Source organism: Taudactylus pleione, unplaced genomic scaffold (genome assembly GCF_031769625.1).
Source record: "Taudactylus pleione unplaced genomic scaffold, aTauple2 ptg001476l, whole genome shotgun sequence".
NCBI classification, from domain to species: domain Eukaryota; kingdom Metazoa; phylum Chordata; class Amphibia; order Anura; family Myobatrachidae; genus Taudactylus; species Taudactylus pleione.
In genome coordinates this window covers 235,096-379,274 of record NW_028285874.1, presented here as the reverse complement: position 1 = coordinate 379,274, position 144,179 = coordinate 235,096, and the positions used below count along the sequence as shown (strand labels likewise).

Genomic DNA, 144,179 nt, shown 5'->3' with positions numbered 1-144,179 from the left:
GGCACAAACCCACCAATTGGTGATCAGAGCTACACAATAGCCCTGCCATCCCCCCACTCTCATACAATGTAACATTCGTGTTCCACAGCAACAAGGGAACAAATCCACCATTTGGTGATCAGAGCTACACAATAGCCCTGCCATCCCCCCCACTCTCATACCATGAAACATTCGTGTTCCACTGCAACAAGGGAACAAATCCACCAATTGGTGATCAGAGCTACACAATAGCCCTGCAATCCCCCACACTCTCATACCATGAAACATTCGTGTTCCACTGCAACAAGGGAACAAATCCACCAATTGGTGATCAGAGCTACACAATAGCCCTGCCATCCCCCCCACTCTCATACCATGAAACATTCGTGTTCCACTGCAACAAGGGAAAAAATCCACCAATTGGTGATCAGAGCTACACAATAGCCCTGCCATCCCCCCAACTCTCATACCATGAAACATTTGTGTTCCACTGCAACAAGGGAACAAATCCACCAATTGGTGATCAGAGCTGCACAATAGCCCTGCCATCCCCCCACTCTCATACCATGTAACTTTCGTGTTCCACTGCAACAAGGGAACAAATCCACCAATTGGAGATCAGAGCTACACAAAAGCCTTGCCATCCCCCCACTCTCATACCATGAAACATTCGTGTTCCACTGCAACAAGGGAACAAATCCACCAATTGGTGATCAGAGCTGCACAATAGCCCTGCCTTCCCCCCCACTCTCATACCATGAAACATTCGTGTTGCACTGCAACAAGGGAACAAATCCAACAATTGGTGATCAGAGCTACACAATAGCCGTGCAATCCCCCCCACTCTCATACCGTGAAACATTTGTGTTCCACTGCAACAAGGCAACAAATCCACCAATTGGTGATCAGAGCTACACAATAGCCCTGACATCCCCCCACTCTAATACAATGAAACATTTGTGTTCCACTGCAACAATGGAACAAATCACCAATTGGTGTTCACAGCTTCACAATAGCCCTGCCATCCCCCCACTCTCATACCATGAAACATTTGTGTTCCACTGCAACAAGGGAACAAATCCAACAATTGGTGATCAGAGCTACACAATAGCCCTGCCATCCCCCCCACTCTCATACCATGAAACATTCGTGTTCCACTGCAACAAGGGAACAAATCCACCAATTGGTGATAAGAGCTACACAATAGCCCTGCCATCCCCCCCACTCTCTTACCATGAAACATTTGTGTTCCACTGCAACAAGGGAACAAATCAACCAATTGGTGATCAGAGCTACACAATAGCCCTGCCATCCCCCCCACTCTCATACCATGAAACATTCGTGTTCCACTGCAACAAGTGAACAAATCCACCAATTGGTGATCAGAGCTACACAATAGCCCTGCCATCCCCCCACTCTCATACCATGAAACATTCGTGTTCCACTGCAACAAGGGAACAAATCCACCAATTGGTGATCAGAGCTCCACAATAGCCCTGCCATCCCCCCCCACTCTCGTACCATGAAACATTCATGTTCCACTGCAACAAGGGAACAAATCCACCAATTGGTGATCAGAGCTGCACAATAGCCCTTCCATCACCCCCACTCTCATACCATGAAACATTCGTGTTCCACTGCAGCAAGGGAACAAATCCACCAATTGGTGATCAGAGCTACACAATACCCCTGCCATCCCCCACTCTCATACCATGAAACACTCGTGTTCCACTGCAACAAGGGAACAAATCCACCAATTGGTGATCAGAGCTACACAATAGCCCTGCCATCCCCCCACTCTCATACCATGAAACATTTGTGTTCAACTGCAACAAGGGCACAAACCCAACAATTGGTGATCAGAGCTACACAATAGCTCTGCCATCCCCCCACTCTCATACCATGAAATATTTGTGTTCCACTGCAACAAGGGAACAAATCCACCAATTGGTGATCAGAGCTACACAATAGCCCTGCCATCCCCCCACTCTCATACCATGTAACATTCGTGTTCCACTGCAACAAGGGAACAAATCCACCATTTGGTGATCAGAGCTACACAATAGCCCTGCCATCCCCCCCACTCTCATACCATGAAACATTCGTGTTCCACTGCAACAAGGGAACAAATCCACCAATTGGTGATCAGAGCTACACAATAGTTCTGCCTTCCCCCCCACTCTCATACCATGAAACATTTGTGTTCCACTGCAACAAGGGAACAAATCCACCAATTGGTGATCAGAGCTACACATTAGCCCTTCCATCCCCCCCACTCTCATACCATGAAACATTCGTGTTCCACTGCAACAAGGGAAAAAATCCACCAATTGTTGATCAGAGCTACACAATAGCCCTGCCATCCCCTCCACTCTCATACCATGAAACATTTGTGTTCCAGTGCAACAAGGGAAAAAATCCACCAATTGGTGATCAGAGCTGCACAATAGCCCTGCCATCCCCCCACTCTCATACCATGTAACTTTCGTGTTCCACTGCAACAAGGGAACAAATCCACCAATTGGAGATCAGAGCTACACAAAAGCCCTGCCATCCCCCCCACTCTCATACCATGAAACATTCGTGTTCCACTGCAACAAGGGAACAAATCCACCAATTGGTGATCAGAGCTACACAATAGCCCTCCCGTCCCCCCCACTCTCATACCATGAAACATTTGTGTTCCACTGCAACAAGGGAACAAATCCAACAACTGGTGATCAGAGCTACACAATAGCCCTGCCATCCCCCCCACTCTCATACCATGAAACATTTGTGTTCCACAGCAACAAGGGAACAAATCCACCAAATGGTGATCAGAGCTACACAATAGCCCTGACATCCCCCCCACTCTCATACCATGAAACATTTGTGTTCCAATGCAACAAGGGAACAAATCCACTAATTGGTGTTCACAGCTACACAATAGCCCTGCCATCCCCCCCACTCTCATACCATGAAACATTTGTGTTCCACTGCAACAAGGGAACAAATCCACCAATTGGTGATCAGAGCTACACAATAGCCCTGCCATCCCCCCCCACTCTCATACCATGAAACATTCGTGTTCCACTGCAACAAGGGAACAAAACCACCAATTGGTGATCAGAGCTACACAATAGCCCTGCCATCCCCCCCACTCTCATACCATGAAACATTTGTGTTCCACTGCAACAAGGGAACAAATCCACCAATTGGTGATAAGAGCTACACAATAGCCCTGCCATCCCCCCCACTCTCTTACCATGAAACATTTGTGTTCCACTGCAACAAGGGAACAAATCAACCAATTGGTGATCAGAGCTACACAATAGCCCTGCCATCCCCCCCACTCTCATACCATGAAACATTCGTGTTCCACTGCAACAAGTGAACAAATCCACCAATTGGTGATCAGAGCTACACAATAGCCCTGCCATCCCCCCACTCTCATACCATGAAACATTCGTGTTCCACTGCAACAAGGGAACAAATCCACCAATTGGTGATCAGAGCTCCACAATAGCCCTGCCATCCCCCCCCACTCTCGTACCATGAAACATTCATGTTCCACTGCAACAAGGGAACAAATCCACCAATTGGTGATCAGAGCTGCACAATAGCCCTTCCATCACCCCCACTCTCATACCATGAAACATTCGTGTTCCACTGCAGCAAGGGAACAAATCCACCAATTGGTGATCAGAGCTACACAATACCCCTGCCATCCCCCACTCTCATACCATGAAACACTCGTGTTCCACTGCAACAAGGGAACAAATCCACCAATTGGTGATCAGAGCTACACAATAGCCCTGCCATCCCCCCACTCTCATACCATGAAACATTTGTGTTCAACTGCAACAAGGGCACAAACCCAACAATTGGTGATCAGAGCTACACAATAGCTCTGCCATCCCCCCACTCTCATACCATGAAATATTTGTGTTCCACTGCAACAAGGGAACAAATCCACCAATTGGTGATCAGAGCTACACAATAGCCCTGCCATCCCCCCACTCTCATACCATGTAACATTCGTGTTCCACTGCAACAAGGGAACAAATCCACCATTTGGTGATCAGAGCTACACAATAGCCCTGCCATCCCCCCCACTCTCATACCATGAAACATTCGTGTTCCACTGCAACAAGGGAACAAATCCACCAATTGGTGATCAGAGCTACACAATAGTTCTGCCTTCCCCCCACTCTCATACCATGAAACATTTGTGTTCCACTGCAACAAGGGAACAAATCCACCAATTGGTGATCAGAGCTACACATTAGCCCTTCCATCCCCCCCACTCTCATACCATGAAACATTCGTGTTCCACTGCAACAAGGGAAAAAATCCACCAATTGTTGATCAGAGCTACACAATAGCCCTGCCATCCCCTCCACTCTCATACCATGAAACATTTGTGTTCCAGTGCAACAAGGGAAAAAATCCACCAATTGGTGATCAGAGCTGCACAATAGCCCTGCCATCCCCCCACTCTCATACCATGTAACTTTCGTGTTCCACTGCAACAAGGGAACAAATCCACCAATTGGAGATCAGAGCTACACAAAAGCCCTGCCATCCCCCCCACTCTCATACCATGAAACATTCGTGTTCCACTGCAACAAGGGAACAAATCCACCAATTGGTGATCAGAGCTACACAATAGCCCTCCCGTCCCCCCCACTCTCATACCATGAAACATTTGTGTTCCACTGCAACAAGGGAACAAATCCAACAACTGGTGATCAGAGCTACACAATAGCCCTGCCATCCCCCCCACTCTCATACCATGAAACATTTGTGTTCCACAGCAACAAGGGAACAAATCCACCAAATGGTGATCAGAGCTACACAATAGCCCTGACATCCCCCCCACTCTCATACCATGAAACATTTGTGTTCCAATGCAACAAGGGAACAAATCCACTAATTGGTGTTCACAGCTACACAATAGCCCTGCCATCCCCCCCACTCTCATACCATGAAACATTTGTGTTCCACTGCAACAAGGGAACAAATCCACCAATTGGTGATCAGAGCTACACAATAGCCCTGCCATCCCCCCCCACTCTCATACCATGAAACATTCGTGTTCCACTGCAACAAGGGAACAAAACCACCAATTGGTGATCAGAGCTACACAATAGCCCTGCCATCCCCCCCACTCTCATACCATGAAACATTTGTGTTCCACTGCAACAAGGGAACAAACCCACCAATTGGTGATCAGAGCTGCACAATAGCTCTGCCATCCCCCCACTTTCATACCATGAAACATTTGTGTTCCACTGCAACAAGGGAACAAATGCACCAATTGGGGATCAGAGCTACACAATAGCCCTGCCATCCCCCCACTCTCATACCACGAAACATTCGTGTTCCACTGCAACAAGGGAACAAATCCACCAATTGGTGATCAGAGCTACACAATAGCCCTGCCATCACCCCCACTCTCATACCATGAAACATTCGTGTTCCACTGCAACAAGGGAACAAATCCACCAATTGGTGATCAGAGCTACACAATAGACCTGCCATCCCCCCCACTCTCATACCATGAAACATTCGTGTTCCACTGCAACAAGAGAACAAATCCACCAATAGGTGATCAGAGCTACACAATAGCCCTGCCATCCCCCCCACTCTCATACCATGAAACATTTGTGTTCCACTGCAACAAGGGAACAAATCCACCATTTGGTGATCAGAGCTACACAATAGCCCTGCCATCCCCCCCACTCTCATACCATGAAACATTTGTGTTCCACTGCAACAAGGGAACAAATCCACCAATTGGTGATCAGAGCTGCACAATAGCCCTGCCATCCCCCCACTCTCAAACCATGTAACATTCGTGTTCTACTGCAACTAGGGAACAAATCCACCAATTGGTGATCAGAGCTACACAATAGCCCTGCCATCCCCCCCCACTCTCATACCATGAAACATTTGTGTTCCACTGCAACAAGGGAAAAAATCCACCAATTGGTGATCAGAGCTACACATTAGCCCTGCCATCCCCCCCAATCTCATACCATGAAACATTTGTGTTCCACTGCAACAAGGGAACAAATCCACCAATTGGTGATCAGAGCAACACAATAGCCCTGCCATCCCCCCACTCTCATACCATGAAACATTCGTGTTCCACTGCAACAAGGGAACAAATCCACCAATTGGTGATAAGAACTACACAATAGCCCTGCCATCCCCCCCACTCTCATACCATGAAACATTCGTGTTGCACTGCAACAAGGGAAAAAATCCACCAATTGGTGATCAGAGCTACACAATAGCCCTGCCATCCCCCCCACTCTCATACCATGAAACATTCGTGTTCCACTACAACAAGGGAACAAATCCACCAATTGGTGATCAGAGCTACACAATAGCCCTGCCATCCCCCCCACTCTCATACCATGAAACATTCGTGTTGCACTGCAACAAGTGAACAAATCTAACAATTGGTGATCAGAGCTACACAATAGCCCTGCCATCCCCCCACTCTCATACCTTGAAACATTTGTGTTCCACTGCAACAAGGGAACAAATCCAACAATTGGTGATCAGAGCTACACAATAGCCCTGCCATCCCCACCCACTCTCATACCATGAAACATTTGTGTTCCACTGCAACAAGGGAACAAATCCACCAATTGGTGATAAGAGCTACACAATAGCCCTGCCATCCCCCCCACTCTCATACCATGAAACATTTGTGTTCCACTGCAACAAGGGAACAAATCAACCAATTGGTGATCAGAGCTACACAATAGCCATGCCATCCCCCCACTCTCATACCCTGTAACATTCGTGTTCCACTGCAACAAGTGAACAAATCCACCAATTGGTGATCAGAGCTACACAATAGCCCTGCCATCCCCCCCACTCTCATACCATGAAACATTCATGTTCCACTGCAACAAGGGAACAAATCCACCAATTGGTGATCAGAGCTACACAATAGCCCTGCCATCCCCCCCACTCTCATACCATGAAACATTTGTGTTCCACTGCAACAAGGGAACAAATCCACCAATTGGTGATCAGAGCTACACAATAGCCCTGCCATCCCCCCACTCTCATACCATGTAACATTCGTGTTCCACTGCAACAAGGGAACAAATCTGCAACAATGGAACAAATCCACCAATTGGTGATCAGAGCTACACAATAGCCCTGCCATCCCCCCACTCTCATACCAGGAAACATTTGTGTTCAACTGCAACAAGGGCACAAACCCACCAATTGGTGATCAGAGCTACACAATAGCTCTGCCATCCCCCCACTCTCATACCATGAAATATTTGTGTTCCACTGCAACAAGGGAAAAAATCCACCAATTGGTGATCAGAGCTACACAATAGCCCTGCCATCCCCCCACTCTCATACAATGTAACATTCGTGTTCCACAGCTACAAGGGAACAAATCCACCATTTGGTGATCAGAGCTACACAATAGCCCTGCCATCCCCCCCACTCTCATACCATGAAACATTCGTGTTCCACTGCAACAAGGGAACAAATCCACCAATTGGTGATCAGAGCTACACAATAGCCCTGCAATCCCCCCCACTCTCATACCATGAAACATTCGTGTTCCACTGCAACAAGGGAACAAATCCACCAATTGGTGATCAGAGCTACACAATAGCCCTGCCATCCCCCCCACTCTCATACCATGAAACATTCGTGTTCCACTGCAACAAGGGAAAAAATCCACCAATTGGTGATCAGAGCTACACAATAGCCCTGCCATCCCCCCAACTCTCATACCATGAAACATTTGTGTTCCACTGCAACAAGGGAACAAATCCACCAATTGGTGATCAGAGCTGCACAATAGCCCTGCCATCCCCCCACTCTCAAACCATGTAACTTTCGTGTTCCACTGCAACAAGGGAACAAATCCACCAATTGGAGATCAGAGCTACACAAAAGCCTTGCCATCCCCCCACTCTCATACCATGAAACATTCGTGTTCCACTGCAACAAGGGAACAAATCCACCAATTGGTGATCAGAGCTACACAATAGCCCTCCCATCCCCCCCACTCTCATACCATGAAACATTTGTGTTCCACTGCAACAAGGGAACAAATCCACCAACTGGTGGTCAGAGCTACACAATAGCCCTGCCATCCCCCCCACTCTCATTATATGAAACATTTGTGTTCCACTGCAACAAGGGAACAAATCCACCAATTGGTGATCAGAGCTACACAATAGCCCTGACATCCCCCCCACTCTCATACCATGAAACATTTGTGTTCCACTGCAACAAGGGAACAAATCCACCAATTGGTGTTCACAGCTACACAATAGCCCTGCCACCCCCCCCACTCTCATACCATGAAACATTTGTGTTCCACTGCAACAAGGGAACAAATCCACCAATTGGTGATCAGAGCTACACAATAGCCTTGCCATCCCCCCCACTCTCATACCATGAAACATTCGTGTTCCACTGCAACAAGGGAACAAATCCACCAATTGGTGTTCAGAGCTACACAATAGCCCTGCCATCACCCCCACTCTCATACCATGAAACATTCGTGTTCCACTGCAACAAGGGAACAAATCCACCAATTGGTGATCAGAGCTACACAATAGCCCTGCCATCCCCCCCACTCTCATACCATGAAACATTTGTGTTCCACTGCAACAAGGGAACAAATCCACCATTTGGTGATCAGAGCTACACAATAGCCCAGCCATCCCCCCACTCTCATACCATGAAACATTCGTGTTCCACTGCAACAAGGGAACAAATCCACCAACTGGTGATCAGAGCTACACAATAGCCCTGCCATCCCCCCACACTCTCATACCATGAAACATTCGTGTTCCACTGCAACAAGGGAACAAATCCACCAATTGGTGATCAGAGCTACACAATAGCCCTGCCATCCCCCCCACTCTCATACCATGAAACATTCGTGTTCCACTGCAGCAAGGGAATAAATCCACCAATTGGTGATCAGAGCTACACAATAGCCCTGCCATCCCCCCCACTCTCATACCATGAAACATTCGTGTTCCACTGCAACAAGTGAACAAATTCACCAATTGGTGATCAGAGCTACACAATAGCCCTGCCATCCCCCCCACTCTCATACCATGAAACATTTGTGTTCCACTGCAACAAGGGAACAAATCAACCAATTGGTGATCAGAGCTACACAATAGCCCTGCCATCCCCCCCACTCTCATACCATGAAACATTCGTGTTCCACTGCAACAAGGGTACAAATCCACCAATTGGTGATCAGAGCTACACAATAGCCCTGCCATCCTCCCACTCTCATACAATGTAACATTCGTGTTCCACTGCAACAAGGGAACAAATCCACCAATTGGTGATCAGAGCTACACAATAGCCCTGCCATCCCCCCCACTCTCATACCATGAAACATTCGTGTTCCACTGCAACAAGGGAACAAATCCACCAATTGGTGATCAGAGCTACACAATAGCCCTGCCATCCCCCCCAATCTCATACCATGAAACATTTGTGTTCCACTGCAACAAGGGAACAAATCCACCAATTGGTGATCAGAGCTACACAATAGCCCTCCCATCCCCCCACTCTCATACCATGTAACATTCGTGTTCCACTGCAACAAGGGAAAAAATCCACCAATTGGTGATCAGAGCTACACAATAGCCCTGCCATCCCCCCATTCTCATACCATGAAGCATTTGTGTTCCACTGCGACAATGGAACAAATCCACCAATTGGTGATCAGAGCTGCACAATAGCCCTGCCATCCCCCCACTCTCATACCATGTAACAATCGTGTTCCACTGCAACAAGGGAAAAAATCCACCAATTGGTGATCAGAGCTACACAATAGCCCTGCCATCCCCCCCACTCTCATACCATGAAACATTTGTGTTCCACTGCAACAAGGGAACAAATCCACCAATTGGTGATCAGAGCTACACAATAGCCCTGCCATCCCCCCACTCTCATACAATGTAACATTCGTGTTCCACAGCTACAAGGGAACAAATCCACCATTTGGTGATCAGAGCTACACAATAGCCCTGCCATCCCCCCCACTCTCATACCATGAAACATTCGTGTTCCACTGCAACAAGGGAACAAATCCACCAATTGGTGATCAGAGCTACACAATAGCCCTGCAATCCCCCCCACTCTCATACCATGAAACATTCGTGTTCCACTGCAACAAGGGAACAAATCCACCAATTGGTGATCAGAGCTACACAATAGCCCTGCCATCCCCCCCACTCTCATACCATGAAACATTCGTGTTCCACTGCAACAAGGGAAAAAATCCACCAATTGGTGATCAGAGCTACACAATAGCCCTGCCATCCCCCCAACTCTCATACCATGAAACATTTGTGTTCCACTGCAACAAGGGAACAAATCCACCAATTGGTGATCAGAGCTGCACAATAGCCCTGCCATCCCCCCAATCTCATACCATGTAACTTTCGTGTTCCACTGCAACAAGGGAACAAATCCACCAATTGGAGATCAGAGCTACACAAAAGCCTTGCCATCCCCCCACTCTCATACCATGAAACATTCGTGTTCCACTGCAACAAGGGAACAAATCCACCAATTGGTGATCAGAGCTACACAATAGCCCTCCCATCCCCCCCACTCTCATACCATGAAACATTTGTGTTCCACTGCAACAAGGGAACAAATCCACCAACTGGTGGTCAGAGCTACACAATAGCCCTGCCATCCCCCCCACTCTCATTATATGAAACATTTGTGTTCCACTGCAACAAGGGAACAAATCCACCAATTGGTGATCAGAGCTACACAATAGCCCTGACATCCCCCCCACTCTCATACCATGAAACATTTGTGTTCCACTGCAACAAGGGAACAAATCCACCAATTGGTGTTCACAGCTACACAATAGCCCTGCCACCCCCCCCACTCTCATACCATGAAACATTTGTGTTCCACTGCAACAAGGGAACAAATCCACCAATTGGTGATCAGAGCTACACAATAGCCTTGCCATCCCCCCCCACTCTCATACCATGAAACATTCGTGTTCCACTGCAACAAGGGAACAAATCCACCAATTGGTGTTCAGAGCTACACAATAGCCCTGCCATCACCCCCACTCTCATACCATGAAACATTCGTTGTTCCACTGCAACAAGGGAACAAATCCACCAATTGGTGATCAGAGCTACACAATAGCCCTGCCATCCCCCCCACTCTCAATACCATGAAACATTCGTGTTCCACTGCAACAAGGGAACAAATCCACCAATTGGTGATCAGAGCTACACAATAGCCCTGCCATCCCCCCCAATCTCATACCATGAAACATTTGTGTTCCACTGCAACAAGGAACAAATCCACCAATTGGTGATCAGAGCTACACAATAGCCCTCCCATCCCCCCACTCTCATACCATGTAACATTCGTGTTCCACTGCAACAAGGGAAAAAATCCACCAATTGGTGATCAGAGCTACACAATAGCCCTGCCATCCCCCCATTCTCATACCATGAAGCATTTGTGTTCCACTGCGACAATGGAACAAATCCACCAATTGGTGATCAGAGCTGCACAATAGCCCTGCCATCCCCCCACTCTCATACCATGTAACAATCGTGTTCCACTGCAACAAGGGAAAAAAATCCACCAATTGGTGATCAGAGCTACACAATAGCCCTGCCATCCCCCCACTCTCATACCATGAAACATTTGTGTTCCACTGCAACAAGGGAACAAATCCACCAATTTGGTGATCAGAGCTACACAATAGCCCTGACATCCCCCCCGCTCTCATACCATGAAATATTTGTGTTCCACTGCAACAAGGGAACAAATACACCAAATGGTGTTCACAGCTACACAATAGCCCTGCCATCCCCCCCACTCTCATACCATGAAACATTTGTGTTCCACTGCAACAAGGGGAACAAATCCACCAATTGGTGATCAGAGCTACACAATAGCCCTGCCATCCCCCCCACTCTCATACCATGAAACATTCGTGTTCCACTGCAACAAGGGAACAAATCCACCAATTGGTGATCAGAGCTACACAATAGCCCTGCCATCCCCCCCACTCTCATACCATGAAACATTTGTGTTCCACTGCAACAAGGGAACAAACCCCACCATTGTGATCAGAGCTGCACAATAGCTTTGCCACCCCCCCACTTTCATACCATGAAACATTTGTGTTCCACTGCAACAAGGGAACAAATCCACCAATTGGTGATCAGAGCTACACAAATAGCCATGCCATCCCCCCACTCTCATACCATGAAACATTCATGTTCCACTGCAACAAGGGAACAAATCCACCAATTGGTGATCAGAGCTACACAATAGCCCTGCCATCCCCCCAACTCTCATACCATGAAACATTTGTGTTCCACTGCAACAAGGGAACATATCCACCAATTGGTGATCAGAGCTGCACAATAGCCCTGCCATCCCCCCCACTCTCATAACATGAAACATTCGTGTTCCACTGCAACAAGGGAACAAATCCACCAATTGGTGTTCAGAGCTACTCAATAGCCCTGCCATCACCCCCACTCTCATACCATGAAACATTCGTGTTCCACTGCAACAAGGGAACAAATCCACCAATTGGTGATCAGAGCTGCACAATAGCCCTGCCATCCCCCCCACTCTCATAACATGAAACATTCGTGTTCCACTGCAACAAGGGAACAAATCCACCAATTGGTGTTCAGAGCTACTCAATAGCCCTGCCATCACCCCCACTCTCATACCATGAAACATTCGTGTTCCACTGCAACAAGGGAACAAATCAACCATTGGTGATCAGAGCTACACAGTAGACCTGCCATCCCCCCCACTCTCATACCATGAAACTTCATGTTCCACTGCAACAAGGAACAAATCCACCAATTGGTGATCAGAGCTACACAATAGCCCTGCCATCCCCCCCACTCTCATACCATGAAACATTTGTGTTCCACTGCAACAAGGGAACAAATCCACCATTTGGTGATCAGAGCTGCACAATAGCCCTGCTATCCCCCCACTCTCATTCCATGAAACATTCGTGTTCCACTGCAAAAATGGAACAAATCTACCAATTGGTGATCAGAGCTACACAATAGCCCTGCCACCCCCCCCACTCCTCATACCATGAAACATTCGTGTTCCACTGCAACAAGGGAACAAATCCACCAATTGGTGATCAGAGCTGCACAATAGCCCTGCCATCCCCCCCACTCTCATACCATGAAACATTCGTGTTCCACTGCAACAAGTGAACAAATTCACCAATTGGTGATCAGAGCTACACAATAGCCCTGCCATCCCCCCACTCTCCTACCATGAAACATTTGTGTTCCACTGCAACAAAGGAACAAATCCACCAATTGGTGATCAGAGCTACACAATAGCCCTGCCATCCCCCCCACTCTCATACCATGAAACATTCGTGTTCCACTGCAAAAAGGGAACAAATCCACCAATTGGTGATCAGAGCTACACAATAGCCCTGCCATCACCCCCACTCTCATACCATGAAACATTTGTGTTCCACTGCAACAAGGGAACAAATCCACCAATTGGTGATCAGAGCTACACAATAGCCCTGCCATCCCCCCCACTCTCATACCATGAAACATTTGTGTTCCACTGCAACAAGGGAACAAATCCACAATTGTGATCAGAGCTACACAATAGCCCTGCCATCCCCCCACTCTCATACCATGTAACATTCGTGTTCCACTGCAACAAGGGAACAAATCCACCAATTGGTGATCAGAGCTACACAATAGCCCTGCCATCCCCCCACTCTCATACCATGAACATTCATGGTCCACAGCAACAAGGAACAAATCCACAATTGGTTATCAGAGCTACACAATAGCCCCTGCCATCCCCCCCACTCTCATACCATGAAACATTTGTGTTCCACTGCAACAAGGGAACAAATCCACCAATTGGTGATCAGAGCTACACAATAGCCCTGCCATCCCCCCCACTCTCATACCATGAAAACATTCATGTTCCACTGCAACAAGGGAACAAATCCACCAATTGGTGAACAGAGCTACCACAATAGCCCTGCCATCACCCCCACTCTCATACCATGAAACATTTTGTGTTCCACTGCAACAAGGGAACAAATCCACCAATTGGTGTTCACAGCTACACAATAGCCCTGCCATCCCCCCCACTCTCATACCATGAAACATTTGTGTTCCACTGCAACAAGGGAACAAAATCCACCAATTGGTGATCAGAGCTACACCGGATTTTTGGGATTGGCTTGTTAGGAGAGAATCAGGGGTATGAGAGGAGGAAATCACTGCAGCAGGTTTGTGTGATAGAATGATGAAATCCAGCACCGCGTGAGACTATATATGACATATTCATAAAATAATTGAAATAAATATATTCAATATTTGCCGTGGTACACCCTGTATGGCTAGTCAGTACACACAACATAGGAGACTATGAAATGCTATACGTGGAGGGACATTTCGGAAAGATCACCAGAGTCACATGTACTGTAGGTATTATAAATGTTTTCTCATAAACACCTAAGTTTTAATAGTATTATTATATTATTATGATCAAAGCAAAAACTAAACAGAACAAAACATTTAAAAGGTTAAAGCTACCTAACAACAGTAACTAATAATTAATAAATAGGCCCCTAAGTCTAAAAAACCATGAACTTTCACAAGCGTAGACATTATGCACAAGAGGACAACTGGTCCATGTAATATGTTCCGCTCTATGGCACAGACCCATGGCCCAGGTCTCTGGTTAGTGCCATAGGGGGGCAACAGCCTGATGCTGAAGCTGTTGCCACAGGAAAAGACAATGGGTAACACAATAATAACACCCCACCCCAGAAATCAATGGTGTAAGATAGCAGAATGTGACCTGTCATCTGGCAGACGTCCTCTGTGTGAGACATGGGCCTCTTGTCTCCCTGTGTCAGAGATTCCTCCATGTCCTGGTAGATGAGTCGCTCCTGTGACTCAACCAGGAAATCTGGAGGCTTTTTAGCTTTATACCATTAGGGAACTGAAACTCCTCCACTGCGATAGCCCCATCCACTGACTGAGCCTCATCACTTCTCCTATCAGGCCGGCTGCATCCTGGGCAGGGAGACGTCCTCAGACTTATCATACATTATCAGTGACGATGAGGGGGCCTATTTATCACGCTGTGCACTATCATTCCTTATCACCACATATTGCAGCAATGCCATTTATCAAACACCTGATGGCGGGACAGCGGCATTGATAGGAGGATGTGCTGGGGCAGAGCCTGGCAGTAACGTGGTCACTATCTGGGATCACAAATAATAGTGCATCAACCATATAATGTAATAAACTGCTTAAAATCCGTTAAGTGAATTAACGCAATGGGCCTGATTGAGAGGGGCACGCAAGGCCGAAATGCACGCATGTTGGCCGATGTTGGAAGTGCTGCGCAGGCGTCCTGAGGGAGATGCAGAAGGAATTTGGATGCCGGAGGCTGCTAGCCAGACGCAGACGTGTCGCTGACAGCAACAAAAGACGCAGCATCGCTGGCACAGGGCGCCATGTACAGACAGAGAAATCGCTCCTGCCATAGGGCTGGCACAAGCTTCGATGGTGCGTCTAAACGTGTACCGAGATGGATTAGCGCAGCTGCAAGTGGGCATCTCAGTATGAACAGAATCAGTTGCGGCATTTGCATAAAGACGCCACCGCCGCGGCTGTGGCAACAGATGCATCTGCGCCCCCCTCCTCTAAACCAGGCCCTAGGTATACAAATGTCACATATAGTCATAAGAAATACAATAAAATAATAATCTATGGCCCTGAAGGATTAATGCTAATAAGCTCTGCTTACATTTACCAGAGTACGGATTCACTTCTGTTACTGGCACGTCTGACATAAGACTGATTGCTCGCAGGCTGCCAGTAATGGTTGGTAAGTACACCCGTTCCCTCATTACTGTAAGTGTATGTAAGCGACCATTCATTGTTTGCACTGTGGGGCCTCATTCAGAGATATACGCTATGCCGATGTTTTTGCAGTTGAGCGATCATCAGCCGCCTGCACATGCTTCAAGGTACATAACCGTAGTCGCTCGCAAACGAGTCTTTATTCACAGCGTGACTGACAGGGAGTGTTTGGGGGAGGTAACGGAAGGAGTGGAGTGTCACAACCATTTCGGGGGGGGGCGGTGTCACATCCTGCGTCTGCGATCCCATACGCAAAAGATATGCTCCGGGTTCTCAGATTTTGCGACCATTCTGCGTGAACCCTAGACTTACACAGGGCTGCTAATATCGAATGACCCGCGAGAGAAAGTGCATTTGCAGGTGCTGAGACTTGCAGAGGACACCGGGGGGGGGGGGGTTGCGCCTCAATACATATCCTGTGAGTAAACACATTTGCTCCTGATGAAGGTGTGATCTCCATCCGCACGGAAACGCGTCGAGCCTTGGTTGCTGGTTTTCCTACACATTTGGATTCAGTTGAGGAAAAAAAGTGTTTGGAATTAGGCCCTGATTCAGAGCCGCTCGTAAGCAGCCGCTTGCTCGCTCCGGGTCGTGATGCGCATGCGCCAACCAGTCAGTGCGGTCGGAAATCGTGTGCTTGCAAAATAGCGAGTGCCTGCTAATTTGAGTGACTGGATGAGGCGTTTGTGGGTGGTAACAGCGGAAGGTGTTTGAAAACGGGGAGTGGAGATCCGAACGCAGGCGTGCCAAACGGTCAAAACGGGCGTTTTAAGGGTGTGCATAATTAACAAAGCAGCGTCATCGACCACGTCACTTTTTTGTCTTTTAGCCTGAACTGCTCGCATGATTGCGGTAGGAAAATGCTACCACAAGAATAGCGAGCAGTTCAGACACCTTTTGATGTACTCGATTAATCTAATAAATAGCGGAGATGACGTATGATGCGAGCGGCCATGGGGCGTCTTTACAAAATAGCAAGCGCATCAATTTAAATAGCCAGCCCCTTTTTCTGAACGAGCGAGCGCAAATAGCGTCCGGCTCTGAATGAGATCCTCAATACCAACAGATCCGGACCGGCTGCCTTTCTGTATAGAGATACCGCTGGATTACTTCCAATATATGAAGATGTACTTACTGCGAGGAGACCTTGCTAAACGTAACCAGGAATGGTAACGTCTCCATCTATTTAATATTGCTGGACATTATACCGGGGCTTAATTTTCCTATGCACTTTTACCTTACAGGGATTTCCATCAAAGGGTGAGAAACTACAGTCAGCTGCTACGCTGAATACCAGTAACAATTTGTCTTATTTGCATGTGTATATCACCACTCCCCTTACAGGAGGTGATAAGATATTAATAATTAAGATATTAATGTGTCTATTAAATGTGGGCAGCACAGACGGTGTAATGGTTAGCGTCACTGTCTCACAGCAATGAGGTCATGGGTTGAATTCCCACCATGGCCCTAACTGTGTGGAATTTGTATATTCTCCCTGTGCTTGCGTGGGTTTCCTCCGGGTACTCCGGTTTCCTCCCACACTCCAAAAATATACTGGTAGGTTAATTGGTCCACCCCCCCAAAAAAAAAATTAACCCGTGCATGTATGTGAGCATGTGGTAGGGAATATAGATTGTAAGCTCCACTGGGGCAGGGACTGATGTGAATGGACAAATATTCTCTGTAAAGCGCTGCGGAATATGTGTGCGCTATATAAATAACTGGTAATAATAATGTTTCTTAAACAAGCCATGTGTATCCACATTTAGTGTTGTTTTTTATACAGGGTACATTTCTCAAACCCCACTTCAGAGACCATATATGCCCCTTATTAGCGCTGTTATCTATCTTTTATACATTGCTTTACCTATTGAGGAGATTAACACCCTCCTTTTAACAGCTGCTTACTGATAAGTGCCACTCCATTTCTCTTTTTGTGGCCTCAATACATATCCCGGTGCCTACAACATTTGCTAATTTTTGCGCTGCGAATGCGTACGGGATCGCAGCTGTGAAGGCAATAGCACATACATCTCTGTATCCGGCCCATAGTATTTACTTTGTATACAACAGCTGTATGAATGACACATAGATCACTCCCATCTATTGGGGGAGCTACTGAGTCTGATATTTCATTCACCTGTGGAAGCGGAGTTGAAACTCCAGCAAATGATCATATATGTTGGTTTGAGAGTATATGTTCCCGTGGAATTATTACACTCTCTATGATGTTCTGGTTACGATTTATATAATATAATTCCCTATAATGCTGAAGCGGATCTTACTAGATAGGGCACCACTATGAAAAGATTACAGTAAAAAAAAAAACAGCGCAATTGATGAAAGTGTCAAATGGAAATAGGGACCACCCATCCGGGATTCCTCCCGATGGTCCGGAAATCTCGCAGAGCCGGCCCTAGGCATAGGCATTATAAGCTAATGCCTAGTGCATCTGGAATGCCTAGGGGGTGTTCCACAGCTCCAACCCCCGTGCGCTGCTACCGTAATCAGCGGTCAGGCAGACGGGTGACTGTGGTGATAGTGATTGACAGCCAGGACAGGATGAGCTTCTGCACAGAAGCTCATTCTGGCTACAGGAGGAGATAAGGGTAGACCTGCTTATGCCCACCCGTGGCCGCTCCTCCCATGGGCCTTTGCGGAGCAGAGCCAAGAGAGACAACTCACGCCTCCACCTCCATTATGCCGCCGCCCATTGGCCCAGGGGGCATCTCTGCATCAAAATAGAAGGCAGCAGGCAGGCATGAGGCACCAGTCCGCTGGCACAGCAGCCAGCACAGCCCAGGAGGACAGATGGGTCTATTTATTATGTTAATTATCGGGGTCCAGCGCAAAGTATTGCAGTTCTGATATATTTTTGATCATGCAATAAAGCATCATGTCTTTTAAAATCCTTAATTAGTGCTGCTCCCTTTTCTCCTGAGTGTAAATCTGAAAAGTGTAAAGAAAATGGAGCGCACAATAGTGATAGTACCTAGCAGCTTTTATTCCTCTTGCACCAGATTAAAAATCATGTACAAGAAAACATCTTGATAAAAGTGCACGATTTGCCCGCTATGTACAGTATTAATTAGACACCAGCGCTATCCTGCTTCCACAGTGTCCGTACTTCCAGGTCTCCCGATCTCCCAATAGTTCTGGCGTCGGGGAACTGCGTATGTGTCACCAGCTTAGCCACGCCAAACCAGTCTCATCATCTTGGACTTCGTCAGGGGTGGACAGGGATGGCAGGCACTGACTGTGCACTGAGCAGAGAGGGGTGCTGCTGACTGCTGCTGAGAGGGGCTGGGCATATATATATATATATATTTGTGTTTTTTTTCCTTGTTGCTGATCATATATATATATATATATATATATATATATACAGTGGTGACGATGACAGTGATGTGGCTGTGATCCCTGACAGGCCTGCTGCTCACTAGCGTGTCCACCTGTGATTTCCTGACAAAGTCCAGCTCAGAGGCGAAACGCGTTGAGTACAGAGTGACCTTTGGCTTACTGACGTGACCAGCTACCAGATAAGCCTATTGAAATTTTATTGAATGTAATTGGGCATTTTTTGTGTGCTTTTGTACTTGTAATAAATTGTGCGTACTACTACACCATGAGAGTGTTATCTATCTTTCCATATACTGATTGGGTCCTGGGACAACGCTTATACTGAACTGTCTGAGGTACCAGAAGGGATATCCTTAAAAGACCACCTATCACATGCTCATACACTAGGGCAACACGGTACGCTGATTATATATGTGTTTTGCATGTCACAATTATTGTAACGATTTACACTACTGTGCACTTGTTTCCACTTTTTTATTTTTATATATATATCTGCTAGGGGGCACCAGCCACAATCTTGCCTAGGGTACCAAAATGGCTAGGGCTGGCTCTGTAGGATGGGTGGAGTCCGGAATTCCCTTGGCAGTTAGGATGCAGTAGCGGTGCATATCACCTGTGACGTCTCTGCTGCTCCAGCCCTCCCTGTGGCCCACCTACTCTTTTTTTTGTCTGTCCTGAGGTGGGGCCTGACTGACTGGAGTCAGCCAGTTGCATCAAGTGTACAGGAACGTTATTTATTCATTCCCACCACTAAAGGAGTAAAAAACATCCAGTAATTAAAATATCATTACAATATCATTCTACAATGCAAAGCTATTACTGTATAAAGCATCTAAAGTTTAAAGTGTCTGAATCACGCTGTAGCAGACTTTAGTTGTTATCTCCTGTCTGTCTGCCCCTCCCCTTTAGTTGTAAGCTCTCACGAGCAGGGCCCTCTTCCCTCATGTGCTATTCATTCCCTCACTTATACCATCCTCTCCTCTCACTGCCAACCACAGCACCTAACCTTTGGAATCGGCCACTCAGATGCTTATTTGGGTACTATGAAGGCTTCAGTAGCAATGTTTATATGCCTTCTCCATGTCCTGCAATGTTCTGTACTGTAAGTCACTATTTTCCTGTTTTGTTCATACTGTTTCTGTTTATGGAATGTGTAAGGTGCTGCGAAACCCCTTGTGGAGCCATCTACATAAATGATAATAATAATAGTATCAACCTTGGAAATAGTTATTACACAATGTATCCATATGGCAATGTGTTATTTACGCTCTCAGGATTTGTCCTGCTGGAGAAAGTAGTTGTATGCCAGCAGCAGAAAGAACAAGTATCAATATGATAATACATTTGTACCACACAGAGAGTATTTGCAGTAATATCAGAATGGGTCCGGCAGGAGACGGTACAGTAGCTGCCCGCCAGCAGCCCAGGTCACAATACCCTCCCCAATAGATGCCAGAGATGTTGAGTCACAGACCTGAACAATCGTGCAGCCGCACGCCAAAGCAACACTGCTCGCCCACCCGCAGCAGGGGGAGAGCCATAACTAGGGGTGTGCGAGCGGGTCTGAATTAGGCCCACTGTGTTCTCCCAGCTGACCCATATACACAAGTCCTGACCTTACTCAGAAATTGCTACCAGCCACGCACGCTATCAGTGCTATGGCTGCTTGTGGCCACGCAGTGGATAATTTATGCACGCCCCTCCAATGGTGTTGCAATGCACTGATACGCCTGCGTTCCCCCATCCACCCCCCTGTCACCATCCACAAACGGCACTTCCTGTCAATCACTCTGCCATGGGTCTGCGTAGCCTCTGCAATCGCAGTTCCGAACGCAATTGCTAGCTCACAACAATCATCCGATTGCTGAATCAGGCCCTGTGTGTGTGTCGGCGTATTTGTCTGTATCTGCAGCTTCATTCGTACCTGGCACCATCATTTCTGATTGCCGGAGATGTTACACACAGATACACCCGGTAATGTCTATAGTACCCATCCCCTGTGTCAACCCTCCTCTCTCTGCCATTTCTTTGTTTGTTTTGCTAGAAGCATTGGGTGCATCAGATAAGTAATCTGTGCCCTTCCTCATTCATGGCTGTCTTAGTTTGTGTTTTGCAGTATCTGATAATGTATAATAATAACTCAGATACAGTATCGGACGGGTTTGCACTTCAGCATTTACTTTACACACTTCCACCTAATAACCCCGTACGTGGAATGTGTCCCACTTCTCCTTTCCCTACAGTCTCTGTCCTGTATCCGCTTTACCAGGTAGATTAACTCTTTCAGGGACCCGTTACAAGCTCCCAGCGAGGGCAGATTCTTCTACTTACCTGGGATGTCACTCTGACAGACGTTCCAAGGAGGATCCTCTCTTTAGCGAGCCTTGTCCTCTCACCACTTTCACTACCTGCTAATACCCAGCCTTGTTGTGTTTCCCTATTATAAAGTGCTGTTGAGTTTGCTGCTGTTATATCAATAAAACACTATGGGCGGGATGCGTTAACAGGGACAATGTGGTAAAATCCCCGAAAATGCAGTTTTCAGGGGTTTTACCGCATTCCCCATATGTACAAAGCAGCTTCGTCCTGGTGGGTAACCTACGGGCTTCTTATCGGGACCCTTCCCCTTGGGAGGGATCTGATCGGATCCCTCCCATCACCCTCTGTGGCCCGCGGCCTTCCTACGCATGAGCAGAAGGACGCCAGACGGACGTCTGGGTGTTAAACCTGGAAGTATCTCTGTCCGAAGCCATCATCGCAAACGTCAGTTCTTATGGAGAGAGCTGTCCTTGGCAAGAGTCTAGGTACATGCCGCAATAGAGAACTGCGGTATGTACCCGAAGACAGACAGGATGTATTGCATTGCGGATGCGATGATTAGTACATTCTGTCCCATATTGGACCCGGAATTCACCAGGCTGAGAAGTTCCCCCTCCCTCCCGCTACATTTACCCAAGTTCCTACTCTGCGCATGTCTGACTAGGAACATAGGGGCTGATTCAGCGATGTATGCCAATCCAATGTTTAGCATACATCTCCGATAATTTGGGGCCTGCGCATGTGCAGAACAGCTGCTGCGATTTCGCTGGTAGATGCCCCCTGCTGCAGCATGGTTAACATGGGCGGGGGCGTATCTGGCCAGCGTTCCTGGAAATGGGGGCACATTACCCCCATTTTCTGGGAGAGATGAGGCCAGTGTATGCGTCGGTGGACTCAGCTTTCTTGGCCTTGTGGGCTAACAGCAACCTACCGGACTGAGTAAGTCTCAGCCTATGCAGCCTGGCCAAAGGAGCAACCATCCCGACCGATGGTCGCGATGGTTGCAATGGTGAACCGAGTGCAGCGTCTGCAGACTGATGACATAATGAGGCGCTGAAACGTCGCTGCTACATTATGCCGCTGTTATGATTTATTCAAAATGCATGGAGTGCGGCACCACTGCGCAAGTTTGTGAGCTTACTGTGCTGGCACCCGGCTATATTGCTTATTACCAGGGAGAGATGGACCCTACTATTTGTTATATATACTGTGTGTATATATATATATATATATATATACAGGGTTGGACTGGCCCACAGGGGAACAGGGGAAATCCCTGGTGGGCCCCACTGCCTGAGGGCCCACCCCCCTCCGTTAGGTGTCAGGCTCCAGACCTCCAATCATACACTGTTACTCTAATAGATGGTCAGTTACCTGGTGGAGTAGTACCAACATGGGTGCTTGGTTCCTTGCCTATTGGTTAGTTAAGCATCTGTGGTGGCTGGCCATACCTCTTAAGCATGGGCCCCTACCACTGCATTCCCCCGGTGGGCCCTTCATGCCCCAGTCCGACACTGTATATATATATTTATATCTATAAGAACATTGGGTCTGTCTGTTTGTTCCAAGTTGCCAAGTTGGTGCAAAAACTACTTAACGGATTTTCATGCATAATTTTTAGTGGAAATTCCTAGGTATACCCTGCACTTTGATTCACCTCGATCCGTCAAGTTGAAGCTGGGCAATAAAAAAAACAATAAATATTATTGACATCATCAATGCATAATGGCACCAGGCGCATAGCCGGTAAGGGGTGGGGAACCTGTGCTTTGGGCTCGCGATCACCTGAATAGGATAGCCTACATAGCAGTCTGTGCACAGGGCACACAGTGACATTGGTGTGAGTGGTGGATGAATAGGAGAGGTTACATAGCAGTCTGTGCACAAGGCACACAGTGACATTGGTGTGAGAGGTGGATGAATAGGATAGGTTACATAGCAGTCTGTGCACAGGGCACACAGTGACACTGGTGTGAGAGGTGGGTGAATAGGAGAGGTTACATAGTAGTCTGTGCACAGGGCACACAGTGACACTGGTGTGAGTGGTGGGTGAATAGGAGAGGTTACATAGCAGTCTGTGCACAGGGCACACAGTGACATTGGTGTGAGTGGTGGGTGAATAGGAGAGGTTACATAGCAGTCTGTGCACAGGGCACACAGTGACATAGGTGTGAGAGGTGGGTGAATAGGAGAGGTTACATAGCAGTCTGTGCACAGGGCACACAGTGACATTGGTGTGAGTGGTTGGTGAATAGGAGATGTTACATAGCAGTCTGTGCACAGGGCACACAGTGACATTGGTGTGAGTGGTGGGTGAATAGGAGAGGTTACATAGTAGTCTGTGAACAGGGCACACAGTGACACTGGTGTGAGTGGTGGGTGAATAGGAGAGGTTACATAGCAGTCTGTGCACAGGGCACACAGTGACATTGGTGTGAGATGTGGGTGAATAGGAGAGGTTACATAGTAGTCTGTGCACAGGGCATACAGTGACATTGGTGTGAGTGGTGGGTGAATAGGAGAGGTTACATAGCAGTCTGTGCACAGGGCACACAGTGACATTGGTGTGAGTGGTGGGTGAATAGGAGAGGTTACATAGCAGTCTGTGCACAGGGCACACAGTGACATTGGTGTGAGTGGTGGGTGAATAGTATAGGTTACATAGCAGTCTGTGCACAGGGCACACAGTGACATTGGTGTGAGTGGTGGGTGAATAGTATAGGTTACATAGCAGTCTGTGCCCAGGGCACACAGTGACATAGGTGTGAGTGATAGGTGAAGCCGGTGCTGCTACCACCAGTCTATATAGCTCAGGGACGTGCAGTCAGGTTCGGCAGGGGAGGCAGTGCCTCCCCTGTCATACTCCAACCCCTATCATACTTCCTGTCATGCTCCAGAGTCTTGATATAAAAATTGTGTTTGTTTTTTATTTACATGTGTGTCTCCCAAGCCAGTCACCTCACTGCATATCACTGATATAGCTCAGCTGGTCATGTGGGCCACTCCCACAACGGTGCCCCTATGCAAATTAATACAGCCAGAGCACATCAAAAAATATGTGGGCGAAGCTGCGGGCAACAGCTAGTATATAATATATGTGTGTGTGTGTGTGTGTGTAATACCCCGCAGGCTGTGATGTGTCACAGGTAAAGGACTACAACACTACGCACTATGTGGGTGAAGTTGTGGCAGTGCTGCGGTCCTGTGCAGAGCTGGAAGTGGAGCAGCTAAGTGTGAGTTGAGAGGGGTTTGCTAGATGCAGAGACCGAGCACAGGTGTGTGGTGAGAAGAGAGCCAGGCTGCTGAGGGTCTGTCCGCCATAAGAGCTATTGTTAGAGCAGATTGCTGGAGTGACATCCAGTACACAAAAGGGAAGGAGACCTTGCTCTCTGCAAGAATGTCTAGAGGTTGATTGCTGAAGCTGCAGAGGACAGAAACCAGGTTCCTCTGAGACAATACCATGCTTGCCAATGCCGACTTTCGGGGAGGGGGCAGGGCAGCCAGCTCGGCGCTGCAGGGAGGGCGGCGTGGTGGCGGTAATGGTGGGCGGTGCAGGGGTGTGATGGCTTGATCACGTCTTCATGGCCCTGCCCCCTGGGTGCGGGGATGTGCGGAGGGTGGAGGCCATACCGGGAGACTTGACATCTCCTGCGGGGTGCCGGGAGTGCCACCCGATGACCGACCGGGATCCTCCTGGACATTGCGGCTGAGTTGGCATATATGAGACTTGAAGTGCCACGGGCTGTAACGAGTGCATGCTGATCTGCATCTGAGAGAGCCTCATCCTCCTATTGAGATTGCATCAGAGATTGGTGAGATAAAATCATTCAGCTTGAAAAAGTCCCAGGAACGGAACGAAATGCGTTGCTGCCCGCACCTGCCAACTGTGTCCAGCCTTGTAACCAGCTCCTGCAAGTGTGCCCAGTGTCCGCAGCCTCTGATTCCGGTGCGGGGATATCCGACAAGTCGCGGCCGCGCATACCCATCTACCCGGCAACTCTCTTTGCTTCCCCTCCGGCCCTGGTCTCTGGCAGGCAATCACCATTGTGCAGCTGGACAGAGGCCCTGATTCAGAGCCGGACGCTCTGACAGAGCCGCTCTCTCTGAATCAGGGCCGGGCTTTTTTTTTTTAGAATGGCCTCCTGGCCGCTCGCATAGCTGTGGGTGACCACCCACAGCTATAGCGAGCAGCCATGATGATGGTCGAGATGGTCAAGACCATCGTGACCATCGGGCTTGCAACGAGACCCTTGTGGTAGGGTCTCGTGACCGCAAGCCCCAGAGAGCTTTCGGCTCAAATTGAGCTGGAAGCTCTCCCACTGACGTCACTTGTGATGTCAGTGGGCCGCCCCCAAACGGTAGGCGTTCCTTCGGGAACTTCCGGCCCGCCTACCAGAGGGGGCGAGCTGTCACTCACCATCGACAGCTCGCCCCCTTTGTTGCGAGACCCGGAGCGCCTGTCGCTATCCGGGTCTCGCGCATGCGCACGACGGAGCTGGCTCCGTCGTGCGCATGCCCAGTGGACCACCATCGACCCTGGTGCATGCCCAGTGGACCACCATCGACCCGCTCAGCGCTCACGACCGGGTCTGAATCAGGCCCAGAGAGCCACAGCACCCGATCCCTGCAACCGCGAGACACTAAGGTTGCTTCTTTCTCGGGCCAGCATTTTTCACCGTACAGCCGGATAGAGAACCACGCTACTCGCACATCAGTAGCCGTCCTAGGAGCCTATTCATCAACACTAAAATAACGTTTTTAAGGACATTTTCCTTAAATAACGTTATTTTGGTATTCATGTAGCCACTTAGCACAGGAGATATCACAGATATCTCCTTGCTAAGTTCCCCTGCGTTAATTTCCACACTCCCCATACATTAGCACTTTAGTATTAGCACTTTAGTATGGGGATGTGGAAATTGTGGTATTCATCAAATTCCGAAAATTATCAATTACACAAACTTAACGCATCTGTAGGCAGTGCTGTGCATGCGCTGGTTTTGCAGATGTAACAGCGCATGCGCAGCACTGTTTCCAGATGCGATAAGGTAGTGTAGGCAGGAAAAGTATCTATTTCCCGAAAAGCTGTCATCGCAAAAATGACAGGTACCGGAATAGATACTTATGGAGAGGTGGAATGATGAATTCCACCTATAATTAGCTAGAACTCCATGAGAGTTCTAAAGCTAATTATCTCCATTGAATTTTTAGGTTTAATGAATAGGCCCCTGAGACTTTGAGACTTGTCAGTGCTATTACTCTTCTCCTTACTATTGTGCGCCCGACGGGGTGACACTCTGATTTTCTCAATTCACTAACTGCCTTCCAATATACAAACCTCAGATTGCATATCATTGTGGATACCTTAGTTGCAGGCTAGCGGTTACAGTGTTGCAATATCAAGCTACTAACTAGCAAGGTGTGTCAGACGCCTCTACCTGATGCATTTGAACTTTATTCATGCAATGACTGTTATACTACAATTCTAAACTCAGCACAATCTGTGTCATCTTTTACACCAGCTAGTAGTTAATTTAGTATTTATATCTACAAATACTAATGATTACGTGTTTTTTATTGTTGATTATATGTCTTATTGTTTTCTATACATATTTTTATTTTTTCAGTATATTGTTCTATCTATTTTTCAATCTATTCTGATATTCATTCATTAAAATCACTTTCAGATTTTCAATTTGTTCACCAGCGCAGTATACTTCCTCATTCCAGAGATAAAAGCAGTATTTATGTTGATTGCAATCACTAAGGACAGGCCTTTGTATAAGTAACACTGCTGTAAAGTGGCCCCAAAAGGGGCCGTTACAGTGCAATTAATTCATATTATACAATCGTGGCTCAGGCTACCAGCAATCAGTTTAAACACTCAAAAGGCCTCAGTGTCCCCAGGACTGTCAGATGTAGGGGTGTAATAGGACTGTACTTCACTGTTACCCATATTTATTAATTGCAAGACATTTGCTACCTTTAAGTGCATCAGGTTTACAAGTACAAAGTCAATATTGTAAGATTCAGAAGGTTAGCTGGACTTAGGGCCTGATTCAGAGCCGCTCGCTGCTGGCGAGTGCTTGCTCTGAAACAGGGCAAAGCTTTTTTTTTTTCTTCAGCCCGCTTGCAAAGCTGTGGGTGACCACCCACAGCTTGTGCGAGCGGCCTGGAGTCCGTCGTGATTATCGCGACCATCGGGCTTGCGACGAGACCCTGTGGTAGGGTCTCGGCAGCCGCAAGCCCGAGTGGACTCCCTGCTCTAATAGAGCAGGAAGTTCACTACTGACATCACGAGTGATGTCAGTAGGGCCGCCCACAAACGCCAGGCGCTCCTAAGGGAACACCTGCGTTTGTACAGCCACCCCCCCCGCCTCCAAATAGGGAGAGTGTCACTCACCATCGACAGCCGCCCCGTCTTGTAGCGAGACCCGTAGCGACGGAGCTGCCATCGCTGGATGGGTCTCGCGCATGCGCACGACGTAGGCGGCGCATGTGCAGTGGGGTACCATCGATCCGCTTGTGAGCGGGTCTGAATCAGGCCCTCTGATCACAAGTTAGTGCAACACTTATAGAAGTATTGATCATCAATGTTATCGGTTTTGTGACTATCAATGGGCTCAGGGCCTAATTCAGACACGCTCGCAAGCGGGTCGATGTTGGCCAAGTGCGCATACACCTCCCTCGTGCGCATGCGCAAGACCCGAATAACGACGGCCTTCAGAGGGACGGGCCGGATTCAGAGCGAGCGCTCTGTCAGAGCGTCCGGCTCTGAATCAGGGCCTCAGATCTGTACTGATGCTGATCTGTGCCTGCGATAATGGTCGCAGTGCCCCCTAAGCCATTTGGAGGCGTGATGGGAGCGGCACCGGCTGTGTTCTTGAAAATGAGGACGTCAGTCCCGATTTCGAGGCGTGCTGAAGCCAGGCTCTGCGTCTGGCCTCTGGGCGTAATTACAAAGGACATCCTGAGTGACATTAGGGTTCCTCAGATGTCTGGTATAAATACCTACTCATTCACAGAATCTTTATCAGGCCTGAGTCACAGAGATGTACACAAAGCCGATGTTTACGGAGTTCAACGTTTCTCGGTAAACCGTGCATGCGTCTAAGACGCACCGCGCAGGCGTCAAGATACATTACCAGAGTCGTAAGCAGCGACTTTTTACTCACAGTGGGATTGACAGTCAGGGAGCATTTGGGGGAGGTAACGAGAAGTGGAGGCAAAGAGCGCAGGCGTGTTGCGACCATTTCGGGGGGCGTGTCACACTCCGCATCTGCGATCCCGAATGCAAGAAACATGGCTCTGGCGTCTCAGTTCCCACACCCATTCCATGGGCCCATTGTTACTCAGGACTGCGCTAATCAAATGATCTGTGAACAATGCTGCAACTTTGCACGCAGATGTGTGATCCGGCATCCACAATGGACAACTTTAATGAATGACGGTCACCGTTTTGTCATTCATTAACAATGCAATGACCGCTAGCGATATCTCTAGGTTTGATGTGCAGCACATCAAACCTGGCGGCCATCGCTAGCGACTGCGGGAGCATGCAATCATGCGTACACACTGAGCGATGTAGGCAAAATGTCGTTGCGGAACAGCATATTGGCCCAACATCGCTCCAGTGTGTACTCGGATCATCCCAAAGAAAGTAAAGTAATAAAAGTGCATAAATTAGGAAAAGGGTTAGGAGATCCCGGAGGGAAAATGAAAGCCGCAAGTTTGGTGTCTTGATGAACTCACCAATCATGCTGTAATTCCTGGCATTGTGCAGAGGGGACAAGCCCATTATAATGTATTTCTCTCTTCTAGTTTCACTAGGGAAGTAGGCAGGATAGAGGGGGTGTCCTGCTCTTCTAGGAAAACTCACCAGGGTTTCAGGAGCCTCACAGGACTCTGGACCTCATTCAGAGTCGCTAACAAAAAGCAAGCGCTCGCTCTGAATGAGGGCGGCCGCTTTTTTCTTTTTTAAGCCGGCCACCTGGCCGCTCGCTAAGCTGTGGGTGACCACCCACAGCTTTTGCAAGCGGCCAGGTGATGGTCGCGACCATCGGGCTTGTGACGATACCCTTGTGGTAGGGTCTCATCTGCCGCAAGCCCCAGTGAGCTTGCAGCTCTAATAGAGCCGGAAACTCACTACTGACATCACTGGTGGTGTCAGTAGGGCTACCCACAAACGGCAGGTGTTCCTTCAGGAACGCCTCCGTTTGTCCAGCCACCCCCCCCCCAACCCCGCCTACAAAACGGGGCGAGCTGTCAATCAACATTGACAGCCGCCCCGTTTGTAGCGAGCCCCGGAGCGAATTTCCCACTCGCTACGGGGCTTGCACACGCACATTGTACAACCATAGACCCACTTGCGAGCGCATAGTGCTTGCGAGCGGGTCTGAATGAGGTCCTCTCTTCCAAAGTTCAGTAGCTGTGATTGTTGTGATCTGGTTTAGGCAAAATGCAGGACTCTGTGGAACTACACATCCCAGCATGCCCATGTTTTGCTGTTTGGGCATGTTAAAACTGTTGCAGGGATTGCTACGACGTGTAGTTCCACAGCAGCTGGAGTGCCAGATGTTGCCTACCCCTACATTAGACAACCATAAAAACAAGAGCTCCAAAGAGCACCATACTGTACATACAGCGGAGTGTGGCAGTGGTAGCAGGGGCTTCGAAACGATATTATGTTGGGGGGTGGGGGGCAACATAAAATTGTTCTGTTATGTGCATTGGGAACAAACAGAAACTATTTTTTTGCTTGATTTCAGACAATAATTGCAGAATAAGTGGAAGCCCCTCATAATTATATTCCTCTACGCTTCCCTCCCCTCACTCAGCCGCAGCCAGCCTGACCTCTGTACTGAGGGCCTGATTCAGACCCGCTCGCGAGCGCTATGCGCTCACAAGCGGGTCGATAGTGGCCCAGTGTGCATGCGCATGATGGAGCCGGCTCTGTCGTGCACATGCGTGAGACCCGGATAGCGACGGCCAAGCTGTCGCTATGGGTCTCGTACCAAAGGGGGCATGCTGTCGATGTTGAGTGACAGCACGCCCCCTTTGGTGGGCGGGGTGGGGGCGTGGCTGCCCAGACGGAGGTGTTCCCATGGGAACACCTACCGTCTGGAGCCGGCCCCACTGATATCACAAGTGATGTCAGTGGGAGTGCTTCCGGCTCTGTTAGAGCCGAAAGCACTCTGGGGCTTGCGGAAACGAGACCCTACCGCAAGGGTCTCGTCGCAAGCACGATGGTCGTGATGGTCTTGACCATCGCGACCATTATCAAGAAAAAAAAACAAAACGCCCTAATTCAGAGCAGGCACTCGTTCAGAGCGTCCGGCTCTGAATCAGGCCCTGAGAACGCACCTCACTTTACGTCAGATTACTTTTCATCTTACTACCAGACAGGTACATACAACTAATGCAAAAGTCTACAGGCGCACACGGGTCCTTCTTTTGCAGCAGCCGCGTTTTTATGCTAATGTCGCAACCGATTCTGAGCATGCTGAGACGCCTACTTGCAGCGGTGCTAACCTGTCTAGGTGCGTCTTAAGACGCCTAATCGCTCGCAACATGAAAGCTATGGCAGGTACAATTTCTCCATCTGGTCATGGCGTCCTTTAGACGCACTTTCTGTCAGCGACGCGCCCGCATCTGGCTAGCCACCCCGTTACTTTCCAGGGAAAGCCCATGGTAATCCATGGCTCTTGCGCCCCTAATTCTCCATGCGGTAACCATCAGGACGCAAGCGCTGTACTTTAAGTTCCAACATTGGCCAACAGCGTGCATACCGGCATTGAGTGCATTTAGCGTGTAGTTAGCCTGCACCACTGAATCAGGCCCTAAATGTTTGAATCTATTTCCTGACAGTCGGGTCTCAGAATTATTGAGGCGTCTGTAATGTGGTCCAGCCAGACACAACTCCTGTCTGGCGCGGTGAATGTGTGAAGAGGGACATCACATCTCGGCTTGTTCCACGGCCCTGAGGAGCAGTCCGATCATTAACCCTTCTGTCTCCCGGAAGGTATCAGCCACCAGCCAGAGAGAAAATACCAATTTGTCCTTTCGGTTTTCTTCAAATTTTAAATGTCAGACACCAACATTGAACAATAAATATTGTGTCGTGTATATTGTATGTGAATCACCAAAACTGAACTATTGATCGCCTTATACAGAGCGTTTGCTAATCCCATTCACACAGGTATACGAAGAAGTTTCCACACCTTATTTATTTATTACCACTTACTTCTATAGTGCCAGCACATTCCGTGGCACTTTATATAACTAGACCTTGTTAAAAACACGATATGCTGGACATTTTGAACCTGATTTATGGCGTGATTCGGGGACGGTCGCAAAGCCTTTGTTTTCGCAAATGGATGATTATTTTACTACTGTGCATGTGCTGCGATGGTTCTCCAATGTCGATCCTGGTGAGGATTTAATCGCAAAGTACAGTAATTGACATTTGCGGGCAACAATGGGGAGATGCAACTCAAACGCAGGCGCGCAGCAACCATTTTTGGGGAGTGTCTCAGCTTGTGAATGCGATCCTATGCACTCTTGTAAAGGTTCCCATGTCTCAGTTCCGACAGCCATTGTAAGTGACCTATAAGGTTACTCAGAAGTGCGATAATCGGATGATGTGCGACCGATGGTTGCATCTTTGTACGCAAACGGGTGGATCTGAGACACCGCAAGTGCGTGTCTCAACACAGGTCCCGGCACAGGGCCTGATTCCGAGTCGCAAGCGGATATGCCAACGGATCTTGCGGATTTTAGCATACTGCGCCTGCGCCAAAGAAAGGGACCGGCTTCTGCACGTGCGCCGGATCAGGTATATGCCCACGAACTGAGTTCGCTAGTGCGCAGGGATTGAGCCATACGTTGATGGAGCACGCTGTCTGTAAAATGGCCATTTCTGGGATGTAACTGGGCTGGTGACCATGTGAACGCACGGGACTGTTCCATCTCTTGGGAGTGTCATGGTCGAGTAGGGCGGCTTCCGTGCACGATCGCAGCGTGGGGACAGAAATGGGATTCCTGCTTCCGACAGATCTTTTCCACTCAGCAAGGGGGTACCAGTGGCAAACGCAGGATTTCTAGGGGGGGTTCCAAATGCCTGATTTTAGAGCGAATGTGGCCAATCCATGAAGAGGGCAGAATTAGTGCTCAACCAGTTTTATTATGCGTCATACAAAGTGTATTGTGTAATTCCAGCATATACAGGACCAGCGATCACAGTAACCCATTAGATGTGACAGTAAGGCCATCCTTCCTGAGCTAGATGTTTTTATTTTAGATATGGGCACCATTCCAGACTATTGGAGCAAGTCCGGGAGTCTGGGGGAGCAGCAGAAGAACCTAACATTGCCCTGGACATATATGTACATATTGGGCTCTATAGCAGTGCATCCCTAATAGTGCATGTTTTCCAGATCTCCTAGTTGGTGCACAGGTTATTTATTACTGTCTGATACATGTTAAAAGATCCACAGGTGGTGCTAATTATTTCATTTGTGATACTGAGAAGAACATGCAGCACTAGAAAAATTCTATTATATTACTATTTCTACTGTGGTCATGTGTGTGCTGGAGAGGGGGGTTTCCAGGCAGACGGGAAACCTCCCCCCCGCGTTTGCCTATGGGTACGAGCAAGCCCAGATACTAACAATGACGGCTGCGCCCATGAAAATAGTGGGTGGGACGCACTTCCACGTGCAGATGCATAAGACTTTTAGTATACACGGGTGGATTCCCGCATTAGTATAAGGAAGTCATTAGGCTGCCGTGGCCGAAAAGAAAAGCGGCCAAGGTTGCTTCCGCCTCGGAATCAGGAGCATACTGCGCAAATCATATATTCAAGGTGGCGCTTAGGGACCTACGTCCAACTGTAGAGCAGTCCCTCTATGGACCTCTTGCTTTGCATATTAGCGCAGTCTCCTCTGTTATTTTAGATATATTTGGCTATTGGTGGCTGAAAGAGGCTGTCTGCAGTGTCCCTCAATGGGATTACTGACAGTATGTCTGCATAGGAAAAAAACTTTCCACCCCCCGTAAAGACAGTTTTAGTTCAAATATCTTGCATTCAGAACAGGTCCTGAAACCTTTACATATATATATCTGTGAATGTTGTTGTCGGCCCTTTTAGATAAACTACTGAATCTTGTATTTTCGGTTTAGTGGGTCCTACGAGATGTCAGTAATGTGAAATGGGCAGAATTAGAGTCTGGAGGAGGAGGCAGCGCCGGCCTGTGACCTGGATTCTCGGGGGTAGAACTCGGCCAGCATGCTCTCCGGGATGCGTTTCAGTAGCTCCTTAGGGAAGATACGCAGCAGCTGCCACCCGATGTCCAGCGACTCAAATATCGATCGGTTCTCATACGCTCCTGTGGGAAATGAAGATGCGCAGTGGTTAGTAGGAGTAGCGACCATCTATCACTCAGACTTCTAAGTGGCCAAGAGCTGTAACAGAATTACAAGCACTAGAAAAGGTGTTTGCTATCTATATTGTCAAATATCATGAATTACATTTGGGCTGAGGGGCACTTCGGATGGACAACACAGGCCCTAATGGACAATGAGAGTGGCACTCTGACAGTGGCTGATGAGAAGTGGGTGCAGCAATGCCGGAGATAGTCTAAATCTACCACTGGTGGTTTTAAAATATATAGAATTTATGATAGAAGAATCAATGCACTGTAACTGTCCACCATACTCTCACCATCCACTGTACTATACCCATCCATCGTACTCTAACCATCCACTGTACTGTAACCATCCATCATACTCTCACCATTCACTGTACTATACCCATCCATCGTACTCTCACCATTCACTGTACTATACCCATCCATCGTACTCTCACCATTCACTGTACTATACCCATACATCGTACTCTCACCATTCACTGTACTATACCCATCCATCGTACTCTAACCATCCACTGTACTGTAACCATCCATCATACTCTCACCATTCACTGTACTATACCCATCCATCGTACTCTCACCATTCACTGTACTATACCCATCCATCGTACTCTAACCATCCACTGTACTATACCCATCCATCGTACTCTAACCATCCACTGTACTGTACCCATCCATCGTACTCTAACCATCCACTGTACTATACCCATCCATCATACTGTACCTATTCATCATACTCTAACCATCCACTGTACTGTACCCATCCAATGTGCTCTAACCACCCAATGTACTATGGGCCTGATTCAGACCCGCTCGCAAGCGGGTCGATGGTGTGCCAGTGCACACTCGCGACCCCCGGCGCGAGCGCAAAAAGCACTCGCTCCGTGGCTCACTACAAAAGGGGCAGCTGTCGATGTTGATCGACAGCTCGCCCCGTTTTGTAGGCGTGGCGGGGGGGTGGCTTCACAAACGGAGGCGTTCCCAAGCAAACACCTGCCGTTTGTGGGCGGCCCCACTGACATCACCAGTGATGTCAGTGGGAGAGCTTCCGGCTCAAGGGTCTCATTGCAAGCCCGATGGTCGCGATGGTCTTGACCATCATCCTGGCCGCTCGCAATAGCTGTGGTCACCCACAGCTATGTGAGGGGCCAGGAGGCCGCACCAAAAAAAAAAAGCCCTGATTCAGAGCGAGCGCACTTTCAGAGTGTCCGTCTCTGAATCAGGCCCTATATCCATCCACCATACTCTAACCATCCACTGTACCGTACCCATCCATTGTACTCTAACCATCCACTGTACTCTTTCCATCCACTGTACTGTACTTATCCATCATGCTCTAACCATCCACTGTACTGTACTGATCCACTGTACCCACCCAATGTGCTCTAACCACCCAATGTATCTTATCCATCCACCATACTCTAACCATCCACTGTACTGTACCCATCCATTGTGCTCTAACCATCCACTGTACTGTTTCCATCCACTGTATTGTACCCATCCATTGTGCTCTAACCACCCACCATCCATTGTGCTCTAACCATCCACTGTACTGTACCCATCCATTGTGCTCTAACCATCCACTGTAATCTTTCCATCCACTGTACTGTACTTATCCATCATACTCTAACCATCCACTGTACTGTACTGATCCACTGTACCCATCCAATGTGCTCTAACCACCCAATGTATCTTATCCATCCACCATACTCTAACCATCCACTGTACTGTACCCATCCATTGTGCTCTAACCATCCACTGTACTGTTTCCATCCACTGTATTGTACCCATCCATTGTGCTCTAACCACCCACCATCCATTGTGCTCTAACCATCCACTGTACTGTACCCATCCATTGTGCTCTAACCATCCACTGTACTGTTTCCATCCACTGTACTGTACTTATCCATCATACTCTAACCATCCACTGTACTGTATTCATACACTGACTCTAACCACCCACCATTCTCTAACCGTCCACTGTACACCAGCCATGGTACTCTAACCATCCACTACTGTATTCATCTATTGTACTCTAACCATTCATCGTACTCTAACCATTCACTATAATGTATCCATCCACCGTACTGTAACCATCCACTGTACTGTATCCATCCACCATACTCTAACCATTCACTGTACCCTATACATCCTTTATACTCTAACCGTTCACCATTCTGTAAAAATCTACCATACTCTAACAATCCACTGTAATGTACCCATCCGCCATACTGTACACCATTCACTATACAACCGCCTACCGCGCTCTAACCGTACACCGTACTGACGGCCTGATTCTGAGTTGGGAATAAAGCAAGAAAGAGCAAGTAGCTTTTCACCGTGGTAAAACCATTCTGCAGGTGGGGCAGATGTAACATGTACAGAGAGATTAGATTTGGGAGGGGTGCGTCCAAACTGAAATCTAAATTCAAGTGTAAAAATAAAGCTGTCCAGCTTATGTAGGCTACATGCAGCTGCAGCCATTATTTACCCTGCAAGCAAAATTTTTTTATGTATTTGCACACTCAGCATTGCTACATGGTTTATCCAGGTACACAGTTACTTGCTCTTTCTGCTTTATTCCAAACTCAGAATCAGGCCCTGTAACCATCTACTGTATTGTACTCATCCATTATACTGTACCTATCCACCATACTCTAACCATTCACTGTACTCTAACCGTCTACTGTAATCAAACTGTTCACTGTACTGTACCAGTCCACTGTACTGTAACCATCAGCCGTACTGTAACAATCCACTGTGCTGTAACCATCCACTGTACTGTACCCATCCAATGCACTGTCACCATCCATCCTACACTACATCTACCATACTGTACATGTCCACCCTACTCTAACCGTCATCCATATTCTGGGTGATTAGAGTGCTGTGGATGTGTACAGTACAGTGGATTGTTAGAATACAGTGGGGGGATTAGAGTATGGTGGGTGGTTACAGTATGGTGGGTGGTTACAGTACAGTGGATGGGACAGTCCACTGTACTGTACCCACCTATCATACTGGGTCCACCCACCATACTGTAGTCATCCACTGTACTGTAACACTAACCACCTACCGTACTGTAGCCCTTTATGTAGTAAATTCTCTACCATAGCCTCCCTTCTATGCTCCCCTCAGAGTTGTACATTATTACAGAGAGAGGGAGCATTTATTGCAGCTTCTTCCAGGGTTATAGATGAGCATAGATTGGCTTGTCCTCAAAAATAACCATTATAAATGGTTACAGAAAGAACTGATCCTCTTGTCTATAGCCCCATCATACCTTATTACTGTACAGTCCAATGCCCCCAGACTTACCCTGGGCAATAAACTGCTTCTCAAACTTCTGCAGGAACTCGAGGTACAAGAGGTCATCTGAAGACAGAGCTTCTTCTCCCACCACAGCTTTCATAGCTTGGACATCCTTCCCGATAGCGTAACACGCATACTGTTCAGTCAGATAAAAAGCTTGGGTTAGCTGGACTGTGCCCATTGTTACTGTACAATGCAGTATAAATGCAGGACGGTACAGGACTGTTATAATCATGATCTCAAGTTTACCTCTAAAATACTAAAATTAGACACACAGATCATTTCTGCACACGTCTGTCACATGAATATAGACTATATACCAGTATGTATGGAAGTCCTGTGTAGTATTAGATATCCCTGATAACTATTATTTGAGGGTTCATTGGGCGATCAGAAACAATAGGCTGTCTTCTCTGTGGAGAAAAGGTAGAGCAGATGATCATCTGCAGAAATGATATATTCCACGCCTGTCATTAGTACCTTGCCGGGATTAGACAGTCAGGAAGCCGGCGGTCGGGATATCGTCCGTCGGCTTCCCGACTGCTTCCCATCGGAATGATTTACCGCCGGCCGCAGTGGAAGCCCAGCAGGGGTGAAGATCCCAAACGTAAAAAGCTAAGTATTATCTAACCCTATTCTACCCCCTAACCCTAACCTCCCCTCAAGTGCCTAACTCAAACCCCCCTTCCCCAAAGCCTAATCCTAAATTTCCAGGGGGTGTGCCTAACCCTAACCTACCCCCGTGGGTGCCTAACCCTAACTCCCCCTTCCCCTAGCCTAACCCTAAACCTCCCAGGGGGGTGCCTAACCCTAAGTTCCTCCCGGGAGCCCCTAACCTAACCCTCTTTCCCCCCGCGCCCGGCACTCGGCTTATCTTCGATCGGTATCACGGGTGTCGGGCTCCCGGCGTAGGTCTAATGACAGGAGTCGGGATTTCGACGCCTGTCATTAGTTATGTGATAGGATCACTGGTAAAGTGGTCTGTGACAGGGACATTTATCCCAGATTCCTGTCCTATGTGTTTAAAATCCCCAGGAGAAAGTCTGCAGTGTAGCAGGCTTGAGTTGCGGCTTTTTGAAAAGCCGGTTTGGGACCTGGGGGTTGTGGGTGAGAGGAGAGGGAGGGCTCCACCCACGGCCACTCCAGGTTTTGGTTCTCGCAGCCTGGTAACAGGCTTGTTAGTTTTCCACCTGAGAGTGGCCAATATAAGCCTAGTGTGTTGAGGGCTGATTGTCTCACCTGGGAGAGCAGACAGGGAGTTTGCTCAGAGACACTTGGAAAACCTGTGAGTACTGTGCTGTGCTTTGTTGCTGGCGAGGGCATTAGGCCCTGCCAGGTTCTGGTAGTGAGGGAACTACCTGTGAAGTTAGTGCCCCGACAGGGCTAGGATTTATAGTTATGTTTTCTTTGTGTTATTTCTGACATTGTACAATAAAGACTGGCGCCGACCAGCTTGTACTTGCATCCAGACTGGTGTGCTGCTTCCCTGCTGCTGTGTGTGTGTGTAAGGAAGGAGTCCTCTACCCAGGAGAGGGACCCCCTAACCTAACTGTGTCACAGTACCTTGCCGGGATTAGACAGTCAGGAAGCCGGCGGTCGGGATTTCGTCCGTCGGCTTCCCGACTGCTTCCCATCGGAATGATTTACCGCCGGCCGCAGTGGAAGCCCAGCAGGGGTGAAGATCCCAAACGTAAAAAGCTAAGTATTATCTATCCCTATTCTACCCCCTAACCCTAACCTCCCCTCAAGTGCCTAACTCAAACCCCCCTTCCCCAAAGCCTAATCCTAAATTTCCAGGGGGGGTGCCTAACCCTAACCTACCCCTGTGGGTGCCTAACCCTAACTCCCCCTTCCCCTAGCCTAACCCTAAGCCTCCCAGGGGGGTGCCTAACCCTAAGTTCCTCCCGGGAGCCCCTAACCTAACCCTCTTTCCCCCCGCGCCCGGCACTCGGCTTATCTTCGATCGGTATCACGGGTGTCGGGCTCCCGGCGTAGGTCTAATGACAGGAGTTGGGATTTCGATGCCTGTCATTAGTTATGTGATAGGATCACTGGTAAAGTGGTCTGTGACAGGGACATTTATCCCAGATTCCTGTCCTATGTGTTTAAAATCCCCAGGAGAAAGTCTGCAGTGTAGCAGGCTTGAGTTGCGGCTTTTTGAAAAGCCGGTTTGGGACCTGGGGGTTGTGGGTGAGAGGAGAGGGAGGGCTCCACCCACGGCCACTCCAGGTTTTGGTTCTCGCAGCCTGGTAACAGGCTTGTTAGTTTTCCACCTGAGAGTGGCCAATATAAGCCTAGTGTGTTGAGGGCTGATTGTCTCACCTGGGAGAGCAGACAGGGAGTTTGCTCAGAGACACTTGGAAAACCTGTGAGTACTGTGCTGTGCTTTGTTGCTGGCGAGGGCATTAGGCCCTGCCAGGTTCTGGTAGTGAGGGAACCACCTGTGAAGTTAGTGCCCCGACAGGGCTAGGATTTATATTTATGTTTTCTTTGTGTTATTTCTGACATTGTACAATAAAGACTGGCGCCGACCAGCTTGTACTTGCATCCAGACTGGTGTGCTGCTTCCCTGCTGCTGTGTGTGTGTGTAAGGAAGGAGTCCTCTACCCAGGAGAGAGACCCCCTAACCTAACTGTGTCACAGTACCTTGCCGGGATTAGACAGTCAGGAAGCTGGCGGTCGGGATTTCGTCCATCGGCTTCCCGACCGCTTCCCATTTAGGTGCACAACCACCAATGAGCCTTTTATCTCTCCATGGCAAGTCAGGCTTTGAAAGCAAATGACTGATTGGTTGCTTTCTAAACGAGCTTCAGTACCTTATAATCTTATCAGATTCAGCAATTTTAACAACAGCTACAAACCACAGCCAAAATGACAAAGATGCCAACTGTCCCTCCCTCATTGTGGAGCACGGAGCACCATATGCAGCCATAAATGTGCCAGAAGACCAGGACTCTACACTCCCCTCATTGGAAAAGACGGATGTTCATTCTCCCGTGTAGTCAGAGCATAAGTTATTCATTTTTTAAGACAGGACAGTGTCCTCCATTCTCAGTACAGTATGTTATATTAACTAACAAGAGCCACAGGCTGGGCCAGGACAAAACAGGATCAATGTACGGCTTACTCAGCGGGGGCTACTTCAGAACTGACTTAGGAGTGGTCACCAGAAGCTGGACAGAAGCCACTTCCTTCAGGGTCAGGAACTGAGAGAGGAACCACCACAGTCTTCTGAGGAACACGAGTTCCAATGTACTTTTTTCATTTTATAAACTCCCACATTTTTGCAATAACATAATATGGCATGAAGGTATGTCTTCTCTTCATCAGGCAAATGTATAAACTTGATAAGTTTGGATGTGTAGGGAACTCATAATATCCCCTGTCCCCTTCTCTAAAATGCAGAAATCGGATGATCATTCTACAATGAGAGTCTCCATTTATTGCATATTCACTTACATGAAATATCCTCCAGAAGACTCGTTTCCAACCGGAAGGGGCCAATGGGTCTTATAAAGGTAATCAGACAAAATTCAACAATGTTTTTGTTCGGAGGAAAAAGCCGCGCAGCCCTCTGTAAGATGCTGAATGACTCCCTAAAATGCTCCTTGTCCACCCCTCAGCTCAATGAAATAATCCCGCCCCACGCAATATACAAAATCTATTGTGTCTACCTAAAGCTGTGCTACCACCTCAAGTGGTGAATATAGCTGTCCCCCGCATTACAATGGCGGCAGAATGGGGGCGTGAACAGGAACACGATTGCGCTATGGGTCACTCCTCCCTACAAAGTGTCGCCCAGCCAAGGTTTTTAGCTCTAATAGTAACCACGAAGGCCATGGAAAAATGGCTGCATGGAGCATCCCTCTGCATTCCGGGGTGGGGGGCGAGAAATAATATTTCGCTTTCCTGTCTAGGGGTTAGTGGTGCACCTTTATCTGGCCCGATCCAATCTCTCCTCCTCCTCACATCAGAGAGCGCAAACTTCTGCTGCAACCTGCAGAACGATCTAAATTTGCACAAAAACCAGGTGTATTCCCGCTACAGGTCTGCATGGCGGTAAATGGCCATTACAGACTCCTATGACGCAGCACCTCTAATGGTCAAGGTATCACGGATAACGGCAGAATCATTGTGGGCGGGATGCACTATGATGAGAAATACGGTCAAACCTCCGAAAATGCCGGGCTTCTCCCGGAGAGGAGTTATTTGAAGTGAGGCAAGTATGCTGCAGGGTAAACGCATTCGCATATTCGCCATTTTGTTCTTCTTCCTAATAAAGTGCTGCTCCCGATTTCCTCAGCTTGTAAACTCCATCACACCTACAGTAAGGCCGCCAGCAGAAACGGACGTCTTTCTATTCTGCAAGCGCAGATACTATACGTAAAGGGCTCAGGGACCTCTTAGGCCGTTTAGCCCGCGGCAGTGACATGCGCGGGTGAGGACGTCGACACATTACTCTGTGGACAGGTAACATGTAGCAGTATGTAAGCCCAGAGGCACCTACCAGCTGGTTAGAGACATCTCCGTGATCTTTTCTGGTCATTCCTTCCCCGATAGCGGATTTCATGAGTCGGGACAGAGAAGGGAGCACGTTGATTGGAGGGTAAATCTGAAACGATTTTTTGGACATAACAACGTAACATGAAGGTTCTAGAGCAGATATGGGGGTCATTCAGACCCACTCGCGAGCGGCAGTACGCTCGCAAGTGGGTCGATGTTCCCCACTGCGCATGCGCACGACGGAGGGAGCTCCGTCGTGCGCATGCGCGAGACCCGGCGAGCGTCAGGCTTCCCATCGCTCTGGGTCTCGCACCAAAGGGGGCGTGCTGTCGATGTGGGTGTGGGCGTGCCTGCCAGACGGAGACGTTTCCATGGGAACGCCTACCGTCTGAAGCCGGCCCCACTGACATCACTAGTGATGTCAGTGGGAGTGATTTTGGCTCTGATAGAGCCAAAATCACTCCAGGGCTTGTGGCTGGGAAACCCGACCGCAGGGTTTCCCTCGCAAGTCCGATGGTCGTGAAGGTCAAGACCATCGCGACCATCTTCTTGGACTCTCGTATATGCTGTGGGTGGTGACCCACAGCTATACGAGCGTCCAGGAGGACGCTCCATTTTAAAGGACGAGGGCCCTGATTCAGAGCGAGCGCTCTGGTCAGAGCGTCCGGCTCTGAATCAGGCCCTATGCACCCAATGGACTAATTATCAATGTGGCGTGGAATTCACAAATCTAATACAATATATATTATTACCACATTAATTGCAAGATTTAAAAGTGAAGCACTGACCAAACTTCTTCCAATGTTTGCTGAGGAGAAACCTGGGAAATGGTCAGCTCCGCAGTTCATTAATGGCTGAGTATAAAGTTTCGGGTAATTGGGACGTAGGGAACGCTCTCCAGTTTTTGTGCAGTGATATTATGTTTTTATCCATCCAGCATATATTGTTCACTCCCTACACAAGTAAAATTAATCACCTTGCATGGCTGACCCCATGAACAAGGACTATGGAGAAAACTCTTCATCTAATACACATTGTAATGGACACTCCCTCAACCTCGTCTTCTCCAACTGCCACTCTAATTTTTTTCCAGAGTGGCCTTCTCACTCTCCATAAGTGATAATGAATAGACCCCACAGTCTTCGGAGATGAAAAGCTCAACCACAGCACCCCTACCAGATTCCGGCACCTGCCAAACTGCTCCCGCACTGCCGAGCGACACTGGAGGAAACCTCATTCCATCGTCCTTCTCTACACATGTACTTTCATCTGACCAAAATCCCCATTCAAAGCCCACTTACAGTACATTAACCAAGGAATGCCTTGTACTGACCCTGCTTCCAATCCCAGTGTCAGATTCTTGTGCTATTGGGCAAATTAGTTTGGCTTCCTTTATCCCATACATTAACATTCTGTATATTGTAGTGTCTGAATCAGGCCCTCAATCTACACATAGGCTGGATCATAGGGTGACTTCCAATGAGAGAAGGTGGAATGAGGCGGGTGACAGGATTTATGTACAACGCTGACCAACCTGTCTGTTATGTAGCTGTCTGTCCACGTAGATCTGTCCTTCTGTAATGAACCCGGTCAAGTCAGGAATAGGGTGAGTAATGTCTGGAAGAGAGTTTACACTGTAATTAGCAGGTTGGTCACCCGGCCAGCTGGGCACCAGCAATTCCAGCGAGCGCCTGTAATCAGACCTTACACTCGGCAGCAGAGCTCACACTCTATCACAAGGTGATGCAGACCTATTTGCTTGGGACTCACCATCGTTAGGCATGGTTAGAATGGGGATCTGAGTAATGGACCCAGTCCTGCCCTCTACACGACCAGCGCGCTCATATATAGTGGCCAGATCGGTGTACATGTACCCAGGGAAGCCTCGTCTACCCGGCACCTCCTCTCGCGCTGCTGACACCTGAAAGACAAACATCATGAACCAGAGTATTAAACCAGGAATCCAGCAACAGTCCATGGGCCTGATTCAGTATTATATAGCTATTGCGACCGCAGCGGCGTTTACGCACGCGGTCTCACTGCGAAAATACGCTAATGATTGCAATCGCTATGCCGTCGCAGTCTAACATAAGGACGCCCACTTTACCAGACACACATCCGTAATACTTAGCATCTCTGTGAAACCATCGGTAACATGGAGTACCATCGCAGCCTCACGTACACTTGCACAAGGTCTGACCTTACTCAGGAATTGCTAACCTCAGCGCACGCTGTGAGAGCCCAAGCTACGTACGGCATCGCAGTGCCTAATTTGTGCACAGCCCTGCAACGGTGTTGTGCACTGGCACGCGTGGGTTAGGCCGACCACCCCCCCGTCACCACTCCCAAACGCTCACTTCCTGTGAATCACTGGCCCTGCGTAGTCACTGCGATCTCAGGGCCTGATTCAGAGCCGGAAGCTCTGACCAGAGCGCTCGCTCTGAATCAGTACCCTCCTACCTAAAAATGGAGCGGCCTCCTGGCCGCTCGCATAGCTGTGGGTGACCACCCACAGCATATGCGAGCGGCCAAAAAGATGGTCGCGATGGTCAAGACCATCGCGACCATCGGGCTTGAGACGAGACCCTGCGGTAGGGTCTCGCTGCCACAAGGCCTGGAGTGATTTTGGCTCTATCAGAGCCAAAATCACTCCCACTGATATCACTAGTGATGTCAGTGGGGCCGGACCCAGACGGTAGGCATTCCCATGGGAACGCCTCCGTCTGGCAGCCACGCCCCCGGCACTCCCACCAAAGGGGGCGTGCTGTCAGTCACCATCGCTGTCCGGGTCTCGCGCACGCGCACGACGGAGCTCCCTCTGTCATGTGCATGCACATTGGGGTAACATCGACCCGCTTGCGAGCATCCTACGCTCGCGAGCGGGTCTGAATGACCCCCTCAGTCCTATCAAGAAAGGGGTTGGTCAATGATCATCGATGGTTAGCAAATTATCGATTGTCTGCTGGCAGTGTTACTTGGTTTACCATCAATGGGGGAAGCCCGATGATGTACATTGGATAGGGAGGTCCTCAGGCGGAGGTTTGCACATGCACGGCCATGGTTTTTGTAAGCACAGGGTGGCAAACCATTGACCATTGATGGCATATAAATCAGCAGTCTCTGGGCACAATTCTGAGGTGTACCCACTGCAGACGTAGATTTTTTTTTGCCATTGCGCATATGCCCTAGTCTTAACGCGCATGCGTCCCGAATGCTGTCGACGCATGCTCAAACGGCGCGACCGATAGTGGCATCTAAGGACGCACCAATCGGTATTACACCGTGTACAGAAGCTGAAAGTAGCGCATTGCAAATTTCGAACGCTCGGATGTACACAAGGGAAGGAGCATGTAGCGGCATTTGGATGAAGGTGCAGACGGGCGACCGCCAATAGACGCTGCAGCAGTACAGAGCCACAGTTACCTCACGCAGAGCCTCAGCGTACGAGCTCATGTCCGTCAGAATGACCAGCACGTGCTTCTCGCATTGATACGCCAGGTACTCCGCTTCTGTCAGGGCCAGGCGGGGGGTGATGATCCTCTCAATTCTGAGGAGACGGGATGATGACTTTGTTACTTCACATAATATTCATTTATCCCCAGACGTTGCTGCTACACCCATCAGTCACATATAGGTGCATGCACAAGGCCGCCCCTGATTTATTCAGAGCGTTCACAGATATTACTTATATTATAATATTAACTACTGTATAGGGTTGGGTACGGTCTGGATGCCGCTGGTCAGAATAACAACAGTCAGAATCCCGACACCCATAGCTAAGTATACTAGCATTAACCCCTACCCTAACCCTCACTCCCCGTTACCTTAGCCTAACCTGCCCTAGTGCCTAAGCCTAACCTCCCCCTCCCCGCACCCTAACCCTCACTCCCCGGTGCCTAAGCCTAACCTCTCCCTTCCCGCACCCTAAGCCTAACCTCCCCCTCCCCGCACCCTAACCCTCACTCCCCGGTGCCTAAGCCTAACCTCTCCCTTCCCGCACCCTAAGCCTAACCTCCCCCTCCCCGCACCTTAACCCTCACTCCCCGTTGCCTGAGCCTAACCTCCCCCTCCCCGCACTCTAACCCTCACTCCCCGGTGCCTCTAACCCTCACTAACCCTACCCTAACTCCCGATACTTACCTTCATGTTGCCGGCGGTTGGGATACTGGAGCCAGGATCCCGACGCTGTCGGGATTTCGGCGCCGGAATTTAGACCGTCGGCATCCCGCAGGCCGGGATGCTGACTACATCCCACTGTATATACAGTTAATATTATATATGACACATTGAAAGATTCCAACATTCTACACACAAAGAATAGATCTGAATTCCCAAATGTCCTTCTTCTATTCCCAAGTCACCCTATCCCGCATCTTTCCAAAGTGTTGCTTTTTTTGTTCCATTTGTACAGATCTGAATGTCTAAACTCCCCTCTGGCTCTGAAATCTGAATACAGTCTGATGAGTGCCTGGTGGGGACCATATGTAATCAGCCTATCAGATGGAGGGCTAATATGTAATCAGCCTATCAGATGGAGGGCTAATATGTAATCAGCCTATCAGATGGAGGGAACAATATGTAATCAGCCTATCAGATGGAGGGCTAATATGTAATCAGCCTATCAGATGGAGGGAACAATATGTAATCAGCCTATCAGATGGAGGGAACAATATGTAATCAGCCTATCAGATGGAGGGCTAATATGTAATCAGCCTATCAGATGGAGGGAACAATATGTAATCAGCCTATCAGATGGAGGGAACAATATGTAATCAGCCTATCAGATGGAGGGAACAACATGTAATCAGCCTATCAGCTGGAGGGAACAATATGTAATCAGCCTATCAGGAGGAGGGGACAATATGTAATCAGCCTATCAGATGGAGAGAACAATATGTAAACATTTTATCAGCAGGAGGAGACAATATGTAATCAGCCTATCAGGAGGAGGGGACAATATGTAATCAGCCTATCAGCAGGAGGGGACAATGGGTCTCATTCAGATACGGTCGCAAGCGCTGAGCACTCGCAACAGGTTCGATTTTATGGCCCTGCGCACGCGCAGCGGCCACACTGCGCGTGCGCAAGCCCCGGAGCGAGAGAGAAAATCTCTCGCTCTGGAGCTCTCTACAAAAGGGGCGGCTGTCGATGGTGATCGACAGCTCGCCCCGTTTTGTAGGCGGGGCAGGGGGGGTGGTTTCACAAACGGAGGCGTTCCTTAAGGAACGCCTGCCGTTTTGTGGGCGGCCGCACTGACATCAGCAGTGATCGCAGTGGAGAGCTTCCTGCTCAATCAGAGGAGGAAGCTGCCTGGGGCTTGCGGTTGCCGAGACCCAACCTTAGGGTCTCGTCGCAAGCCCCGATGGTCACGATAGTCTTGACCATGGCGACCATCACCCTGGTCCGTCGCTAAGCTGTGGGTGGTAACTCACAGCTTAGCCAGCGACCAGGAGGCTGCAATTAAAATTCAAAGCAGCCGCCCTCATTCAGAACGAGTGGTCGCTTCTTGCGACCGCCTCTGAATGAGGGCCAATATATAATCATCTTATCAGCAGGAGGGGACAATATGTAATCAGCCTATCAGCAGGAGGGGACAATATGTAATCAGCCTATCAGCAGGAGGGGACAATATGTAATCAGCCTATCAGCAGGAGGGGACAATATGTAATCAGCCTATCAGCAGGAGGGGACAATATGTAATCAGCCTATCAGCAGGAGGGGACAATATGTAATCAGCCTATCATATTTGCGCTAGGCTTGCACAGTATGGATATATATATAAAATCTGCACTCTACATGGTCTAGACAGAGAGAGAGAGAATAGAAATTTATTTTCAAGCGCATTAATATAGACAGCTTCTTGTACTTACGTTGGGTCATTGGCCAGATTCAGGAACAGACAGACGTTATCCATGGACCCATTTTCCTCAAAGTCGGACTTGAAGAACCTGGCGGTCTCCATGTTTACCTGGTGGGAAAGAAGATGGCCGAACACTCAGCACCCTCAGTTCTGTGTGGAGGGACAATAGAGACATTACAGTCTTTATGCACTTTGGTAGTTTACTTAGCAGTCTGTAAAACCCTGGTCAACCTAAAAGTGACAGGTTACCATTCAGCGCCTGGTCACCATTGGCAGCAGCCATTTTTGCGCTCAGTCAGTGATGTCAAGAGGTCCTTAGTGGATTCATGGGCTGCCGCCTTATGAATATCGGTTAAGTAATCAGTATAGCTGCCGCCACTGTGTCGGTGACCCATGCGCTTTAGTACAGCAGGCGTTTAGCGTGTTACAAGAGAAATCTTACACCCATGGCAGCGAACACAATGGCAAAGTTGTCGTCGTGATAATCCATCACGTCCTTCGATTTCTTCACTAGACCGGCCTGTCTGCAAATCTGAGCCGCGATCTAGGGGAGAGAACAGGACAAAGTGCTACCAATCAGCAAAATAAACCCCAAACAAGTATGAAAAACATATAAAAAAAACATTAATTTATACAGTTTTATCAGTCAATTCCTGAGTTAACCAGATGACTCCTGTTACCATTCCTCACATGGCTGGTATTTTATTTTGCATACAGTATATGTATTTCAGTTATGGTCATATAGATCTATTCTATACTAATATAACTGAAATGAAAATAGCGACAAACAATTATTTACTAGACAGGAAATAACTCCTCATACTGGGCCTGTATCCTGCACATCACTCCTCATACTGGGCCTATGTCCTGCACATCACTCCTCATACTGGGCCTGTGTCCTGCACATCACTCCTCATACTGGGCCTATGTCCTGCACATCACTCCTCATACTGGGCCTATGTCCTGCACATCACTCCTCATACTGGGCCTGTGTCCTGCACATCACTCCTCATACTGGGCCTGTGTCCTGCACATCACTCCTCATACTGGGCCTGTGTCCTGCACATAACTCCTCATACTGGGCCTGTATCCTGCACATCACTCCTCATACTGGGCCTGTATCATGCACATCACTCCTCATACTGGGCCTGTGTCCTGCACATCACTCCTCATACTGGGCCTGTGTCCTGCACATCACTCCTCATACTGGGCCTGTGTCCTGCACATCACTTCTCATACTGGGCCTGTGTCCTGCACATCACTCCTCACACTGGGCCTGTGTCCTGCACATCACTCCTCATACTGGGCCTATGTCCTGCACATCACTCCTCATACTGGGCCTATGTCCTGCACATCACTCCTCATACTGGGTCTGTATCCTACACATCACTCCTCATACTGGGTCTGTGTCCTGCACATCACTCCTCATATTAAGCCTGTGTCCTGCACATCACCACTAATACTGGGCCTGTGTCCTGCACATCACTCCTCATACTGGGCCTGTATCCTGCACATCACTCCTCATACTGGGTCTGTGTCCTGCACGTCACTCCTCATACTGGGCCTGTATCCTGCACATCACTCCTCATACTGGGTCTGTGTCCTGCACATCACTCCTCATATTAAGCCTGTGTCCTGCACATCACCACTAATACTGGGCCTGTGTCCTGCACATCACCACTAATACTGGGTCTGTATCCTGCACATCACTCCTCACACTGGGCCTGTATCCTGCTCATCACTCCTCATACTGGGTCTGTGTCCTGCACATCACTCCTCATATTAAGCCTGTGTCCTGCACATCACTCCTCACACTGAGCCTGTATCCTGCACAACACTCCTCACACTGGGTCTGTGTCCTGCACATCACTCCTCATACTGGGTCTGTATCCTGCACATCACTCCTCATACTGGGTCTGTATCCTGCACATCACTCCTCATACTGGGCCTGTATCCTGCACATCACTCCTCATACTGGGTCTGTGTCCTGCACATCACTCCTCATATTAAGCCTGTGTCCTGCACATCACCACTAATACTGGGCCTGTGTCCTGCACATCACTCCTCATACTGGGCCTGTATCCTGCACATCACTCCTCATACTGGGTCTGTGTCCTGCATGTCACTCCTCATACTGGGCCTGTATCCTGCACGTCACTCCTCATACTGGGTCTGTGTCCTGCACATCACTCCTCATATTAAGCCTGTGTCCTGCACATCACCACTAATACTGGGCCTGTGTCCTGCACATCACCACTAATACTGGGCCTGTGTCCTGCACATCACTCCTCATACTGGGCCTGTATCCTGCACATCACTCCTCATACTGGGCCTGTATCCTGAACATCACTACTCATGCTGGGTCTGTGTCCTGCACATTACCGCTCACGCTGGGTCTGTGTCCTGCACATTACCGCTCACGCTGGGCCTGTATCCTGCACATCACCGCTCATGCTGGGCCTGTATCCTTCACATCACTCCTCATGCTGGGCCTGTATCCTGCACATCACTCCTCATACTGGGCCTGTATCCTGCATATCACTCCTCATACTGGGCCTGTATCCTGCACATCACGCCTCATACTGGGTCTGTGTCCTGCACATGACTCCTCATACTGGGCCTGTGTCCTGCACATGACTCCTCATACTGGGCCTGTGTCCTGCACATGACTCCTCATACTGGGCCTGTGTCCTGCACATCACTCCTCATACTGGGCCTGTGTCCTGCACATCACTCCTCTTACTGGGCCTGTGTCCTGCACATCACTCCTCATACTGGGCCTGTGTCCTGCACATCACTCCTCATACTGGGCCTGTGTCCTGCACATCACTCCTCATACTGGGCCTGTGTCCTGCACATCACTCCTCATACTGGGCCTGTATCCTGCACATCACTCCTCATACTGGGCCTGTGTCCTGCACATCACTCCTCATACTGGGCCTGTGTCCTGCACATCACTCCACATACTGGGCCTGTGTCCTGCACATCACTCCTCACACTGGGCCTGTATCCTGCACATCACTTCTCACACTGGGCCTGTGTCCTGCACATCACTCCTCACACTGGGCCTGTGTCCTGCACATCACTCCTCATACTGGGCCTATGTCCTGCACATCACTCCTCATACTGGGCCTATGTCCTGCACATCACTCCTCATACTGGGTCTGTGTCCTGCACATCACTCCTCATACTGGGCCTATGTCCTGCACATCACTCCTCATACTGGGCCTATGTCCTGCACATCACTCCTCATACTGGGCCTGTATCCTGCACATCACTCCTCATACTGGGTCTGTGTCCTGCACGTCACTCCTCATACTGGGCCTGTATCCTGCACATCACTCCTCATAATGGGTCTGTGTCCTGCACATCACTCCTCATATTAAGCCTGTGTCCTGCACATCACCACTAATACTGGGCCTGTGTCCTGCACATCACCACTAATACTGGGTCTGTATCCTGCACATCACTCCTCACACTGGGCCTGTATCCTGCTCATCACTCCTCATACTGGGTCTGTGTCCTGCACATCACTCCTCATATTAAGCCTGTGTCCTGCACATCACTCCTCACACTGGGCCTGTATCCTGCACAACACTCCTCACACTGGGTCTGTGTCCTGCACATCACTCCTCATACTGGGTCTGTATCCTGCACATCACTCCTCATACTGGGTCTGTATCCTGCACATCACTCCTCATACTGGGCCTGTATCCTGCACATCACTCCTCATACTGGGTCTGTGTCCTGCACATCACTCCTCATATTAAGCCTGTGTCCTGCACATTACCACTAATACTGGGCCTGTGTCCTGCACATCACTCCTCATACTGGGCCTGTATCCTGCACATCACTCCTCATACTGGGTCTGTGTCCTGCACGTCACTCCTCATACTGGGCCTGTATCCTGCACATCACTCCTCATACTGGGTCTGTGTCCTGCACATCACTCCTCATATTAAGCCTGTGTCCTGCACATCACCACTAAAACTGGGCCTGTGTCCTGCACATCACTCCTCATACTGGGCCTGTATCCTGCACATCACTCCTCATACTGGGTCTGTGTCCTGCACGTCACTCCTCATACTGGGCCTGTATCCTGCACATCACTCCTCATACTGGGTCTGTGTCCTGCACATCACTCCTCATATTAAGCCTGTGTCCTGCACATCACCACTAATACTGGGCCTGTGTCCTGCACATCACCACTAATACTGGGTCTGTATCCTGCACATCACTCCTCACACTGGGCCTGTATCCTGCTCATCACTCCTCATACTGGGTCTGTGTCCTGCACATCACTCCTCATATTAAGCCTGTGTCCTGCACATCACTCCTCACACTGAGCCTGTATCCTGCACAACACTCCTCACACTGGGTCTGTGTCCTACACATCACTCCTCATACTGGGTCTGTATCCTGCACATCACTCCTCATACTGGGTCTGTATCCTGCACATCACTCCTCATACTGGGCCTGTATCCTGCACATCACTCCTCATACTGGGTCTGTGTCCTGCACATCACTCCTCATATTAAGCCTGTGTCCTGCACATCACCACTAATACTGGGCCTGTGTCCTGCACATCACTCCTCATACTGGGCCTGTATCCTGCACATCACTCCTCATACTGGGTCTGTGTCCTGCATGTCACTCCTCATACTGGGCCTGTATCCTGCACGTCACTCCTCATACTGGGTCTGTGTCCTGCACATCACTCCTCATATTAAGCCTGTGTCCTGCACATCACCACTAATACTGGGCCTGTGTCCTGCACATCACCACTAATACTGGGCCTGTGTCCTGCACATCACTCCTCATACTGGGCCTGTATCCTGCACATCACTCCTCATACTGGGCCTGTATCCTGAACATCACTACTCATGCTGGGTCTGTGTCCTGCACATTACCGCTCACGCTGGGTCTGTGTCCTGCACATTACCGCTCACGCTGGGCCTGTATCCTGCACATCACCGCTCATGCTGGGCCTGTATCCTTCACATCACTCCTCATGCTGGGCCTGTATCCTGCACATCACTCCTCATACTGGGCCTGTATCCTTCATATCACTCCTCATACTGGGCCTGTATCCTGCACATCACGCCTCATACTGGGTCTGTGTCCTGCACATGACTCCTCATACTGGGCCTGTGTCCTGCACATGACTCCTCATACTGGGCCTGTGTCCTGCACATGACTCCTCATACTGGGCCTGTGTCCTGCACATCACTCCTCATACTGGGCCTGTGTCCTGCACATCACTCCTCTTACTGGGCCTGTGTCCTGCACATCACTCCTCATACTGGGCCTGTGTCCTGCACATCACTCCTCATACTGGGCCTGTGTCCTGCACATCACTCCTCATACTGGGCCTGTGTCCTGCACATCACTCCTCATACTGGGCCTGTATCCTGCACATCACTCCTCATACTGGGCCTGTGTCCTGCACATCACTCCTCATACTGGGCCTGTGTCCTGCACATCACTCCACATACTGGGCCTGTGTCCTTTACATCACTCCTCACACTGGGCCTGTATCCTGCACATCACTTCTCACACTGGGCCTGTGTCCTGCACATCACTCCTCACACTGGGCCTGTGTCCTGCACATCACTCCTCATACTGGGCCTATGTCCTGCACATCACTCCTCATACTGGGCCTATGTCCTGCACATCACTCCTCATACTGGGTCTGTGTCCTGCACATCACTCCTCATACTGGGCCTATGTCCTGCACATCACTCCTCATACTGGGCCTATGTCCTGCACATCACTCCTCATACTGGGCCTGTATCCTGCACATCACTCCTCATACTGGGTCTGTGTCCTGCACGTCACTCCTCATACTGGGCCTGTATCCTGCACATCACTCCTCATACTGGGTCTGTGTCCTGCACATCACTCCTCATATTAAGCCTGTGTCCTGCACATCACCACTAATACTGGGCCTGTGTCCTGCACATCACCACTAATACTGGGTCTGTATCCTGCACATCACTCCTCACACTGGGCCTGTATCCTGCTCATCACTCCTCATACTGGGTCTGTGTCCTGCACATCACTCCTCATATTAAGCCTGTGTCCTGCACATCACTCCTCACACTGGGCCTGTATCCTGCACAACACTCCTCACACTGGGTCTGTGTCCTGCACATCACTCCTCATACTGGGTCTGTATCCTGCACATCACTCTTCATACTGGGTCTGTATCCTGCACATCACTCCTCATACTGGGCCTGTATCCTGCACATCACTCCTCATACTGGGTCTGTGTCCTGCACATCACTCCTCATATTAAGCCTGTGTCCTGCACATTACCACTAATACTGGGCCTGTGTCCTGCACATCACTCCTCATACTGGGCCTGTATCCTGCACATCACTCCTCATACTGGGTCTGTGTCCTGCACGTCACTCCTCATACTGGGCCTGTATCCTGCACATCACTCCTCATACTGGGTCTGTGTCCTGCACATCACTCCTCATATTAAGCCTGTGTCCTGCACATCACCACTAATACTGGGCCTGTGTCCTGCACATCACTCCTCATACTGGGCCTGTATCCTGCACATCACTCCTCATACTGGGTCTGTGTCCTGCACGTCACTCCTCATACTGGGCCTGTATCCTGCACATCACTCCTCATACTGGGTCTGTGTCCTGCACATCACTCCTCATATTAAGCCTGTGTCCTGCACATCACCACTAATACTGGGCCTGTGTCCTGCACATCACCACTAATACTGGGTCTGTATCCTGCACATCACTCCTCACACTGGGCCTGTATCCTGCTCATCACTCCTCATACTGGGTCTGTGTCCTGCACATCACTCCTCATATTAAGCCTGTGTCCTGCACATCACTCCTCACACTGAGCCTGTATCCTGCACAACACTCCTCACACTGGGTCTGTGTCCTGCACATCACTCCTCATACTGGGTCTGTATCCTGCACATCACTCCTCATACTGGGTCTGTATCCTGCACATCACTCCTCATACTGGGCCTGTATCCTGCACATCACTCCTCATACTGGGTCTGTGTCCTGCACATCACTCCTCATATTAAGCCTGTGTCCTGCACATCACCACTAATACTGGGCCTGTGTCCTGCACATCACTCCTCATACTGGGCCTGTATCCTGCACATCACTCCTCATACTGGGTCTGTGTCCTGCATGTCACTCCTCATACTGGGCCTGTATCCTGCACGTCACTCCTCATACTGGGTCTGTGTCCTGCACATCACTCCTCATATTAAGCCTGTGTCCTGCACATCACCACTAATACTGGGCCTGTGTCCTGCACATCACCACTAATACTGGGCCTGTGTCCTGCACATCACTCCTCATACTGGGCCTGTATCCTGCACATCACTCCTCATACTGGGCCTGTATCCTGAACATCACTACTCATGCTGGGTCTGTGTCCTGCACATTACCGCTCACGCTGGGTCTGTGTCCTGCACATTACCGCTCACGCTGGGCCTGTATCCTGCACATCACCGCTCATGCTGGGCCTGTATCCTTCACATCACTCCTCATGCTGGGCCTGTATCCTGCACATCACTCCTCATACTGGGCCTGTATCCTGCATATCACTCCTCATACTGGGCCTGTATCCTGCACATCACGCCTCATACTGGGTCTGTGTCCTGCACATGACTCCTCATACTGGGCCTGTGTCCTGCACATGACTCCTCATACTGGGCCTGTGTCCTGCACATGACTCCTCATACTGGGCCTGTGTCCTGCACATCACTCCTCATACTGGGCCTGTGTCCTGCACATCACTCCTCTTACTGGGCCTGTGTCCTGCACATCACTCCTCATACTGGGCCTGTGTCCTGCACATCACTCCTCATACTGGGCCTGTGTCCTGCACATCACTCCTCATACTGGGCCTGTGTCCTGCACATCACTCCTCATACTGGGCCTGTGTCCTGCACATCACTCCTCATACTGGGCCTGTGTCCTGCACATCACTCCTCATACTGGGCCTGTGTCCTGCACATCACTCCACATACTTGGCCTGTGTCCTGCACATCACTCCTCACACTGGGCCTGTATCCTGCACATCACTTCTCACACTGGGCCTGTGTCCTGCACATCACTCCTCACACTGGGCCTGTGTCCTGCACATCACTCCTCATACTGGGCCTATGTCCTGCACATCACTCCTCATACTGGGCCTATGTCCTGCACATCACTCCTCATACTGGGTCTGTGTCCTGCACATCACTCCTCATACTGGGCCTATGTCCTGCACATCACTCCTCATACTGGGCCTATGTCCTGCACATCACTCCTCATACTGGGCCTGTATCCTGCACATCACTCCTCATACTGGGTCTGTGTCCTGCACGTCACTCCTCATACTGGGCCTGTATCCTGCACATCACTCCTCATACTGGGTCTGTGTCCTGCACATCACTCCTCATATTAAGCCTGTGTCCTGCACATCACCACTAATACTGGGCCTGTGTCCTGCACATCACCACTAATACTGGGTCTGTATCCTGCACATCACTCCTCACACTGGGCCTGTATCCTGCTCATCACTCCTCATACTGGGTCTGTGTCCTGCACATCACTCCTCATATTAAGCCTGTGTCCTGCACATCACTCCTCACACTGGGCCTGTATCCTGCACAACACTCCTCACACTGGGTCTGTGTCCTGCACATCACTCCTCATACTGGGTCTGTATCCTGCACATCACTCCTCATACTCGGTCTGTATCCTGCACATCACTCCTCATACTGGGCCTGTATCCTGCACATCACTCCTCATACTGGGTCTGTGTCCTGCACATCACTCCTCATATTAAGCCTGTGTCCTGCACATTACCACTAATACTGGGCCTGTGTCCTGCACATCACTCCTCATACTGGGCCTGTATCCTGCACATCACTCCTCATACTGGGTCTGTGTCCTGCACGTCACTCCTCATACTGGGCCTGTATTCTGCACATCACTCCTCATACTGGGTCTGTGTCCTGCACATCACTCCTCATATTAAGCCTGTGTCCTGCACATCACCACTAATACTGGGCCTGTGTCCTGCACATCACCACTAATACTGGGCCTGTGTCCTGCACATCACTCCTCATACTGGGCCTGTATCCTGCACATCACTCCTCATACTGGGCCTGTATCCTGCACATCACTCCTCATACTGGGCCTGTATCCTGCACATCACTCCTCATACTGGGTCTGTGTCCTGCACGTCACTCCTCATACTGGGCCTGTATCCTGCACGTCACTCCTCATACTGGGCCTGTATCCTGCACATCACTTCTCACACTGGGCCTGTGTCCTGCACATCACTCCTCACACTGGGCCTGTGTCCTGCACATCACTCCTCATACTGGGCCTATGTCCTGCACATCACTCCTCATACTGGGCCTATGTCCTGCACATCACTCCTCATACTGGGTCTGTGTCCTGCACATCACTCCTCATACTGGGCCTATGTCCTGCACATCACTCCTCATACTGGGCCTATGTCCTGCACATCACTCCTCATACTGGGCCTGTATCCTGCACATCACTCCTCATACTGGGTCTGTGTCCTGCACGTCACTCCTCATACTGGGCCTGTATCCTGCACATCACTCCTCATACTGGGTCTGTGTCCTGCACATCACTCCTCATATTAAGCCTGTGTCCTGCACATCACCACTAATACTGGGCCTGTGTCCTGCACATCACCACTAATACTGGGTCTGTATCCTGCACATCACTCCTCACACTGGGCCTGTATCCTGCTCATCACTCCTCATACTGGGTCTGTGTCCAGCACATCACTCCTCATATTAAGCCTGTGTCCTGCACATCACTCCTCACACTGGGCCTGTATCCTGCACAACACTCCTCACACTGGGTCTGTGTCCTGCACATCACTCCTCATACTGGGTCTGTATCCTGCACATCACTCCTCATACTGGGTCTGTATCCTGCACATCACTCCTCATACTGGGCCTGTATCCTGCACATCACTCCTCATACTGGGTCTGTGTCCTGCACATCACTCCTCATATTAAGCCTGTGTCCTGCACATCACCACTAATACTGGGCCTGTGTCCTGCACATCACTCCTCATACTGGGCCTGTATCCTGCACATCACTCCTCATACTGGGTCTATGTCCTGCACGTCACTCCTCATACTGGGCCTGTATCCTGCACATCACTCCTCATACTGGGTCTGTGTCCTGCACATCACTCCTCATATTAAGCCTGTGTCCTGCACATCACCACTAATACTAGGCCTGTGTCCTGCACATCACCACTAATACTGGGCCTGTGTCCTGCACATCACTCCTCATACTGGGCCTGTATCCTGCACATCACTCCTCATACTGGGCCTGTATCCTGCACATCACTCCTCATACTGGGTCTGTGTCCTGCACGTCACTCCTCATACTGGGCCTGTGTCCTGCACATCACTCCTCATACTGGGCCTGTATCCTACACATCACTCCTCATGCTGGTCCTGTGTCCTGCACATCACTCCTCATGCTGGGCCTGTATCCTGAACATCACTCCTCATGCTGGGTCTGTGTCCTGCACATTACCGCTCACGCTGGGCCTGTATCCTGCACATCACTCCTCATACTGGGCCTGTATCCTGCACATCACTCCTCATACTGGGCCTGTATCCTGCATATCACTCCTCATACTGGGCCTGTATCCTGCACATTACTCCTCATACTGGGTCTGTGTCCTGCACATGACTCCTCATACTGGGCCTGTGTCCTGCACATGACTCCTCATACTGGGCCTGTGTCCTGCACATCTCTCCTCATACTGGGCCTGTGTCCTTCACATCACTCCTCATACTGGGCCTGTGTCCTGCACATCACTCCTCATACTGGGCCTGTGTCCTGCACATCACTCCTCATACTGGGCCTGTGTCCTGCACATCACTCCTCATACTGGGCCTGTATCCTGCACATCACTCCTCATACTGGGCCTGTGTCCTGCACATCACTCCTCATACTGGGCCTGTGTCCTGCACATCACTCCTCATACTGGGCCTGTGTCCTGCACATCACTCCTCACACTGGGCCTGTATCCTGCACATCACTTCTCACACTGGGCCTGTGTCCTGCACATCACTCCTCACACTGGGCCTGTGTCCTGCACATCACTCCTCATACTGGGCCTGTGTCCTGCACATCACTCCTCATACTGGGCCTGTGTCCTGCACATCACTCCTCATACTGGGTCTGTGTCCTGCATATCACTCCTCATACTGGGCCTGTGTCCTGCACATCACTCCTCATACTGGGCCTCTGTCCTGCACATCACTCCTCATACTGGGCCTGTGTCCTGCACATCACTCCTCATACTGGGCCTATATCCTGCACATCACTCCTCATACTGGGCCTGTATCCTGCACATCACTCCTCATACTGGGTCTGTATCCTGCACATCACTCCTCACACTGGGCCTGTATCCTGCTCATCACTCCTCATACTGGGTCTGTGTCCTGCTCATCACTCCTCATATTAAGCCTGTGTCCTGCACATCACTCCTCACACTGGGCCTGTATCCTGCACAACACTCCTCACACTGGGTCTTTGTCCTGCACATCACTCCTCATACTGGGTCTGTATCCTGCACATCACTCCTCATACTGGGTCTGTATCCTGCACATCACTCCTCATACTGGGCCTGTATCCTGCACATCACTCCTCATACTGGGTCTGTGTCCTGCACATCACTCCTCATATTAAGCCTGTGTCCTGCACATCACCACTAATACTGGGCCTGTGTCCTGCACATCACTCCTCATACTGGGCCTGTATCCTGCACATCACTCCTCATACTGGGTCTGTGTCCTGCACGTCACTCCTCATACTGGGCCTGTATCCTGCACATCACTCCTCATACTGGGTCTGTGTCCTGCACATCACTCCTCATATTAAGCCTGTGTCCTGCACATCACCACTAATACTGGGCCTGTGTCCTGCACATCACCACTAATACTGGGCCTGTATCCTGCACATCACTCCTCATACTGGGCCTGTATCCTGCACATCACTCCTCATACTGGGCCTGTATCCTGCACATCACTCCTCATACTGGGTCTGTGTCCTGCACGTCACTCCTCATACTGGGCCTGTATCCTACACATCACTCCTCATGCTGGGCCTGTGTCCTGCACATCACTCCTCATGCTGGGCCTGTATCCTGAACATCACTCCTCATGCTGGGTCTGTGTCCTGCACATTACCGCTCACGCTGGGCCTGTATCCTGCACATCACCGCTCATACTGGGCCTGTATCCTTCACATCACTCCTCATACTGGGCCTGTATCCTGCACATCACTCCTCATACTGGGCCTGTGTCCTGCACATCACTCCTCAAACTGGGCCTATGTCCTGCACATCACTCCTCATACTGGGCCTATGTCCTGCACATCACTCCTCATACTGGGTCTGTGTCCTGCACATCACTCCTCATACTTTGCCTGTATCCTGCACATCACTCCTCATACTGGGCCTGTATCCTGCACATCACGCCTCATACTGGGCCTGTGTCCTGCACATGACTCCTCATACTGGGCCTGTGTCCTGCACATTGGTCCTTATACCGGGCCTATGTCCTGCACATAGCCGTTCATACAGGACCTTTGTGGCAATACTACAAAATGATTTCTGTATACAGGTTGCATATGGGCTTTATTATAACATAATAATACATATACTGTGCACCACTTCTTTCTCTTCAGAAATGTTCAGATAATTTGGAAATAGGAAGTGAGAGTAAGGACACGAGACCAGAGATTCCCATCACTACTGAGCACCCGTCGCTGATATCACAGCCAGACTGCAAGATGGGCATTTGCTGGGATAAATGAAGATATACAGCAAGTCCTTAGGAGACAGGAAAGGTCTAGGTCTAGGAGGTGTTTCATTGTCAGGCACCATCAGAGAGACGTTAATCAAAATAAACACATACAAGGCTGGATGTAATGGTGATTACCAGCCGCAGTTCTCTTGATTGCTGGACTGACAGTAAGGGCCCTGATGGCGGAGGCTGATTACCTTATTGACACTTAATGGCCACTTTGGGCGTGCACATTGGGATTGAATGCCCGGGCTTACAGCTCCACTTGAACATAAAAAAAAAATAATAATAATAATAAGGAAACAAATAATGAATATTGTAAAAAAAAAAAAAAAAAACTTGTATAATGTATAAAATGGAGAAAAAAAAAATATTTTAGTGACTTTAATCTTTAATCCCGGTAAGGCAATAACAGGACCGGCATTGTCGTGATACAAGTGCGATTCCCTGGGCAACAGTGTTATCGCTGGAGGGAACCCACTGACGTAAAGACTCCAGTGTTAGGGAAGATAACCAATTAATTTATTTTAACAGGACCAACATAATTTCCATCACACCCATGGCTCCCCTATCCACCCCCCCCCTGTACCTCATTGTGGGGTAGACCTGCTGCGGAGAAGATGGGAATCTTCTGCCCTCGGGCGATGCTGTTCATGACATCGATGGGGGAAATTCCCGTCTGTATCATTTCCTCTGGATATGTCCGCCCGTACGGGTTAATCGGCTGCCCTGAAAAGTAATAGAATTACACAACACAGTTATTCTTAGTGTTATTGTAACGAAAGATTAAAGAATAGAGCTGTCGGGGTGGGGAGGGGGAGGGGGAGGGGGAGGTCCGTATTCATCTTGGTGATGGTCCCTGAGCCTGGTAATCTTGGTATGTCAGCCCCACAGTATCGTACGTTAATAAAAGACGATTACGTGTTCCACATCCCTTTTTATTGGTACAGTATATAGTAGGAAAACTTCTTCTTACCATTGATATCTAGGAAATCCTCGGCCATCACGGTGGGGCCTTTGTCGATGGGTTTCCCGGAGCCGTTAAACACACGACCTGGAACAGCGAGAAAGATGTTTTGTGTTATTGGAGCACTTACAGCAATTCAGCTTTCATCTGCTCGCACCCTATGGCGCAGTTCCCACCCCTGGGTGTCACTATAGAGGGTCCCAGAAAACTTTCTACTACAATAACAAGAAAACATTATAAGACAGGAAAATGCATAGGCAGATATGCACCCAACCCTGGGGTTCAGTCATGATGGGAGCACGTGTGTAATATTCTGTTGTCCGGTGTTATCAGCTACGAGCGAGGTTCTGTCACCCTCTGTGTTGTTGTATACCGGCCCCGTAGTGTTATTATCATTCCTCCCCTGGGCTGCTATGAGATCCCTAGCTGTCCATTGCCAAGGTATTTTTATACCGCCATGTGCGCCGTAATATACCGGATTTCCGGGCCCAGGGCAAATATTGGGTTACCAGTTTATAAGGGTGAAGTCTGCCGGCTCAGGGGTATGCAGTCCTCATGTCAATATTTGCTTTGTCGACACAAGAATGCTGACAATTATGATGTCATCATGGTTACCCTTCCCCTAACCCACCTTTCCCGCAACCTAACCCTAACCATTCACTCCCACAACCTAACTCTAACCCTCCCCTCCCACAGCCTTACCCTTCCCCCCGTAGCCTAACCCTAACCCTCCCCTCCTGTAGCCTAACCCTCCTCTCCTGTAGCCTAACCCTCCTCTCCTGTAGCCTAACCCTCCTCTCCTGTAGCCTAACCCTCCTCTCCGTAGCCTAACCCTCCCCTCATGCAGTCTAACCCTCCCCTCCCGCAACCTAACCCTCCCCCCGCAACCTAACTCTAACCCTCCCCCCCGCAACCTAACTCTAACCCTCCCCTCCCACAGCCTTACCCTTCCCCGCCTCGTAGCCTAACCCTCCCCTCCTGTAGCCTAACCCTCCTCTCCTGTAGCCTAACCCTCCTCTCCGTAGCCTAACCCTCCCCTCATGCAGTCTAACCCTCCCCTCCCGCAACCTAACCCTCCCCCCGCAACCTAACTCTAACCCTCCCCCCCGCAACCTAACTCTAACCCTCCCCTCCCACAGCCTTACCCTTCCCCGCCTCGTAGCCTAACCCTCCCCTCCTGTAGCCTAACCCTCCCCTCCAACCTAACCCTTCCCCCCGCAACCTATCCCTCCCCTCCTGTAGCCTAAGCCTAACCCTCCCCCCTGCAACCTAACCCTAAGCCTTCACTCCTGTAGCTTAACCCTCCCCCTCCCGCAGGCCAACCCGCTCATTGTCCGCCAGCAGTCAGCGATCAGAAGTTAGAGTTGGCGGGTGAGGGCAACTAAAGAGTAACGCGCATCTCCGGTTTTCTATGTGTTTTAAGCGACGGTTTCTTCCTTTTTTTTGTGACGTACAATGTAATGATTGTTTCCGCACCTGCACGGCGCAGGCCTCGGTCCCAGATACGGTGCAGGGACCTGGCACGTTCAGGGTAACCGGCTGTACAGAGCACATCACCGGTGGCTGTCGTCAGGGACAGCCAGCCAGCTCCCCTTGTCACTGCACATAACCTTCACATCCCTATCGGGAAGGAGGTGCAGTGACCATGAAAGGTCAGTAGGCAGATGAGCGTCTCCTGGTATTCCATGTTGCCTGTGCACCTGCGTTATGTATCGCTGCTTCAGATAGGAACCAAGAGCAGCCACTTAAAGGACCCCTGGTGACATATACATAGCTACTGGCCTGGGGCTCCCTCACAGTACAGTAGCTCTCCTCATCTAAGTCATCTTGCATTTCCATCTGGGGGTAACACAGAACAGTGAGCCACCTCCACACCTTGGAGGGCGGCCATGATGCAACAAAACACACAAAGGCCGACTACTTGGACCAAGCTGATGAGGGTTAAATTCCGTTGGATGTTTGTATAGGAAACCTACAGTATAATAATCTTATGCACAAAAGGTAAAACACACCCTGGCTGCTCAAGATAAAAGAGCCCTTGGGAACATTCGCACCGATGAATGTAAAACATTTCAGCAGCCTGCGGAGGACATTCGCTATGCACTTGTGATTGTGGGAGGAAGCTATTTTTCTCCGCACAGCAGACTTCCTGTCAGTAACCCTAATGCAGGGCGCAGAGATCTGCCAGCCTTGGCCTGACAATTGGCGCACAGCGGCGAACAAATGCACTCAGGTCCAGAATAAATGCAAACAGAGGGCCTCATCCCGAGTCGCGGGCAAGTCCAAAAGTGGATGCATCTAGTGTTTTTAATTTTTAAAAATTTTTTAAGCAAATTGCGCATGTTGATGTCAACTGAGCGGCTACCTTGCGAGCACACACAAAAGATCCCTTTTGTGGGAGTGCGGTGGGAGCGCGGCGGGCGCGTAGCCAGTAATCAGTGCTACTAGGAGGTGTGCGTACGGGGAAGGGACGTCTGTCTTAGGCGGATCTCTTGCTCCCAGCATGGGGTAGGTGTAAGTGCCGATACTATTGATGACTGTTGCAGCTGCGGGCGGAAAAACAATGGGCGGGGCGGCCGTGCGCACAAAGCCATTGCGGATCCTCGCATAGGCATAAGGTAGTCTATCTGGCGCTTGCCGCTGCTTTGCATGCAAATAAGAATGAGGCCCAAAATGTCAAGGTGTGGAAACTTTCACATCTAAATTCGCTGAGGGGCTACTGAATGGTCAGGAAGGAGGACGTGGTCTAGAGATGAATGTGACCAGCATATGAGCGCCACCACCCAGGGCATCGTCTGGCTGATCGACCTAAGGGCTCGATTCAGACCCGGTCGCTACAAGTGTACACTCGCTCCCAGCGTATGCAAATTCCGCTAAGTGATGCCAAGGCATAAGCACACCCACTAAGTCTTGGAGAGCGATTGCTTTGTGTATGCAGATGCCCACCAGCCTGTCTTAAGACGCCCACTTGCGAATGTCATCTCCAGGAAGTGTATGCAACCATCGGTACATCGGGTACCATCGGAAGCAAACACAGCGCTTCAGGTAGACTATAGCTTGCCGCAAGCACTGCGATCACTTCAGTGTGAAATTCAACCAGGTGACGTGTACTATGACGTTGCCTGATAATTATGCACGCCTATGAGACTGCGTTATTTCGGTCAGGCACGCCTGCGTTCACATCTATACTCCCCTGTTTCTAATGGCCTGCCCCTGTTACCACCCACAAACGGCTTCTCCGGTCACGCATTCAGCCGGGCTGTCTATGTGCGGCTTCCCGATCTTTCACAGTGCATACACATGCACACAATATGAACTATTGGCAGCTACGAGCGAACGCTTCTTAGCATCCGGGTCTGAATCGGGCCCTAAGAGCCAAATGGCTGGATCTGTTTATTTGGAACGTTTTCCTGCCCCTCCTCCAGTTCTGTGTGTTTTGCAATAGTATTGCTGTTTTAAATTCTACAGCCTGAAACACTGATAATTACTGTAGCTCCTTTGAAAAGTCGTTGTTTAGTATATAAACCCCCTAGTCGTCCTATTATCCACCCAATTTATGACTCTTCTTCAGGGCTGGGGACGTGGGCCTGCTGTTCTGGGATGTGAACACTAGATGGCGGTGTTGCAAGTGGAACATTGGTCCATGAATTTCTCTTCCAGCTACCAGCTATCCCCCATCCTAATGCAGTACAGGACACTAGGGGCTACTGTAATTTCAATCTCAACTCACGGTTCAGTACCCTTTGGTGACAGCAGATGGCACTTTATACACCAAAAGTACTGAAAGGACCATTTTCACTGCATTATTAGCAATAGTGACCCACCTATTTATCTATACATATAGCCCCACACATTACAAAGTGCTGCTAAGTGAACGCCGCATTATCTTTTTCAATGAAGAGGATACCAGAGTGACCTTCTAAGATTCAGAAATATATTTTAAAAAATGTATGGGATTCTGTTAAAAAATTAATGCTATATTATTATTATTATTATTATTATTATTATTATTATTATTACTATTATTATTATTATTATATAATAAATTCAATTTATTTAGCACTGTTCTTAAATGCACCAGGCTGTTATATGACAATAACATTGATGTCCCCTCTTCTCCTTGACTTTTTTTTATATTATCTGTCATGATTTAAATTATGGATGGCTTTTTTCTTATAGTACAGAAGTTTTCTTACTAAAGCAGTTTTTTATTACATGACATCAGAACATAATTTTTACAGGTATAATTGACTTGAATTACAGCCCCCATCCTAATTTTGAAGTTGACATGAATTTATTATTTTTCCATTTTAAATATTAATTTTCAATAAATATTACATTGTATTCCCAAAGAATCAGAAGAGAGGATTATGAATGCTTCTAATATGAAAATTGTGATTTATTTTTTTTACCAACCATAGAAATTAAAAACAAAATGCAGATATAGTAACAAGATGTGGGTTTTTTTTTTAAACTGTGAATATTTTCAGAAACTTTAAAGAAAAAGTATCCCCCTAGGAAATACAGTGATTTATTTATCTGGTATATTTGTCTGTGTGGTATTGTGATTTATTTATCTGGTAGCTTTTGTCTGTGTGGTATTGTGATGTATTTATCTGGTATATTTGTCTGTGTGGTATTGTGATTTATTTATCTGGTATATTTGTCTGTGTGGTATTGTGATTTATTTATCTGGTAGATTTGTCTGTGTGGTATTGTGATTTATTTATCTGGTAGATTTGTCTGTGTGGTATTGTGATTTATTTATCTGGTAGATTTGTCTGTGTGGTATTGTGATTTATTTATCTGGTAGATTTGTCTGTGTGGTATTGTGATTTATTTATCTGGTAGATTTGTCTGTGTGGTATTGTGATTTATTTATCTGGTATATTTGTCTGTGTGGTATTGTGATTTATTTATCTGGTATATTTGTCTGTGTGGTATTGTGATTTATTTATCTGGTATATTTGTCTGTGTGGTATTGTGATTTATTTATCTGGTATATTTGTCTGTGTGGTATTGTGATTTATTTATCAGGTAGATTTGTCTGTGTGATATTAACACAAAACATAACTGAAAGTTTTACAAGATATCTTTTGCTTAAATATTTTTCCTGGATGAAATTAGTGAAATTAGCTGTAAAATAAACTGTTACCTTTCATTTAATTCATTATTCTATTTTTTTTTTTTATATTTCACCACGTTTCAGCAATTCATACACAGAAAGTAGGTTACAGCTTTCTGATGCTTTCAGGGCTGATACAATAGAAATTCTGTTTTAAGTTAATTTCAGGCACAAAATGTTACCTGCTACGAAAGGATCATACAGATTCACAGTGAGTTTTCTCTTCCATAGATGTTATATACACTCATGCTCCCTTGTAGTACTGTAGGTAATAATACGTGGAATCCCTGACGCAGTGTCGAGACTTTACAGGATTATATTGAGCAATCCTGTGTGGTTTGCCACTTTCTGTTTTCATATAATGATTTAATTTTATATAATAATAATAATAATAATAATAATAATGATAATAATATTAATATATTATTATTATCATTATTTAAAAAAAAATTCTGATAAAAAACAGATGCAACCATCTTATTACATAAAACAGTGAACATGTCATCTGATGTGGAACTACATTAAAGGGACTCATAAGGTGAGTATCCAATAAAATGCTATAGCTTTGTGGTGTGTATTAATCTATGTTTATTTTGTGATTCTTATAAACAAGAACCAGCCTTGGTCAGGGGCCTAATTACATAACTGCCTGCTGGTTACAAGCAAGGAGTTATAATGTCAGCTAATAACTACATGCCATGTGGTATCGGTCCTGTGCAGCAACTAAACAGCGCCACCTGGTAACCAAACTATAGTGAAAAAATGGGCAAATCGAATTAATCAGAATAGAAAAGCTTCTGAATCTACACCAAAGGTTAATTGCCAGACTTTCTGCAACAGATAAGGGGGGGGGGGCGATAATTTGGGACATTGCTAGTTCTTAGTAATAACATTTGGATACATGGTTACATAGTTTTAGATAGATATATATAGAATAATTGAAAAACAAAACCATTATGGGTTTGTATTAATTTTTTTCTTTTCTTCTTAACCTCAGTGATCAAACCCGTTAAAAGTTTACTAAACAGGCGATATGTAAAGTATAAATTTGGGATTTCAGTAAAAGAGAAACACCGAGGGTAGATGCGGCCAGGTCATACATCCATTGGCGTCTGCTCTCCTGCTCGGGAGCCTGGCATACGAGGGGTTAACTCTCTTAGCCTCCAGCATGAGGATCAGCCGCAGCTACAAAATCCAAGATTTTCCAGGCTGGCTTAACCCACCCACCCACCACTCCCACTCCCCATCCACGCTCCCCATTTTATCTGGGAATACAGCCTTTCATTGACAAACGTGATGAATGGCCGGGCGGCCTTGCCAAGAACCTGCGCTGCTTTTCCTGCGGGCTCAGGAATAAAAATTTTTTTTTAAAAAGAGAGAGAGAAAAAAAAATGCGACTCTCATTAAGCTTGTACGTTTCACAATCTCCAACCTAATTAACAGCCTCCCACCGGCCTATAATTCACTTTATTTAAAGACGCTGTTAGAGCTCAACAAAGGGGCCTGCCAATGGGAAATGAATGAGGAATTTTTTTTTTAGTTTTTATTTGTTACAGTGTTGTGAAGCTAATGAAGATTTTTGGAGGCCGGGGCGGTGGTAGGTTCCTAAAAGTGTGTTTGAGTGTCTCTTGCGCGTTTTCACACCTCGAAAGGTGCGGATCAGAGTGAACGCAGATACGGGAGGGTGCAGAGATGTGCGCAAATCAGTGGCGTCTCCAATTGCAACTGGGGGCGGTGTAACTGGGCTGTGATGGGGCGTTCTGGCATACCTAAGTAATGTTCAGTGAGGGCATATTTACATATGTACAGTAGGAACACATACACCTGATATCCCTCAGATCAGCATCAGGCCCAGTCCGGGGTTTCCCCAGTACATATACTTCCCCTTGTCGCGTACATGTAGCAGGATCAGGTTAAAACTACAGAAACACTTCACTCTTTCGTCAGCCAATGAAGCCAAACGATGGGTCAATTTACTAAGCCTTGGATGAAGATAAAGTGAACGGAGATTAAGTACCAGCCTATCAGCTCCTAACTGCCATGTCACAGGCTGTGTTTGAAAAATGACAGGAGCTAGTTGGTTGGTTGGTGATTTATCTCTGTTCCACTTTAATTCCATCCAAGGCTTAGTAAATAGACCCCTAAATCTGAGAGGTGTTGCTACTGCTCTGTGTTGCGGGCCAGTGGTTGCCAGTGGGCCAGTGCCCCACAGCCACACAATGGGGCTGATACTTAGTCGGACGCAAAGTGGCTGTAGATGCGGGTATTCGCGGAAGCCTGATCTGTAGGTGTAATGCGAGGATCCCTGCAGCTTCAAGTTGGAACCCGTGCCACCCACCGTTGTTCAGTGCGCAGACGCAGTCTTTATCCTTAGGGGTGTGTTCAATTAGCCGCACTGACCTGCAATTCAACTTAATGCGGCCGTCTGCGAGTTTGTTCCTATGCTATTATCCGCACAAATTTAACTGCAGTAATTTTCAATAGGATTTAATGCAGATTTTTTTATCGCAGCCCCTGAGCAGGCACAAAGTGTCTGAAAGTCCCTATTTTAAGGTAAAAATATCAGGACTTGGTTCAGAACTCCTGGTACCCCCCCACACACACACTCACACACACACCTCATCACCTATAAAAATTAATTAGGCAATTATTAGTTCAGAGTAGGGGTGTGCACCAGCCACTTTTCGTGTTTTGTGTTTTGGTTTTGGATCTGGATCTTTCTTCGTGTTTTGGATCTGGATTGGTTTTGCCAAAACCACCCTTCCGTGTTTTGGGTTCTGGGTTTTGTGTTTTGGATCTGTATTTTTTTTTTAAAAAGCATAAAAACAGCTAAAATCACAGAATTTGTTGGTTTCTCTGCTCCTATGCTATTATTAACCTCAATAACCTTAATTTCCACTCATTTCCAGTCTATTCTGAACACCTCACACCTCACAATAGTGTTTTCATGTCCAAAAGGTTGCACCGAGGTAGCTGGATGACTATGCTAAGCGACACGAGTGGGCGGCACAAACACGTGACCCATCTAGGAGTGACACTGCAGTGGTAGACAGGATGGCAGTTAGAAAAACTAGGCCCCAAACTGTACATAATGCAAAGAAAAAAAAGAAGTGCAAGATGGAATTGTCCTTGGGCCCTCCCACCCACCCTTATGTTGTATAAACAGGACATGCACACTTTAACAAATCAATCATTTCAGCGCCAGGGTCTGCCACACAACTGTGGCTGAAATGATTGGTTCGTTTGGACCCCCACAAAACAAGCTGGCAATTAATGTGTCCCTGCACAAACTGGCTCTACGGAGGCAAGATGTCATCCTCATCCTCCTCATCCACCGATTCCTCACCCTCTTCAGTGTGTACATCCTCATCCTCACAAAGTATTAACTCGTCCCCACTTGAATCCACCACCACAGGTCCCTCTGTACCTTCTGGAGGCTGGTCTCCCTGGAAGAGCTGATAATTCATTTTGATGAACATCATCTTCTCCACATTCTGTGGAAGCAACCTCCTACGCCTTTCGCTGACAAGGTTCCCGGCTGCACTAAACACTCTTTCGGAGTACACACTGGAGGGGGGGCAACTCAGGTAAAATAGAGCCAGCTTGTACAGGGGCCTCCAAATTGCCTCTTTTTCCTGCCAGTACAGGTATGGACTGTCTGACATGCCTACTTGGATGCTGTCACCGATGTAATCCTCCACCATTCTGTCAATGGTGACAGTATCATATGCAGTGACAGTAGACATGTCAGAAATTGTTGCCAGGTCCTTCAGTCCGGACCAGATGTCCAAACTTGGTCCTGCCTGCCCTGCATCACCGCCAGCGGGTTGCTTAGGATACCTAAGTTTTTTCCTGGCAGCCCCAGTTGCGGGAGAAAATGAAGAAGGAGCCGTTGACGTGTCACGTTCCGCTTCAGCTGACAGTGTGTTCACCAGCAGGTCTTTGCACCTCTGCAGGCTTGTGTCGGCCGGAAAGAGAGACACCACATAGGCTTTAAACCTAGGATCAAGCACGGTGGCCAAAATGTAGTGGTCTGATTTGAACAGATTGACCACCCTGGAATCCTGGCAAAGCGAATGAAGGGCTTCATCCACAAGTCCCACATGCCGAGCGGAATCGCTCCGTCTTAGCTCCTCCTTCACTTTCTCCAGCTGCTTCTGCAAAAGCCTGATGAGGGGAATGACCTGACTCAAGCTGGCTGTGTCTGAACTGACTTCACGTGTGGCAAGTTCGAAGGGCTGGAGAACCTTGCACAACACGGAAATCATTCTCCACTGCGCTTGAGTCAGGTGCATACCCCCCCCTTTGCCTATGTCATAGGTGGATGTATAGGCTTGTATGGCCTTTTGCTGCTCCTCCATCCTCTGAAGCATATAGAGGGTTGAGTTCCACCGCGTCACAACCTCTTGCTTCAGGTGATGGCGGGGCAGGTTCAAGAGTGTTTGCTGGCGCTCCAGTCTTCGGCACGCAGTCGCTGAATGGCGAAAGTGGCCAGAAATTTTTCGGGCCACCCAAAGCGTCTCCTGCACGCCCCTGTCGCTTTTCAGAAAATTCTGCACCACCAAGTTTATTGTGTGAGCAAAACATGGGACGTGCTGGAATTTGCCCAGATGTAATGCCCGCACAATATTGGTGGCGTTGTCAGATATCACAAATCCCCAGGAGAGTCTAAGTGGGGTAAGCCACTGGGCGATGATTTCCCTCAGTTTCTCTAAGAGGTTGTCGGCGGTGTGCCTCTTACTGAAACCGGTGATACACAGCGTAGCCTGCCTTGTAACGAGCTGGCGTTTCTGAGATGCTGCTACTGGTGACGCTGCTGCTGTTGCTGCGTAAGGTGATACATCTACCCAGTGGGCTGTCACAGTCATATAGTCCTTAGTCTGCCCTGTTCCACTTGTCCACATGTCCGTGGTTAAGTGGACATTGTGTACAACGGCATTTTTCAGGACACTGAGGACACTTTTTCTGACGTTTCTGTACAGTCTCGGTATCGCCTGCCTAGTGAAGTGGAATCTAGACGGGATTTGGAACCGGGGACACACTACCTCCATCAATTGTCTAAATCCCACTGCACTAATGGCGGATACCGGACGCACGTCTAACACCAACATAGCAGTCAAGGCCTCAGTTATACGTTTTGCTTCAGGATGACTGCTGTCGTACTTCATCCTCCTCGCTAAGGACTGTTGGAGGGTCAATTGTTTAGTAAAAGTAGTGGTGTTCCTACTTCCTCTCTGGGATGATGAATGACTCCCAGCAGCAGCAACAGCAGCAGCGGCAGCAGTAGGCGTAGCAATGCAGGATCCTCCGGAGGAATCCCGGATAGGAGAGTCAGTCATGCCAGTGACATGGCCTGCAGGACTACTTCCGATCCTGACTAAGGAGGAAATTGACGAGGAGGGAGTTGACGGTGTGGTTTGCAGGCGCTTGGATACAACAGGACAACGGGATTTAGGTGTCCCTGGACTGCTTACGGTCTTAGCCAAAGTTTCTGAACTTGACAGTAACTTTTTATGAACGCGCTGCAGGTGCCGTATAAGGGAGGATGTTCCTAGGTGGTTGACGTCCCTACCCCTACTTATTTCACCTTTACATATGGTACATATGGCAAGACAGTTGTTGTCCGGATTTGGATAGAAATATTGCCAGACCAAAGAGGTGGAATGTTTGGTCTTCTGCCCAGGCATGACCGTGATGGGCTTTTTCATCCCACGGACAACAACTGTCTCCCCCGGAGCCTGATTTAAACAAACCACATCACCATCAGAATCCTCCTCGCCAACTTCCTCCTCAGCGCCAGCTACACCAGTATCCTCATCCTGTTGTACTTCAACAGTGACATCTTCAATTTGCATATCAGCAAGTGGACTGTGGGTGCTCCTTTCAGCACTTGCAGGGGGCGTGCAAATGGTGGAAAGAGCCACCTCTTCCCGTCCAGTGCTGGGAAGGTCAGGCATCGCAACCACCACCACACTTGGACTCTCCTTGGGGATTTGTGATATCTTCTTAGAAAGCACAGTTCTTCGCTGTGCTTTTGCCAGCTTAACTCTTTTGATTTTTTTAGTGGGAGGAGGGCTTCCATCGTCATGTGAAGCTGAACCACTAGTCATGAACATACTAGGGATCGACCTTAGCCGTTCCTTGCCACTCCGTGTCGTAAATGGCATATTGGCAAGTTTACGTTTCTCTTCAGCTGATTTAAATGTCTTTTTCAAGGTCATTTTCCTGAACTTTGCCATTTGGGATTGTATGTGCCCTCTACTATGACATTGGGCATCGGCCTTGGCAGACGACGTTGATGGCATGTTATCGTCTATGTCATGACTAGTGGCAGCAGCTTCAGCACTAGGAGGAAGTGGTTCTTGATCTTTCTCTATTTTATTTTTATCGGAGAAAGTTTGGTCCTCCATTTATGTTATATCGATTTGATATATACGTGCGGCTAAACACAGAAAATAATTTTTTTTTTGGTTTGGACTGGAGTGTACTTTGGGGGTTACAGCACCCTTTAACGGTCAAGCCAGCCGGCCCTTTACTTATGACACAGGCGCACTCTTGGCACTACTTTGTTGATGCACGTGCGGCTACTGCGCACACAATTCAAAAACACAGAAAATAATTTTTTTTTTGGTTTGGACTGGAGTGTACTTTGGGGGTTACAGCACCCTTTAACGGTCAAGCCAGCCGGCCCTTTACTTATGACACAGGCGCACGCTTGGCACTACTTTGTTGATGCACGTGCGGCTACTGCGCACACAATTCACAAACACAGAAAATAATTTTTTTTTAGGTTTGGACTGGAGTGTACTTTCGGGGGTTACAGCACCCTTAACGGTCAAGCCAGCCGGCCCTTTACTTATGACACAGGCGCACGCTTGGCACTACTTTGTTGATGCACGTGCGGCTACTGCGCACACAATTCACAAACACAGAAAATAATTTTTTTTTTGGTTTGGACTGGAGTGTACTTTGGGGGTTACAGCACCCTTTAACGGTCAAGCCAGCCGGCCCTTTACTTATGACACAGGCGCACGCTTGGCACTACTTTGTTGATGCACGTGCGGCTACTGCGCACACAATTCACAAACACAGAAAATAATTTTTTTTTTGGTTTGGACTGGAGTGTACTTTGGGGGTTACAGCACCCTTTAACGGTCAAGCCAGCCGGCCCTTTACTTATGACACAGGCGCACGCTTGGCACTACTTTGTTGATGCACGTGCGGCTAGTGCGCACACAATTCACAAACACAGAAAATAATTTTTTTTTTGGTTTGGACTGGAGTGTTCTTTCGGGGGTTACAGCACCCTTAAAGGTCAAGCCAGCCGGCCCTTTACTTATGACACAGGTGCACGCTTGGCACTACTTTGTTGATGCACGTGCGGCTACTGCGCACACAATTCACAAACACAGAAAATAATTTTTTTTTTGGTTTGGACTGGAGTGTACTTTCGGGGTTACAGCACCCTTAACGGTCAAGCCAGCCGGCCCTTTACTTATGACACAGGCGCACGCTTGGCACTACTTTGTTGATGCACGTGCGGCTACTGCGCACACAATTCACAAACACAGAAAATAATTTTTTTTTTGGTTTGGACTGGAGTGTACTTTCGGGGGTTACAGCACCCTTAACGGTCAAGCCAGCCGGCCCTTTACTTATGACACAGGCGCACGTTTGGCACTACTTTGTTGATGCACGTGCGGCTACTGCGCACACAATTCACAAACACAGAAAATAATTTTTTTTTTGGTTTGAACTGGAGTGTACTTTGGGGGTTACAGCACCCTTTAACGGTCAAGCCAGCCGGCCCTTTACTTATGACACAGGCGCACGCTTGGCACTACTTTGTTGATGCACGTGCGGCTACTGCGCACACAATTCACAAACACAGAAAATAATTTTTTTTTTGGTTTGGACTGGAGTGTACTTTCGGGGGTTACAGCACCCTTAACGGTCAAGCCAGCTGGCCCTTTACTTATGACACAGGCGCATGCTTGGCACTACTTTGTTGATGCACGTGCGGCTACTGCGCACACAATTCACAAACACAGAAAATAATTTTTTTTTTGGTTTGGACTGGAGTGTACTTTCGGGGGTTACAGCACCCTTAACGGTCAAGCCAGCCGGCCCTTTACTTATGACACAGGCGCACGCTTGGCACTACTTTGTTGATGCACGTGCGGCTACTGCGCACACAATTCACAAACACAGAAAATAATTTTTTTTTTGGTTTGGACTGGAGTGTACTTTCGGGGGTTACAGCACCCTTAACGGTCAAGCCAGCCGGCCCTTTACTTATGACACAGGCGCACGCTTGGCACTACTTTGTTGATGCACGTGCGGCTACTGCGCACACAATTCACAAACACAGAAAATAATTTTTTTGGGGTTTGGACTGGAGTGTACTTTCGGGGGTTACAGCACCCTTTAACGGTCAAGCCAGCCGGCCCTTTACTTATGACACAGGCGCACGCTTGGCACTACTTTGTTGATGCACGTGCGGCTACTGCGCACACAATTCACAAACACAGAAAATATATTATTTTTTTAGCACTTGGGGGGAGCACCCCTGATGGACAGAGCACCCCCTGGACAACACTACAGCACTCCTTTAGGACTGGGACACTGCACAGGACTTTGGAGTGGACACAGCCCCTATGGAGAACTGACTGCACAACACAGTCCAGCCAGCCCCTATGGACTTTGAAGTAGTGGACACAGCCCCTATTAACAACAGCAGCACAGCACAACACAGCCAGCCCCTATGGACTTTGAAGTAGTGGACAACAGCAGCACTACACTACACTACACTACACAGCCCTAACTCCCACCCTCCCTCTTCACTGTCCACAGCCGAGTGAGAAAATGGCGCCGACACGGGTACCTTATATAGGATCCAAAACCCGCGAGACTCGGAAGGCGGGATGATGACGTTTTGCCTCGATTTCAGATCCGAGTCAGGCGGGAAAAGTCGAGCCTGACTCGGATCGGACTCGGATCGGGGGGGCTCGGGGGGGTTCGGATTTCAGAAATCCGAACCCGCTCACCCCTAGTTCAGAGTAACCTTTATATGGTCCAATAATTACAAATTACTTTGGGGCTGGTATTCTGCAAAGTGAAGATTGATGGGTTTTAAGATGTGCAATAGGAGTGTGGGGGTGCTTTATGGATGGGACAGGTATATGAGGGTGATGTATGGATGGGACAGGTATATGGGGGTGCTTTATGGATGGGACAGGTATATGAGGGTGATGTATGGATGGGACAGGTATATGGGGGTGCTGTATGGATGGGACAGGTATATGGGGGTGTTGTATGGATGGGACAGGTATATGGGGGTGCTGTATGGATGGGACAGGTATGAGCGGGTGCTGTATGGATGGGACAGGTATATGGGGGTGCTTTATGGATGGGACAGGTATATGGGGGTGCTGTATGGATGGGACAGGTATATGAGGGTGATGTATAGATGGGACAGGTATATGGGGGTGCTGTATGAATGGGACAGGTATATGGGGGTGTTGTATGGATGGGACAGGTATATGGGGGTGCTGTATGGATGGGACAGGTATGAGGGGGTGCTGTATGGATGGGATAGGTATATGGGGGTGCTGTATGGATGGATCAGGTATATGAGGGTGCTGTATGGGTGGGACAGGTATAAGGGGGGCTGTATGGATGGGACAGGTATATGAGGGTGCTGTATGGGTGGGACAGGTATATGGGAGTGCTGTATGGATGGGACAGATATATGGGGATGCTGTATGGATGGATCAGGTATATGGGGGTGCTGTATGGATGGACAGATATATATGGGGGTGCTGTATGGATGGGACAGGTATATGGGGTGCTGTATGGATGGATCAGGTAGATGGGGTGCTGTATGGATGGACAGATATATATGGGGGTGCTGTATGGATGGGACAGGTATATGGGGGTGCTGTATGGATGGGACAGGTATATGGGGATGCTGTATGGATTGGACAGGTATATGGGGTGCTCTATGGATGGGACAGGTATACGGGGTGCTGTATGGATGGGACAGGTATATGAGGTTCTGTATGGATTGCACAGGTATATGGGAGTGCTGTATGGATGGGACAGGTATATGGGGTGCTGTATGGATGGGACAGGTATATTGAGGTGCTGTATGGATGGGACAGGTATATGGGGGTGCTGTATGAATTGGACAGGTATATGGGAGTGCTGTATGGATGGGACAGGTATATGGGGGTGCTGTATGGATGGGACAGGTATATGAGGTGCTGTATGGATGGGACAGGTATATTTGGGTGCTGTATGGATTGGACAGGTATATGGGGTGCTGTATGGATGGGATAGGCATATGGGGTGCTGTATGGATGGGACAGGTATATGGGGGTGCTGTATGGATGGGACAGGTATATGGGGGTGCTGTATGGATGGGACAGGTATATTGGGGGTGCTGTATGGATGGGACAGGTATATGGGAGTGCTGTATGGATGGGACAGGTATATGGGGTGCTGTATGGATTGGACAGGTATATGGGGGTGCTTTATGGATGGGACAGGTATATGGGGGTGCTGTATGGATGGGACAGGTATATGAGGTGCTGTATGGATTGGACAGGTATATGGGATTGTTGTATGGATGGGACAGGTATATGAGGTGCTGTATGGATGGGACAGCTATATATGGGCTGCTGTATGGATGGGACAGATATATGGGGTGCTGTATGGATGGGACAGGTATATGGGGGTGCTGTATGGATGGGACAGGTATATGGGTGTGCTGTATGGATGGGACAGGTATATGAGGTGCTGTATGGATTGGACAGATATATGGTGGTGCTGTATCGATGGGACAGATATATGGGGTGCTGTATGGATGGGACAGGTATATGGGGGTGCTGTATGGATGGGACAGGTATATGGGGGTGTTGTATGCACGGGACAGGTATATGGGGGTGCTGTACAGATGGGACAGGTATATGAGGTGCTGTATAGATGGGACAGGTATATGGGGTGCTGTATAGATGGGACAGGTATATGGGGGTGCTGTATGGATGGGACAGGTATATGGGGGTGCTGTATGGATTCGACAAACATATGGGGTGCTGTATGGATATGACAGGTTTATGGGTGTGCTGTATATATGTGACAGGTATATGGGGGTGTTGTATGTACGGGACAGGTATATGGGGGTGCTGTATGGATGGAACAGGTATATGGGGGTGCTGTATGGATGGGACAGGTATATGGGGTGCTGTATGGATGGGACAGGTATATGGGGGTGCTGTATGGATGGGACAGGTATATGGGGGTGCTGTATGGATGGGACAGGTATATGGGGGTGCTGTATGGATGGGACAGGTATATGAGGTGCTGTATGGATTGGACAGGTATATGGGAGTGCTGTATGGATGGGACAGGTATATGAGGTGCTGTATGGATGGGACAGCTATATATGGGGTGCTGTATGGATGGGACAGATATATGGGGTGCTGTATGGATGGGACAGGTATATGGGGGTGCTGTACGGATGGGACAGGTATATGGGGGTGCTGTACCGATGGGACAGGTATATGAGGTGCTGTATGGATGGGACAGATATATGGGGTGCTGTATGGATGGGACAGGTATATGGGGGTGCTGTATGGATGGGACAGGTATATGGGGGTGCTGTATGGATTGGAGAAGTATATGGGGTGCTGTATGGATGGGACAGGTATATGGGTGTTCTGTATGGATGGGACAGGTATATGGGGGTGTTGTATTTACGGGACATGTATATGGGGGTGCTGTAAAGATGGGACAGGTATATGAGGTGCTGTATGGATGGGACAGGTATTTGGGGGTGCTGTATGGATGGGACAGGTATATGGGGGTGCTGTATGGATGGGACAGGTATATGAGGTGCTGTATGGATGGGACAGGTATATGGGGGTGCTGTATGGATGGGACAGGTATATGGGGTTCTGTATGGATGGGATAGTTATACGGGGTGCTGTATGGATGGGACAGGTATATGGGGGTGCTGTATGGATGGAACAGGTATATGGGTGTGCTGTATATATGTGACAGGTATATGGGGGTGCTGTAAGGATGGGACAGGTATATGGGGGTGCTATATGAATGGGACAGGTATATGGGGTGCTGTATGGATGTGCTGTATATATGTGACAGGTATATGAGGTGCTGTATGGATATGACAGGTTTATGGGTGTGCTGTATATATGTGACAGGTATATGGGGGTGCTGTATGGATGGGACAGGTATATGAGGGTGCAGGTGGAAGTTACATGTTTTTTTATTTTATAAGTGGCTTCAAATTACACAAAAATCAATTTACAGACAATTTTATACTCCCCAAATTAAACCACAGCATTTATTTGCTTGAAAAATCTTGTTTTTCTATAATTTTTTAACTTTTATTAAAAAATGCACAAATCGGCCATTTGAAATATTTTAGAGCCCCAAATATTTTGCCCACTAATAGATATCTAAACTATTATCATCCAATATGATTTCCCCATTTTCCCCCACACTTAATGAGGTATTAATATCTATAAATACAGCGCAATTGCTTTTTCCAATTGAATTGGTCGAAAATTGGCAGCGTGAATAGACGCGGTAATTGGAATTACAGCATAGCGGCACGTTAATTCCATCCGTAGTAAAGAAAATAAATGTTTTTACCGATGGTAGTTTACATCATCCCTATGCAGGAGATCCCTCAAAAACAGACATCACTTCCCCGTACACACGATTCAGAATCACGCGGAACTCCAGCCAAAACGCCCACTACTCTCCCACAAAACGCCCACTACTCTCCCACAAAACGCCCACTACTCTCCCACAAAGCGCCCACTACTCTCCCACAAAACGCCCACTACTCTCCCACAAAACGCCCAGTACTCTCCCTCAAGTCAGAACAGCAGCGTGCAATCACTTTGGCACCGCCCAGTCCCCGCCCCAAAATTCCTGTTTCACAAATAGCCAGATCTGGTAAAGATCCGTCCAAATATACAAATGTACACACCTGTGTGTATGTCCATGTACATGCGCTGTGCCAACACTCGCATTATCGTCTGTCCCTCCATCTCAGAATAAGATGGCTCATATGTATAATCAGTGGGCACCTATGGCTAGTATATAATCAGTGGACACCTATTCATAGTATATAATCAGTGGGCACCTATGCCTAGCATACAATCAGTGGGCACCTATGCCTAGTATATAACCAGTGGGCACCTATGCCTAGTATATAACCAGTGGGCACCTATGCCTAGTATATAATCAGTGGGCACCTATGCCTAGTATATAACCAGTGGGCACCTATGCCTAGTATATAATCAGTGGGCACCTATGCCTAGTATATAACCAATGGGCACCTATGCCTAGTATATAATCAGTGGGCACCTATGGCTAGTATATAATCAGTGGGCACCTATGCCTAGTATATAACCAGTGGGCACCTATGGCTAGTATATAACCAGTGGGCTCCTATGGCTAGTATATAATCAGTGGGCACCTATGCTAGTATATAATCAGTGGGCACCTATGGCTAATATATAACTAGTGGGCACCTATGGCTAGTATATAATTAGTGGGCACCTACAGTATGGCTAATATATAACCAGTGGGCACCTATGGCTACTATATAATCAGTGGGCACCTATGGCTAGTATATAATCAGTGGGCACCTATGGCTAATATATAACTAGTGGGTACCTATGGCTAGTATATAACCAGTGGGCACCTATGCCTAGTATATAACCAGTGGCCACCTATGGCTACTATATAATCAGTGGGCACTTATGGCTAGTATATAATCAGTGGGCACCTATGCCTAGTATATAACCAGTGGGCTCCTATGGCTAGTATATAATCAGTGGGCACCTATGCTAGTATATAATCAGTGGGCACCTATGGCTAATATATAACTAGTGGGCACCTATGGCTAGTATATAATTAGTGGGCACCTACAGTATGGCTAATATATAACCAGTGGGCACCTATGGCTACTATATAATCAGTGGGCACCTATGGCTAGTATATAACCAGTGGGCTCCTATGCCTAGTATATAATCAGTGGGCACCTATGGCTAGTATATAATCAGTGGGCACCTATGCCTAGTATATAACCAGTGGGCACCTATGGCTAGTATATAATCAGTGGGCACCTATGCCTAGTATATAACCAGTGGGCACCTATGGCTAGTATATAATCAGTGGGGACCTATGGCTAGTATATAATCAGTGGGCACCTATGGCTAATATATAACTAGTGGGCACCTATGGCTAGTATATAATTAGTGGGCACCTACAGTATGGCTATTATATAATAGTGGGCACCTGTGGCTATTATATAATAGTGGGCACCTATGCCTAGTATATAACCAGTGGGCACCTATGGCTACTATATAATCAGTGGGCACCTATGCCTAGTATATAATCAGTGGGCACCTATGCCTAGTATATAACCAGTGGGCTCCTATGGCTAGTATATAATCAGTGGGCACCTATGGCTAGTATATAACCAGTGGGCACCTATGCCTAATATATAACCAGTGGGCTCCTATGGCTAGTATATAATCAGTGGGCACCTATGGCGTATATAAGAAGTGGGCACCTATGCCTATATATAACCAGTGGGCACCTATGGCTACTATATAATCAGTGGGCACCTATGGCTAGTATATAACCAGTGGGCACCTATGCCTAGTATATAACCAGTGGGCACCTATGGCTACTATATAATCAGTGGGCACCTATGGCTAGTATATAACCAGTGGGCACCTATGCCTAGTATATAACCAGTGGGCACCTATGGCTACTATATAATCAGTGGGCACCTATGGCTAGTATATAAGCAGTGGGCACCTATGCTAGTATATAATCAGTGGGCACTTATGGCTAGTATATAACTAGTGGGCACCTATGGCTAGTATATAACTAGTGGGCACCTATGGCTACTATATAATCAGTGGGCACTTATGGCTAGTATATAATTAGTGGGGACCTATGGCTAGTATATAGTAGTGGGCACCTATGGCTAATATATAACTAGTGGGTACCTATGGCTAGTATATAACCAGTGGGCACCTATGGCTAGTATATAATTAGTGGGGACCTATGGCTAATATATAACTAGTGGACACCTATGGCTAGTATATAATTAGTGGGGACCTATGGCTAGTATATAGTAGTGGGCACCTATGGCTAATATATAACTAGTGTGCACCTATGGCTAGTATATAATTAGTGGGCACCTACAGTATGGCTATTATATAATAGTGGGTACCTATGGCTAGTATATAATTAGTGGGCACCCATGGCTAGTATATAATAAGTGGGCACCTATGGCTAGTATATAATAAGTGGGCACCTATGGCTAGTATATAATTAGTGGGCACCTATGGCTATTATATAATAAGTGGGCACCTATGGCTAGTATATAATTAGTGGGCACCTATGGCTAGTATATAATAAGTAGGCACCTATGGCTAGTATATAATCAAGGACTGGAATATAACGTATATCAAAATCTCTAAAATGTAATTATAAGAACTAGAGATGAGCGGGTTCAGATCTAAGAGATCCGAACCCACCCGAATTCACGGGATCCGGGGCGATCCGAGCGCAGCTCGGATCTCCCTGCCTGCCCCGGATCCCTGACCCGAGGCAAAACCTCGCGACCCCTCTGTCGAGTCGCGAGGTTTTGTATTCAGCGGGCTTAACGCTGATTGGCTTAGAGAGCCGCCTGTCACGGTTCTCAGCCAATCAGCTTTAAGCCCATTGAAAACAGCACAAAAGAAGAAAAGAAGATGACGCCCATCATCCCCCGCCGTCTGACACCGCCGGCACCCCCCGCTGACGTCACCGCCGGCACCCCCACTGGCAGCATCCCCCGCTGCAGACACCACCACTGCCGACATTCCTGTCCAGCGTACTGAGGACACCGTCAGCGACCCCCACACTGCCGACACTGACGACAATCCCACACTGAGGACACCACCAGCACCCCTGCACTGCCGACACCGCCGGCACCCTGCATTGAGAACACCCCTGCACTGCCGACACAGTCAGCAAACCTGCAATGAGGACACCGCTGGCACCGCCGCTCTGCCGACATCGCCAGTACCCTTCACTGCCATTCCATGTACTGAGGACATTGCCAGCAACCCCCGCACTGCCGACACAGCCAGCAAACCTGCACTAAAGACACCACTGGCACCCCCGCACTGCCGACATCACCGGTACCCTTCACTGAGGACACTGCCAGCACCACAGCACTGCCATTCCATGTACTGAGGACACCGTCAGCAACCCTGCTCTGCCGACACTGCGGTCACAGTAAGTGCACTATTGTGTATCCAACCCACACTGTATAACACACTGTATCCATGTTGGCAATTAGAAGCTGAACTACCACATGTTAGAGCCGCCCACTGTGTCACTTAGCTTAGTCAGCCAGCTAGCTGGATACAACTGTTTGGCCTTAACTAGATTAAGCAAATAATATTGTGAGGTGGTCAAAACTGATTGGAAATTACTGGAAATATATGATATTGAGGTTAATTATACTGTAGGAACACAACCAAAACACGGAAACAAAACACAGAGGTGAGGTTTTGGCAAAACCAATCCAGATCCAAAACCAGGGTAGATCCAGATCCAAAACCAAAACACGGGTGTCGGCGCACATCTCTAATAAGAACCCTCTGCTGGCCCATGTCCTGATCACCACGTGTGTGGCCCCATAACACAGTTCCAGGCCCGTCACACAAAGTGTCAGCGCTACAGAGGAATAGACTGTGAACTGGATTCTCTATAAAGAAATCCCCATAAGACTTTTCATTGGTGACATTTTGAATCAATTCTGATTACTAAGATGAATCTCCATTTAGGATTTAATGGTGCAATGAAAGATATTCTGTGTACTTGCGACCTCTAAGTTCTTTTCTGTGTGTTTGATTTGTATGTTCCCACTAACAGGGGTTCAGCTTGAGGTGCAGCAACTTTTTAACGCAAAATAACTGCATTCTTCTTTTTATTATATATATATATATGTTGATGCAAGTTTATGGAGAGTGATAGGAGGACAAAGTTTCAGCTGGACCCATCAAACAGTCAGACCACATGTTGAGGTGGCAGTGAGGTACACGGTGCCTCGTGCCCTAGAACAGGCAGGATCTATGCTTATGCTTGAATCCCAGGATCCACGTGAGCTTCTCTTAGTCCTCTCTACCTGCAGCCACATCAATACATTAACTCGCCTCCAACTTACCCAGCATGTCCTCGGAAACAGGTGTCCTCAGGATGTCCCCCGTGAATTCGCAGGTTGTTTTCTTGGCATCGATCCCAGATGTGCCTTCAAACACCTGCGGAGACCCCGGGACAAGAACCCAATTACTGGCAATTAGTGAGGATTAGAGCAGACACCGCAGGAGAAAGTCAGGTCCAAATGAATGCGAGGGATAATGTTTAGGGATTTAGGAGGGGCCCTCCCTGCTCTTTCATTCACACACCGGACCTCTAGGCCGTCGGGGAGGCTTTTAAAAGTGATTGGGGCCGGCGCTGGCTGTGAAGGGGTTAATGCGCGGATTAGGGGTCTTGCGATGTGTGTGTCTCTGTGTTTTTTGTTGATTTAACCTCTTCTGTCACTGTAGGGCTATAACGGATTCCGCAGCGAGAGGCCGGCAGCGCCCAGCCATACGGTCCTATCGCCGGTTACAAGTAAATAACTTGCGCAATTTCTCTCTGTATACCCCACTGGGGAGGGGGGGGGGTCATTTACTAACAATAATCATCAATTATTACCTTTTATTTGCTAGAGGCTGCAGGGTACCGTACAAGAGGTAACATACACACAGGGTACCTGAGCACTGCTCATTTTTTCCTTATTATGATTTTAATGATAAATAGCGGCAAGAGAACATATTCTATCGCTGCGATATATGGCGATAGAAAGCATCTTCTTGCTCCGCTTTTTGGTAAATCGACCCCTAAGGGGCACATTTATTAAAGGGGCAAATAGCCCTACTTCCAGCAATGACAGGTGTTACCGCCAGCAATGACGTTGCATGGGGAAGCCTATTTAACAAGAGTCGGGATGGACCATTTACCACAGTATAACACGCTCGGGGCCTGATTCAGAGGCGCTCGCAAAAAGCGAGCGCTCGCTCTGAATCAGGGTGGCCGCTTTTTTTTATTTTGACCCGGCCTCCTGGCTGCTCGCTAAGCTTTTGCGAGCGGACAGGTGATGGTCGCGACCATCGGGCTTGCGACGAGACCCTTGCGGTAGGGTCTTGTTCCCGCAAGCCCCAGTGAGCTTCCTGCTCTAATAGAGCCGAAAGCACTCCCACTGACATCACTTGTGATGTCAGTGGGGCCGGCCCCAGACGGTAGGCGTTCCTTCGGGAACGCCTCCGTTTGTCCAGCCACCCCCCCTCCCCGCCTACAAAATGGGGCGAGCTGTCGATCAACATCGACAGCCGCCCCGTTTGTAGCGAGCCCCGGAGCAAGTGAAAGTCTCACTCGCTCCGGGGTTCGCACACTGCGCACACCGTGCGTGCGCAATGTCCCACCATTGCGAGCCGGTCTGAATCAGGCTCGGAGTCCGAATCCATTTCTTTACATTGGTTATACTATACCCATTCAGGGGTTGTTTGCTACCCATTACCATATCGTGTCAGATCACGTGTCACATTGACAATAGCCATTTTGAATGCATAGCGCCCAACATGGCGACGTGACTGCATCATAGTGTGTGAGATAGGGCTGTGGCCATGCCCGGGATCAGCACGAGGCACTGAAATGCCTCCTGAAATCGGGACGTTGGGAGCGATGTAATAATTTGCCATTATACTATATACATAGAGATATTTCCTGCATTTTGCTTACCAGGATCTTTCAATATTTTTGATTGAAATTAAAAAAAAATAAAAAATGAAAAGCGAGCGGAGCCGTTTGATTGGTACAATATTTGACACCGTTTGCACGATTTAACCTCCGGATCACGACTTGAATTAGATCCGTGTGGCCTAGAACCAGTTAGGAATGTCCTGTGGCACATCTGCAGAGGGCCGTGCCTGTGTGTGTGACTCAGGCTAAGCCTCTTCTGCTCGCTCGGCACTGGGGCTGACTCTCTAATGGGATTATAGGTGCTCTGGAAAGGTCTCGCTGGGATTAAAACCAGTGAAGGTTGGCAGCTGGCCAAAAGAGGTTGCGCACAGGTCAGCGGCGCGGGCTAACCCCGCAGATACGTGCAGCTCACCGTAGGGGACAGCAGGGTACGGGGTATGCCCAGCACCCCACTACTGCAGAACTGGCATCATCCACGTTCCCACCTACTTAATAATTGTCTGTGTCATTAATTCTGCCCCCCTCCCCTCCCACAGGCCAGATATCCATTTCCATTTGGAAGTGTTTTCATTCTCATATTTTTTATTTTTCCAGTAGGTAGTTTAGGTGCGGTGATTGCCCAGTGGAACCAATGAGATAATTGCTTTCACTTGGTAAACGGTATAAGATTCTGATTGGCTGCTAATAGGATGCGCCACTTTTTGTACGCGTTACTTACTATTCCAACCTCGCACCCTGGGAGCTGTGGAGGTGAATTAGGATGGGGTGGGTGACTGGCATCGTGGAGTGGGCGGAGCAGGTCCGTCATGAAGCCCCACCCACTGGCGTTTGACTACGCAATTCGGCCCACCCACCTTGCATCATGTACAGGCCGGAGAATAGGCAACTGTGGTTTTTACTGTGTTTTTGCATCTTAGGGGTCTATTTATGAAGCAGTGATGACTCCTTACTGCAGCATTTTCTCTGGGATTATCTCCCAATTTACCAAGATGCAAACCGGGGGGGAAATCCACCGGTTACCTCTCTGTTGTTTATGGCCATCCCCGTAGAGCTCAACGAGGACCTGACTTAATTTAATATGTGTCGAAAAGCTGGGACATGTAGGTGATGTGCGCGCTAATGGGTGCCTCCTCAATGACGCACGCACCGGTGACTGGTGCAGGAGACATTAAAGGAGTGTTATCATCAGACTGTCCAACGTGACCCGTTCCATTAGGTACAAAATGCTCCGTTCCTGGATTTCCTTTGTGATTGCCGTCACCTGTGTTGAAACGGGATGTAGTTATGATCAATCGGGATGTAGTTATGATCAATCGGGATGTAGTTATGACCAATCCCGATGCTGGAATTCCGACAAGGGGAGTTAAGATAGGCATCGAAATACCGCTGCGTATCTTATTCCTGACGCAAGGAATCCAGGAGGACGCGTGCCAGAACGAAGGTAAGCCGGGGGGCCCTTAGTGTTAGCCGCTGGGGGGGAAGGTTAGGTTTAGGTAAGTTAGCGGGGTTAGCATTAGGTTTTTTGGGGGGAGGTTAGGCACTAATGGGGGAGGGTAAGGTTTAGGCACGAAGGGGGAGGGTTAGGTTTAGGCACTAATGGTAAAAGACAAAATGGGGCGCTTTCTGTTCAAGTACTGTCTAGTAAAGACACTTGCAGCTGACTCCAGAGGGATTCCTGCAGAATACCCTCACAAAGCATATATAGAAAATAGAAACAAGGTGTCTGCTCTAGTGTCAATACATGAGTCACAAAAGCTGTGAAATAACATATAAATTTATTAAACATATAAATGAATGAACTGCAGTTCAATTATATTAAAACAAATATATCATCACACATGGGATATACATTAGACTGTGGGCCTGATTCAGACCCAGTCGCAAGCGCTGAGCGCTCGCAACCGGCTCGATGGTGGCCCAGAGCGCATGCGCACGACGGAGCCGCTCCGGGTCTCGTACCAAAGGGAGCATGCTGCCGATGTTGACTGACAGCACGCCCCCTTTGGTGGGCGGACCGAGGGGGTGGCTGCCCAAACGGAGGCGTTCCCATGTGAACGCCTACCGTTTGGGGCCGGCCCCACTGACATCACTCGTGATGTCAGTGGAGAGATTCCGGCTCTGTTAGAGCCGAAATCTCTCTGGGGCTTGCGGCAACGAGACCCTACCACAAGGGTCTCGTCGCAAGCCCGATGGTCGTGATGGTCTTGACCATCGCAACCATCTTCCTGACCGCTCGCTATAGCTGTGGGTGGTCACCCACAGCTATACGAGCGGCCATGAGGCCGTTCTAAAAATAAAAAAAGCCAGGCGCTGCTTCAGAGCGAGCGCTCTGTCAGAGTGTCCGGCTCTGAATCAGTCCCAGTGTGCAGTGCAAAAATGTGGCTGAATAAATGCAGTTGTTAAGGCTCAGACACAATGTATCACTAATGGCTCTTGATCAATGTTGCAACCAATTGTGGATCCTAAGTCCCAATGTCACAATATATATATGAAGATCGCAAACAAGGCAGTCTATTAGATATAGTCACCATATGTAGCCCAAAGCCAGAAGCGGTTCCTCAGCGGGTATACTGTGTGGATTAATACAGCTGATAGCACGATGTATAGAACCGGAGGGTCTCCAGGTCTCCTGACCAAATCCACGCTCCCTAGTCTCCCTTATCCCGGTGGTGACAGTGGTGCAACGGACTCCCCCCTCTATATGAGTTTTTATGAACATTGCCCTTGGAAAATCTTGCTATGGAGCCAGTTTACTTTCATATCAGGGGCAATGTAAGCACTGCACCACAACAACCAATAAGACATTTGCTTTCATTGTCTAACTTGCCCTAGATTGAAGAAAGATAATTACAGATTGGTTGTTTAATTATGCTCAATTCCCTGGGAGGAGGCAGGACTGCGGATTATGCTGAGAGGGGTGGGGATTACGCTGGAAGGAGGTGGGGCTTCTGTATATAGAGCAGGGAGGAGGCGGGGCTAGTTGTAATATAGCATGGTGGAGGTGCTGCTGGTGGGGACAGTAGGGATGGGCTGGTGCTAGTGGAGATAGAGAAGGGATGACGTGGGGTAAGTGGAGATAGGGCAGGATACATCACTAATAAAACCATCAGCTGTGACAACAATACCTGGACAATGGCCTTGGAGCCTACGACCTCGAGAACTTGGCCACTTCGCTGGGTGCCGTCTGGGAGGGTGAAGTTCACAATTTCTGCATATTGGGCAAACTGCGCAAAGAAACAGACAGAGGTCCTCAGTATTTACCATCATTCTTTTGTCATGCTCAAACATTTATGACTATAGCTTTATAACCGGTACCTAGAGCCAATAAGTTCCACATCACTGTACAAATAAGCATGGCAGTATAACAATTACTAAGCACTACAGCGCTATACAAATAAGCATGGCATTATAACAATTGCTAAGCACTACAGCGCTGTACAAATAAGCATGGCAGTATAGCAATTACTAAGCACTACAGCGCTATACAAATAAGCATGGCAGTATAACTATTACTAAGCACTACAGAGCTGTACAAATAAGCATGGCAGTATAACAATTACTAAGCACTACATTGCTGTACAAATAAGTATGGCATTATAACAATTACTAAGCACTAAAGCGCTGTACAAATAAGCATGGCAGTATAACTATTACTAAGCACTACAGTGCTATATAAATAAGCATGGCAGTATAACTGTTACTAAGCACTACAGCGCTGTACAAATAAGCATGGCAGTATAACTATTACTAAGCACTACAGCGCTATACAAATAAGCATGGCAGTATAACTATTACTAAGCACTACAGCGCTATACAAATAAGCATGGCAGTATAACTATTACTAAGCACTACAGCGCTGTACAAATAAGCATGGCAGTATAACAATTACTAAGCACTACATTGCTGTACAAATAAGTATGGCATTATAACAATTACTAAGCACTAAAGCGCTATACAGCAATAAGAAAATATGAAGTAACAATAGTGATGGGGAGTGAAGCAATATTAGAGGAAACGCAATAACGGAATAAGAGTAATAAAAAGGGGCCTTACTCAGCAGCGATCGTAACTGCAATTACACATGCAGTTTCACTGTGAAGATATGCTAATGTCTGCGATCTCTGGCCCTGATTCAGAGCCGGACGCTCTGACAGAGCGCTCGCTCTGAATCAGGGCCGGGTTATTTTTTTTTTTAGAACGGCCTCCTGGTCACTTGCATAGCTGAGGGTCAAGACCATCGCGACCATCGGGCTTGCGACGAGACCCTTGTGGTAGGCTCTTGTTGCCGTAAGCCCCAGAGAGATTTTGGCTCTAACAGAGCCGAAATCTCTCCCACTGACATCACTCGTGATGCAAGGTCATCTAGTCTACCTGTGAGACTGTGCTCCAGGTTCCCATATATCCTCTGCTTGTTTACCACCTTGGATCTTGGCTTGCTTCTATCAAGATTTCTTCTGCTTCCTGTATACACTTCAGAGAGAGGGGTAATATCACCTTGAGAAAGACTTTTAATGGTCGAAACGCATCGGTGAAGGTGGGGAATCACTGCAGGACCAGAGGAGAGGAACTAGAACAACATATCCAAGTAGAGGTATCCAGGCCTAGAGGGAATATTAGAGAACTTATCTACTTGTGACATGCATATGTTTTGCCTTGCTCTGGTCTACTAAGACTGAGGTATCCTAAAGGGAACGTGGAGAAGGAGAAATTAAAAAAAATTGTTTTGGAAGAAAATTCATTATTGGGACTTTGATGAACATTATTCATTCTTGTATGGTATAACATATAATTTGTTCTTGTCCTGGAAGGAGCGCAATTTCCATTTGTTTATTTTTCCATCACTAGAGATGAAACTGCACTGTGTACGGCTCAGCATCACCCGTAGACGCATGCGTAGCGCTTAACATCTGCAAAACTGACTGCGGTCTGTTGGACGAGGATAGCTCCTGCGCTGCCTCCATCCACAGTGCCAAACTGGTAACTGAGTCAGCGCTTCCAAGGCAGGGGCGTATCTACCCATTGGCCAGGATGGCACTTGCCAGGGGCGCCGGCCAAAGGGGGGCGCCATCCGGCAGTGCCACCAGCAGCCAAGGGATGGAATCAGGCTGGGGCTACCAGAACCAGCGGCAGCTGTGTGTTTGTTATAGCAAGCCAGCCAATCAGTCAGACAGACTCTCATTGGCTGCTGTGTCCACGGAGGGAACCGGCTTGAGCTCACTCATGAGTTCCGCCTTCCGGCTCCCCCTACAGTGGGTGACGGGAGAAACGTCATGACGTTTCTCCCATAGTGCAGAGTGGGACGGGAGGAGCGGACAGCGGCGGTCGATGGCAGGGGCGGGGAACAGGTAAGTTGTGTTTTTTTTTCTTTGTGTGCAAGAATCGCACGGGGGGGTATGACTACTAGGGGGCACTGTATAGGGGGTGGCCGCTACTGGGGGCAATGCAGCATAGGGGGGATTACTACTTGGGGGCACTGTATAGGGGGTGGCCGCTACTGAGGGCAGTGCAGCATAGGGGGGGATTACTATTGGGGGCACTGTATAGGGAGGATTACTACTGGGGGCAATGCAGCATAGGGGGGATTACTACTGGGGGCAATGCAGGATAGGGGGGATTACTACTGGGGGCAATGTATAGGGGGGACTACTACTGGGGGCAATGCAGCATAGGGGGGATTACTACTGGGGGCAATGCAGCATTGGGGGAATTACTACTGGGGGCAATGCAGCATAGGGGGGATTACTACTGGGGGCAATGCAGCATAGGGGGAATTACTACTGGTTGCAATGCAGCATAGGGGGGATTACTACTGGGGGCAATGCAGCATAGGGGGGACTACTACTGGGGGCAATGCAGCATAGGGGGGACTACTACTGGGGGCGCTGCAGCATAGGGGGGATTACTACTGGGGGTAATGTATAGGGGGATGGCTGGGGAGACAGACGGAGGTGCTGGCTGATGAAACATGTGGGATGGCTGAGGAGACAGAAGGGGGCTAGCTGGGGAAACATTTTAAGTACTTATTTAATGTATAGTGTAATTATTCAGAAATTATGGGGGGAGGGGGGCTCCAGTCCATTACATTGCCAGGGGGGCTCGGATCCCTAGATACACCCCTGTTCCTAGGACCTGCCGGGGCTCAGCAGGAGGCCTGACCTCCAACATGTGCTACTGCGCATGCGTGACTTTCCTTCCCGGCGTTCTCCATTAATGGACGCTCCTCTGAGACTCTTCCATGACAGCAACCCAATAGGGCCTACTGGGAGCCTGCCAGTACACTATATCACTGGTACTGCTATATCAGAGGGGCATATCGCTACCTTACACCGGGGTGCATAACAACTATATACCTGATGCACTGCAACGGGCAGCAATACCCTAACAAATGGATAGATGCCTGTCACATAAAATAACTGTGGGCCTGATTCAGACCCGCTCGCGAGCACATAGCGCTCGCAAGCCGATAGATGGTCGGCCAGCGCGCACATGCGGCGTGAGCCCCGGAGTGAGTGAGAAATTCACTTGCTCGGGGCTCGCTACAAAACGGGGCAGCTGTCGATGTTGATCGACAGCTCACCCCATTTTGTAGGCGGGGAGGGGGGGTGGCTGGACAAACGGAGGCATTCCCGAAGGAACGCCTGCTGTTTGTGGGTGGCCCTACTGACATCATTCGTGATGTCAGTAGTGAACTTCCTGCTGTATTAGAGCAGGAAGCTCACTGGGGCTTGCGGGAACCGAGACCCTACCACAAGGGTCTCGTCGCAAGCCCGATGGTCACGATAATCGTAACCATCGCCAGGCCACTCACAAAAGCTGTGGGTGGTTACCCACAGCTATGCGAGCGGCCTGGAGGCGGATTTTTTCATTTTTTTAAATCTGCCCTTATTCAGAGCGAGCACTCGCAAATAGCGAGCGCCTCTGAATCAGGCCCTGAGTTTTTCTATATTTTTTTTCATTCCTGTCCATTTTAAAAAGCAGAGGTGAGCGTTTTTTTTTTTCACAATATCAGATGACTTTGATTTAAGGGTTTGTGGAACTATAGCTCCAATGTATTTTTCTTCTCTAAGCTTTTCAGGTATGTTTTTATATCATCAGAAAGAGACGTTTATTCTGCGTCACCCTGGAATATGACGCAATGTCGCCGTAAGATGCAGACGGCAAAGCCGATCTTGTCACATCAGGGGACGCCAAGAGAAAACGTCTGCACCCGATGATAGAAAGACTTGGCTAGATGTTGCAGAAAGAAGCCGCAGAGTTGAGGCGAAGGATTTAGTATAAATCACACATAGGAGAGGGGGTCGCAAAGTGATTGCTGACATCATTAAAGCCTCCTAAACGCTGCTAATACTAATAACCTCCGCCAGGGTGATGTCACTGGTATACGGGTGAATTTCTCAGATGAACTGGAAAAAAATATGAAAATATCGCATTTTCTGCCGAAGCATTATCACGTGCAGTAACGAGGAATTAGCCTCTAACGGTGTTAAAAGACTCACGATCATGATCTGGTTTTAGAAATCCCACTTGCAAAGCTCCCGTTAGATCAAGCTCCGCTGTATTATAATAACATTGAGGCTAATTCTGCTTTTGTTGTGTTGTGTTATTTTTGAAGCCCCGATAATCTCCAGCCTGTGTTGTGTAACTGCCGGTGAATTGTAACCTTTGTTTCCCTTCACAGAGAGTCTTTTTAATAAGATTACTAATTTGTGCCTCTCCATCATCACTGTGCTGCTTACTTCAAATGATATTGTGGCAGTATTTATTGCCAGGGCATTCTGCAACTAAGGATGGGAGCTGGGAAAAGCCTGGAGCATCTCCAAACCGGCCTCTGCGTCTGCATAACCAACATCCGTTGCAGCCAGGGGCCACACAGGTAGGCCAGGGGTCCGTGTCCTTACATGTCCTATAGATTTTGATAAGTAATTAAACTAGGGATGGCCATCGGTTGTTTTCTATCGATAGCGCCATCAGTGATAACCATCGATGGTACATTAACCAACTATGGTGAATCATACCACTCGATGGCCATTGCTGCTGGGTGCCTGACTAGCCACCGGCCAATCAAAAAAGGAGGGGGAGCTTAGCGGGCCACCAGGGGGTGGGGCTAAGCTCCATGTCAGGACCAGGAGAAAAAAAACCATCGGGATCCATTTTGCCATCGATGGCAGAAAATAATTTTTCTCTGATGGCAAAGCCATCGGTAGTAAGCCATCAGTATTTGTAAACTATCGGTGGTCGATGACCATCCCTAACGGAAACCGGAAAACTGATACTAAGATGACCAGTAAACATTGATATTATTTTCTGCTGTCTTATGAAAAAGAATGCCCCCCGATGGCAACCTCTGTGGTGGGGAACGGCGGGTCGTGGGCCAATTAAAAACAGGGACGGGGCCTATCGTGCGCTGGGGGCAGAGCTAAGCTCCGTCCCGTTTAGGGAGAAAAAAATCGTCTTCCATTCGTCCATTGATAGCAGAGAACCATTGTCTCTCTGCCATCAATGGTAAAAGGATTCGACATCGACCATAAACTATCGATGATTTTGAATCATCGATGGCCATCGCTAGCCGGCAGCTACACGCAGAGGACAGGGCCACAGTGCAGTACTAGGTAATACATCTCAGTAGTCGCTGCAGAGGGGTCAGAGGAGCATGTGCTGAGCTCTGGGCCTGATTCAGAGCCGCTCGTAAGCGGCCGCTTGTTCGCTCCGAGCGATGTTCGCACAACTGCGCGTGCGTATGGGTAGTAATACGCATGCGCCAACCAGTCAGTGCGATCGGAAATTGTGTGCTCGCAAAATAGCGAATGCCTGCTAATTTGAGTGACAGAATGAGGCGTTTGCGGGTGGTAACAGGGGAAGGTGCTTGAAAACGGGGAGTGGTGATCCGAACGCAGGTGTGCCAAACGGTCAAAACGGGCGTTTTAAGGGTGTGCATAATTAACAAAGCAGCGTCATCGACCGCGTCACTTGGTTGTCTTTTAGCCAGAACTGCTCGCATGATTGCGGTAGGAAAATGCTACCACAAGAATAGCGAGCAGTTCAGACGCCTTTACGATGTACTCGATTAATCTAATAAATAGCGGAGATGACGTATGATGCGAGCGGCAAAGGGGAGTTTTTTCAAAATAGCGAGCGCATGTTTTGTTCGCTCGTTCAGACATAGAGGCGTCAACAGACCGCAAAGAGCGAGCGCTTAATTTAAATATCCGGCCCCTTTTTCAGAACGACCGTCCGCAAATAGCGTCCGGCTCTGAATCAGGCCCTCTGATTGGAGGAGCCCATCACATTCTCCTCTGACCCTTGAAGATCAGCAGCATCCTCATGCGAGTGACTCATTGAGGCTGCCTGTGACTGATGCTTCTGGTGAGTACACTACAGTGTGGTATAATATGTGGGCACTACAGTGTGGTATAATATGTGGGCACTACAGTGGCATAATGTGTGGGCACTACAGTGGCATAATGTGTGGGCAGTACAGTGTGGCATGTGTGGGCAGTACAGTGTGGCATGTGTGGGCAGTACAGTGTGGCATAATGTGTGGGCATTACAGTGGCATAAAGTGTGGGCATTACAGTGTGGCATGCATGGGCAGGACAATGTGGCATGTGTGGGCAGTACAGTGGCATAATGTGCGGGCAGTACAGTGTGACATAATGTGTGGGCACTACAGTGGCATAAAGTGTGGGCATTACAGTGTGGCATGTGTGGGCAGGACAGTGTGGCATGTGTGGGCAGTACATTGGCATAATGTGTGGGCATTACAGTGGCATAATGTGTGGGCAGTACAGTGTGACATAATGTGTGGGCATTACAGTGGCATAATGTGTGGGCAGTACAGTGTGACATAATGTGTGGGCACTACAGTGAGGTATAATGCGTGGGCACTACTTGTGGCATAATGTGATTTTGTGATCTCACTGTGCGCATGGGTGACCTAAGCTGACGCTAGTAACACTGAACGCCAGTGTACATTTTCACCATCACTAATTAGTGGCAAAAGTATCAGGGTTTGCGTGGGCAACTACTTCCCAGTACAGCTGCCCAGGCACCAGGACAATATCGAACTGCTCCAATGGATTTGGGTTTGCTGCTGCAAGTGGTGGTGCGTTAGATACTTTGCTTGGGGCCGCCGCATGTTAATGAGAAATACTGTAGACCCCGCCTTGTAAAGTGCATCAGGGGCATAGGAAATATGGAGTCCACAGATATATATATGGATTGAAAGGGGCTGGTTTAATAAGGAAATTGGAAAAATAAATGAACAAATAATAATTAAACAATACAAACTGCTTTAACACAAACAATGCAACTTATTCAAAGTCATAATCACAGAGATTTGTCTCCGGAACCTGAGCAATTGTCAGCAACAGCAATTAAATAGGTGATCCCACTTCCTTAAACACACTGATTGTCTGTCCCCAGGTCCCGTGTTCTGTGCTGTGATTACAGTAAATAGATTCGTCCCGGTGACACGTTCCTTCTCCTAACCTCCTACGCTTAGTGTGCTTAGGTGACCTTGAGCACTTGTGTACTGTAATAATAACACATCCGGATTGTGTACACAAGTCCTTCATTCTACTCAACTGTTTACTATCAAGATTCTCTCTCCTGAACCCAACGCGGTATCCGTGGGCAGATGGGGACTTTTCCGCCCCACACCTAAGGGTTCAAATCCTCTCTCTTTCTGTGGGCCTTATTCATTACCGATCGCAACTGGGATTACGCATGCAATCGGCCGATTGTTGCGTTGTGCGCACACGTATGCATCGCAGTGCGTGTGTGCAAACCGGCCACTGCGATCGGGACTGCGATCACAGTGACCATGCAGACCCATCGCAGAGTGATTGACATGAAGTGCCGTTTGTGGGAGGTGACGGGGGGGTGGTCGTCGAAACGCAGGCGTGCCAGGGGGCATTTGAACGCCGTTGCAGGGGCACTGCGATGCCATACGTTGCCTGAGCACTCATAGCGTGCGATGAGGTTAGCAATTCCTGAGTAAGGTCAGCGCTTGTGTAAGTGTGAGTGAGGCTGCGATGGTACTCACTGTTACCGATGGTTTCGCAGTCTTGCTAAACATTACGGATGTGTGTAAGGTCAAGTGGGCGTCCTTATGTTGTGCTGCAGCGGCATAGAGATCGCAATGGCTTAGCATAATGCAGTTCAACAGCGTGCGTATTCGCTATTGCAATCGCAGTTGCGATTGGTAGCTAATCAGGCTCTGTATTCACCAGTTGTTGTGCAGTGATCACAAATACATGCTCTACTTTGTTTGTTAGCAATATTATGATAAAATGAACTACATATGAACTACAGGAGGTTGAGCTGCACTGAACTAAATATAGAAAAAATCTCTGGTTAATTAAAAAAAAATGAATCTGGCGTTGCTCACTGCATGCTGCCAAGTGCGGCGTTGTCCTGCGAAAGTCCATCTCACAACTGTACTGTACTTCTAGAGGTTGACACGTACGAGTGTATTTTCCCTAGATATACCCAGCTATAAAACACAACTACACTTCTATGCCAGGTGTATAGATGCCCAACTATGGTGCTGAGATTGGTCAGCCTACACCAGACAATGCAATGTAGTGTTATACTTATAAGAGTGAATAGTGTGCCTGATTCAGACCCGGTCGCAAGCGCTGAGCGCTCGCAACCGGGTCGATGGTGGCCCACAGCGCTTTCGCATGACGGAGCCGGCTCCGTCGTGCGCATGCGCGAGACCCGGCTAGCGACGGGCAAACCGTCGCTCCGGGTCTCGCACCAAAGTGGGCGAGCTGTCGATGTTGAGTGACAGCTCGCCCCCTTTGGTGGGCGGGCCGGGGTGGTGGCTGCCCAAACAGAGGCGGTCCCATGAGAACGCCTATCGCCTGGGGGCGGCCCCACTGACATCACGAGTGATGTCAGTGGAGAGATTCCGGCTCTGTTTGAGCCGAAATCTCTCTGGGGTTTGTGGCCACGAGACCCTACCACAAGGGTCTCATCGCAAGCCCGATGGTCACGATGGTCTTGACCATCGCGACCATCATCATGGCCGCTCACAATAGCTGTGGCAAAGAGGCCGATCCAAAAAAAAAAAAGCCCGGCCCTGATTCAGACCCGCTCACAAGCACTACGCGCTCGCAAGCATGTCGATTGTGGCCTGGTGTGCACGCGCGGCGTGCGCACTGCATGTGCGCGAGCCCCGAAGCAAGTGCAAAAAGCACTCGCTCCGGGACTTACTACAAAAGGGGCGGCTGTCGATGTTGATCGACATCTCGCCCCATTTTGTAGGCGTGGCGGGGGGGTGGCTTCACAAATGGAGGTGTTCCCATGCGAACGCTTGCCGTTTGTGGGTGGCCCTACTGACATCACTAGTGATGTCAGTAGGTGGACTTCCTGCTCTAATAGTGCAGGAAGTCCACTGGGGCTTGCGGCAACGAGACCCTACCACAAGGGTCTTGTCGCAAGCCCGATGGTCGCGATGGTCTTGACCATCATCATGGCCGCTCGCATAAGCTGTGGGTGGCAACCCACAGCTATGCGAGCGGCCATGAGGCCGCAACAATAAAAAAAAAAAGCGCCCTGATTCAGAGCGAGCGCTCGCAAACGGGTCGATGGTAGACCATTGCGCACGCGTGGTGTGCACACGAGCCATCGATAATCGCGATAATCACGACCATCGCCAGATCACACACACTCACTGTGGGTGGTCACAAAATAGGGATGCCCTGATTCAGAGCGAGCGCACGCAAATAGCGTTCGCCTCTGAATCAGGCCCAGAGTGGGTAACTGTTATTGCCCTGAATCACGATGACAAAACTGGTGCATAGACGTAATATCATCCACTGATCCAGTTGTGCCCCATCCACAGATTCAATTGTTTCCAATACATAATTCCAATTGTATTTACTGTACAGGTCCAACTGCATTGCACAGATCCAAATCTGAGATATCAGTATATGCACAATTCCAACTGTATCCAATGCACAGATTTAATTGTATCCAATGCACAGATAATATTGTGTCCAATGTATGGATCCAAATGTATCTAATGCACAGATCTAATTGTATCTAATGCACAGATCTAATTGTATTTAATGCACAGATCTAATTGTATCTAATGCACAGATCTAATTGTATCTAATGCACAGATCTAATTGTATTTAATGCACAGATCTAATTGTATTTAATGCACAGATCTAATTGTATTTAATGCACAGTTACAACTACACCCAGTGTTTAGAAGTCATTTTATTCAGCGCTTAAATCTAATTGTGTCCAATGCAGGAATCTGACAGTATCTAGTGCACAGTTCTGACCTTATCTATTTTATTAACTCTACTAAAGCTAATTCCGTATCCTCTCCTATGTGTGCCGAGCGCACAGGATTTCTTTTGGTGATAAATTGAAATAGTTGTTTATTTTATATCCCATCATTCAGAGAAAACAGACAAATACATTTGTTCCTCATTTTCCCTGATTACAGAGCTGGCACAATACTGGAGTATGAGCACAGAATATATTCCTGGTATATTACTGTACGCTACACATCTGCGCTGGGAAAATAGATTACAATGCAGAAAATTGCAGCTTGTCACTCACTTATAAAGCGTTTTTTATGTCCGCCTTCTGGAATTATTGTTATTATTAACAAATATTTATACAGCGCCTGAATATCCCCGAGCGTTTTACACCTGGGAACAAGCACAGTAATAACACAAGGCTGGATAATAGCAGGCGGACAAAGAGGATATAGGGGGGGGGGGGGTCACTCAGTACGGGATACTCCTATACTCATCATGATGTTTGGGGATGGCCAGACCTGCTCCTTTCCTGGCCCTGAAATCTTAATGGACTTACCCAAATTGATTTGACTTTAGATATAGTAAATATGTACATTTATTACAATTCCGTAATGCATAAACCAGTACAGAGATAAGATAACATCCAGCACATCCAGCCAGCGACATGAGATATAGAATCCTGGCAACGGCTCTAATTCAGAGATGCACATGAATTCCATATTTACGTACATCACCGATGTTTGCAGAGCCGCACTGCGCATGTGCAGTTCTGTCTCTGCTGTTACGCTCGTGATGCCCCAAAAGCCGCAGCCGGTGTGTCGGACCCGTTGTCTGGGCGTGCCGAAATCACCGGCTGCGTCCCCGGGCGCAACTTCACTGGCCCCCGGCTGCGTGACTTCGCCAGGCATCCTGAGTAACCCGAAGGTCACTCCGGTGTCCGATGATCACGCAATTGATCTGCTGATGCACCTTTGGATGCAGAAGCGGATCAGAGTAGCCAGAAGTGGGCGTCTTTTTACTTATACGCCTCCTGCGGCTTTTGCATAATTTCGCATAACTGCCACGCACAAAGACAACGCGGCTGCGCTACAGCGTCCATTGCAGAATCAGACCCAATGTACAGTGAATGAGAAAAGACAGGCATGCACGGATATAATTCATTATTATTATTATTATTCCTAATGGTACCAGTACGATGCGCACAGTAATCGCTACGCACCTTTACGTTATCCAGCACCACCAGTGGCCCATTTACACCACTCACTGTCCGGTAACCTGCGGAAAGAAATTAAAATCATTATCACTTCTCTTGCTCTATATGCTTTATGTATGGACAAATACCCAGCACCAATTCTGCTGTATATGCTGGGTGTAATTCTCATTATCTGTTTATATTTAGTATGTTTGACCAAATACCCAGCATCATTTCTGTTGTATATGGTGGATGTAATTCCCATTATCTCTATATATTTAGTATGTATGGACAAGTACCTAGCACCACTTCTTGAGCTGTATATGCTGGGTGTAATTCTCATTATCTGTTTATATTCAGTATGTATGGACAAGTACCTAGCACCACTTCTCGTGCTCTATACGTTGGATGTAATTCTCATTATTTATATTCAGTATGTATGGACAAATACCCAGCACCACTTCTCATGCTGTATATGCTGGGTGTAATTCTCATTATCTGTTTATATTCAGTATGTATGGACAAATACCCAGCACCACTTCTCATACTGTATATGCTGGGTGTAATTCTCATTATCTGTTTATATTCAGTATGTATGGAGAAATGCCCAGCACCACTTCTCATGCTGTATATGCTGGATGTAATTCTCATTATTTATATTCAGTATGTATGGAGAAATGCCCAGCACCACTTCTTTTGCTCTATACGCTGGATGTAATTCTCATTATCTGTTTATATTCAGTATGTATGGAGAAATGCCCAGCACCACTTCTCTTGCTCTATACGCTGGATGTAATTCTCATTATTTATATTCAGTATGTATGGACAAGTACCTAGCACCACTTCTCGTGCTGTATTTGCTGGGTGTAATTCTCATTATCTCTTTATATACAGTATATCTGGGCAAGTGCATAGCACCACTTCTCTTGCTGTATATGCTGGGTGTAATTCTCATTATCTGTTTATATTCAGTATGTATGGACAAGTACCTAGCACCACTTCTCTTGCTCTATACGTTGGATGTAATTCTCATTATTTATATTCAGTATGTATGGACAAATACCCAGCACCACTTCTAATGCTGTATATGCTAGGTGTAATTCTCATTATCTGTTTATATTCAGTATGTATGGAGAAATGCCCAGTACCACTTCTCTTGCTCTATACGCTGGATGTAATTCTCATTATTTATATTCAGTATGTATGGACAAATACCCAGCACCATTACTGCTGCATATGCTGGGTGTAATTCTCATTATCTCTTTATATACAGTATATCTGGACAAGTACATAGCACCACTTCTCTTGCTGTATTTGCTGCTGGATGTATATAATCCTCACACTGTATATGGGAAGTGGACAATAAGATTGGTCACGTTTAGCTGCTGCGCCATAGAGGGTTATATTTCTCACCTGTAGCAGCAAAGAGCCTCCGTACAGTATATACAAATATAGCTACAAAAATAAAACAAGCCTCCTAAAAATAGGGAGCCGCTCGCCGGAAAGCACCAATTGCAGCAATTAGAGGACAAGGGCTGTTGTAGTACAGAAAGTTTTTTTTTTTTTTAAAAACACCTCCCTGGAAATGGGCTGTGTGGGTGGGCCGCGTATTCAGAGGAGGAAAAGGAAAAGCTGCTGCAAGTGACTGCCAGCGCTGTAAGGATAAAGAAAGAAAAAAGTCTTTCAACCTGACCCCCATGCACACACCCACCCAAATTTCACAGTTCCTGTCATGTATAATCACCATTAGCCGGGAGAATAATGCATTATTAACTCACGTCTGGGCGGGCAGAGAGGAATCTTAAGCGTGCTGACAAAAGGGGAACTAGTCCCACTTTCCAGAGCCACTAATTGTTCCTTCTCTGACCATCTGGGGGGGGGGGGGAAACAGGGGGCTCCCCGCCCTAGGGCTGAAAGAAGACATGGTTAGGGTCCTGTGGGACAGTTATTGGCCACACAGAAGCAAAGTATAAAAAGATAAACAAAAATAAGACTCGGGGTCCCGTAGGCCGTTGACAATCAAAAAAAACATCCACTTTCATTGCCCAAACTCTGCAAAAGTCTAAATGACAGCTAATATCTGGTTGCTATTGGGCACCGCACCTCAATGGTATTTTACCCGAGCTGGGTTAAGCAACTTGTAGCTCATCAGCTAGCCCTTGTGGAACTACAAGTCTCAGCCAGCCCTGCCAGCCACTTGTTTGCAGGAACTTGAAGTAGTTCCGCTTCCAGTGGAAAGCCAATGTCATGCTGGGACCTGCACTTCTACAGGTGAGCTGGGGCACAAACAGCCAGTGGGAGGGGAGGATGGAGTGGAGGAGGTGATGGAAGACAGGTAAATAATTCCCTATATTTTATAAATTGACGATCTATATGCGTCATTGCAGAACAACCTCCCAGTCCCCGTTATATATATGCATTTTATGATGTTGCGAACATTCTCAACATCTCAAGGTGGCGATTGCAGACTGAGGGGGGGATACAGCAGACACCAACTTTTCCATCCATAGTTGATATCTACAGCATCTGACAGGCACAGGACTGGCGAGGGCTACAGATTGGTGCAGGTGGATGGAAGTAAGTTGTATACAAGTTACTAATCTCTATGGAAAACGTACATCATTCTGGTAACAAGCCTGCCAGACCCCTGTACTAGCAAAAACCCAAGTTTGACGGCGTTGAAGACGGTCCCTGGAAGTTTTCAGCTTTTAACTCCTCTCTTCTGCCCTTTGACCCCCAGCCATTGTGCGATGTGTCAGTCTGGACGGTGTTGTCACGCTGGCCGTCCTATCCTGAGCCAGCGGCCCCTGTGAAAAGCCCGGCGGGGAATCTCATACTATGCCACTAATTAAGACTCCAGCGCAGGGTTCTCATACACACCTGCACAGTCATGTGAGAGAGGGGAAGAAAGCCCCATAGAAAGGCCGGGCCTAGCCAAGCGTGAAGAGAAACAAGGCTGAAACAAACAGGGAACACAACCAGGGCCTTGGGAAGACGGAGACAGCCGCAGATACTTCACGGTTCTTTCACTCGCAGGAAAAGATTAATTTGCTGGTGTCGATGCTTTTTTTTTTTTTTGGTCGCTGTCCCATTTGTGTGGCCTTTGTCTCCGACTGCCTCGGATGGGGGTACAGGCTCTTTTTGTCTATTGGCCTTATACCTTAATGTGCTAACGGGTGTCTGAGGGACTTTGTCTGCCCCGCCAAGCCTGTCCTCATTCCCCTGGTGTGATGGTTCCTGATTTGGGTTTGGTCGGGAAGGATAATGTGTATCATCCAGATACTGGGCCTGATTCCACCGCCTTGGCAGCTTTTGCAGTAGTCGCGGCTGTATGCTAATGCTAGTCTCAGCCCTTCCCCTGGTGTACAGCCGTGCGCCTGACTGTGCAAGGGCTGGAGCGCCCACTTTGAGCATCTTTAGATGCTGTAATACCGCTTGGTGCGTCTTTAGACGCTGTAATACCGCTTGGTGCATCTTTAGATGCTGTAATACCGCTTGGTGCATCTTTAGACGCTGTAATACCGCTTGGTGCATCTTTAGACGCTGTAATACCGCTTGGTGCATCTTTAGATGCTGTAATACCGCTTGGTGCATCTTTAGATGCTGTAATACCACTTGGCGCCTCTTTAGACGCCGTAATACCGCTTGGCGCATCTTTAGACGCTGTAATACCACTTGGCGCTTCTTTAGACGCTGTAATACCGCTTGGCGCATCTTTAGACGCTGTAATACCGCTTGGCGCATCTTTAGACGCTGTAATACCGCTTGGCGCGTCTTTAGTACCGCTTGGCGCATCTTTAGACGCTGTAATACCACTTGGCGCGTCTTTAGACGCTGTAATACCGCTTGGTGCAGCTTTAGACGCTGTAATACCGCTTGGCGCAGCTTTAGACGCTGTAATACCGCTTGGCGCATCTTTAGACGCTGTAATACCACTTGGCGCGTCTTTAGAAGCTGTAATACAGCTTGGTGCGTCTTTAGACGCTGTTATACCGCTTGGTGCATCTTTAGACGCTGTTATACCGCTTGGTGCATCTTTAGACGCTGTTATACCGCTTGGTGTATCTTTAGACGCTGTAATACCGCTTTGTGCATCTTTAGACGCTGTAATACCGCTTGGTGCATCTTTAGACGCTGTAATACCGCTTGGTGTATCTTTAGACGCTGTAATACCGCTTGGTGCATCTTTAGACGCTGTAATACCGCTTTATGCATCTTTAGATGCTGTAATACCGCTTTGTGCATCTTTAGACGCTGTAATACCAGTTGGTGCATCTTCAGATGCTGTAATACGGCTTGGCGCATCTTTAGACGCTGTAATACCGCTTGGCGCATCTTTAGACGCTGTAATACCGCTTGGCGCATCTTTAGACGCTGTAATACCAGTTGGCGCATCTTTAGATGCTGTAATACCAGTTGGCGCGTCTTTAGATGCTGTAATACCGCTTGGCGCGTCTTTAGACGCTGTAATACCGCTTGGCGCATCTTTAGACGCTGTAATACCGCTTTGTGCATCTTTAGATGCTGTTATACCGCTTGGTGCATCTTTAGATGCTGTAATACCGCTTGGCGCGTCTTTAGACGCTGTAATACCGCTTTGTGCGTCTTTAGACGCTGTAATACCGCTTGGCGCGTCTTTAGATGCTGTAATACCGCTTGGTGCGTCTTTAGATGCTGTTATACCGCTTGGTGCATCTTTAGACGCTGTTATACCGCTTGGTGCATCTTTAGACGCTGTAATACCGCTTGGTGCATCTTTAGATGCTGTAATACCACTTGGCGCCTCTTTAGACGCCGTAATACCGCTTGGCGCATCTTTAGACGCTGTAATACCACTTGGCGCTTCTTTAGACGCTGTAATACCGCTTGGCGCATCTTTAGACGCTGTAATACCGCTTGGCGCATCTTTAGACGCTGTAATACCGCTTGGCGCGTCTTTAGTACCGCTTGGCGCATCTTTAGATGCTGTAATACCACTTGGCGCGTCTTTAGACGCTGTAATACCGCTTGGCGCAGCTTTAGACGCTGTAATACCGCTTGGCGCGTCTTTAGACGCTGTAATACCACTTGGCGCGTCTTTAGAAGCTGTAATACAGCTTGGTGCGTCTTTAGACGCTGTTATACCGCTTGGTGCATCTTTAGACGCTGTTATACCGCTTGGTGCATCTTTAGACGCTGTTATACCGCTTGGTGCATCTTTAGACGCTGTTATACCGCTTGGTGTATCTTTAGACGCTGTAATACCGCTTTGTGCATCTTTAGACGCTGTAATACCGCTTGGTGCATCTTTAGACGCTGTAATACCGCTTGGTGTATCTTTAGACGCTGTAATACCGCTTGGTGCATCTTTAGACGCTGTAATACCGCTTTATGCATCTTTAGATGCTGTAATACCGCTTTGTGCATCTTTAGACGCTGTAATACCAGTTGGTGCATCTTCAGATGCTGTAATACAGCTTGGTGCGTCTTTAGACGCTGTTATACCGCTTGGTGCATCTTTAGACGCTGTTATACCGCTTGGTGCATCTTTAGACGCTGTAATACCGCTTGGCGCATCTTTAGACGCTGTAATACCAGTTGGCGCATCTTTAGATGCTGTAATACCAGTTGGCGCGTCTTTAGATGCTGTAATACCGCTTGGCGCGTCTTTAGACGCTGTAATACCGCTTGGCGCATCTTTAGACGCTGTAATACCGCTTTGTGCATCTTTAGATGCTGTTATACCGCTTGGTGCATCTTTAGATGCTGTAATACCGCTTGGCGCGTCTTTAGACGCTGTAATACCGCTTTGTGCATCTTTAGACGCTGTAATACCGCTTGGCGCGTCTTTAGACGCTGTAATACCGCTTGGTGCGTCTTTAGATGCTGTTATACCACTTGGTGCATCTTTAGACGCTGTTATACCGCTTGGTGCATCTTTAGACGCTGTAATACCGCTTTGTGCATCTTTAGACGCTGTAATACCGCTTGGTGCATCTTTAGACGCTGTAATACCGCTTTGTGTATCTTTAGATGCTGTAATACCAGTTGGCGCATCTTCAGATGCTGTAATACCGCTTGGTGCATCTTCAGATGCTGTAATACCAGTTGGTGCATCTTCAGATGCTGTAATACCGCTTGGTGCATCTTTAGACGCTGTAATACCGCTTGGTGCATCTTCAGATGCTGTAATACCGCTTGGCGCATCTTTAGACGCTGTAATACCAGTTGGCGCATCTTTAGATGCTGTAATACCAGTTGGCGCGTCTTTAGATGCTGTAATACCGCTTGGCGCGTCTTTAGACGCTGTAATACCGCTTGGCGCATCTTTAGACGCTGTAATACTGCTTTGTGCATCTTTAGATGCTGTTATACCGCTTGGTGCATCTTTAGATGCTGTAATACCGCTTGGCGCGTCTTTAGACGCTGTAATACCGCTTTGTGCATCTTTAGACGCTGTAATACCGCTTGGCGCGTCTTTAGACGCTGTAATACCGCTTGGTGCGTCTTTAGATGCTGTTATACCACTTGGTGCATCTTTAGACGCTGTTATACCGCTTGGTGCATCTTTAGACGCTGTAATACCGCTTTGTGCATCTTTAGACGCTGTAATACCGCTTGGTGCATCTTTAGACGCTGTAATACCGCTTTGTGTATCTTTAGATGCTGTAATACCAGTTGGCGCATCTTCAGATGCTGTAATACCGCTTGGTGCATCTTCAGATGCTGTAATACCAGTTGGTGCATCTTCAGATGCTGTAATACCGCTTTGTGTATCTTTAGACGCTGTAATACCGCTTGGTGCATCTTCAGATGCTGTAATACCGCTTGGTGCATCTTCAGATGCTGTAATACCAGTTGGTGCATCTGTCCGCTCGCAAGTGGGTCGATGGTGTGCACTGCGCATGCGCATGACGGAGGGAGCTCCATCTTGCGCATGTGCGAGACGCGACGAGCGAAGGACTTTCCTTCGCTCATTGTGTCTGATCAAAGGGGGCGTGCTGTCGATGTTGATTGACAGCACGCCCCCTTTGGTGGGCGTGCCGGGGGCGTGCCTGCCAGACGGAGGCGTTCCCAAGGGAACGCCTACCGTCAGAAGCCGGCCCACTGACATCACTAGTGATGTCAGTGGGAGTGATTTTGGCTCTGATAGAGCCAAAATCACTCCTGGCCTTGCGGTTGAGAAACTCAACTGCAGGCTTCTGCTCGCACTGGCGATGGTCGCGATGGTCAAGACCATCGCGACCATCATCCTGCACGCTCGTATAGGCTGTGGGTGGTGACCCACAGCTATACGAGTGTCCAGGAGGACGCTCCATATTTATGGAGGTGGGCCCTGATTCAGAGCGAGCGCTCTGGTCAGAGCGTCCGGCTCTGAATCAGGGCCTTAGTCAGCTGGGATTTTAAGTTTAATACCTATTATCAGCAAATAGTCCCTGCGCAAAAATAGGGATCCCACCTCCCTTATAATGGGAATTTACTTTTGATAACTACGCTCACGTACCAATGTCTGTAGTACTCGTTGACAGGTCAGCACTTTCTGAAGATTGTTCAACATTGTTCTGCCAAAATAGCTGAACAAGCAAGCGCAGGCCGTGCCGAGTAATCAGTCGCTCCGCTCCTGCCCCAGCTGGAGATTCTTTCTGAGGAAGAGACAAAAGCCCGGCTGGGAACCCGCTGCCAACTCACGGAGCCGCCAAGCCAAGAAAATGAGCCAAGTGGGAGTGGGAGAGACACGTCAAAGGCAACAATTCCAGAAGGTGCCAGAGAGCAGTGACTTTGATATACATGGAAACCAGGCAAGGGGCCACCTTACATGGTCAGCCGCCAAGCAGCCAATTTTTGCATCCAGCGCTGGGCATTGTGGGTCCCGTCAACCCCCTGGCATTAGGCTTCACTAGCACAAAACCCAGCTCTGGCCTAGGAAGAAAATCTTTCTGGTTTTCATTATGGACAGTATGAGGTGGCTGCTGGGGAATAATCATATTAACTCAAAAAGGGATCTGCAGAAAGACTAAATTGTCTTATCTCAATGGGCTTGGTGGCAATGATGGGCGATAATAGTCATTTATACCAACACAAAAAAATTCAACATAAAAAAGTAAGAGGTCTGTAGTGATAGACTCCGAAGAAAAAAAAACAACACCCACAAATATATATCCAGCATTAGTGTGACTGGAGCATCACGTCACTCATCTCCTGATATACTCTGTGCTGCTGGTGGCCCTGCTCCTTCCATTATATACCTCACAGTCTGCGGCTCCCTGCTGCCTCCATAAACCTCTTATGGGAATTAAAAATTTCCATTTGTACAGTTATACTTCCCAGTTTTTCTTTATGCGGATATTTTAAAGAGAATTCGCTTATTTGTTCCTAATGTCTCCCTAAAACATACATACTAGGCTACTCTGAAGTTAGGAAACTAGTACCATCTTCAAAACCAAATTTACTGCAGAACTCCGTTCCCACATTTAGGACTTCATTCAGAGTCGGTCGTTGCGGCCGCACGGTCGTACTGAAAAAGGGGCCGGATATGCAAATGATGCACTCGCTGTTGCGTCCCTAAAGTCGGATCGTTAGCTGGCCGACCAAGGGGAGGAAGCGGTCGGAACGCAAAAAATACGCCACCTTCTCGTACGCATTACACGTCATCTCCGGCCATATAAGGATTAATCGCGAGCATCGGGAACCATCGGAAATGGTCGTAGAGCTTAAGGTTGACCATACCCTCTCTTAAGCTCTACGATCAGGCCAGTGTACAAACCACCCATGTCACATGTGCCATGACACTACTTTGTAATTTATGCACTCCCATAAAATGCCATAATTTGGCACGCCTGCGTTCGGATCTCCACTCCCCCGTTTTCAATCACCTTCCCGTTACCACCCACAAACGCCTCAATCTGTCACTCAAACTACCGACCTGGCAGTGTTCAAGGAGAGATAAATTTCTGATCGTAGCGGCTAGTTTGCGCACGCGCATTGCGAACTTTACGCATGCGCAGTTTAGCGAACATCGGTGGCGTACGACCATGCGGCCGCAACGACCGACTCTGAATGAGGTCCTTAATTCTTGACAGGAACTGTCCCGTTGAGACCACTGCTTTCAAGCAAAGTGCAACAACTTTAGGCTGATGCCCCCTATAATAAACCTCGTCAGAGAGAAGGGGAGTTGGTGAGGAGGGGGCTGGAGAACAGTAGGGTGTGAGGCTCCGTGTGCACATTCACGCCTGGTGGAATGAGGGTCACTCGGGTCAGGAGCACAGGGGTCTGGGGCAGGAACAAAGCGGGAATGTGCTGGGGTCCTAGCTGGATCTCAAGATGTCAGCGTTACAGTACTAGCATATGTCAGGGTTTCACAGTTATTCCCACTACACAATCAACAGATCAACGAGGAGCCAGCAGCACTGGGCTAATGTACAACCATGTACTCACTGTTATATACATCCTATATAATTATACTATATATGCATTACACATTATGGGGCTGGGTCTTTATGCTAATCCAGAGCTCAACCGTGCATATATTCATTTTGCGTCTTTCTGCGATAACCACCGGGGCACATGCACAGTGCAACGGAGATGTACAACGTCAGGCAACTGCTTGCGGCATCAACACTGCGCACAGGCTCAAAGCTGCAAAGGTTACTATAAATTCGGGAATCATTACAGGCCATTGAAATTTATAGCCTTTCAAATCTTACTCCAAATACACTGACACACATGAGACGGAGACGATTTTCCCTGCCGATCACCCCTAGGTAAAACGCTGCGTCTCCCTTGCGCCGACAAATGGCATTAAAACAAAATTTTTACAGAGAGGTCTCCATTCAGTACCAGAGCCCTCAAGTGGTATCGAAACACCGAAAATCTGGAAGAAGATGCTATACGTAGATGCTGAATTAAATGCGTGCTCCGGATCACCCCCACCTAGAGCCAGTGTGAGCGCTGCTGACGGGCCGGGTCATCAAAAGGCGAGAGGAGCTGGAACGTTTTTAGAGAGAAACTTTGATGAGCCAAAGAGTTAAGGAGCAGTAATGACCTGCTAATCATTTTCACACCGTCAGGCATGGTATGTGATAGAGGAGAAGCCATCAGCCGCGGCACCCCCTTGCTCCTATAGGAATTATGTCACATGAAATCAGGTCTGCTCGAGATCATTTAGGAAACCGAGTCACACAGCTGCATCGGCCCAGCACGTTTCCCCCCCCCTCTCTTCTTCCTGAGAGAATGAGACTTTTGAAGATGGGCATCTAAGTATAGAAAGTGTTCTAAGCTGACCTGACAGCCACCGACACTGGAGAAATCGCTGGGAAATCAGAGCCAGCTCTCAGCAATTAAATATGGCCCGTGTTTTAACACCTGAGACGCGGCCTTCAAAAGTCCAGTTGATATTCAACCGCTTTGCTTGACAACCTGGCCCGGTTACTGACTGCTCATGAGTGGTTAGAGCCATGAGATTCATAGCAGCTACCCAATGCTTTACCTAGGTCCTGCCCTGGCGCTTTTTCCTAGTTCCTCCTTTTGGATGGACTGTCCCTCTTTTGGTCTGTTTCATGGTGTCTATGCCTGAGCAGAACTGAGCTGTATTTTATAGGTACCCATAACACTCCCTAATGTGGGAGTAACACCAGATGGCTGCAGATACAGTGTCATTAAGCTCTCCAAGGCTTGATACATCTCCCCTCCAGTCTTTGACCAGTCCTCTCGCCTCCATCTTAGAAATATTACCAGCAAACTCCCTTTCCTTACCCAAGATGCAGAAGTCCTCCCATCTTGACTACTGCATCCTCCTGCTATCTGGCATTCTCTCGCCCATCTATCTATCATACCATTGTGGATCTAACCTTTCTCTCTCTTGCCATTTCATGTCTGCCGTACCACATTGCAGCTCCCTACATTGGTTTCCTGCAATTCAAATGCAGTCCAGGTGACTCATCCTTAGCCACAAATCCCTCAACAATACCCCTTCATACATCTGAGATCTCAAAATACTTCCCCTCTCATCCCCATGGATCTACTTCTCACCTGCGCCTCATCTCTGGTAACCATCTCTCACTACCTCCTACAAGACATTTCACGTGCCCCTGCCCACGTATGGATCCATTTTATTGGTCAATTGATATTTTACCTTTTGAACGCTAAGGACGAGTCTGACTTGTCTTCAGCATGTACATTGTAATATAAGTATTTATTAGTGGTGAGGAGTTGGTGAGTAGCTTGGGCTGTAAAGACGTCATAGCAGTGACCCGCAATGATACTACTATCTATCTATTTATCATATCTATCTATTTATCTATCTATATCTATCTATCTATCTATCTATCTAATATATAGCTATCTCATATCTATCTATTTATCATATCTATCTATCTCATATCTATCTATCATATCTATCTATCTATTTATCATATCTATCTATCTATCTATCTATTTATCTATCTATCTATTTATCATATATATCTATCAATTTATCATATCTATCTATCTATCTATCTATCTATCTAATATCTATATCTATCTATCTATCTCATATCTGTCATGACCAGGTTTTCTCGGCATGGTGGTTGGCGGGTGTTACCTGTGAGGATGCTTTGGCGGGGGGCATCTGGTGGTGGTGCTGGTGCCTGGCGAGGAGCATTGGCTGTGCGTGGACCTGTTTGGGCATATTGTCACTCTGTGCTGGGTAGGCCTGGCGGTGCTTCAGTTCCGCTCTGGCATGGGCGCCGCCAACTTGCTTTCAGCCATGTGACCTAGTCGGCCAATCCTGGCGTGTCACATGCTCACTCTCTGACCAGTCACGGCTTAACACTGGGTATTTAGGGGAGTTCAGAGCTCCCTTGCATTGCCAGTGCAACGTGTTTCTCAGCGCAAGCTGAGAGAGAGTTCCTGAGTTTGTCCGCCTGCCTGTTGGATCTCTGCCTAAGCCTGCTTTACCTGACCTGCTCCACACCCTGCTGGGATCCCCTACCTCCTCCTATTGCATCTCCTTTGCCTGAGTACCTGTGTCAGCTGTTACCCTGCACCCTGCCTCCAGTTAGATTTCCTCTGGACATTATTCAACTCAGCCTGCAATTCACCTCAGCTTCCAATTCACCTCAGCCTCCAATTCACCTCAGCCTGCAATTCACCTCAGCCTCACCACACCTGCATACTGGACTGTTCCTGCCTGTCACTATCTGGACATTCTCCCATTTGCTTCACTACAGTTCCCAAAGTACACTTCAGTGCTATACCTGGACTATTTATTTTGCCATTTCCATGTCTACTAAACCACACATTAAAAGTTCCACATTTTAATTTAAATCTGCTTTTGTGTCTGTTCCTGTCACCACCCCGGGCCCACAACAAAACCAGAACCTCACAATATCTATCTATCTCATATCTATATCTTTCTAACTATCTATCCTTCTAGCTACTGAATATCTATCTATCTATCTAATATCTATCTCATATCTATCTATCATTTTATCTGTATCTTATCTACCTATTTCATATCTATCTATCTGTCTATCTATCTATCTATCTATCTATCTATCTATCTATCTATCTATCTCATATATATCTATCATTTTAACTATATCTTATCTATCTACCTATTTCATATCTATCTATCTATCTCATATCTATCTATCTATCTATCTATCTATCTATCTATCTATCTATCTATCTCATATCTATCTATCATTTTATCTATATCTTATCTACCTATTTCATATCTATCTAGCTATCTATCCATCTAGTATCTATCTATCTATCTATCTATCTATCTATCTATCTATCTATCTATCTCATATATATCTATCATTTTAACTATATCTTATCTATCTACCTATTTCATATCTATCTATCTATCTATCTATCTATCTATCTCATATCTATCTATCATTTTATCTATATCTTATCTACCTATTTCATATCTATCTAGCTATCTATCCATCTAGTATCTATCTATCTATCTATCTCATATATATCTATTTCATTTATATTTGTCTCATATCTTTCTATATATCATATTTATTGGTCTATCCTGTATCTATCATCGGTACATTCATTGTAATGGGGCAGATTCAATTACCCACCGTGTTTACCACACGGGTTTATGTCCGGAGCTTTGAAATCATTAGTCGATTTCCCCACATGGTAAACCTGCGGATAATGCGCGATGACCCATACATTCCGCATTAAGCACAGGAATCTATGGGTTACCCCACGCGTGAAGCCCCAGAGGGTGCATTTGACATGGATTTATTTTTCGCAGCTCCTGAGGCTGCAAAGAAAAATCCACGTTAAGTGCACCCTCTGGGGCTTATCGCGTGGGGAAGCGACCCCTAATTGAATAGCTTAGGGCCGCGCCTCAGTGTCCGCCTAGCAGACATTTTGCATGAATCCGACTTTGCGTAGGACCAGGAAGTTTCATCTGTAAATTGGGAAATTGAAAGACAATGAACTCAGGTGCCTGACATATTGGAGTTGGCAGACAACAGAGGCTGTGTAACCTAACGTACGGGAAGGGTTAATGTTCCCTGCTTCAGGAAGGAAAGAGGTTAAAGGATTATGGAAAAGAAAGCAGCAGTCTTTTCTCCCCAGAACACAGGCTGTTTACTCCAGCAAACGCTACCCGCAGTATAGACAAGATGCTAATTGTGTGCTGCTCTAATTAAGCAGAGATGACCAGAGCACAAGGCTTCCAGGCAGCTAATGACCAGATGGTGTGATGCTTAAATAGCTTCAAACCTTAACCCCGAGCCCCGTTAATGAATGTCAAGCTTTTCTGCCAACTTCCTACCCAGCTGATTGGGGGGAATCGCCCCAGCTCAGCGCTCAGCGAGACTGTGACAGCAACCATACATCTCATCCTGCTCCATCAGAAAGTGTTCACAGGGCTCCACACAAAGCCGCCCAGGATCAGGGCTATGGGGATGGGAACTAGTTTCCTGCAGGAAATTATTTGTAAGAACTGAATCACTGTAACCACCTGAGTTTGTTCATGTAATAAAAAAATCACAGTATTTCTAGGCGCAGATTTATAAAAAGGCGAAACGCGTTGCAATACCTGTTCAGCGACCACCATCTCAGAATCAAAGTCCTGAAAAAGGATTTCATCGCAGAATAAAACATTTTTTCTTTGAATTCAGGGCCTCATTCAGACCCGCTCGCAAGCAGGTCGATGGTGGGGCACTGCGCACGTGCCAGCCTCGTCGCGAGTGAGAAATTCACTCGCTCCAGGGCTCGCTACAAACGGGGCGGCTGTTGATGTTGATCGACAGCTCGCCCCGTTTTGTAGGCAGGTCAGGGGGCCGGCTGGCCAAACGGTGGCGTGCCCGAAGGAACGACTGCTATTTGGGGGCGGCCCTACTGACATCACACGTGATGTCAATAGTGAACTTCCTGCTCTATTAGATCAGGAAGTTCGCTGGGGCTTGCGGTGGACGAGACCCTACCACAAGGGTCTCGTCACAAGCCTGATGGTCGCGACCGTCACGACCATCACCTGGCCGCCCGCTAAAGCTGTGGGTGGTCACCCACAGGTTAGCGAGCGGCCTGGAGGCCGGCCAAAAAAAAAAAAAACAGGCCGCCCTGATTCAGAGCGAGCGCTCGCTATTTGCGAGCACCTCTGAATCAGGCCCTCAGTCTTTTTTTTTTCAGGAGTTGTCCTACTGTTTACTTGCAATGAAGTTGCCTTTTTACCACTCAGGACCATTTATATAGTCACAAACACCCATGATAAAAATATAATCAAACCCACAACACATAAGGGAATGCTGACGTGACACTATTAGAAGGTGAAACACACCGTACTGTACTTTGTTCTCCAGACACGTCATCTGTTTCCACCGGGTTCTCTACATGTCAGAGGTCGCCAAACGTCCAGTAAACGAGAGAACTAGTAAGCGACGGCACAGACAGTATCTATATCGCATTATGGAGCTCATTCAGACCCGCTCGCTAGATGCGTTCGCTCGCACCCTGTGTATGCAAATCCAGCGCACACCCAGCAAGGTAGGCAATCGCACAGCAAGGCATTAGCACGCCCACTATTTCTTGGCGTGCGATCACTTAGTGTATGCAGACGCCCATCAGCCATTCATAAGATGCCCACTTGCGCACGGCATCTCCTGGAAGTGCATGAAACCATCGGTACATTTAGCATCATCGGATGCGATCGCAGCACTTACGGTTGCCTATACCCTGCCGCAAGCACTGCGATCACTTCAGAGTGAAATCCCACCAGGTGACGTGTACTATAACGCTGCCTGGTAATTATGCACGCCTCTGAAACGGCGTTGAGACGCTCAGGCACGCCTGCGTTCGCACCTCCACTCCCCCGTTTCCAGTGGTCAGCCCCTGTCACCACCCACAAACGGCCGCTCCTGTCACTCACTCTACTGGGCAGTCTATGCGCAGCGAGCGAATGCATCCTGATCTTTCGCGCTGGTTCACGCACGCACATTGCGATGCATACGCATGCGCAGATTGCAAATATCGGCCAGCTACGTGCGCTCGCATCTTAGCAAGCAGGTCTGAATCAGCTCCTATATACAATCGCATTCTAATTCATCACAGTTAAGGGGCTCATCCACTAGCAGACGATTATGACATTGTAATCGTGCAGTCGTTTCACAGTCTGTGCTGTGCCTACACTGAACGATCAGTCGTTCAGTGTAGGCACCCTCCCTCTTCCCCGAACATTGCCAATCTGTAGTTATCGGCAGATTGACCAGCATGACCAGCATGTTCAGGCAATGACAGATGTCAAAAACAAACAGTGATGCACGCTTCCGCTGGTCGTTTTTGACATCTATCATCGTTTTTTTTTTTACATTTGGGGGCACATATAATTAGCCGCCATAAGCCGTTTTTGGTGAAAAAGTTTCACCGATGACATCTTTTCGCCAGGCGAAAAACGTATCCCTGTATTCAATTCCAAAGACTTTTCGCGGAAAGTCAATGCATTGGTATAGGCGAAAAAGATTCGCCTATGAAACCAGGCGGAAAAAAGTGCAGAATTGTGGTTTTCGGGTGCAAAGGTGGGGAAACCACCCTGCACCCTTTGGACAAGTCTCCAAAGGTTACCTACGTCAAAAAAATCCTAAAAAAAAATTTAACACCCCAAAAATTACATTAAAAAAGGGGGTGCAAACAAAAAAAGTTGGGGTACAAACTTAAATACTAGCGAAATAAGCTTTTGAGGGGTCTGCAACCATGCTTGCCCCCATTTTCATGTACCCCAAAATTGTTGGGACTAGTTATTTAGTCAAAAAAACCTGCTAAATGCACTTGTGCAAAGACGCTAACTAGCAGCTATTGAGAGCATTTAAGTATCTCAAATAGCTTCAGCAGGGCTATTCGGGGACATCTACATTGATCCCCAATGTTAGTGCATCTTTTGGGGGCTGTCAGGCTGATTTCCCCGTATCTGACAGCACTTTTTGCCTGTTTGAGTTTCGCCGGGTTCTGTTTTAGCGTCCTTTGGAATTGAATAGGGCAAATAGCGGGACCGTGCACGAAAAATTTTCACCTCCAAAACACGCAAAGTCGGTGAAAAGTATGGCAGGTGAAACCTTTCCGACTTTTTGCGTCTAATTGAATAAGCCCCTAAGCTGCCTGATTTGTGCCCAATTAACAAACGATTGAACGATAACGTTGTTGTTATCGTTGAATCGCTCTATTTAATCGGGTAGTGGACATCCGCCTTTAGTTTATACTGATATACCCAAACAATGGCGGTAAAGTAGCAAAACGTGATAGATCAGTGTTACTGTATAAATTCTGATTTACCATGCAATGCTACTCTCCCTTTACTACTTAACTGACCTCAATATACTGTATGTATATGTGTATATCTATATATATAATATATATACATACTTCTTTGTGTATACCTTAGATATCGGTGTGTTGCACTTTCTTATTCAGTATAAGTGTCTGCTCTATCAACAATAAACTGATAATGGCTAATTACCGCATTAATAAAAACATGAGAAAAATGGAGTTGAACAGTGAGTGACAGCAGTGCTTATACACTTTATATATATATAATTATATATATATGCTATACTGTTGATGTGTAATCCTTAATATGGTGCAAAGTAGGGGTGAGCGGGTTCGGATTTCTGAAATCTGAGCCCCCCCGAGCCCCCCCGATCCGAGGCCGATCCGAGTCAGGCTCGACTTTTCCCGCCTGACTCGGATCTGAAATCGAGGCAAAACGTCATCATCCCGCTTTCCGGGTCTCGCGGATTTTGGATTATATATAAGGTACCCGCGTCGGCGCCATTTTCTCACTCGGCTGTGGACAGTGAAGAGGGAGGTGGGAGTTAGGGCTGGCTGGGCTGTGTAGTGTAGTGTAGTGCAGAGTAGTGTAGTGTAGTGCTGCTGTTGTCCACTACTTCAAAGTCCATAGGGGCTGGCTGGACTGTGTTGTGTAGTGTAGTGCAGTGTAGTGTTGTGCTGTGCTGCGCTGCTGTTGTCCATAGGGGCTGTGTCCACTCCTCCAAAGTCCATTGGGGCTGGCTGTGTTGTGCTGTGCTGCTGTTGTCCATAGGGGCTGTGTCCACTCCTCCAAAGTCCATAGGGGCTGGCTGGACTGTGTTGTGCAGTCAGTTGTCCATAGTGTCCACTCCAAAGTCCTGTGCAGTGTCCCAGTCCTAAAGGGGTGCTGTAGTGTTGTCCAGGGGGTGCTCTGTCCATCAGGGGTGCTCACCCCAAGTGCAAAAAAATAAATACTTTTTCTGTTTGTGAATTGTGTGCGCAGTAGCGGCACGTGCATCAACAAAGTAGTGCCAAGCGTGCGCCTGTGTCATAAGTAAAGGGCCGGCTGGCTTGACCATTAAAGGGTGCTGTAACCCCCAAAGTGCACTCCAAACAAAATAAAAAAATATTTTCTGTGTTTGTGAATTGTGTGCACTGTGGCTGCACGTGCATCAACAAAGGAGCAGCGCCAAGCGTTCGTCTGTCTGGTAAAAGGTGGTGTAACCCCCAAAGTGCGCTCCACAAAGAATAAAAAATTATTTTTTTTTTCTGTCCTTGTGAATTGTGTGAGCTGTAGCTGCACGTGCATCAACAAAGGAGCAGCACCAAGCGTGCGCCTGTGTCCCATAAGTAAAGAGCTGGCTGGCTCATTTCTTAAAGGGTGGTGTAACCCACAAAGTGCACTAGTCTCCAACAAAAATAAAAAAATATTTTCTGTGTTTGTGTGCGCCTTAGCCGCACGTATATATCAATATAACATAAATGGAGGACCAAACTTTCTCCGATAAAAATAATATAGGGAAAGATCAAGAACCACTTCCTCCTAGTGCTGAAGCTGCTGCCACTAGTCATGACATAGACGATAACATGCCATCAACGTCGTCTGCCAATGCCGATGTCCAATGTCATAGTAGAGGGCACATACAATCCCAAATGACAAAGTTCAGGAAATATCTGAGGAGAAACGTAAACTTGCCAATATGCCATTTACGACACGGAGTGGCAAGGAACGGCTGAGGTCTTTCCCTATGTTCATGACTAGTGGTTCAGCTTCACATGACGATGGAAGCCCTCCTCCCGCTAAAAAAATCAAACGAGTTAAGCTGGCAAAAGCACAGCGAAGAACTGTACATTCTAAGAAGATATCACAAATCCCCAAGGAGAGTCCAAGTGTGGTGGCGGTTGCGATGCCTGACCTTCCCAGCACTGGACGGGAAGAGGTGGCTCTTTCCACCATTTGCACGCCCCCTGCAAGTGCTGAAAGGAGCACCCACAGTCCACTTGCTGATATGCAAATTGAAGATGTCACTGTTGAAGTACAACAGGATGAGGATACTGGTGTAACTGGCGCTGAGGAGGAATTTGGAAAGGAGGATTCTGATGGTGATGTGGTTTGTTTAAATCAGGCTTCGGGGGAGACAGTTGTTGTCCGTGGGATGGAAAAGCCCATCACGGTCATGCCTGGGCAGAAGACCAAACATTCCACCTTTTTGGTCTGGCAATATTTCTATCCAAATCCAGACAACAACTGTCTTGCCATATGTACCATATGTAAAGGTGAAATAAGTAGGGGTAGGCACGTTAACCACCTAGGAACATCCTCCCTTATACGGCACCTGCAGCGCGTTCATAAAAAGTTACTGTCAAGTTCAGAAACTTTGGCTAAGACCGTAAGCAGTCCAGGGACACCTAAATCCCGTTGTCCTGTTGTATCCAAGTGCCTGCAAACCACACCGTCAACTCCCTCCTCGTCAATTTCCTCCTTAGTCAGGATCGGAAGTAGTCCTGCAGGCCATGTCACTGGCATGACTGACTCTCCTATCCGGGATTCCTCCGGAGGGTCCTGCATTGCTATGCCTCCTGCTGCCGCTGCTGCTGTTGCTGCTGCTGGGAGTCATTCATCATCCCAGAGAGGAAGTAGGAACACCACTACTTTTACTAAACAATTGACCCTCCAACAGTTCTTAGCGAGGAGGATGAAGTACGACAGCAGTCATCCTGAAGCAAAACGTATAACTGACGCCTTGACTGCTATGTTGGTGTTAGACGTGCGTATCTGCCATTAGTGCAGTGGGATTTAGACAATTGATGGAGGTAGTGTGTCCACGGTGCCAAATCCCGTCTAGATTCCACTTCACTAGGCAGGCGATACCGAGACTGTACAGAAACGTCAGAAAAAGTGTCCTCGGTGTCCTGAAAAATTTTGTACCCAATGTCCACTTAACCACGGACATGTGGACAAGTGGAACAGGGCAGACTAAGGACTATATGACTGTGACAGCCCACTGGGTAGATGTATCACCTTACGCAGCAACAACAGCAGCATCACCAGTAGCAGCATCTCAGAAATGCCTGCTCGTTCCAAGGCAGGCTACACTGTGTATCACCGGTTACAGTAAGAGGCACACCGCCGACAACCTCTTAGAGGGAAATCATCGCCCAGTGGCTTACCCCACTTAGACTCTCCTGGGGATTTGTGATATCTGACAATGCCACCAATATTGTGCGGGCATTACATCTGGGCAAATTCCAGCACGTCCCATGTTTTGCTCACACAATAAACTTGGTGGTGCAGAATTTTCTGAAAAGCGACAGGGGCGTGCAGGAGACGCTTTGGGTGGCCCAAAAAATTTCTGGCCACTTTCGCCATTCTGCGACTGCGTGTCCCGAAGACTGGAGCGCCAGCAAACACTCTTGAACCTGCCTCGCCATTACCTGAAGCAAGAGGTTGTGACGCGGTGGAACTCAACCCTCTATATGCTTCAGAGGATGGAGGAGCAGCAAAAGGCCATTCAAGCCTATACATACACCTATGACTTAGGCAAAGGAGGGGGTATGCACCTTACTCAAGCGCAGTGGAGAATGATTTCCGTGTTGTGCAAGGTTCTCCAGCCCTTCGAACTTGCCACACGTGAAGTCAGTTCATACACTGCCAGCTTGAGTCAGGTCATTCCTCTCATCAGGCTTTTGCAGAAGCAGCTGGAGAAAGTGAAGGAGGAGCTAAGACGGAGCGATTCCGCTCGGCATGTGGGACTTGTGGATGAAGCCCTTCATTCGCTTTGCCAGGATTCCAGGGTGGTCAATCTGTTGAAATCAGACCACTACATTTTGGCCACCGTGCTCGATCCTAGGTTTAAAGCCTATGTGGTGTCTCTCTTTCCGGCCGACACAAGCCTGCAGAGGTGCAAAGACCTGCTGGTGAAAACACTCTCAGCTGAAGTGGAACGTGACACGTCAACAGCTCCTTCTTCATTTTCTCCCGCAACTGGGGCTGCCAGGAAAAAACTTAGGTATCCTAAGCAACCCTCTGGCGGTGATGCAGGGCAGGCAGGACCAAGTTTGGGCATCTGGTCCGGACTGAAGGACCTGGCAACAATTTCTGACATGTCTACTGTCACTGCATATGATACTGTCACCATTGACAGAATGGTGGAGGATTACATCGGTGACAGCATCCAAGTAGGCATGTCAGACAGTCCATACCTGTACTGGTCCGGACTGAAGGACCTGGCAACAATTTCTGACATGTCTACTGTCACTGCATATGATATGATGACATTGACACAATGGTGGAGGATTACATCGGTGACAGCATCCAAGTAGGCATGTCAGACAGTCCGTACCTGTACTGGCAGGAAAAAGAGGCAATTTGGAGGCCCCTGTACAAACTGGCTCTATTTTACCTGAGTTGCCCCCCCTCCAGTGTGTACTCCAAAAGAGTGTTTAGTGCAGCCGGGAACCTTGTCAGCGAAAGGCGTAGGAGGTTGCTTCCACAAAATGTGGAGTTGATATTCATAAAAATGAATTACCAACTCTTCCAGGGAGACCAGCCTCCAGAACGTACAGAGGGACCTGTGGTGGTGGATTCCAGCGGGGACAAGTTAATACTCTGTGAGGATGAGGATGTACACAACACTGAAGAGGGTGAGGAATCGGTGGATGAGGTGGATGAGGACGACATCTTGCCTCCGTAGAGCCAGTTTGTGCAGGGACAGATTAATTGCCAGCTTGTTTTGTGGGGGCCCAAACGAACCAATAATTTCAGCCACAGTCGTGTGGCAGACCCTGGAGCTGAAATGATTGGTTTGTTAAAGTGTGCATGTCCTGTTTATACAACATAAGGGTGGGTGGGAGGGCCCAAGGACAATTCCATCTTGCACCTCTTTTTTTTCTTTGCATTATGTACAGTTTGGGGCCTAGTTTTTCAAACTCCCATCCTGTCTGCCACTCCTAGATGGGTCACGTGTTTGTGCCGCCCACTCGTGTCGCTTAGCATAGCCTTTTGGACATAAAAATACTATTGTGAGGTGTGAGGTGTTCAGAATAGACTGGAAATGAGTGGAAATTAAGGTTATTGAGGTTAATAACAGCATAGGAGCAGAAAAACCAACACATTCTGTGATTTTAGCTGTTTTTATTCTTTTTTTAAAAAAAAAATACAGATCCAAAACACAAAACCCAGAACCCAAAACACGGAAGGGTGGTTTTGGCAAAACCAATCCAGATCCAAAACACGAAGAAAGATCCAGATCCAAAACCAAAACACGAAAAATGGCCGATGCACACCCCTAGTGCTAAGCTGTTAATATAAAGTGTCTCGTGCATATGTGGACTTAAGGCCCTGATTCAGAGCCGCGCGCTGTGTGCTCACAAGCAGCCCGATGTTTAGGCACTGTGCATACGCCGCGTCTGGCGTGCGCGTGTGTGAGCCCCGCCGAACGACTGAAGTTCAGTCGCTACGGGGCTCGCAACTAGACGGGGCGGCTGTCGATGGTGAGTGGCAGCTTGCCCCCTTTTGTGGGCTGGAAGGGGGGGTGGCTGGACAAACGTAGGTGTTCCCTTAGGAACGTAGGTGCTCCCCACTAGTGATGTCAGTGGGAGTGCTTTTGGCTACCGCAGGGTCTCGCCGCAAGCCCGATGGTCACGATGGTCTTGACTCTTGACCATCGCGACCATCATCATGGCCGCTCACTATAGCTGTTGGTGGTCACCCACAGCTATGCGAGCGGCCAGGAGGCCGCTCCAAAAAGGAGCAGGGACGGCCCTGATTCAGAGCGATCGCTCTGTCAGAGCGTCCGGCTCTGAATCAGGGCGTGAGGCAAGAATAGTAAAGACCCCAACTCGTTTCGTCAGTAGTTAGACTTCATCAAGGGGATATATATATATATATATATATATATAATATATATATATATATATAGAGGAAGTATGAAAAAGACTGCAGGCATCTGTGTGTGTGTATGTTTGTCAGACACTAGTGAGCACCTGCATTCCAGTGCAAACAGGCTACTGTGTATTTTTGCTAGAAGTGAACTTGAAATGATTTGCACTTGCTAACAATTGTTTTTCTTAGATCTGCTATATTCTTTTACACTCAGGGCCTGATTCAGACCCGCTCGCAAGCGCTGAGCGCTCACAAGCGGGTCGATGTTGCCCAAGTGCGCATGCGCACGAGGGAGCCGGCTCCTTCGTGCGCATGCGCGAGACCCGAATAACGACGGCCAAGCCGTCGTTATGGGTCTCGCACCAAAGGGGCCGTGCTGTCGATGGTGATTGACAGCACGCCCCCTTTGGTGGGCGTGCCGGGGGCGTGGCTGCCCAGACGGAGGCGTTCCTATGGGAACGCCTACCGTCTGGGGCCGGCCCCACTGACATCACAAGTGATGTCAGTGGGAGTGCTTTTGGCTCTGATAGAGCCAAAAACACTCCAGGGCTTGCGGCAACGAGACCCTACCGCAGGGTCTCTTCACAAGCCCGATGGTCGCGATGGTCTTGACCATCGCGACCATCATTTTGGCCGCTCACTATAGCTGTAGGTTGTCACCCACAGTTACGAGGCCGCTCCAAGGAGGAGCAGGGACGGCCCTGATTCAGAGCGATCGCTCTGTCAGAGCGTCCGGCTCTGAATCAGGGCCTCAATGCTAACATGTTTGTGTGCCGCTGCTCTGTCACTAAGTTTAATCAATTAGCTCACTGCAGCTTTTGACCAATAAGGGTGAAAACAATATTGTGAGCTGTGAGTTGGTCAAAATTGACTGGAAATGACTGGAATTGATGTTAATAATACTGTAGGAACAAAGGCCCTCATTAAGAGCCGTACGCTCTGAGCAGAGCGCACGCTCTGAATGAGGGCCGCCCTCCATGAAAATGGATGACCATCGCGACCATCGAAACTGCAAGCCGGAGCCTGCGGTTGAGGTTTTCAACCGCAAGCTCCGGAGTGATTTTGGCTCTATCAGAGCCAAAATCACTCCCACTGACATCACTAGTGATGTCAGTGGGCCGGCTTCTGACGGGAGGCGTTCCCGTGGGAACGCCCCCGTCAGGGAGGCACGCCCCCGGCACGCCCACCAAAGGGGGCGTGCTGTCAATCAACATCGACAGCACGCCCCCTTTGATCAGACACAACGAGCGAAGGACTTTCCTTCGCTCGTCGCGTCTGGCGCATGCGCACGACGGAGCTCCCTCCGTCGTGCGCATGCTCAGTGCATAGCATCGACCCATTTGCGAGCGGACAGCCGCTCGCGAGTGGGTCTGAATCAGGCCCAAAGATAGGCCCAAACTACACGATTTTAGCTGTTTTTATGGGCTCTATTTACTACAATCCGCATATTGAATGCGGATTGTAGTGTGATATTACCGAGTGACTTCGCATTGCGAATACAGGCAATATCACAGGGATTTACTATAAATGCCTTGCAGGGACAGAGCTTGCGATAAAGCTCTGTCCCTGCGGATGCCATCCGCACTCTAGTCGCGGTATTTTCGGAAAAAATACTGCGACTAAGAGCCCGCGCATGCGCCGTCCCACCGTCGCTGCTGCCCCCCACCGATGCTAAGCCCCGCCCCACGGGATCGCGGACCCCCGTGACCCCCTCTCCCTCCCCCGAGACCCCCCCCCTCCCTTCATTACACTTACCTGCATCCTCCTGGCCTCCGGTGATCTTCTCCGGGCTTCCCAATCAGGTGCTCTCCCATACTGCACTGGGGCCCGATCACCTGATGACCGGGCAGCAGTGCACTGTGGGAGACCAGCTGACCGGAGAGGAGCCATCACCGGAGGCCCGATCACCGGTCCCTGGATTCAGGTAAGTAAAAAAAAAATGTTTCATTTTTTTTTTTACTTTTTTTTACAGCAATCAGCTTGCGGTCTATTTAGACCACATAGCTGATTACTGGTACCGGCTCCCGGCTCTGTTCTCCCCGTTAGAGCAGAGTGGGAGCCCGGTAACCGGGGGAGACCCTGGATAACGCCACCTCCAGGTGGCGTTATTATCACAGGGCTTTCCCCGGTATTTTTTTACAATTTATTTTTAGTAACTATGGTCGGATCACATTTCCCATTACAATTATGGGAAATGCAATCTGCTTTACTAAAAATAAGTGATAATTAGGGGTTGGAGTAGAATTTTACTAATTCTACTCCAATTGCCCTATAGTAACTACAGGTGAAACTAAAATAATGTGAAAAGGGTGTGAAAACACCCTTTTTCACTTTATTTTAGTAAAAATAATGTTAATAAATAGAGCCCTATAACTTTTTATGAAATTTTAAAGAATTTCAGATCCAGAAGCAAACCAAACCCAAAACACGGCTATGTATTTATATTTATATGTAACTATACAGTAAATATATATATACTGTATATATATTATAAGACTGACTCGAAAAACAACGGAATTCTCCATAGAGTATATATATATATATATATATATATATAAATAACTATCCTATGCAATAACTAAGGGCCCAATTCATATCTGTGAGTGAAGAGAGGTGATGTATTATGAGGGGTGTTGTGCTGGGAGAAAGGTGCTGTTAGGGGTGCTGTGCAGTGAGGGGTGCTGTATTGAGAGTGGTACTGTGAGTGGACGGGAGGTGCTTTGCTGTGATGGGAAAAGGGTACTGTACTGAGAATGCTGTGCTGAAAGGGGAGAGGGGTGCTGTGCTGAGAGGGGAGAGGGACACTGTGCAGAAAGGGGTGCTGTGCTGTGAGAAGAGAGGGGTGCTGTGAGGGAAGAGGGGTTCTGTGCAGAAAGGGGTGCTGTGCTGTGAGGAGAGAGGGGTGCTGTGAGGGGAGAGGGGTTCTGTGCAGAAAGGGGTGCTGTGCTGTGAGGAGAGAGGGGTGCTGTGAGGGGAGAGGGGTTCTGTGCAGAAAGGGGTGCTGTGTTGAAAGGGGTGCTGTGAGGGGAGAGGGGTGCTGTGCTGTGAGGGGAGAGGGGTGCTGTGCTGAGAGGGGAGAGGGGTGCTGTGAGGGGAGATGGGTGCTGTGCTGAGAGGGGAGGGGGGTGCTGTGAGGGGAGAGGGGTGCTGTGAGGGGAAAGGTGTGCTGTGCAGAAAGGGGTGCTGTGTTGAAAGGGGTGCTGTGCTGAGAGGGGAGAGGGGTGCTGTGAGGGGAAAGGGGTGCTGTGCAGAAAGGGGTGCTGTGTTGAAAGGGGTGCTGTGCTGAGAGGGGAGAGGGGTGCTGTGCAGAAAGGGGTGCTGTGTTGAATGGGGTGCTGTGCTGAGAGGGGAGAGGGGTGCTGTGCAGAAAGGGGTGCTGTGTTGAAAGAGGTGCTGTGCTGATCAGGGAGAGGGGTACTGTGCAGAAAGGGGTGCTGTGTTGAGATGGGAGAGGGGTGCTGTGCTGTGAGGCAGGCAGTGAAGGGGGCAATATGTGGTGCTGTGAGGGGGCAGTAAGTCATACTTGCCTATCCTCCCAGAACGGCTGGGAGGCTCCCAAAAACTGGGTGGTGCTCCCAGCCACCCAAAAGGTGAACAAGTCTCTCGACCGGCTGCTGCTCCCCAGCCGGCTTCCCCCTTTCCCCCGCAGCTGCCCACTTATACAATAAAGGTGGGTGGTCCGGGGGAAGCCGATGATGCTATTTGCACTGAATGAAGTCATCGTGGCGCCATCCCCTCCTGCACAATGCCTATAATGTCAGCATTGGGCAACGAGGGCAGGGCCGGGATGACGCAATCGCGCAGCTATGCCCCCGGCAGGCGCAGTACATGCTAGAAACTGGGGCATCAGTGTGTGGTATAACCATACTTACCTACTCTCCCTGACTCCCTGTAAAGGGGGTGATCTCCCTGAAGTTAAGCTTGGTGGTGGGATGATCTGCTAAGGGGGCACCAGCCAATTTCTTGCCTAGTGCACCAAATCGGTTAGGACCGGCTCTACAATTACCTGCCTATGTCACTGCTAATTGAATTCCTCTCTAGATGGTCCAAATGGTCTTTGGCCCTCATTCAGAGCCACTCGCTATTTGCGGTCGTTCGTTCTAAAACAAGGGGTGGCTATTCAAATGAACCGTTCGCTGTTTGCTGTCCGTTCACGCCTCTATGTCTGAACGAGCGAACAAAACTTGCGGTCGTTTTTTGGAAAGATACGCCCCCTGGCCGCTCGCATCCTACGTCATGTCCGCTATTTATTAGATTAATCGATTAATGCTCGCTATTCTTGGGGCTGGTGTTTGCTACCACAATTTTGCGAGCAGTTCTGGCTATAAAATAACCCAGTGACGTGGTCAATGACGCTGCTGTTTTAAATATGCACACCCATAAAACGCCCGTTTTGACCTTTAAGCACGCCTGCGTTCTGATCTCCACCCCCCGTTTTCAAGCACCTTCCCCTGTTACCACCCACATACGCCTCCTCCTGTCACTCAAAATAGCAGGCATTCGCTATTTTGCGAGCACATGAATTTCGGCCGCACTGACTGGTTAGCGCATGCGTATAACGATCCGTGCGCATGCGCAGTTGGGCTAACATCGCTCGGAACGAATGAGCGGCCGCTTACGAGCGGCTCTGAATCAGGCCCTTTGTCTGCTGCTGATATTCTACATTTACAGGGATTGCTCATTTTTCAGCCATTTGTTTTATGCAGACTCTTCTCCTGTACCTTAGGCCTATCCGCTGTCACTGGTATCAGGTATCCGACCGTCACCACTGCCTGTACCTACACCTCTCAGATTAGCAACAGTCTGAAAGTGTTCCGCCAGGTGATTTCAGGAAATCCCCCAGTTATCAGATCTTACTACATTAGCTGCATACACACACACAACGATTTTTTGAACGATTATCCTTAAACGATATCGGTTAACGATAATCGTTTGAAAACATCGTTCACTTTCTGAGTCAAACGATGAACGATTATCGTTCATGCCCGTTCACATTTGTAGTTTGTACTTCAGTCAGACTTGTCAACTCAACGATTTTCATTAAGGGAATATGCAAAAATCGTTTGTAGTTCAAAAGAATCGTTCATTACACTTTAAAAAATCTGACAGATAATCTGACAGAAAATCGTTCAGAAAATCGTTGGTAACAAAATCGTTGTGTGTGTGTATGCAGCTATTGTATTAATAACAATTGTCATTTGAGTGGAGTAACAGTTTAGTATATACATTGCAGTAAGACCCATAATGATGTGTATAACGTATATAACCTTAATATTTCAAGCCAGTGAAAGGGCGTGTGGTAAGAAATTAGTGACATTGGAACACAGGGCCTGATTCAGAGCCGCTCGTAAGTGGCCGCTCGTTCGCTCCGAGCGATGTTCGCACAACTGCGCTTGCGTATGGGTCGTAATAAGGGGTGTGCACCGGACACTTTTCGTGTTTTGTGTTTTGGTTTTGGATCTGGATCTTTCTTCGTGTTTTGGATCTGGATTGGTTTTGCCAAAACCACCCTTCCGTGTTTTGGGTTCTGGGTTTTGTGTTTTGGATCTGGATTTTTTCTTAAAAAATAAAAAAAAAACGCTAAAATCACATAAATGGGCCTTTTTTTGTTCCTACGCTATTAATAACCCCAATAACATTAATTTCCACTCATTTCCACTCTATTCTGAACACCTCACACCTCACAATATTGTTTTTAGGCCAAAAGGTTGTACCGAGGAAGCTGGATGACTATGCTAAGCGACACAAGGGGGCGGCACAAACACGTGGCCCATCTAGGAGTGGCACTGCAGTGGCAGACAGGAAGCCAATCAGCGTTATGGTGCCCATTTGCATGTAGCACGAACCCGGGAGATCCGTGCTACATGCATCTGTGTGATTGGCACAGAGCAATGACAGGTCCGTGAGACCCGTCTGTGCTGCTGTGGTAAAAAAAAAAAAAACCTGTGTAAAAAAAGAAAAAAATGGCGTGCACCCCCCCAAAAAAGAGCAACCAGCCCCGGGCATTAGTAACCCAGTGCTGGGTGTGCTTAAATACAGGGGACAAATGACGTAGGGGTCCCCTGTACTTAAGCACAACCAGCACCGGGCTAGTCAGAACCAGCGCTGGTTGCCAAAATACGGGGGACAAACGACGTAGGGGTCCCCTGTATTCTGCGCAACCAGCTCTGGGCTCTGATCCGGTCCTGGTTCTGGAAATATAGGGGACAAAAAATGAGTAGGGTTCCCCTGTATGTTCCAGAACCAGCACTGGACTTTTTCTAGCGGGGGGCTGATGCCACAGCCAGGGGAGCCCTTTCACCGGGCCCCCCAGCCGCAGCATCAACCCTGACCGCTAGTCAGCCCAGGCCGGGGATCCCTGGAGAGCTGGGGACCCCCCCAATAAAGGGGTCACCCTCTCCAGGGCACCCCAGGCCCAGGCTGATAGCCCGGGGCTATCCCCGCCACCCCTGGTGGCGGTGGGTGGCGGGTTGATTGTGTGGTGTGGTGTAAATAAAGAATATCAAACATTGTCTTTACAAGTAGAACTGCAAGTCCCAGCTAGCCTGCCCCGCATGCTGGTACTTGGAGAACCACAAGTACCAGCATGCAGGGCATTAAGGGCCCACTAGTACCTGTAGTTCACCTGTAAAAAAAATGTTTAAAAAAACACAGGACACACACACCGTGACAGTATAAGTTTATTAAACATACATACACACACACACATGTACACATACTCACCTATGTAACCTGTAGCATCGGTCCACTTGTCCGGTAAAGTATCCCTAGGGGACCTGTGAAAAAAAACATACTCACCATCTCCTATGCGAGGTTCTGTCCTCTTCGTTCCAAAGTAGGCATCCCCGGACTTGGCAAAAAAAAAAAACGAAAACGCGATCCACGAACTTAGTACCGTTCTATAGAACGGTACTTCCCGAATGAGAGCTTAGCGGCGGGGTATCACCATGGAAACCCCGCTGCTAAGCGTTCATTGGCTGAGAGAGGTCATCTCCCGTCTCTCAGCCAATGAACGGCTCCCTCCATTGTAGTCAATGGTGGGAACCGCAGGGTAAACTTTAATAACCTTGCGGCTCCCAGCATTGACTACAATGGAGGGAGCCGTTCATTGGCTGAGAGAGACGGGAGATGGCCTCTCTCAGCCAATGAACGCTTAGCAGCGGGGTTTCCATGGTGATACCCCGCCGCTAAGCTCTCATTCGGGAAGTACCGTTCTATAGAACGGTACTAAGTTCGTGGATCGCGTTTTCGTTTGTTTTTTTTTGCCAAGTCCGGGGATGCCTACTTTGGAACGAAGAGGACAGAACCTCGCATAGGAGATGGTGAGTATGTTTTTTTTCACAGGTCCCCTATGGATACTTTACCGGACAAGTGGACCGATGCTACAGGGTTACATAGGTGAGTATGTGTACATGTGTGTGTGTGTGTGTGTGTGTGTGTGTATGTATGTTTAATAAACTTATACTGTCACGGTGTGTGTGTCCTGTGTTTTTTTTAAACATTTTTTTACAGGTGAACTACAGGTACTAGTGGGCCCTTAATGCCCTGCATGCTGGTACTTGTGGTTCTCCAAGTACCAGCATGCGGGGCAGGCTTGCTGGGACTTGCAGTTCTACTTGTAAAGACAATGTTTGATATTCTTTATTTACACCACACCACACAATCAACCCGCCACCCACCGCCACCAGGGGTGGCGGGGATAGCCCCGGGCTATCAGCCTGGGCCTGGGGTGCCCTGGAGAGGGTGACCCCTTTATTGGGGGGGTCCCCAGCTCTCCAGGGATCCCCGGCCTGGGCTGACTAGCGGTCAGGGCTGATGCTGCGGCTGGGGGGCCCGGTGAAAGGGCTCCCCTGGCTGTGGCATCAGCCCCCCGCTAGAAAAAGTCCAGTGCTGGTTCTGGAACATACAGGGGAACCCTACTCATTTTTTTCCCCTGTATTTCCAGAACCAGGACCGGATCAGAGCCCAGAGCTGGTTGCGCAGAATACGGGGGACCCCTACGTCGTTTGTCCCCCGTATTTTGGCAACCAGCTCTGGTTCTGACTAGCCCGGTGCTGGTTGTGTTTAAGTACAGGGGACCCCTATGTCGTTTGTCCCCTGTATTTAAGCACACCCAGCACTGGGTCACTAATGCCCGGGGCTGGTTGCTCTTTTTTTGGGGGGGGGGCACGCCATTTTTTTCTCTTTTTACACAGGTTTTTTTTTTTTTATTTACCACAGCAGCACAGACGGGTCTCACGGACCCGTTAGTGCTCTGTGTCAATGACACAGATGCAAGTAGCACGGATCTCCTGGTCCGTGCGTGCATCTGTGTCATTGAAATACACAGCAGCACAGACGGGTCTCACTGACCCATCTGTGCTCTGTGTCACTGTCAATCACACAGATGCATGTAGCACGGATCTCACGAGTCCGTGCTACATGCAAATGAGCACCATAATGCTGATTGGCTGAGAGCCGTGACAGACGGCTCTGTCAGCCAATCAGCACTTTGCCTATTAAAGGCAAAGGCATTTTTTTTTAAATGGCCGCTCGAGGCAAAACCTCGAGATCCGACAGCAGATCTCGAGGTTTTGCCTCGGGAGAGGGATCCGGGGCAGACAGGGAGATCCGAGCTTGGGCTCGGATCGCCCCGGATCCCCGAAGTTCGGGTGGGTTCGGTTCTCAGGGAACCGAACCCGCTCATCCCTAGTCGTAATGCGCATGCGCAAACCAGTCATTGTGGTCGGAAATCGTGCGCTCGTAAAACAGGGAGGGCCTGCTAATTTGAGTGACAGAATGAGGCGTTTGTGGGTGGTAACAGGGGAAGATGCTTGAAAACGGGGGAGTGGAGATCCGAACGCAGGCGTGCCAAATGGTCAAAACGGGCGTTTGATGGGAGTGCATAATTAGCAAAGCAGCGTCATCGACCACGTCACTTGGTTGTCTTTTAGCCTGAACTGCTCGCAGTGATTGCGGGAAGTAAAACCTACCACAAGCACTGCGAACAGTTCAGACGCCTTTCGATGTACTCGATTAATCTAATAAATAGTGGAGATGACGTAGGATGCGAACGGCCAGGGGGCGTCTTTACAAAATAGCGAGCGCATGTTTCGTTCGCTTGCTCAAGACATAGAGGCGTCAACAGACCGCAAAGAGCGAGCGCTCAATTTAAATAGCCGGCCCCTTTTTCTGAACGACCGTTCGCAAATAGCGTCCGGCTCTGAATCAGGTCCACAATTACCTCTAAACTCAGTTACCTTGTAATGTGTTATATAATAAAGGAACCTTGTTTGCAAAAAGATCACTTGTACATGGTATCACTGATAAGGAGATGTCGATACAGCCATACGGGGAAATATCTCATTAAAAATAGCTTTTTTCTCTTTCATTTGGGTATATGCCCACTTACCAGGGTTTGGAGGAATATTTCTATAATGAGTTTATTTCTGTCCTGAAAGGGTTAAGCACAACATTCCATATACAGTAAGGCGATGTATGTGGTGCCGTCCCTCCTTGTTACTGCTGTGTAAAGGCGCATAAACACTGGACGATGTGTCCAGTGAGCTATATCGGCAGTGGCGCGCCCGGCCATGGTGCCGGCAACGGTAAATGCATCCACCCTTGCCGATGCCAGACACTACGGATGACGGCGGGGGGGCTTGGCCATGCTGCATGGCATTGCTAACGATATCCCCAGATTGAGCTGCACGTACAGCCGACTGGGGATATCATTATCGACCCGCGGGAGCGCGCATCATTTCGTTGAACGATATCATTATCGTTCATGACTATCGTCCAGTGTGTACGGGCCTTTACATGGAATATCAGGCAATACACCTGCACTGTCCTCAGTTAGGCCTGAGATAAAGGTCTGTGGGCCTGATTCAGCACAGATTGCAATTGCGATCGCAGCTGTGTAATCGCACGCACTGAAGCTGCGAGAATATGCTAACGCCTGCCACAGCACAGCCAGCATAGAGACGCCTACCGCTGCTTTCTCACCTCCGTAATACTTCGCAGTCCTGCGTACACATCGGTACCATCGACGCACATCGGCCCGTCACAATTACAGAGAGTCTGGCCCGTCGCAGAAATTGCAAGTCTCGTGGCACGCAGTGAGTACACAAGCTGTGTATGCATTCGCAGGGGCTAATTTATGCACGCCCAGGAAACGGCGTTCAAACGGACAGGCACGCCTGCGTTTCTCCGACCACTCCCCAGTCACCGCCCCCAAACGCTGACGGCCTGTCACTCACTTTGCGATGGATTCCTATCTGCGGGTGTACTTGCAGCATGGCTTATATGCTTGCGCAATGGCTAACAATCGCTCGATCTGCATACGCGGTTGCAATTGCGATCCATGCTGAATCAGGTCCTGCGTACACAGAGCCTGAGGGTGTCGTTACAGCACAGCGGACTGGCGGCTCTTCCGTCCTCTGCATAACGCATCCCTACATGTACAGTGGTCTGAACGCCTGTACACACAGCACGACGTGCAGATATACCCGCCATTAGCTGTGCTGTACAGCCAACGCCATATGTCTGTGAACGACGTCATTCACACACATATCGTCTGTACACACTGGCCGACGTGCACACGATATATATATATATCGGCCGAACGATTTAATAGCTGATATGTCGCCCAGAGTGTACCCGGCATAAGACTAAAGGCAACTTCCAGCTGCTCATTATAAGAACATAATGAGAGCAATTGCAGTCTGGCCAATCCAGAACGAAGAAGGCACCCAGCGGCTCTCCAGCTGTTGTGGAACTACAATCACCAGACATACCCTGCCAGCTGTTGTGGAACTACAATCACCAGATATACCCTGCCAGCTGTTGTGGAACTACAATTACCAGACATACCCTGCCAGCTGTTGTGGAACTACAATCACCAGACATACCCTGTCAGCTGTTGTGGAACTATAATCACCAGACATACCCTGCCATCTGTTGTGGAACTACAATCACCAGACATACCCTGCCAGCTGTTGTGGAACTACAATCACCAGACATACCCTGCCAGCTGTTGTGGAACTACAATCACCAGATATACCCTGCCAGCTGTTGTGGAACTACAATTACCAGACATACCCTGCCAGCTGTTGTGGAACTACAATCACCAGACATACCCTGCCAGCTGTTGTGGAACTACAATCACCAGACATACCCTGCCAGCTGTTGTGGAACTACAATCACCAGACATACCCTGCCAGCTGTTGTGGAACTACAATTACCAGACATACCCTGCCAGCTGTTGTGGAACTACAATCACCAGACATACCCTGCCAGCTGTTGTGGAACTACAATTACCAGACATACCCTGTCAGCTGTTGTGGAACTACAATCACCAGACATACCCTGCCAGCTGTTGTGGAACTACAATCACCAGACATACCCTGCCAGCTGTTGTGGAACTACAATCACCAGACATACCCTGTCAGCTGTTGTGGAACTACAATCACCAGACATACCCTGCAAGCTGTTGTGGAATTACAAGTCCCAGCATAACCTGCCAGCTGATGTTTAACAATTATAGTCGTTCCTCCACCTCTACAAATGTGAGCATGCCTTGCTTTACAGGGCATGCAGGGACTTGTAGTTCACTTCCTGCTGAGCCACAGGTCGCATCATTACTTTTTTTTTTTTAGGGGAGGGGGCTTGGTAATCCTGGGGTACTTACACAGCCTGGGGTGGGATATGTAATTTCGGGTAACAGCCAACGCGTGCTCTCTTGATGCTGCCATGTCTGCCTGGTGCCCGTTTAGCCTCATATCCACCTTGGTAGCCATGCTGGTAGCCTGTCTCAGGGAGTCCTGTGCGCGTTGTGCTCTGTGTGTGTTTTATAGGTGGGTGTGAGGACTGGTGTTTTGTGTACATCTCTGCCCAGAGCCCATCCAGGTGTAACCGGCCTTTCCTTACCTATTCCAGCTCACCTGCTCTCAGCGCTGCCCCCACTGTGTACTGTAAACGCTCAGTCCATTCACTGCCTGGCAATGTACACACACGAGACATTAACCCTGCGTGTGCCCGGCGGCTTCATCCTGAAAACAAGAACTGCTGCGGCATCTACCATAAAGGCAGTACAGGCCCAGGCTCTCTTGTTCAGATGTGCCCCCTGCGGTACCTCATACACATTTATATCAGATTCAGGTGTCCTGCGTTACACACACACACATCTGTGCTGGCTACCATCATAATATTTCTAGCCGTGTCTTATTATTTAATGTCATTTTCTCACCCACTATAGTGGAAAGATGTTGACTTGAATTATTCAAAAAACTGTTTGTTTCTTTTCTTGTCGGCAGATCCTGTGATGTTGACAGGTGTCAGTGGTGCAGCAGGTAGACTATGTAGTATCTCCTGATGCAGCCAGGAATGTGTGGGGTTAATGCAGGTGTTGTAGCAAACACTTACTCTATATGTGTGTTTTATATATATATATATATATATAATTTCCATGCGTAAATACCGGCGTATTGCCACAACTTGCTTCAGTGTTTTTCTTAGGGGTCAGGGCCCCCAAACATATACATTCCAGATATACAGACAGAAAAATCCCTCACCAGAGGGATTTTTATTGTGGGTCGACGTTTCGGGGTCTTGCACTCCTTCCTCAGGACACTTTGTTTACTATGTTGTCCTGAGGAAGGAGTTAAGACCCTGAAACGCCGTCCCACAATAAAAATCCCTCTGGTGAGGGTATTGGATTTTTCTGTCTCTGAGTGCCGCCTGTATATCTGGAATGTATGTATCTACATATATATATATATATATATATATATATATATATATTATATATATATATATTATATATACTGTATATGGCTGCGCAGTCTGGACGACCTAGCGACGGACTGAAGAGGAGATAGAGCAGAGCTCTCTCTCCTTCATCAATTTCATGTTTTAAGCTGCATACACACACACACAATGATTTGGTAAATGAAGGATTTTAGTAAACGATTTTCGATAATTTTTTTTCAAGGGAAAAATTAACGAAAATCGTTTACTAAAATCGTTCATTTTCTAAATGTAATGAACGATTTTTTTGAACTACAAACGATTTTTACATATTCCCTTACTGAAAATCGTTGGGTTGGTCAGTCTGACTGAACTACAAACTACAAACGTGAACGCGCATGAACGATAATCGTTCATCGTTTTAACTCAGAAAGTGAACGATTTTTTCAACGATTGAACGATAAACTATAACGTTATCAATAATCATTAAAAATATCGTTGTGTGTGTATGCACCTTTAGAATTGACGTGAAGCCTCTGGATGCAGAGGCGCATATATATCTGGTCCGCAACACAAGATATCATTTAGGACACCAGGAAGGCCCAGATCCGTCCTTTTTAGCAGTCAGTAAACGAGAGGGGACTATGGGGTCTATTTACTAAGTCTTTGATGGAGATAAAATAAGCAGAGATAAAGTTCCAGCCAATCGGCTCCTAACTGTCACTTTTCAAACACTGTGACATGGCATTTAGGAGCTGATTGGTTGGGACTTTGGGCCTGATTCAAAGCCGCTCGTAAGCGGCAGCTCGTTCGCTCCGAGCGATGTTTGGCCAACTGCGCATGCGTACGGATCGTTATACGCATGCGCGAACCAGTCAGTGCGGTCAAAATTCATGTGCTCGCAAAATAGCGAATGCCTGATAATTTGAGTGACAGGAGGAGGCGTATGTGGGTGGTAACAGGGGAAGGTGCTTGAAAACGGGGAGTGGAAATCAGAACGCAGGCGTGCTTAAAGGTCAAAACGGGCGTTTTATGGGTGTGCATAATAAAACAGCAGCGTCATTGACCACGTCACTGGGTTATTTTATAGCCAGAACTGCTCGCAAAATTGTGGTAGCAAAAACCGACCACAAGAATAGCGAGCAGTTCATACGCTGTTCGATGTACTCGATTAATCTAATAAATAGCGGACATGACGTAGGATGCGAGCGGCCAGGGGGCGTAGTTTCCCAAAAAACGACCGCAAGTTTTGTTCGCTCGTTCAGACCTAGAGGCGTGAACAGACCGCAAAGAGCGAACGGTTCATTTGAATAGCCACCCCTATTTTCAGGACGAGCGAGCGCTAATTGCTTCCGGCTCTGAATGAGGGCCTTTATCTCCGTTCACTTTCTCTCCATACAAGGCTTAGTATACTGTATAGACCCCTTTTATTTTTTATCTGAGCTGCAGAGGAGTCTCAGGGTAACACCGAACAGCGTATTTTATTGTCATGGTTCATATCTGGCTCTCTAGCAATGAGTAATGTGGGACCCCGGCACAGTAAAAGTTAATTGTTATTCCATCCAGGTCTCCTGTAGTGAGTTATTGGGAGAGCTGACACCAGAACACAAGGACCTCTCATCAGATAGACGGCAAATGTTTGTACTAATAACAGCTGTAAATGGGTGTGTCCGGGTTACAATAATCACACAGTCCTAATCGTCACAGTACACAGGATGGAAACACTTGTAGGGTGATCTAACCTGTTCTAGAGAGAGAGACGCAAACTGAGCTGATAAATCATCCTGCACTATTATTTTCACATTTCAGAGGCAGGCGTGTAGCATGGGCCCCCGATAGCAATGTGCGCTGTACAGAAACAGGCTGCGCTCAGACACAGGGCTGCTGGGAAGTCACGAGGCTTTTAGGCCGCGTCGGAAGCTTGTAGAGAGGAGAAACGTTGTGGTGGAATTTTGTGCAAAAACAACTTTGGCGTTGGAACAAGCCATGGTGTGAAAAGTGAAGGCAATGCAATCTTCTAGCTGTGCAGAATTCCTGCCTAGCATTTTATCAGCTACATTGAATTTATACTATAGGAAGGATGACCTGTGGTAGCTCCACTTGTCCACTTATCCAATCTTCACAAGGTGTACGAGGGGGGGAGGAAGGTGTAGCCGCCATGTGGGCCCCCTACCTCTCACAGGCGCAATTGCAGACCTTTTCCGATCTTTGCATAAATAAGAATTGCCCATCACAGCCCTGATCCGCCTCTATGATCATAAGGGGCATATGTATCAAAGCTTGATGTGAGATAAAATTGTGAGATATATATCACTAACCAATCAGCTTCAGTTCTAACTTACATGTGGCAGGCTGTGTTTAAGAAATGATAGTTTAGAGCTGATTGGTTGGTGATATATATTTCACAATTTTAACTCACATCAAGCTTTGATACATATGCAGTGTCGGACTGGGGCCTGAAGGGCCCACCGGGGGAATGCAGCGATAGGGGCCCCTTCTTAGGGGTGTGGCCAGCCTTTAGAGGGGGTGTGGCTAACCATTAGAGAGTGCATGGTCTGGGCCCCTTTAATTATATATATATATATATAGTAAATACTTCTAGTGCATGCATGATAATATACCAGATTAATAACAGCAATGCATTGTAGAAAATACACCATAGTCCTGTGCAGTATAATGTAACATATGTATAATGTATAATTCAAGTGCACAGTCTGCAACCTGATCCCTTAAGGAGGGGGTGGGCCCTCAGGCAGTGGGGCCCACCAGGGGTTTCCCCTGTACCCCTGTGGGCCAGTCCGACCCTGTACATGTTCCCCTTGTGTGGATCCAACCAGAATATACGTTTTACTATGAACTCTCATAGTTGCGTGTGCAGTGCAAATTCATGCATAAATGGGCGTGCGTTCAACCCTGCTTCAGCCCCAATTATTATTAGTTTTGGGGTTTTTTACAATACTTTGTTATAACACTGAAGGACGGGGGAAGTCTCAGGTGAAGAAAAGCTTTAAAATATATTTTATGAAAATTAACTGAAGCTTATTAGTGACACATTATCTATGTCATTCTAAAATCTATCAAAATGTGTTGGGGACCAGTGCAGGCGCTAATCCTCTGGGCTGGTGAAGGCTATGTAACACTATCGTACTGCCAGGGAGTTTCCCTTTTTCACTGGAACCCAATTTGTAGTCTTACTGTTGGGTGGAGAAAAATAAGTCTGTGACTTCATTGACAGTGGGCCTGATTCAGAGCCGGACGCTATTTGCGGTCGTTCGTTCTGAAAAAAGATGTGGCTATTCAAATGAACCGTTCGCTCTTTGCGGTCTGTTCACGCCTCTATGTCTGAACGAGCGAACAAAACTTGCGCTCGTTTTTTTGGATACTACGCCACGTGGCCGCTCGCATCCTACGTCATGTCCGCTATTTATTAGATTAATCGAGTACATCGACCAGCGTATGAACTGCTCACAGTGCTTGTGGTTGGTTTTTCCTACCGCAATCTTGCGAGCAGTTCTGACTATAAAATAACCCAGTGACGTGGTCAATGACGCAGCTGTATTAATTATGCACACCCTTAAAACGCCCGTTTTGACCTTTAAGCACGCCTGCGTTCGGATCTCCACTCCCCGTTTTCAAGCACCTTCCCCTGTTACCACCCACATACGCCTCCTCCTGTCACTCAAAATAGCAGACATTCACTATTTAGCGAACAAACGATTTTCGGCCGCACTGACTAGTTCGCGCATGCGTATTACGATCCGTACGCATGCGCAGTTGGGCAAACATCGCTCGGAACGAACGAGCGGCCGCTTACGAGCGGCTCTGAATCAGGCCCAGAGTCTGAAGATACAATAATTTCATGCTCGCAGCAGTTACTATAGTGAGTTGTGGCACCCAACATAGAGAACTTCGGGTCTTTTTTAGCAATGATGCATAACCAGTAAGCACACACTTAAGGAGTTGTGTCATCCTTTCAATATTCAACAAACAGCGGTAATCTGTTTGTCAGTACATCGCTCTCGCCGACGCTGGCAGGGTTAGGTGAGCTGAGGATGAGGGGGACGTCGCTGGACCTTGCCGGCGAGGTAAGTAATGATAATACCACTAGCATATTCGTTTGTATCACTGCGATACTAAACGGAATATGCCGCTGGTGTTTAGGTTCGTTGATAAATGGAGCCGTTAATTAGATAACATCAGGTGTCAGTGGCATATAGTGATCCACCTATTCATTGAACCTACCATCCGCCATATACCTGTGTACATTCATTGTCACCTGGTATATGACCAGCAAATCCAGGTAACCCACACACTCAGCTATGGGTGCCAATACCAAACTCCGAAAAGGTGTGGTCTGTGGTGTCAATTTTTCCTACACAGCAGATACCTCTTAAATAGCTCCTATATATATATATATATATATAAAACATGATTTACAGGAAAATAGGGGTCGATAGACACATAAGTCCCTTAACCCTTTTCGATACTAAGGACGAGAGGGACTTGTCCTCAGCAATGTAATAAGTAAATAAAAAATGCATTATCATTTTCAAGTGCAGATTCATCTATGAAAACCTACATGTAGAATCCGGCTTATAGCCGTTTGGGACAGTTGAATTAATGGTAAAGCATTTTTCTGGATGTGGTAAGAAAAGAAAAAAACATTTTTATTTTTTTTAGGAAAGTCAAAGTTTGCTAAAAGAAACAAGACATGTTGAGTGTGGGTGCTGCATGAATAATTACTGACATTGGTGTTGAGCTGTGACCAGCCTAAACAGTTCCAAAATAGGCTCAGGAGAGAAGGGATTAACGCTTAATTATTTTTGTACCTGAGTAGTTTCCAGCCTCAATCTAAAATTACCGTTTTGAAACTTCATTTAAAACCACATTTAATTTAGCGTCCCTTGTATACGCCACAGACCTGACACCTGGCAGAGACGATCATTGCTGTATCCTGGGGCAGTAAAAATAAACAGATCTACCGGAATGGTGTTGTGGGATTGACAGAGAGACCGTAATGTGATTAGCCAAAGTTTGATGAGCCCGCGGGGTTGTCCTCTATGGGGCAAGGTGACCCTTCAGTATGGGAATACTAGTTTCTATCACAGACACAGACACCAGCCAGGCTTACCAAAAGCAGACAAGTTTTATTTTGTGATGTCGAAAAAAGAAAAAAAAAGAAAAACACTTTTCAGTACCGAGCACTGAGCACAACGTTACTTTGTCCTTAAAATGACATAACACATGGATTTAAATTTTTTAATAGGACAAAATTGATGATAAATCAGGACTGGTCACAGAACATCTACAACGACCTTTCGTGTCGTGGTCGCTAGCAAGTGCTAGAGAGCGTTGCGCCCTCCCTGAGGCTGGCCCCTAATAAGCAGGTCATGACCCCACCTGTCGCTGACTAAACAAGACAAGTTCATATATTTTCTGAGTTGGTGTCAATCCCTCTGCAATGCCACAGGCTCCGGCTGCAAGATGGCTGCCACTGTACACAATGATCACATGACAGGGCATTTTTTAGTGGGTGCCTATTCTTTTATATAGGCATAGGTAACCATGAAGAACCGAGTGTCCCAGCATGTCCCAACAGCCACTGACGGGAACAATGTCGTGTTACAACAATTAATTAGTACGGAAGAAGCCATTTTGTGGACATTACGAAGACACATCAAGAACACTATCCATGAGGCGCTGGGTCCTAGTGCCAGAATGCACTCTCACGAATACTGGTCCAGCAAAAATATGGCAGCCGGGTGCTCTAAAGGCCCCCATACACTGGGCGATTTTTCACACGATATAGCCATTTTAGACTGATCGTAACGATCAATCGTGTAAAAAATGGCAATTTCTAGACAATTACGATGCCGATGCGCGTCCCCACAGCCATGTATCGGCATCGTAGATCAGATGGTTTTGTAGAAGGATTTCGACAGATCAGTACGATGTGACACATCTTAATACATCGGATCGTATGGTCGTTTGTAGAATCGCACCATTTCTGAATACAAATCGTACAGAATGTCAGGGGAAGAATTTTCAAGGGAATCGTATGCGAGATCGGACCGGATACAAATCGCCCCGTGTATGAGCACCTTAAGACATTAGACATTGGCCCTCGTACAGAGTCGGACGTTAATTGCGGGCACGGAACTAAATGTGTGTATATGCGCTTTGTGCAGAGTTTGACGCATATTATATGCGGTGCACCCACACGCCATCGTACGCTTGGTTTGTTACCCATCACCCCCATCAATACGCATTTGTACTTGGAGCAAATTATATGCCCGGAAACGGGTGTATTTGTTTCCACCCATCTCTGCGTATAGCCCACAATCCCTTTGGCACGCCCTCTCTGAACCTCTCCTGTGTGACATCGCCCCGTTACCACCCCGTTACGCCCCTTCGTTTGCAAGTAGAAATGTGCTTGAAACAGGCCAACATTGGCCTCTGATTTCAGCATCACGTGTATATAATTTACTGGGTGTCCCGCCGCCACCAGGTCCGGTGGAATCTTATAATGACCCAATCAGCGCCTCTCTAATGACCGAATAGAACGGAGCCATTTTGTCCCACTACAGTTAATGTTTTTGAAGCATCTACAAACCGAGAATCACTTTGATACTATGATTACAGGATAGCAATGACACAATTCATTCTTTTCGTGGTTGGCTACGCTAAAACCTTAATGACGCAAATTTAGGGAACTGAGCCCTGAGGGGGATTTAAATGATAAACAGTAAATTTTAATTCTCATATATATATTTTTTTTAGTATATTGGCTGGTGTACTGCTAAATGAGCTGTCTGACATGCTATACATATCAATTATAATCTCATTGCAGCCCTGTGGATGAGCGTCATTCCGCTCTATGTGGAACCTCGTGGCTTTCAATTTAAAGGAGAACTAAATGGAAAAAATAGTGATGTCATGTATAGTAAAGGAAAAGTCCGACACACGTATGACCGACATGACAGCAGCAGTGGCCGTAGCATGCGAACGCAAAGCTGGTCCCTCAGCGACAGAATGTTTCTCCTAAATAAATAGTTAAATGTAGCTTCTTTCTGGGTTTTTCAGCCACGCTTTATACCATCAGACAGAGATGCTTTTTTTTTCTATATATATAGCACATATCTCCTTTGCTCCATGCATCGGTTACACCATTATCCAGAGCACAACTTTGTGCTGTATCTGTGGCCAAGGAAAAGAAGTTTGTCTGATGATATAAAGACAATACTGAAGGCTGCAACAACAAGGATGATAAAACAATGTACTTAGGTCCTGATTCAGAGGTGGCCGCAGGAGTGATCGGAGCTGCGCCTTCTGTAGCAGCAGATCTGAGAAGGTATGGAAATGAGACGCCCCCCTGTGGCTTCTCAGATGCACTACATGCGACCGAAGACGCAGCATCGGATCACACTCAGGAACATCGGGCCGATCATAGGACATTTGAGTTACTATAAGGACACTGGGAATGGCCACCGCCCACCGCATCTCAGCTGCCAAGGCCAGTGAATCCGCGTGGAAAGACACAGACGCTGGCTTTGGCACTCCCACAAAATGGCGGTGACGCGCCTCCATTTTGAGCGACGTCCCCCCATTCTCCTCTCCCAAACCACCTGTTGCTTGTCAATCAATGCAGCTGTTGCGTATGGCACAATGCAAACAGGGTCGCAGTAACATGGCGGTACCGAATCGGGACTGTGACCAGGGCTGACTCAGGGCCTTAGTAAATATTGCAGGAATAACGACCATTGCGGAAGTGGTCGAACATCCCGAAGACCTGACCTCTTACATTACCAAATATTATACAGCATCAATAATATTCGGTCTCCCTTTATGGGACATGGTTAGATTTAGTTAGTTCTAAATACTACATATCAAATAAAATGTGTCCAATGAGCAGAAATAAACCTTCTTGATAACTATGAACTTGTAAATTAGTTTATATTTTATCATTTCTCTGGGCACGGTATAAAGTTTCTCATCTTGCTCTGCTGCTATAGCATTGTTAGGATCCCGAGTAAGGGACCATCACGTCTGGGCCTGGCTGCTGTCAGTGTGCTGGCTTCATAGAGAAAAAAAATAAAATGGACAATTTTTACTTTTTAAAGAAATTGGGCGTAAAAAAATTAGAAATACTTTGTCCACTACAATTAGTGTGACAGGACTTCATGTCATTACTATCTTATGTTAGAAACCTACTCTTTCCACTATATAAGTAACTCTCAGTCTGTGGTTTCCTGCTGTCTCCATTCCCCTCCTCACATCATGTCACTGCCCCTGTCACATGCAGCCCTGTCCTTACTGACACATCACTCATCTCCTGATATACTCTGTGCTGCTGGGGGACCCTGCTCCGAGTCCTCCCACTATATAACTCTCAGTCTGTGACTTCCAGCTGCCTCCATTCCCCTCCTCACATCATGTCACTGCCCCTGTCACATGCAGCCCTGTCCTCACTGACACATCACTCATCTCCTGATATACTCTGTGCTGCTGATAGGGACACTTCTTCCATTATATATAAATTCATACTTTTCCTTTCTCCTCACCAGAGGAGACGCCTGTTTTAGCTTTGTTTTAGCCACGCCCCCTCCCTACCAACCCACAATGCCCGGTATTATCTCCCCATCATACCCACTTCACTAGAAAGTGGGCAGGATTCGGGGGAACCACCCAGTCTTCCGTGGGTCGGTGGGACTACCTGAAAAATTGGGAGTCTCCCGCACCTTCCGGGAGAATAGGTAAGAAGAATGACTTTTTAACTCGGAGTCATTACAGCAGATCTAAGGAAATATTGTCTTTGTGCTACTCTGCCAACACAGGAAATC

The 144,179-nt window shown here is 48.1% G+C and overlaps 1 protein-coding gene across 1 annotated transcript; it reads right to left on the bottom strand.

The window, feature by feature from the left end:
• Nucleotides 1–32,782: 32,782 nt before the first annotated feature.
• Nucleotides 32,783–134,418, bottom strand: ATP6V1B1 (ATPase H+ transporting V1 subunit B1). Its single transcript, XM_088463863.1, has 14 exons — nucleotides 134,282–134,418; nucleotides 100,023–100,078; nucleotides 88,646–88,744; nucleotides 83,944–84,037; nucleotides 61,556–61,633; nucleotides 61,169–61,308; nucleotides 48,166–48,267; nucleotides 47,734–47,831; nucleotides 45,287–45,410; nucleotides 43,634–43,784; nucleotides 43,398–43,480; nucleotides 41,868–41,972; nucleotides 37,367–37,496; nucleotides 32,783–34,006 (listed from the first exon to the last, which is right to left on the bottom strand). Exons 1-14 carry the CDS (start codon nucleotides 134,388–134,390, stop codon nucleotides 33,840–33,842), a joined length of 1,536 nt encoding a protein of 511 aa, XP_088319989.1. The 5' UTR covers nucleotides 134,391–134,418; the 3' UTR covers nucleotides 32,783–33,839.
• Between the last annotated feature and the right edge of the window lie 9,761 nt (nucleotides 134,419–144,179).

What these genes read in the sequence shown, in the direction of transcription:
- ATP6V1B1 (XM_088463863.1), bottom strand. Translation starts at nt 134,390, where the DNA reads ATGGCTACCAAGGTGGATATGAGGCTAAACGGGCACCAGGCAGACATG. An exon ending in GGATTTCCTAGATATCAATG is followed by an intron (nt 61,309 to 61,555) that starts GTAAGAAGAAGT and finishes ATTACTTTTCAG; the next exon opens with GGCAGCCGATTAACCCGTAC. An exon ending in GACAGCTACATAACAGACAG is followed by an intron (nt 41,973 to 43,397) that starts GTTGGTCAGCGT and finishes AAATCGTTTCAG; the next exon opens with ATTTACCCTCCAATCAACGT.